The 144,179-nt window shown below is 48.1% G+C and overlaps 1 protein-coding gene across 1 annotated transcript; it reads right to left on the bottom strand.

The window, feature by feature from the left end:
* Positions 1 to 141,439: 141,439 nt before the first annotated feature.
* LOC119374342 (uncharacterized) lies at positions 141,440 to 142,699 on the bottom strand. The gene has a single exon (XM_037644456.1). The coding sequence runs from the start codon at positions 142,697 to 142,699 to the stop codon at positions 141,440 to 141,442; it is 1,260 nt and encodes a 419-aa protein (XP_037500384.1).
* Between the last annotated feature and the right edge of the window lie 1,480 nt (positions 142,700 to 144,179).

The following is a 144,179-nucleotide window of genomic DNA, read 5'->3' as shown; positions in this document are numbered from 1 at the left end:
CTTGGGCTTGTTGAAAAAACACATCCTGCGGAAAGCTGACACGGCTATGAACTCCTCAGCCAAATATTGCAGTCGTGCGCGCCGCGTAAAGGCTACAAGCGGAACGCGAAGTTGCTGTTTTCGCAAGCGCCCTCTTTTCAAACAGACGCCGTTTCTCACTCTCGTCGGTGGGCGGGGCGTCTGCCGATTGACGTCGCGATCTGCATCGCCGCGTCGCAAAAGACATAGCATCCTCACTGGCCGATAGCCGACGTAAATCGAGAGCGGCGTTCGGTTCAGATGCGCTTCTTGCCACGGGGTGCCGCCACTTGCCGGCGCCGCACTGCTCAGTACACGGTAGCCGCGCTCGGGCACGCGAATCACAGCGGGAGACCGATCGCGTTTCATGACGCGCGCTGACGTAACTTCTTTTCCCCGTGCCATCCCTCCCCTGTAGCTTCCGGTGCGCTCGTCGGCACGAGAAAAGAGAAAGCGCTGAGAGCGTGCGCCCAAACCCCGTAACTCCGCTAATTCTTGACGGATTCGACAAACTTTTGCGACAATCGATTCGGGAGACAGTAAACTCCGATACTGAGGTCATTAGATCATTACTTGGAAAAGTGATTCATGACCCCTTTAAGTCAGCGTTAAAGTTTGCGGCCCGCTATTTCCGTCACTTAACGGGAGCCCACAAGCGGTTAGCGTACGACGCATGCGCAGTTGCGCGAAAAGCCAACGCAAAGCTTTGCGTACGCTATTCTAAAACTCCCTAATAAGTTCCTAATACACTTCTGTAAATCAAAACCTACGTGGCCTGCTTGCACCAGGTGTTGAGGATTGCATATGGGTAGGCGACGCCTTCCCCAAGTCGGTGGTCCGGTAGCAGCCCCGATTGCATCAGGAGAACCAGTACCGACAGGCAGCTGGCCAGCAGGCCTGTCACCTCCTGCCACACGCACAGCAACTCTGCGTTTTAAGTACGTAGCACTTCAGAGGTTGGCTTCTCGTCCACCCAGTGTTTCATGCCGCATGGTCACGCTCAAAATCAAGTGGTCAATACATGCCTAAAACAAGGCTGACAATGCTCAAATCCGGTTTAAAATAAACGAACACGGTCAAAAATAATATAATTAGCACAAATAACCTAGAAGTAATCGGAATAATTAACTAAAGATCGCTAAAAACGCTTCGGAAACGTGCGGCTGACACCCGCGCCGCGCAAGAGAGGGCGCCACCTCCTCGTCATCAGGCTATGTGCGCGGAACAAACGCTAACAGCCTGCGAGACGAAACCACACTGACCGCCGCGCACCCAGGCACACGAAGGTGTGTGAGCGATAGCCAAAACAAATCTTGCAAGGAAACTAAAGATAAATGCCAGTTTCTGCATCCCCGCAGGGTTGAAGCACTTGCTGGGCACAAAAACAAAATTAAAAACTGGCCCACTTCCCAAACGTGTAGATGCGGCACCGTACATGTACGGCATTGGCCATTTGGAGACTTGTTTGCGCAATTCATGCAACACCCAAGTAATTGCATGCAAATGCAATTACACTGGTGTTCTCGCATTTCGCAACCGCCCAGCCGTGGCCACAAATGGCTGGGAACCGAACCCACGCCCTCGTGCTTAGCAGCGCGATGACTTACCTGCTTAGCTACCAAGGTGGGAAAACTTGAACAAAGATAGCGGTATGACACTGAATGGATTCTGAAGAAGGGGGAATTGATCGAGGGCTCATTTCTTCTGTTAGACACAACCTAATAAAACCTACACACAATGAAGATAAAGAACGCATAGGCGACATTACTTCCATGTTTTAACTCCAGTATAGTAGTTATGATATAAATGCACATGAATAAAGTGGACGAAAAATCAACTTGCCGCAGGTAGGGACCGAATTTGCTACCTTCGGATACACGCGACTGGTGCTCTACGGATTGAGTTACAGTGGCGATCGCTTCCTTATCCACTTAATTCGGTATATTGTAGCGAAGCGTTCGAACTTGATAATGGGTCGTCCTCTCGAACACCTTCTAGTGGGTCGCCCTCTTCGGCTCGAAGGGAACGCAGCTCGCGCTGAGAGTCGGCTCCGCCTTGACTGTCGCTGTATCGTCAAATATCGTCGCCGCTAATAAACCTCTTTATAATATATATATATATATGAGAGGAAGTCACAGTGAAAAACATAACATTTATTCTGAGCTTTCGCGCCGGGGACCGGCCTTTATCAAAGGTGACATTATGACGTTGCGTTTGGGTTTAAGTACAGATTGTCGCAACACAGAGTCAGATGCATACACCGTCGCGATTCGTTGGAACGGGACAAGGGGAGGGGCCAGAACAACAACAGCAAAAAAAAAGAAAAAGTGAGCGAGGGAGAGGAATGCATACTGACATACACTGTCAGTATGTATGTAGTAGGGAAAAAAAACGTTAACGAGTGACAAAGGCAAGCACGCGATTACCGCGCTAAAAGGGAAGGTCCATACACTTCGGCATGAAAGGGAAAATGGTCACGGACGCCGGATGTCAACGCACAGCGCGTGTGTCTTTGTTCAGCGTGTTATCTTGCAGAAGCCGAAAGTCGTTAAGTGCGTGCCCACCCGTGCACCTGAGGGATAGGGTTCGGTGTGGCCACTGAAGTCGACCGCTTACCTCGGGCCACATACGTAGCCCTGTTTCTTTCGCCCTGTCTACTTGCTATTTATTTGTTGTTTGTTTGTGTGTTCTGACTCCGCCTCTTGTCAAGTTCTAACCAACTGCGACACTGTATGTCAGTATGTATCTCTCCCTCTCAATTTCTTTTTTTTTTTTTGCTGTTGTTGTTCTGGCCCCTCCCCTTCTCCCGTTCCAACGAGTCGCGACGGTGTATGCATCTTTGTCTGTGTTGCGACAATCCGTACTTAAGCTCAGAATAAATGGTATGTTTTTTCACTAAGACTTCCTCTCATATTTTAACTGATAAACAAAATATTCTTTATATATATATATATATATATATATATATATACACAAACGAAGATGATGATTCCAATGGTTTCTGTACAGATGAAGATGAACTACATAGTGTCAGCGCTCACAATTTCCCCCTCCGCGAAAGCGGTCAGCAAGTTAACAAGGGTCGGGACGCCGAATATATGGTTTCAGGCGAGAGGCATGAGCGATCTCGGTGCTGCGGCGACGACGATCAGTAGCCGCGCTGACAGGAGCGATGCGATAGTTCACGACAGATATGTCCTTTCCAGCATTGTGTATAGACCTATATATCTACTGAGAAATTTTTCACAGAGCCCAGGTGTACGGACAGGTGTCCACAGGAGTACTTCGTCGCCTGGGCGGAACGAAACAACTCGACGTTTCGCGTCAAAACCGACTTTCCTCTTGTCCTGAATGGTAGCAGTGTTGGCACGGGCAATTTCACGGCAGCGGGCGACGCGAGTAGCGAACTCTTCTGCAAGGGACGAAGACTGAACAGAGGGCGTGGATAAAAATGTGGTGTCCAGAACAAAAGTCGGTTCACGGCCATACACGAGGAAAAACGGGCTGTAATTCGTCGTGCGTTGTATGGCAGTATTATATGCAAACGTGACGAAAGGAAGTACAGTGTCCCCGTTTTTGTGGTCTGGTTGAACATACATGGATATCATGTCGAACAAAGTTCGGTGAACACGCTCTGTAAGACCATTTGTTTGCGGATGATACGCTGATGTGGTCTTATGGATGGCGTTATGGTGAACTCCATTGGCGGATTCGAAGTTGCCGACGAACTCTGCGCCGGAGCGGTCCTTGGAGTTGCCGACGAACTCTGCGCCGGAGCCAACCGAAGGAAATCTGTTAATAGAACACAAGCGCCCTCGCCTGAGTAAATGGTAGGGGGCGCTGGCACACATCTGCTTCGCAAGCGCCGAGCATTCCTCACGTTTCACGCCACTTTCGCCTTCACGGGCGCGAGCGGAGAGAACGGGCGCGGTCGGACAGCGCATTGCACCGCGCACGTAGTACGCCACGCTCTGCGCACGCGCGGGGGGGCTTGTGACTTCCGGTCGAATCCGCCGCTTTTCGCGCAGTAGAGAGAGCTGCTCCGTAAAGTCTGGCGGCGGAGCTGCCCCGGATCTGCCAATGAAACATACAGGGAGCACGCTCAATCTGCCAATGGAACAGACTTGCTCCGAATGGAGCAGAGAAACTGCTACCGGAATTAGAAACCACCTTCAGCGCTAGCAGACAAGGACGAAGGAGAGACGACACCACAATGCGCTCCTTCGTCCTTGTCTGCTAGCGCTGAAGATGGTTTCTAATTCAGTATACCAACAAGCCCAAAAAATGGCAATGCTACCGGAAGTGCTCCGAATCTACCAATGGAATTCACCATTAGAGGCCTGGAGGACTTCAGCAAGGACATGGGAAAGATGTCTTGCCACGGTCACTAAGGGGAACACGAGGGGCACCGTGGCGCAATAAAAAATTACACCATCTCCCACTAAAGGGGACCATGAGGCGATGCGAAGCCGGAGCACTTGCACGATCGCGTTCCGTTGGCGTTCGTTGGGCATGCTACCGACCTCGGACCGTTATTAACGGTGTTATTAACGTTGTAGACGAAGGTGAAACGGTTAACGAAGGTCTTTATTGAGCAGCGCATAATACTTGAGGTGCAGTGGGTGGATCCTGAAATTCGCGCTGCGCTCTACCCGCTTAGAGGAGGAGAATAACGCTTGCGCCGCGAGAGCAGAAGCGAGAACGCAGGAGAAGCGCAAGCAGGGGCTGGTAGAGAAGTGGAGAGAGTAACGCGCAGCTGTTGGAAAGAGGGAAGGAAGATAGTTGCGCATGCATACCGCACACGCACCCGAAAGGTCACCAGGGCTCTGACCGCCCCGAAGAACGCACCACAGCCAGGTAAAGCCAGGAAGGGTCAGGCTAGCGCCATGACAGCACTCCCAACTACCCCTCCTTCATCCCTGTCACGAAAATCGGCCCAGCAGACAACCGCGGCCATCTCGCTGCCAGCCTCGTCGCAAAGGCACCCAGAGAGCCAGAAACCCTCTCCTCAAAACCCGCTTCTGTAGCCGGCAAGCAGCAACAACCGGGAGGAATGCTGTACACAGCAGGACAGAAACCCGTTCGCAACCCCACAGCAGGAGAGTGATATAAGCAGCCGCGGATCACCGCCGCCTCAGACGTCCCCCCCCCCCCCCCTGGAACCCCCGCCGACTCTCCTGCGGACAGCAGCCCAGAGGAAACCCGCTTGGCCGGTTCGCCTCCTCCCTCCTTTCCCGTGGAGAGATTAACGCGCATGCGTAGTGTGAGTGCGGACTAGCCCACCACGGGGCATAACCCCGAGCAAGAGATGCTTCGCATCTAATAATGGCGCGCAGGACAAAATCGGCTACTTCCGAGGTAGCACCAGAGGGAAGAGCTGCCGTCTCCGCGTAGCGAGTTAGATGGTCAACGGTAGTAACAATCCAGCGGTGTCTGGCTGGCGTAAGCGGAAGGGGTCCGAAGAGGTATATGCCCACGAATTCAAAGGGAGCGGACGGGCACGGCAGAGGTTGTAAAGATTTGTTAGTTAGTTATGTTGGGTTTAGTGGCGCAAAAGCAACTAAGGCTATGCTGCGCCAGCCACATGGTGAAAAGAAGAAAAGGAGAGAAAAAAGAGCAAAAGAAAACGTCGCTAGTTAGCTCGGCATACATTACACCAGGTCTGATTCAAAAACTATTTTCTCTGAGGGAGTAAATCCATCAGTCAGGGAAAATTGTGCTTCATCGTCCAAGTGATTTTTCCTTTACAATGGTCATGACTATGAATGCGTGGTTAACGATGACTAATGGTATAGAATGAATAATGTTGTGCGGCTGTAGAAAGACCTAAAAACATTCGCGTCATGTGTATACATTTAAAATCATGGACATGGTACATGGCGTGGTCAATGGGTATGGAATGTGCGTGAGGTGATTTTGTTGAAAAATGTAAGGGGATCGCTCCAGCACTCCCGCCTCACCTGTGTCCTTGTGCGCAAGGGCCAGGAGGCAAGTGCTGTTTTCAAAAGAAGCTGCCACAGCACTGACCTCTCGCAAGAGGCCGTGCTGTGGCCACACAGGTTCGTGAATCTTGCAGATCTGTACCGTACAAATACGATGGCGTGCTTCTTATAACTTATTAAGAAATTTAGTGTCATCCAGGAAGTTGACAACGTCAGTTAGGGGTATCAGCGCATCATCTCCTAGAAGGAACATGGGGGGTGACGTGGAATGCGTAACTTGTACAAGGTGTAAAAAATGTTTTCTTCGATGTGCTTCCAAATGTGCGCATGTAAGCAAGATGTGCAACACTGTTAGATGTTCATTGCATTTATGACATTTTTGCTGTTCTTCTTGTTTTAACAAGTAATTATGGGTGATGTGCGTGTGACCAATTCGAAGACGGCACAGGATTAGTTCGATAAAACGTTCTTGGTAGTAGCATGACTTCCATTCACTTAGGAATGGCTTGATTAGTTGAAGTTTATTGTTGCCTGTCATATTCCATTCCCGTTGCCATTTAGATGTTAGCGCTGTACGGATTGCGCGGATACTATCCCTAACGGGAACATTTACTTGCGAGATACTTAAGTTCCCTGCTGCTGCTGCGCACTGATCTGCCCTTTCATTTCCGGGTATCCCGACGTGACTTGGGACCCAGCAGAACCGGATATTTTGTCCTTCACTTAGACGCGATAGTACGTTTAAAATGTCGCCAATGAAGGGTTCGTATTGAGAGCGTATATGGAGGGCCTTCAATGCACTCAAGGAATCTGTAAAAAGTATTGCTTTCTTGTATCTAGCACTTTCAATTCTTTTTACTGCCATCCACAAGGCATAACACTCAGCAGTAAAAACTGAAACAAACTGTGGTAATCTGACTGTTTCTTCCCACGCACCTTGGACGACACTGCTACCGACATAGCTAGCCGTTTTGGAGCCATCAGTGTAAAATTCTTTGTATGTGCTGTACCTTTCTTGAACGATGCGAAATTCTTGCAATACGTGTTCACGTGGTGTACCTTGTTTTTTGAGATGTGTCAATGAGAGGTCAAGAAATTGCATAAAGTTTTTCCAGGGAGGCAGTCTTCTTGGCCTTTTAGTAACAGAAAGGGCATCTGTGGGGACGTTACATTTGCGACATTTTTCTTCGAATCTGAGTATAAGTGGCCTTATTGCGTTTGGTTTGTTTGTGTAGTGGAGCCGTTTGTCACAGTGTGTGGTAATGTTGTAACATATGTGGTTTGGCGATGAGCGAACTCTTAAGACATATGTAAGCATTAGCTGCGTTCGTCTGCTGTCCAGTGCCGGTTCGTTACTCTCGGAGTACAAGCTGGGAAGCGGCGAGGTCCGGTATGCACCGGTTGCCAAGCGTATCCCTTTGTTATGTACGGGGTCGAGTCTCTTGAGGTAGGATTGTCTCGCTGAACCGTAAACTACACTTCCATAATATAATTTGCTACGCACCAATGAACGATATATGTGCAGAAGGCACTTACGGTCAGCGCCCCACCGTTTCCGCGACAGAACTTTGAGGACATTGAGTGCCCTAGTCGCTTTAATTTTTAGACTGGTAATGTGCGATAGAAAGTTGAGTTTCTTGTCAAATATGACTCCTAGAAACGTGTGCTCTTGTTTAACTGGTAAGACTGTTTCACTAAGTTCAAGAATTGGGTCCGGCTGCAAGCCTCTTTTCTGAGAATACACTACGGCAACTGTCTTTTGCCCGGAGAAACAGAAGCCGTTTTTCTCCGCCCATTGTGTTAGTTTGTTCAACGTGATTTGAATCTGTCGTTGACATGTCACCATGTTAGACGCGCGGCACGCAATCTGGAGGTCATCAACGTACAGAGAATGCATCAGTGTGGATGGTATAACTTTGTTTACAGAGTGCATTTTCACAACAAAAAGTGTAGTGCTCAGAACGCACCCCTGAGGTACACCGTTTTCTTGAGTAAATACACGAGAAAGTGTCACGCCAAGGCGGACCTGGAAGTTTCGGTTGGACAAAAAGTCGGAGAGACAGTTAAGCATTCTGCCGCGGATTCCTAGATCCGCCAAGTCTCGTAAAATACCATACCTCCAAGTAGTGTCGTAGGCTTTTTGAAGATCAAAAAAGACTACTAGGCAGTGTTGTTTGTGTAGGAAAGCTTCTCGTATTGTGTTTTCAAGCCGAACTAGGTGGTCGACTGTTGAGCAACCTTTTTTGTACCCACATTGGTGGACGTCTAGTGAGTTTTCTGTTTCGAGGACGTACGTAAGCCTGATGTTAATGACGTTGTTGCGGACGCCCAACTAAATCTGTCTATTGACACTCTCGTAGGTTTTTGCAAGACAACTTGTAAGTGCTATTGGCCTATAGCTGTTTGCTAATGTAGGATCTTTTCCCGTTTTTAGGAATGGGATTATAATGGCCTTCTTCCAATCGTGGGCATTCGACCAGTTTGCCAAATAACGTTGAAGAAAAACAGAAGGGCCTCGACTGTTTTTGGCGATAGGTGGGCGAGCATTGCATAGTGTATTGTGTCAGGACCAGGCGCTGTTTTTTTACCTGTAGAAAGTACTGTGTTCAGTTCATGGGTGGTTAAAGGCGCATCGTATCGCAAGTCTAAGAAACCTGCTGTAGGAAGCTTTTGTTTTTCTATAGATTGCTTGTGCCTTAAGAACGTTTCTGAATAGTTTGCTGAGCTAGATATGTTGTAAAAGTGAAGCCCTAATAGGTCTGCCTGTTCCTGTAGGGATGTCTGAGTACCTGTTGTTGAAAGAAAGGGGATGGTATAGGCAGCGTAGTTGCCATTGAACTTGCGAACCTGGTCCCACATTCTTTTGGATGTGACCGAGCTGTTTATGGATGAAACGTAGTTTTGCCTGGAGATTTTCTCGGCTTGCCTACGAACATATCTAGCTTTCGCTTTCGCCTTTTTGAAGGAGATGAGGTTATCGTACGTCGGGTACCTCCTGAAGATACCCCAGGCTTTGTTTTGGAGTTTTTTGGCTTCTGTACATTCGTGCGTCCACCAGGGCTTCAAATTCTTTTTTAAGCAGCCAGAAGACTGACGGATAGCTCTCTTTGCTGCCGCGATTATACACGTTGTGATCCTTTCATTCATTTTATCTACGCTAAGATTATCTAGACTCTCTTTATCCAGACTGGCTTGATCGGTAAAGAGAGCCCAGTCTGCCAAATGAAGTCGCCAGCGGGGTGGTCTGGAGGGTATAGTAGGAAGTGCTGTGGTTAGACTGATGAGTGCAGGCATGTGGTCACTACCGTATGGATTATCTATTACCTTCCATTTAAAATCTGTGAACACCGCTGGAGAGCATAGCGCAAGGTCCAGGCAGCTCATAGCTCCTGAACTTGGGGAGCAGTAAGTGGCAGCGCCAGAATTTAAACGACAAACATCGTTGGCTAAAATAAAATCTACAAGTGTTTGTCCTCTAGAGTCAACTGTTTTACTACCCCAAAGCGTGTTATGTGCATTAAAATCACCTGCTATCACAAAAGGTTCGGGTAGTTGGTGTAAAATTAATTCTAAATCGCTTACGGTGAATTGCGTGTGCGGTGGAATGTAGAGGGAACAGACGGTGATGGTTTTGTGCGCTAAAATGGTAACGGCGGCGGCCTCTATATGACTATTAATATGAATTTCTCTCACTGCTATACCACCTTTAACAACAACAGCTACACCGCCCGACAGTCGGCTTGCCTGCGTACGATCGCGCCGCACAACAGTGAAGCCTTTTAGGATGTTTTGATATCGATCACCTAGGTTGGTTTCCTGAAGGCACAAGGCTACAGGAGAAAAGTCGTGTAGTATTTCCTTTACATCACCAAAATTGTTTAAAAGCCCTCTACAGTTCCAATGAATCATAAAAGCCATGTTGAATGTGAAAGCTTAAAAATCGAAGAGCAAGTGAGTAGGATATAGTAGAATGGAAGATGACTTGCTTCTAAAAGAACTAAAAAATGCGAGTTCAAAAATGGTGCAGGTTCACTTATTTACAGGACCCTTTTCTGGCCCTGCAATTGGGGTTTTGCTTTTTTGGAGCGGTCGAGAGTGTCTCGCCGCTCCTTAGGCGCTGCCTGCACCGCTGGGCTAGAAGTAGTGTCCATCGCCTCGTGCAAGACGTCGGACAGTTGCTCTAGCGAGCGATGATGGCGTTGTGAAGGCTTCGTCTTGGCAGACGAGGCCTTTGACCCCACCAGAGAAGAGGTCGGCAGGACCTCTTTGGCCTCTGAGCTGTCCCGGCTAGTGCCAGGTCTAGGAGAGGCCTCCAGTGTGGCCGCGTTAGGGGAGGGTAGGGCAGCCGTGGCTGCTCCCACCGTGGGGGCGAGGGGCGGTCGCCTCAGCGCACTACACGTGGGCTGGACGGCCGCCTGATGCCGTTGTGGTGCTGGCCCCCGTTGCACCACTTCGGCGAATGATGACTTTTTAGCAAGGTACGGTGAGAGACGCTGTCTGGCTTCGCGGAAGCTTATGTTTTCTTTAAATTTGATAGTGATGATCTCCTCTTTTCTCCAAGCTGTGCAGGATCTCGAGTACGCCGGGTGGTCACCATCACAATTTGCACAGTGAGCTTCAGCATTGCAGTCGTCATCAGCAGAGTGTCCCGTAGCACTGCACTTAGCACAAGTAAGCTGCCCTCGGCAGCTCTGTGATGCATGGCCAAACCTTTGGCACTTGAAGCAGCGCCTTGGGTTTGGAATGTATTGACGTGCAACTTCAAGTAGCCTGTTTCTATTTCGTCTGGAAGTGTGCTAGAGTTGAAGGTAACGATTATGTGCCTAGTGAGTATTTCCCTGTTGTCTCGTCTGATTTTTATTTGTTGTACCTGTACAACATTCTCATCCTTCCAGCCGGCCAGGAGTTCATCATCAGTAAGGTTCATGAGGCCATCGTCTGACACGACACCCTTCACCGTATTCATTGTTCTGTGGGCGGTGACAGTTATCGGTTGGTCCCCAAACGCTACAAGGTTCGTCAATTTTTGATACTGCGACTTATCTTTAACTTCAACCAGCAGGTCCCCACTGGCCATCTTCGTGGCTTTGTAGCCGCTTCCGATGGTCTCAGTGAGACACCTTGACACTAGGAAAGGTGAAATGTTACGGCCTTTGTTGTCGGCGTTCTCACAGTGGATGACGTGATACTTGGGGAAGGTGTCTTTCTTTTTCTGGAGGATTTCAGCGGTTGCATCGGTGCGCCCCCGTTTCGGGGGACGATCATATGCGAAAAGGTTGGACGATCCCATTAAATGAGTACATTGTTCGGCAACAATGCCAGTCACCCACCACCGAGCCCAACAAGGGGACACGGCAGAGGTTGTGATGGAGCAAGCCCTGCCATGCCAACTGTACATCGTTGTTATAACCGAATATGGTGTACCCAAGGTAGGACCACCACACAAGGTTAACCCTCGCCGCCAGGAGAAATGGATGTAAAAGGAAGGGAGAAGACGACAGGACAGATTGAAAGTGGGAGAGAAAGACGAAGATGTGCGGAGAGAGATAGGAAAAGGCGACTGCCGATTTCCCCTGGGTGGGTCAGCCCAGGGGTGCCGTCTACGTGAAGCCGGGGCCAAAGGCGTGTGTTGCCTCTGCCGGGGGGCCTTAAAGGTCCAATCACCCGGCATTGGCTCAACCCCCAGGATCCCCTTTTCCCTGGACACGGCTAAGCCACGCACGGCTAGGCGTGGGAGGGGGTCGAAACCCCCCCCCCCGTTCGCTCGGGTCCGTGGTGTCGCTACACACCAAACGCCTGCTTGCGCAGACGCCCCTGCGGGGAGGTTGTAAAGAGCCTGCCGGAAGAGATGTGGTACGTTTTCGGTGTTGGCATGACGCGCAGGAACCGACGTACTTGGTCACACTTGTTGAGAGGCCAGACCAAAAGCACCGAGTTTTGATGCGCTCGTAAGTTTTGTGGAAACCTAAGTGGCCAGCTGTCGCGTCGTCGTGCAAGGCTTGTAAAACCTAAAGCCCCTGTAAAACCTGGAGACGAGCTGGGCGAGGGACGACTTGAACCAATTGGTTACCGAGAGGGTGGTAAATTTGCCCACATAATGTTCCATCTTGAAGTTTAAAACGTGCAAGCTGTCGTCTTAAGCGGCTGTTGGGAGCACGGGATAAGCCAGTAAGCCAATCGATGATTGTGTGGCAGTATGCATCTGCATGTTGGAGCGAGGTGAGATCTGTGGATGAAAGAAAGTCCACTGAAGCAACGGACTTTTTCGGGCTAACGGCCGTCTGCTTGGTCACTTGGCTGGTCGGTGATGAACAGATTGAAGGCTACACTTGGGCACTTGGAGAGAGCGGGCACCGCGACAACGCGTCGGCATCTTGGTGTTAACGCAGCACCCAACGGCCAAGGCGTACCGACAAATTCTTGAGAGACGATAACCAACACAGAGCATGACGGTCAGTGACGATTGTGAAATGCCGGCCGTATAAATAAGGGCGAAACTTTTGTACGGACCACACGATGGCGAGGCATTCTTCGGTGATGCTGTAATTCCCCTTAGCAGGAGAAAGAGTGCGGCTCGCGTAGGCCACGACTTGTTCTTCGGAAGCGTGGTTCCGCTGCAGTAGGACAGCACCGTTGCCATGTCCACTTGCGTCAGTGTGTAGGACAGTAGACGCTGCAGGGTCGAAATGGCGAAGGACTGGCCGCGATGTGAGGCATCGCTTGAGAGTGTGAAAAGCGGCTTCGCATTCATCCGACCAGACAAAGGATGCGCTCGCGGTCCGAAGTTTGTGCAAAGGAGCGGCAATAGAGTACAAAGCGGGGAAGTACGACGCTAAGCCGAGGAAGCTTCGAAGGTTTTTAGGTTTGGTCGGTGTAGGAAAGTGCAGTATTGCAGCAACATTGTCGGGATCGGGCTCAATGCCATGTCTGCTGACAACGTGACCTAACACCTTGATGCTGCGGCTGACAAACCGACCCTTCTTAGTGTTTAGCTGGAGACCGGCCTTAGCTAGACAGGTTAGAACTTTGTCTAGCCGTTCTAGGTGCTGTGAGAAGCTGGACGAAAAGACGACGATGTCGTCCACGTAGCAAAGGCAGGTCTTCAATTTTAATCCACGCAGTACCGTATTTATATTTCGTTCCAGTGTGACTGGGGCATTGCATAGGCCAAAAGGCATTACATTGAATTCAAGTCCATCAGGTGTGGCAAACGCATTCTTCTCCTCATCGGACTCGTGCATCGGGACCTGCCAATAACCAGAGCGCAAGTCCAGGCTCGAAAAGTACTCGGCACCTCGTAAGGTATCAAGAGCATCGTCGATCTGAGACATAGGATAGACGTCCTTACGATTAATATTGTTCAGTGTTCTATAATCAACGCAAAATCGCACGGAGCCATCTTTTTGATAATGTTGCGTGCGAGCATGTCGTTGACTTGTTCTTCTATTGGCCTAGAGATCTTGGAGTGGCGCCCTCTAGTGTGTGACGTCAAAGCGGGGACTCCGCTCTCAACCGCGCTGCTGCAGCCGCTGCTCGCGACGATCAACAGACTCGCGACGATCAACAACGCAACGAATGCTTTCGAGTGTAATCGTGAACTTGTTTTAATTGCGGCAAAATCGACAGGGCCAAGAAAGTCCCCGGATGGCCGACGAGTGCGCCGATACCACCGACCGCATTGCTGGTGAGAAAGTGAAACTATGTGTGAGTGTTCTCGCTCGTTATCTTGTTTCCGCCGTACGATAATAATTAGTTTGGGTGTTTCTTTCGATATTTCAGTAAGCGTGCCGCTCTCCAGCATCTACAAGTATGTAGATAAAGCTTGTGAAAGGTCGCGGTGCCTCATCGTGGGCCAGGCGGTGTACGACGCAGGCCACGTTGTTAAATGCGCGGTCGAGCCCGTCAACGGAGATCGCATCACCGTCACAGCTCTCGTACTGCAAACAAGTGCGCATGTGCCGCCTTGTTGCACACCCCCCTGCCGATGCCCATGATCGCAGTTTGTCCCGTAATGTTGGTTCAGTGAGAACGACATTACGTCGTAGTTCATATTAACACCGCACAGGGCCGTCGCATGGGTATTAGAATATAACAAATAGTTAATCGCCGATTATACCACGCACAGGGCCACAGAGATTAACGTGGCAAAGGCAAGCTGGGTAGAGTTTCACGCCACGCCTAATGAAAAGCTTAAAGAGCTCCACTTTTAAAAAGTGTCTGCACTGCCTCAGGTGAAGACTTTTAGAGAATGTGTACTAAACAGCGGCAACAAGTTTATGAATTTATGGTAAGCAGTCCGCTAGGCGCGCGCTTGCCTTCATAAGTAAAATACGTATGTACACCATCCAAATGCAGCCGTAGTCTCAGATATCCTGCGCCGCTCAGCTGAGCTCACGAGGCGCGCTTTCCTGTGAGGCGTTTCGGAGGCCGCATCGTCGGCTCCTTGTCTAGGGGCCTTCGCGGCAGGTTGTGGGACGGCACCGCACCTGGCGTAAGTCGCCTATGCTTATAGCCTGCGTGCAATAAACGGCTTAATTATTAGCGAGGCGCTTAAACACGTTCACAAGCTTACCTAAGAGTGGCGCGTACGGTGGGTAGCAGAAGTCACTGTCCGCGAAGTGCTTCCTGTACATTGTCGAAGGCGTGGGGCGCTTTGCCTGACTATCCACTTCTTCAGCTTCGGGTCCTTATGATAGTTGTCAAAGCTAACGCCTTTTTCACGAGCGGACGAAGTACATTGAGGCACAGGGCAGTACTTCACCATTGCGCAGCACTCGCCGCGGGGACAAGCGGTTGCAGTTCTAAGAACTGTAGTCCTAAATGGACCTTAAAAGCAGGCCCACGGTTCTTCGAACAGCGTCAGTAGCCACCATATGCAATATAACCAATTGAACTGCTTTTTAGCATTAGCTACACTGGCCTAGCCGAGCCAGTGCCGTGCTGCGCATGCGCGAGGATCAGTGATGTCACGAACCGGCGCCGGCAGCTGCCGCTCACTCCGCCGCCGCCGGTCTGCGCTTCCCATTAAAGTGACGTCGTAGCCTTGGCAGACGTATTGGCACCGGCGCGCGTGCAGCTATTCGCCTTCGCTGTGCAGTGGCCGTCTGACACTGCGCTGGAGCCGCTTCATAGCGCCTCTGACTGGCGTTTGCCAGTGTGGTATAGCCATGGAGAAGGAGAGCGCAAATGCTGCTCAACGGCACAGAAGAGCGGAGAAAACTCATAGGATCCCGAGGTTGCCTGACAAAATAAATATACATGTGCCACATGATACGTATACTGTGTGTGTGTCATTGGAGCAGCAGTAAGCATGATAATCAAGCTAATCCTAGACATTCAGGAAAGCTAAGAATAATTAGCTGAACCTTTGCTAACGCTACGTTATCCTTGCATAGCCGAGCTAAGCCACTGCAACATTTTTTTATGTTGAGATTTGCCACAACGGTGGTTTCAACACGGCGCTGGGCCTGCGTAGCAGACGAAAGCGCACGAATCCCCGCTCTGACGTCATACAGGCGCCGTTCGCAGCGCCGCGATCTGTCGCACACCAGGCCAATAACTGAAGTTCAGAAACTGATACACGGTTGTAAGTGCAGCGACGAATGACACGAGATCCGTCTGTGTCGATGCGATGAGCGGCCACTGTTGTTTGACCCAGGCCATCGGAACAAACGTCAAAGCAAGTGTTGTGTTTCATTAATATGGTCACGTTATAGATTTCAAAACAGGAGAAAGTGCCTCAGATCAGGCTGGCCGACGTTTCGATAGGGGACCTATCTTTGTCAAAGGCGCCTTGTCATCCCTGGCGTGTTAGTTTTATGGGGTATAAAACTAACACGCCAGGGATGACAAGACGCCTTTGACAAAGATAGGTCCCCTATCGAAACGTCGGCCAGCCTGATCTGAGGCACTTTCTCCTGTTTTGAAATCTATAACGTTTATCCATCCGTCGGCTCCCTTCTTGATTAATATGGTCAGCAAGGCATCAGTCTGGGTCGGATTGAGATCTGTGCTCAAAGTGGCCTTGAGAGCACACGATGAACCTTCCGCGGGCGTACACGGTGCAAACGACGAGGCAGTTGAAACAGTGACGACACATACCGGTGCTTCTTCGTAATGCTGGCAACAATTGTCCCCTCTGGCAGCAGTAGGGCTTCTGGCGTCGTGTTGTAGGCGGTTATGCTTCCATAACCACGTGTGAACCGCACTAGACAAGATGCGACGTCGATGCCTCGAGAAATACAGTGCTGGCAAGGTATAACCACTGCGTCGCCGTCTGTAACGTCTCGTAACCTGATCGTAAGTACACGTTCTTGTCCTGAAGGCAAGAGAAAATCTGCAACTGTGACAAGATTGGCGGCGAAAAATCGGCAGCAGAAGAAAGCTGAGTGTCTGTAATACGAATGAGAGGTTGACCGCACGAAATGACAGCCGATGAAGACGATAGGAAGCCCCAGCCTAAAGGCCCGAACGCACGTACGCGTTGCAGCGCGTCAACGCGTGACTTTTTGACGCGGCGTCGCGCCCTCTGCCTATGGGGAGAGAGGCGCGCGGCTACGCGAAGCTGCGCGCCCTCCCTCTCCATAGGGAGAGGGCGCGACGCCGCGTCAAAAAGTCACGCGTTGACGCGCTGCAACGCGTACGTGTGTTCGGGCCTTAACATGATCTGATGAGCGCATGAAGAAAGCACAGCCAGCTGTACATGATGGCGGACGCCGTCGATGAGAACGCGCGCAGTACACTTTCCGGTCGGGCAAATCGGATTGCCATTAGCGCCGCATAACATGGGACCGACGTAAGGAGTGCACTTTCCGTAGACGAAAACACAATTCGCAGTTAATGACCAAAACGGCGGCTCCGGTGTCTACAAAGGCGTCCACACAAACACCTTCCACACAAACAGGCAGTAAATTTGCTGGGCGAGATGGAGGAATTGTGACGTTTCGATAACGAGCAGTTTCCCCTCCAAAAACTGCAGCTTCTAGTTTTCCGAGTGGCTGTTCAGACAGATCGAAGCAGGACGCAAGGGCGATGCCGTACGCCGATATGGTGACGGAGAGCGGCGGCGAGGTGAACAAGAACGAGGCATGGCTTGGGACAGTGGAGGTGAGGGCGACAGACTTGAGGAGCATGGATACGGCGCTGGAACGTAGGCATCAGATCTTGGGGCAAAGTCTCTTTCGTAAGCACAATAGCCACGTCGTTCATCCTGCTGACGGCGGCGGCAGAAACGGGATATATGGCCCCGGATGCCACAGCAGAAACAGATGGGGTGCGAAGGACGCCAGGTAGAGTAGTGTGGTTGCACTGGTGCCTGTGCCTCCATCGACGCGAAATGGTCGCATCCAACGTCCGCAGGCGCCGATGAAATTGGTGCAGGGGCCCGTGATGCAACTTCTGCGTACGAAGGCATGCGAAAGGGTACAGGAGACGGGGCACGTGCGACGCTTGTCATCAATGCCAGTTCGTCGTTGATAATTTCACGCAGGTTGGGAGGAGGCGAGCGGACACACGAAGTGGCTGTGTTGCCCGGAACAAGACCGTGAAGTTCCTCTCTGACAATGGTGCGGATCAGGGCTCGCAATTCATGTTCTCCAGCAAAGCGAGAGTCTTAGGAGGCGTGTGGAAGGCGCATGGAATAGGGCACGTCCAGGTGTTGGCATGTGATGATGATGTTCTGAACTGTATTTGGGCTCTGAATGACAAGAGCATTGAAGGTCACAGATTTCACGCTTTTCAGTATGTGACGGATGCGATCGGCCTCCGTCATGTCACTTTGGGCACGACGACAGAGAGCCAGAACGTCTTCAATATACGACATATATGATTCGTCGGGCCCCTGGATGCGGGTAGCGAGCTTCTCTTTCGCTACCTCAGAGCGCCCTGCAGATGTGCCAATATCTGACGGAGTTGCGCCGTGAAAGCTGCCCAATCAGGAAAGTCGCTTTCATGGTTGTAGAACCAGGTTTTAGCCACTTCCTTGAGGTAAAAAGGAACGTAGTGTAGTGTGTGGGCCTCGTCCCAATGATTACAAACATTGGTTCTGTCATAATTGTCGAGCCAGTCGTCGACGTCTTCACCGCGAAGGCCGGAAAATACCGGAGGGTCTCGTTGCAATGTACTCATTGTGTATCACTGTCGTATGTATGTATGTATGTATGTATGTATGTATGTATGTATGTATGTATGTATGTATGTATGTATGTATGTATGTATGTATGTATGTATGTATGTATGTATGTATGTATGTATGTATGTATGTATGTATGTATGTATGTATGTATGTATGTATGTATGTATGTATGTATGTGTGTGCGCGCGCGCGTGTGTGTGTGCATGTGCGTGTAAACCTCGGAGTGTCAGTCAGCGCGGCAAGCAGCCATGGCGGCGAGTGTTGAACTTTTGTTGCCAGCTGGCGTCACATAGCACGAGATTTTATTACGAGCTGGAGGGTGACCCATAAACACTCGCATACTACCTAAGGCATGAAGTCTGCCGGAACGAGACCCTCGCTGTGAATGAACGAAATAGACGGGAATTGTTCGAGGGCTCGTTTCTTTTGGGTGACACAACGTAGTGAAAAAATAATAATTGTTGAGACTGAACGTGCCGAAACCACCACATGATTACGAGGGACGCCGCAGTGGAGGGCTCCGGAAAATTCGACCACCTGGGGTTCAGCAACGTACGCCTAAATCTACGTACGTGGGCCTCAAGCATTTTCACTTTCATCGGAAATGCAGCATCCGCGGCCGACATTCGGTCCCGCAACCTTGAGGACAGCACTCGAGCACCATAACTACTAGGCAACCGTGGCGGGTAACGTAGTGAAACTAACAGACACTAAAGCTAAGGAAGTTATAGGGAACATTATGTTTTATCTGTTGTATAGTAATTATGACAAATGAAAAGGAATTAAAATGAATGAAAAAACTTCCCGCAGCTGATACCAAACCTACAACATTCGGATAACGCCTCCAATGCTCTGCCAGGTGAGCTACAGCGACGGTCACTTTGCCATCCCCTTCATTGGGTATTATGTTTCTGCAATCCTGGGAGTGTTTGCCAGTGCCGCTAGCATCTACGACGGCGAGTGTGTAACACTTTTGTTGCCAGCCACCACGGCGAACAATATGCGGCACAGCTTCGACCACGTGTGTTACTAAGAATTTCAAGTGGAATCAAACCTTGGCCACTGCAAAAAGCTTGAAATGTGGAGGTTGGATAAACGTGTAAGCTGTCAAGACGTCTTCAATAGAATGCTGTAAATAAAAGCGTACCTGCCCTGCTGGCCCAGGGGGTTCAGGATGGCACATGGGTAGGTGCCCCGCCAGCATGCCGGTCACCTCGTGCCACGCGTACAGCACGTCTGCATGTTTTATAGAAAACAGAAGTGGTCAAGCTTGTCAACACCAAGACACTGGATGGTCAGCACTGAAAGATATACCTCTCAGAGAGCAGCCAAACAAGAGAAAAAATGTGTATTGATAGATGGCCTGCCTGGGGCTACAATGCAGTTGACTTGTTTTTTACCAGCAAAGAGCCCTTGTTTTTAGGTTTGAGGGAATAACGTGGTTTCAATTATCACGACAAAAATTTTCATTGGCAACCACACCGCGAATTAAAAAACTAACGGTATTATGTGCCTCTGTGGTCCCAAAATTTCTCGAGCTTTGCGCCTCACCAACGGGTAGTTGGCTAGCAATAACTGAAGACCGTCGAGACAGACAACTGGCTCACCAAATCCACGTCTGTTTTGCCAGTTTTCTTTTCAGTCATACAGATGTCCTTGTTTCGTTAAGACGTGCTTATTTGGCGAGGCAAGCTAATCTAAAAGGTACACCAAAATTGTTGCTATTGTAAAGAGACTGGCTCCTACAAATACGTCATTAAACTGTACGTACTAGTGTACGGTTATTTACATATATACTTGGCTGCATCCTGAAAGGTCTGCGTATCATCTTACTTTGACAGTTAATAACCCCTTTTGCCAACTCAAACATAAAATCTTCAAAGCGATATATCAGTTACCAAATCTGCGTATTTTATGATCAAATGAAACTTCGTGAGCCTGCGGCGAGGCTTTAAAGGTGACGTCTCTGAGCATTAGCTTTAGACCTCACAGAACCGTCGTTTTGTATACTGCAGGTGTACGAGCACGTGATATGAAGACATGTGCAGGCTAAATGCACTGATTCAAATCAAATCAAGGTGTCAGTCAATGTTTTTAGGCCAATTAGGCAAAGAAGCGTTCTCCAATTTCACTTCGCAATTATCGACCAGAACAATTTTTCTTTCCTAGTGCACCTAGACAGGAATACCCAGCATCAAGCTAGTCCTCTGTAAGTAGCAAGCTCGTAAAAACCGTGATCTAAAAGCGCGCATTTTGCACGGGGTAAACGCTCCTTCACATCGAGTCTCTACATGTGCATGACAGAAGCCACTCAGAATAGAAGTGACTCGGTGAATGATTATAGATGCACTTATTTTCCCCTTTTTTCTTGACTATAAAGAAGCCCTAAGTGAGCCACCAGAACGGATGCTAGACACATGTCCAACATTCTCTCACAAGCGAGGCTTACGCTTTTTGGCTCGGCTGCGCTACGCAGAGGAGCAGCGGCGAATCGGACACGTCAATTAGTCTTGTAACAGACTGCGCGTTTCGTGCTGGCCGCGCTATCGACGGATTTCCTTCCGAGACATGGTCCTTCCTAGACCGGTCCGACCCTTAAGGGGAAATCAGACGGGGGACAAATGCACGAGGGATAAAGGCGGAGCCTAGTGACGTCAGCTCGCGAGGAGAAGTCTCCAAAAATGTCCCCCACTCACACGGACCAGGCGAACGGAGGGGGAGACCAGTGGTACTAGACTACTCTGGTGGCTTGTACCACCCGTTTGACGAGCTGCAGACGACGATGCAGCTGCAGACTGGACACCCACTGCCGCTCTCTGCAGGAGCAAGCGCAACAATGTGGCAAACAAGAGCCCGAAATTCCGCCATACCCCCACCGCCAGGGGATCGTTTGTCCTGTCGGGGAAACGTACCCGTCTCCTCCGACGAGTCGTGGGGGGGGGGGGGGTCACGCCTACTCACTAATCCGTGACGACGTGGTCACGTGATCCGCAATCCCCCCGTGTGCCCCGCCGATTTCTCCCTCGTGTGAATACCCCTTTACTGCATAGCTGTAAGCTTAACCACACCCGGCCCATCCCCTACCCCAAACCGGCGCCCATTCATACTCCTTCGCCCGACGAAAGACGTGCTAGGCGTTTCCTCTTTGCTTGAGCCATTGACGGCAAGCCTCGCAGGCGGGGCGATGTTATCGCATCCGCCCTTGGCCGGCTCGTTTGATCTCTCCTTCAGCCGCACTTGACCACTGCGTCAACCACGCTCCTTCAGACACGCCCTGGCCAGAGACAGCGCTTGTCTTAAAGGGGCCATGCAACACTTCCCGAGTTTTAATGGAATAGTCTCACTATTTGCGCATGGCGCTTCACGAAACACATGCCGCAAAAATTTTCAGAATCCGTAAAGTACGGACGGAGTTGCAGGGATTTCTCGCAGGCTTCAAGCGCTTTCTTTCTCCTCTCGTACCAGCGAGCGCAGTGAAATGTAGGCAAGGAGGGAGATTACAAGGGGGCAAGAAGAGGCGGCCCTTCACCAGCGCGCGTCATAAACTTCAGCACTTTTCTGTTTTTTCTTCGAAGGCATGGCTGATTTTCAGTTATCTCGAGCGCACGCGCGGGCACGTGGCGGCATCCCATGGCGACCACGGTAACTATTCAGCTCAAAATGCTAAAATCAGCCATTGGCGGTGACTTTAGGTATATGGCGCAGTAATTTGGGTATATGGCATCATTTGTAGAGAAAAGAGGAGCAAATTTCAACTGAATTTGAGATATAATTGTAAATTCCAGGCCGCGTGCTGCGCTATAATGTTTGGCCCGCGTGGTCTCGGGAGCCTTAACTACCGATCGGGAGCGTTTTATGACCATGCTCAAAAGCTTTGCAGGGCCCCTTCATGAAGCGCGGCTGAAGCAGTGCGTGCATGAAGCAGCGTCTGAAAATGATTGTAACAATCGTATTACCAGAAAAGAACGTATCTGCAACTTATTCGGCTAAAATGAATTTGTAGCTAACTTATCAGTTGATTCGATGGGCATGGGTAATAGGTAAAGCGCGCATACTAAAGAGAAGGAAAACGAGACTCAGAATGCGTGAGCGCTTTAGGCGACGAGGAAACAGTGTCAAGCACGAGAAGATGCGGTGTTAGGAATAAGTAAAACAGGAAAATATTAAGAGATTCTACGACGGAGCTCCGAATCATTGATAATGCAAAGTATAAACACATGGCTCATGCCAGTGTATAATCACTGCATATCTGTTATGTGCATGTAACCACATGGCAGATAATATATAACTGCACAAAATGATTGAATACCCAACCCGGAAAAGTATTAAGGTATGGCTATATATATATATATATATTGTGAGCATTGTTCATGCCCTTCATGTTCTCATATGTACATACTCATCATCACCAACTGTGTTTGTGTTGTGGGGCTCATACTCGGGACAATAAAGAAGGGTAGTACTTCAATATATATAGGACCATGCCAGTGTATAACCACTGCATATCTGTCATGTGCATGTAACAACATGGCAGATAATATATAACTGCAAAAAATGATTGAATACCCAAGCCGGAAAAGTATTAAGGTATGGCTACATATGAATATGCTAAAGACAAAGCTAATGCTGAATAGCCTGGCCAAAGAGAAAGAGATCCTGAATGGCAAACTATTCGAGTCTGTACAAGGACGTAAATATCTAGGTCAATTACTAAAAGCCGAGCCTACTGACAAGAAGACATTTCACCCAAAAGTAAGGATGGGCCGGAGCGCACACGGCAGGCCCTACCAAATTATCACACCGCAGGAAACGTGCTACTGTCTCTAAACCGTAAAGTACACAGCCAATGAGTAGTAGTACAAACTTTATTGAACTGAAGGGAATTGGGGCGAAGGTGGGTGGGTCCCCTAGTCCAGGGTCCCACTGGCCTTTGCGGCTCGCTGGGCCTGATCGAGCAGAGCTACTTGGCTCTCCCAATCATTGCTCGCAAGCCAGACCTCCCACTGCCTCTCGAATGGGTTTCTCCCTAATAAGGGCGAATTGATTTCGGGTGGCCTGAGTGTACACGTCCACGTTCTGTGGGTGAGAGATGGCCGATCCCAGCACCAAGGGCATGTGTCCGGGTACTGCGTTGGGTGGATTTTGTTGAGAAATGACAGACTGGGGTTACTTTCTAACAGGCGCGAGTCCATATAGCCTGCCCGATATCGAGTTTGGGGTGTGGTGGGCTGAATTCTTTACCTTCCTTTCCTTTGTGCCTCCAGGATGTCCCGTGGGGTGACTGGAGGTTCTTCGAGTACTGCAAGTTTTAACACATGAGGCAGAATCTTGGATGGTAAGAAAGAAAGTGGAGAAAATGTCAAGGACCACAGAGTGTGTAATCGAGCGAATACTGATAGGCGTAACATTAGCAGATCAGAAGACGTCAACAGAATGGGTCAGGCAAGAAACGCGGATAGTGAATATTCTAGTTGGCATTAGGCCTGGGCCGTTATAACGCAATTCGTGAAATGAACAATCATGCGTGAGAGCAAAGGTATGGTCGCCACCGGACCGGAAACCTAGCCGACGACCGTAGCGAGTTAGATGGAGCGACGAAGTTAATTTCGCAGGGATAAATTGGAATAAGCTTACAAAAAGTAGGGTAAATGGATAATGAGGAGAGGACTTCCTTCTACAATGGCGATAAAATAGTCCGATAACGTATGCGGTAGACAGACCTGAACGAAAAACGATGCTTTTCTCTTCCATTGTTAGCTATGCCACAGTTTTTCAATTTGCGATTTTGCCCGTTTCAAAGGATGCCCTCTCACCTTGACCAACTGTTCAGCATTATGCACTGATTTATGAAACCGCTATTTACGTTATCATTTACAGAAGAATCGCTACGTTCGCTGCTTCACACGCCTGTATTCTAGTGAAAAGCTCAAAATCCACGTCCTGGTCTCATGCCTTCAAGGAGGAAACTCGAATACAAGGTTAAGCGATATTCCATGTCCTGATGTTACCGTACACTTCTCACTGCCCTCCTTAAAATGAGATGCCAATATAACAATACAAATACCAATAATAATAAGAATCACAGGCTTTTTGAGTCCTCCCGTATTGGCCCCTGGCCTAACCTGGGCTGCGCAGGCTGTGTGCCAGCTCGCACCGAATAACCTATAACGATTCCAGGATATAATCATCAAATCCAGAGACGCATATTTTTCAGCCTCCTATAAGTATGATGGTCTCTATCGACATCCCCTTACAAACGGGGCGGCAACATGTAGCGAACTGGCTTGTTTACGTGAGAGACCCATGGCGAGAAGGTTTATCAGTTTTTCGCAATACACCATGCATTGACTTGAGGTTAGAGATATCACATTAAACGCCGCCTTCAGCTGCCCTTTTTTCAATGCGAAGCATTTCTTAGCGACCCAAAGGCACTTTGACCGTTTCTCCTTATATGTCTATCTATCTAGGTGTCTGCGTCTGGGCGCTCTCGTGGTCGTCTCTCTAGCCGCACACGTCTGGGCTCTTTAGCTTTATGTATACCCAATTTGGCACAGGAGGACTTGAGCGTATGACGAATGCGATGCACAGGTCACGACATGAATAACGTGGCTTGCCTGTCGCGTGCGTCATGAAACCCTTTGCACCAGTCACGTGTGGCACATAACCGCATAACACGGCCCGTGCGTAGAAGGGTATGCGCCACAGGTGGTTCGCGGTTTATATCAACCTCGGAACATACAGAATAGACTTTGGAAACCTTGACGCGATAGCGTTAAGGAGCCTGCGTCACAGAAATTCCGCTGCCTACGTTCTCATTGAGCGAAAAATCCAGATGGACGCAAAGAATGAAAATCAGTTTCAGTCGGGATCGAACCCAGGCCTTCTGCGTGACAGTCAACACTCTATAAAGTCTGACTCTCTTTTTATGCTTGTGAGAGTCACATGTGTAGCACTCCATTTAGAGAGGCACGTTGACTCTCTTTAGGAGAGTCGTGGGACGCACTACTTTCCAAAAGAGAGTCAATGCACGACTCTCGTAAAGAGAGTCAACGTGTCTCTCTAAAGGGAGTGCTACACATGTGACTCTCACATATATAAAAGAAGAGTCGAGTGACTCCTTTTTTTTTAGAGTGAAATATTGCCACGCCAGTGTTTTAAACTACTTAGGAAAGACACCCTATACAAGCGTCATGCCGAGGCAACGCCAATAATGGTGGCAGCATTCACAATCCGCATTCAGATAACAATGTAATAACCACAGACTACGCAAGGTATAGTCAAGCGTTGCTCGTATATGCCGACGACCGGTAATTATGATATGCACATTATAGCACCATGCATAGCGTGCACTTCGTTGCCATAAAACTGACATCTCTGCTGTAACGTGAGTGCCGCCGTTACGTCGGACAATCAGCTATCTTTTACACGCAAGTGGTGTCGAAGTGCGTGGTAACCCCACGATATGCGCACATCTACAAGAGTTTACACAAAGACGGCGATCCACCTCACCTCGTAACCCTGGGTTACAAGCGCAAAATCCGGCACAGGCCGCTACTCGCAGACTGCTTCGCATGAAGTGGTTCGCACAGTGTGTGCGATCTGCGTGACGAATTAGTTGAATTTTGAAACACTGTGCACGAATTCTGAACTTGAACTCCTACTTCCATGCAACAATGACAGCGGTAGTGCGAAGCAACCCTCTAGTTCCTCTAACAGCACTACTAGACTGGTCTCACTATATGCGGCGACCTAGCGTTAAATGTTGCGAGGTTCAGACTCCAATGGCGTTTATCCGGACCAAGCGATTCTTAGAAGCTTCCGCTGAATCACAGATCTGACCACTACGGTCAGTTGCTTCGCAGCCATTGGGCACTGACTGGCGGTGGATAATTGGTGTATTAATTGCATTCATAGAGAGCGCTGCGGCTTTGTACCGAACCAGGGTGGCCAATCGCTTTTCATAACGATTGGCCAACCTGAACGCCCTAAACGTTATGAACGTATTCATAAACACGTTCATAAGCACGGGGATCTTTCAGTTATCCAGTGAGTGGCACCGGGATTCGAACTACGGCCCTCTTGCTCGCGAGGCTAATCATCTACCACTACGCCATCGCTGCATCACTGTTCAGGTAATCGGGTATTACATTTAAAGCAGGTCTGTTTAATTGAAATTTCGTCTTCAAATTATAGTCCCCATAGAATTTCAATAAATGAGATTATATTGTAGCTGTTTGCATGAACCATGCCTCAGTTCCATGTCACATAGATTTTTCTTGCCCCACTTTGACAACTGCACGTCACCCACATGGGAGCCGTTTTGTAAACATTATTTGCATGAATGAAATTGTCCAACTCAAATTACTTATGTACTCAAATTACTCGGACATCATGCTCTCTGTATTATCATATACATGATGCCAGGTCCACTATTTGAAAACATAATAATAATAATGTTCCAAACCACAACATAAATGTTTAAATCTTTTGACGGCTGAATTTTTTCTCCAAGTGCAACCAACCAAAAAAAGCATCCCTGAATTTTTAGAGTCACTGTTAAGTAAAAAGAAACCTCCATATGTATTTAAGCATTGCTTATTCATGAATCATGAAAATATATCTTCATTTGAATAACACGTTTAACGATCTTAGAAAAATACGCAAAAGAAAGTAAACGGGCAGGCATGGTAGCATCACTTCTACATACAGTGCCCACCTACGAACAGCTAGTATCAACTATTAACAAACTTGTATAAACAAACTAGTATCAAGCAGCTACCTTTTGAGAGATTATAAACCGCAGAGACATGCCTTTTTGGGCGTAACATACGCAAATAGCCTGCATGACGAAACCATACTTACCGCCGCGCACCCACGAACGTGCAGGTGTGTGAGCGATAGCCAAAACAAATCTTCGAAGGAAAATGAAGGTCATTGGCACTTCCTGCATCCGCGCAGGGTAACCGCACTTTTCAAAGATACAGAAGGCACCATACATGTACGGCATCGACAATTTGGGACTCTCTTGTGGAGCTCAATGCAAAACCCGACTGACTTCAATTGCAATTGCACGGGCGTCCTTGCAATGCACCGCCACCTAGACGTGGCCATGAACGGCTGGGAACGAACCCACATCCTCGAGCTTAGCAGCGCGATAACTTAGCAGCTAAGTTAACAAGGTGGGAGCTCTTGAACACAGAAACCAGTATCATATTCAGTCTTGGGGAAGAGGGGAGGGTTTGAAGAATAGGTTCTACCAGATGTCAGCTAGCGGTGCCATTTTAAAGACCTTTTTAAGTTTTCATATATGGGTCATTTCTGAAGGGTATTTGGCGGCAAGATTCCACCAATATATCATACCAATCTCCAATATGATTAAATCCGGACGCCAATTCTGCAATACTGAGTTTTGTTTCACGGTAATTTATCACGGTAATGTTCACGGTAACACATGGTGGCCTGTGTAGCTCAAGAACGTAGTTATAATAAAAAAAATTGAAAAATGGGACGAAGACAGTCATGTGCGGGCCGCAGGCCGCTAGCGAGAGGTCCGCGGGCCGCGTGTTTGAGACCCCTGCACTATGTAGTGCGAGAGCTACATGATACTGGACGTGACCATTAACGGCTGGGAACGAACCCACATCCTCGAGCTTAGCAGCGCGATAACTTAGCAGCTAAGTTAACAAGGTGGGAGCTCTTGAACACAGAAACCAGTATCATATTCAGTCTTGTGTTTCTAAGCGTTCACACTTCCTTAGTGAAGTCTTCTTATACTAAAAAAAGTCACAGTTTCGCCGTAAGGGCGAAGCAATGAATGCGATAGCAAGAAAAGCGGCCCGTGATGGACGCGCTGCGACTACCGTGCGTCCATCACTACCCGGCAGCTACTAGACAGTTTTAATTTCACGTACGTAGGAACTTCTCGTACGCAAACACGCAAACGTGAAAAGTACACGTACGTTACGTGCACGACATCTGAAACGCTTTTAGCTACACGCACGCGACGCGCGGTGAGAGCTACCACGTAGCTCGATCTGCTCAGAATCATGAACACTGCGGTAGTTTGTTCGAGCGCCCGCGCGAGCAGACAGCGGCACACCGGAAGGGCAAGGTTCTCGTTGCGCAAATATAAGAAGTGAGAGAGCTGGCCGACGCCCTTAAGTGCGCCCGCGCGCTCCTAGCGCCATCTCGCTGGTAATGAAGAAACCCTTATAAGCGCCTCCGTCTCGGAGGACTGCAAACGGTAAGGGTGTGTATTAGAGCACTGCACGGGCTCGGGCCTACCCGAAAACCCGGGCCCGGCCCGGCCCGTGGGCCGGGCCGGGCCGGGTAAAGTAGTTTTCACGGCGGGCCCGGGCCGGGCTCGGGTCTGAAGCTCCGGGCTTAGGGCCGGGCCCGGGTTTGAGGTGGCGGGCTCGTGTCGGGCCGGGCTTGGACTTTGCTGAGTTCTTAAAGGGACACTAAAGTGTTACCATGAATCGGTTAAGACTGATAAAGTGTACTCTGAGAACTCGAATGTAGTTTCACCATCATAAGGAGAAAATCACGGGCAAAGTTCCATTTTTAAATCTCGCACCGAAACCTCCGCGTGTGACGTCACGGATTTCAAACTCTACTTGTTGTATTTTGGGGACATTCGTTCAACGTAACTTCTTGAAACTTGGTATATTAAGGGTATGGCCCTCTCAGAGGTGAAGCTACTTAATTTTTACCGGTTAGGAACAGTACGTAGATCCCAGTAGACGCCGTCAGAATCAATGACGCCACGGTGTTAGTTGCACGATTTTCAAGGTGGCGTCGGCACCCGCATTTTCTTTTTGCGCGTTTTCTCGCTTACCAAGACTCTTGTTGATTACGGAATTTTAAGAGTAATTTACTGATAACAGAAGAATTGTTTTTTCTTTAGTGTCCGTCCCTTCAAGTGTGTTCCTCGAACGTTGCGCGTACATTCACGTTTCAAATTTTATCTCGATAAAACATTTTTTATGTGGAGCAAGCTATATGCAGAAGTTTTATGAGCGACAAGTATTAATCATCTTTCGCTTCTTGCATATGCGGCTACTAGATTTATCTGAAACGGGCGAGCTGAAAGTAGATAGACCAGGCGCTTATATAGCTAACATCTCACTATTTCGAGCTTTATTTGCATTAGTTATTATTTTATACCCCAAATATTGTTCTGTAATCGCAGTGATAAATATAGTATAATAAATTTATACCTATAACTTACCATCGCAAGTGCGATCACGGAGCCCAAAGGCGCGGAAACGCTCTTGCAAGTTCCAGCCCTCCACCAGAACGAAAAGACTGCGCGGAGTCTAGTTGCATAATATCTCTATAAAGACATTCTTTTTCCGTGGCTCCGTCTAGGCTCCCAGAGGCCATCTAACGCGAGATGGACATGCGCAGCCTGCTTTGTGTGCCCATTGTTAACATCTGAGCGTTCGTCTTGTGCCCCTATATCAGGGGTCTCAGACTTGCCTCAGCGAGCGGGCCGCATTCACGAAAATTTACTTCCGCAAGGGCCAGGGCAGTGACGAAGGTAGGAGTGGAAGGGGGGAAGGGGGGAGGGTTTGAAGAATAGGTTCTACCAGATGTCAGCTAGCGGTGCCATTTTAAAGGCCTTTTTAAGTTTTCATATATGGGTCATTTCTGAAGGGAATTTGGCGGCAAGATTCCACCAATATATCATACCAATCTCCAAAATGATTAAATCCGGACGCCAATTCTGCAATACTGAGTTTTGTTTCACGGTAATTTATCACGGTAATGTTCACGGTAACACATAGTGGCCTGTGTAGCTCAAGAACGTAGTTATAATAAAAAAAATTGAAAAATGGGACGAAGACAGTCATGTGCGGGCCGCAGGCCGCTAGCGAGAGGTCCGCGGGCCGCGTGTTTGAGACCCCTGCACTATATAGTGCGAGAGCTACATGATACTGCCACAACAGCGTTGGAATGCGCAGGAATAGCATAAGTCCATACGGGCGGTGCATTTATCTTCACTTCTTTGTATTTACTTTTAATAACCACTTACTACTATTAAAGGCAAATTATATTAGCATGAAGAAATACCTGGCTTGAAATAAGCATCACGAATTCCATGCCGGGGGATGTCCCCTTACCTCGAATCATATGCACCCAATAAGTAAGCGTCGAGAAGCTTATTCGCACCTTTATTACCAAACTGGAATGAACCCCGAAAATAGATCGCAATCACATCGTACACCTATTGCCAGTCCTACTAGTGTAGTCTTACCAGCGTTGGCCACCTTCTACCGGCACAACATCGTTAGAAAGGCATACACCATTATAATATGGACAGAAAAGAGCCCTGTGCAATCCGTGCATAACAAACACTGCTGAAAATTGCAAGGAGAAGCCCTCAGAGGCATTTATAGATTATATTGAAGAATGGCACAACGTTCGGGAACCCGAGAAATGAAGGGAACAGCTTGACAGCTGTTTTCATTATGCAGAGGTCCAAAAAGACATCCTAAATTAGCTCCAGTGGTGGAACTTAAGAACTACGACTGCCGACGTCCTCACATTTCTCAATGCAGATTTGCGCCCCTGCGGCTTGCGCAAGCAGTGCAAGAAACTTTAGCGCGGCAGGACATGTAATACAACGGCGCATGGTGTGCTTGTGGTGGAATCTCTTTATAATTTGATTTTTTTACAATAACGTGCAAACAAATAAACTATAAACTATGCCACAAAAGCTTATGGACTGTATGTTATAGCACTGGTGCGATATATAAAAAAATGCTATAACAAATACTTGCTTTTTTTCCATTCGGCTTCTCATACGTATTTCCAAAGTGCACGTGGTACGCGCAGTTCGTTATAACTTTTATCTTGGTTAGCGTATTCACAACAAATGTAATAAATCTGACTTTCTTTCTCTATTTCTCTTGATGTTGCAAGGTGGTACTATGATGAAGATAGGTGCTACATATTCAGAAGGTTGCACGGTTGGCTTTGTCGTTAGAGCATACTGGGAAAAACGATTTTTGTCGTATTAGTAAGGTACTGTTTCGCAATGCCAAAATGCGTCTCCCATGCGTCTTCACGCCTGCTGCGAGAAGACGCATGGGAAGCTCGAAAACGCGCAAAAAAAATTACGGCTGGTAACGCCACCTTGGAATTCCCGCATCAAACGCGTCATATGTTTTGACGGCGTCTGCTAGGTCCTACGCAGTGACTAATCCGTAAAAATGAAGTGTATTGTCTTCCGAGGGGGGGGGGGGGGAGGGTCATAGACTTAACGTACGAAGCTTCAGGAAATTTCGACAAGCCAAATTCGCCAAAAAAACGAAAAATACGCTTTGATATCTGTGTTGTCCCGCGTGGAGATTTTGGCGCGAAACTTAAAAAGGAAGCCTTGACCTTGATTTTCTACTTTATTAATGAATCTCCTGTTGGTGAAACTAACGACATTAGATTTCTCAGAGTACAATTTGTCAATCTAAGCTAATTCATTGTTTCAATTTCATGTCCATTTAAATTTCAATAGAGAGCGCAATAAAAACAAAGTGAAGAGAGCGTTCTGTTCTCTGTCCCCTCCGTTTTTATTGCGCTCCTTATCAAAACCGGACTCATGCTGCAAATGACGCTTCCTCCTACAATATCTGCTACAAAACGCCCTTGATGATCCCGATTGTATTCCTAGAAAACTGGGTACACTATACCACTGCCGAAAAAACGTTCGTCGTACCCAGTATGTCTGCTCAACTGTTTCCACGGTGAGCCAGCCCCTTTTTACAAGAAAGTACCGGAGGTTAAAGTATACTTGCTAGCGAAGCATTCGCCAAGCATGCGTAGATAATTGCCTCTTAAAACTCCCTTGCGGGCGATTCTATTTTCGGGCAACACCACCTAGATTATTGGCTCGGGCCCCTGTCGGGCCCGATCTGTGGTCGGGCCGGGCCCGGCCGGGTAGGCGATATTTTTTATCGGGTTCGGGCCGGGCCCGGGTCTCGCTTTGAGTCGCCGGGCCGGGCTCGGGCGGGTAAATTTGAACGAGTCCCGGGCCCGGGCCGGGCCCGGGCCGAGAATCACGGCCCGTGCACTGCTCTAGTGTGTATATAACGCTCGCCGTTAGCTACCAGAGGGATGTACGCTTTGTGGAGTAGTGCTTAGCGCACCGCGCTGCGAATTCCGAGGTCGCTGGTTCGATTCCGCGCTTCGGAAGCATTTTTCTGATTTATTTTTCTGTGGGATATTGATGTATATATACATACTTATACATATACGCAGCATGAAGGCGGCGACGGCAAAAATCAGCCGAGACTGTCCATATAATTGCTATCGCAATAACATGTAGTACAAGACTCGGACATCTTCACGTGCGTCACTCAGGCACGCGTAGCCAGGATTTTTTTTCTGAGGGAGGGTGGGCTGGGGGGGGGGGGGCAAAGCTTAATTGTTCGAAAGAAAGTCTTTCCGTGGCAAAACGAAATAGTTGCCCGGGAATATAGAAAGCTGGACGAATTTCGGCGGGAGGGGGTGGGAGCTTCTCCCCCCTTGCCTACGTGCCTGGTGTCACTAATAATAACGAGTGAAATGAATGCTTGGTCACTACAAAAAGCTTAAAAAGTGAAAGTTGGAAAAACGCATAAAGCGTGAAGATGTTTCCGATAAAGTACCTGGCCAGCTGGCACCAGGTGTTGAGGATGGCGTAAGGGTAGGTGTCCCACCCGCAGGCCAGTATCCTCCTGACACACGCACAGTAGGGCTGCGTTTTTTACAGAAAACAGCATTGGTAAAGCTTGTCAACGCTAAGGCACTAGATGGCCACCATCGAAATATACACCCCTCAGAGTGCACCCAAACAACAGCGAAAAGGAGTAGTGTCAGAAGGTCGGCCTAGGGTTACAATGTTAGTTTTTTTTCATGGCGAAAAAGCGGCTGAGGCTATGCTACTCAAGACACAAGGTGGTAGGTGATGAAGAATGAAGTAATGTTTTAAAGCTTATTTAAAAAGCCACATTCTTTTAAGAAGTTCAGCAGAGAATACAAGGGTGCGAGCGGATCATTGCCGAGAAACAGTAGGATGGATAGGGGCGTGTTGCTTCTATAGTTGGCCGAAAAATTTTCGTCTCTGCGTGTCAGTATGGGGATTTGTGATCAGGATTTGTGCAACTGTCAATGGTTTTGACATTCTTCACATGTTGGTTTTTCTTCATTTGTGAGGAAAAGGCTATGTGTGAGGTGTCTGTATCCTATACGCAGTCAGGATAATAGGACTTCATCGAAGTGTTCCTGGTGACGACAGCGACGACAGGTATTCCCTTCTCCAAGTACTAACTTTACTAGATGGAGCTTATTGCTGGTGCACGAGTCCCACCAACATCTCTATTTTTTTCAATGTCAGTGCAAACGCTCTCTCTTTGGAAATCGCTGGTCCGCCTTAGTTCAGGAAGTGGTCGTGGTGCGACGCGACATAAAAGGTGTTACTGCTTGCGTCCCACGAGCGCCTGAGCGTGTTCTCGTGGAGATGCGGTAGACGCGCTGTCCCTCTCCTATATCATGAGTCTGTCAGATTTGTTCTTTCAAACTCATTTCTTTGTCGCTCGAAGAAATGCCGTCGCTGCATCACAGCGCTCGTGAGGCACAAAGTTCAGTGCATCCCGCAACGTTGCAGTGACGCGTCCCCGTTGGTAGCCCGCACACCGCCACGAACGGAAACGCGCCATCTCAGAGCACCGCGTCTCTCATTGAGCCAGCATGACAGTAAGCGTAGCATCATGAGGGATGCAAGACGCCTGTGAACACAACTGAACAAAAAGTACCTCGTCTTGCATCCGTCGTGAGGCACCGCATACTCTTCCCCTTGAACGCAAGGCAGGCGCGAAGGCTAGCCGTCGGGGGCAGAGTAGGAAAGGTCGAGAGGAGAGGGTGGTCAACGGCCACATCGGGCGCATCTGGCTGGTATTGAAAAAATAGAGGCGGCGTTGGTCTCACTGTTGCAGCCATTCAGCTAATAATGATGTACGAATTGTTTGCTGGCTGTCTTTCAGGGGAATTTTTACATTTGTTCCTTTTTGGTGAGCTGCCAAAGAAGCACATTCATCTGCTTTTAAATGCCAAGCATTTCTTAGCGAACTTCTGAGACTTTAAGCTATCTATCTATCTATCTATCTATCTATCTATCTATCTATCTATCTATCTATCTATCTATCTATCTATCTATCTATCTATCTATCTATCTATCTATCTATCTATCTATCTATCTATCTATCTAGCTAGCTAGCTAGCTAGCTAGCTAGCTAGCTAGCTAGCCGCCTACGACTTTGTGCACTCCTGGCCGTTTCGTTAATCGGACGTGTACCAAAATTGGTGTATCATAACTTGGCCTTACTACGAACATAAGTGACACTTCATATCATGAAAATCATGACACGCCTGCCATGAACAGCATGATTTACATTCCACGGCCTTTCGGCTCTTGCGGGCTTTCCCTTAATTTCATTATTCCAAAATTGGTACGGCGTGACAAGAGTTCATGACGAAAATAATGACAGGTCCTAATATGCAAATCATGACGCGCATGTCATGTGCAGCATGATTTACATGACATGGTCTCGGGGCGCTCGCGGCCGTTTAAATGAAGGATATACGAAAACTGGTATAACGAGACATTTCTGTATGACGAACATAACTGACACGTGGTAACATGAAAATCATGATATGCATGTCATGTACGACATGATTTACATGCCACGTTCATGGAGCACTCGCGGCCGTTTGGCTATATTGATAGACACCAAAATTGGTATTCTGCGATCAGACTGTATGAAGAACATGGATAACAGGTGGTAGCATGAAAACCATGATATCTATGAAATGTATGTCATGATTTACATGCCACGCTCATGGTGCATTCGCGGCTGTTTCGCTTGCATGATATACACCAAAACTGGTATTGCGTGACACGACTGTATGACGAACGTAGGTGAGAAGTGGTAACATGAAAATCATGACATGCAAGTCGTGTACGACCTGATTTACATGCCGCGCTTATGGTGCGCTAGCGGCCGTTTCAGTAGATTGATATACACCAAAATTGGTATTGCGCGATGTGACTGTATGAAGAACATGAATATTTATGGCATGCATGTCATGTATGTCATGATTTACATGCCATGCTCATGATGCATTCGCGGCCGCTTCGCTAGCTTGATGTACACCAAAATTGGTATGCGCGAAGCGGCTGTATGACGAACGTAAATGAGACGTGGTAACATGAAAATCATGACATGCATGACATGCCCGACATGGTTTACATGCCATGCTCATGACGCATTCGTGGCCGTTTCGCTTGCTTGATATACACCAATATTGGTTTTGCGCGACGCGACTGCATGACGAACGTAAATGAGAGAGGTGGTAACATGAAAAACCATGATATGCATGTGATGTATGGCATCATTTACATGCTCTACTCATGGTGCACTCGCGGCCATTTCGCTCGTTTGATATACACCAAAATTGGTATTGCGCGATGTGACTGTATGACGAACATAAATGAGAGGTCTTAACATGCGAATCATGTTATGCATGTCATGCACGGTATGACTTACATGCCACTGTCATGGTGCGCTTCCGGCCGTTTTGTTAAATTGATATATACCAAAATTGGTATGGCATGACACGAGTGCGTGATGAACATAAACGACAGGTCATGCATTGTATATACCAGAATATGCGTTTCATTGGCATGGTGTATACTAGATTGTGCATACATGCGTGTATGGCAAATATGCGATATATGGTGGACTAGATGCCATGGCATGAATGATTATTGCCACAGCGCGTGGGATCTGCCGGACATAGCAATCTGCCGGACTTAGTAATATCGACTTAGTAATCTACATATATAAGCCTAATCCTCGATCAACGCCAGCAAACAAGCCTCGCCGACATTTTGCTATATATGCGGAGAATATTTTCCACATAGGCACTACTTAGGTCCCTACCTTCCCATCACGACTGCGCGCCCTTCAGAACCGGTCAGTTGCAAGATCGGTGCAACCGATCGGGCAGTTGCACCTTCGTGCTTTGCGAATAATGTTTGGACGTTAAACCCAAAAACGCCTTCGCGGGACGTTACAGTTCAGTTCCGCTATAGGCCGATTTTAACGTACAGCAAAGCAAAAGGAGAGACAATGCTGATTTTAAAAAAGCGGGGCCACCTGATACCTCCTTCCAAATATCTTTCACCAAATACAATCCATTGTCCATCTTGTCCTTTCTCTATCGACACGTCCCGTTAGATCTAATGCCGCAATCACCGAACGAAGTCGATAATTATTAAATGTTGGTGTTTAACGTTCCAAAACCACGATATGAATATGAGGAACACCGTAGTGGAGGGCTCCGTAAATTTAGACCACCTGGCGTTCCTTAACGTGCACCTAAATCTATGTACACGGGCCACAAGCATTTTCGCCTCCATCGAAAATTCGGCCGGGATTCGATCCCGCGACCTTCGCGTCACCAGTCGAGCACCATAACCACGAGACCACCGAACGGTGTAGAAAACAAGCTGGAAGTTGTATATGAGCTCACAAGTAACGTTTCAGGTGAAGATGGGATATAAAATTTCATTGATATGAAAGCAAATTTCATTAATATTTCAGCAGTTATTGGCGATCAACAATAGCTAAAGCAGTAAGAGTAATTAACACTGATGCGGGAGACATTCATGCCTCATATTCGACAGCGTTAATTGTTAACGTACGAAAGTATTACGTACGTTATGCCGTCCAAATAACACAGTTTTAGTTGGGCATCCGCAGAGCTGCTGCAGATAGAACTCTCTAATATATATGTTACAGCAACGCATACGGCAGAAACCCAACAGCTTAGTCAGGACAACGTTATTTCATTACATGCGCACATGGGCAGATGTGAAATTCTCCCTAAACGGTGTGGGGAGGGGGTGTGTGTAAGGATCAGATTGCGAGACGTCTGGTACATAAATATAAGCATTTGGCGTCAACACCCATACTCAGCCTATACATTCAAGATTTATGGTGTGGAGGTCAGGCGATCCGGACCTCCCACCCAATCGGCGGCTACGTACGCATCTAGCGCAATGTTTTTCAATTATGGTACTCCTTTTTACTATTGTATAAATGAATGCATAGTATTTAGTATTGGAAGGGCTCTCCACTTTTATTTACGATTCTTCGCACTTTCTCATTGTATTCCTCTATTTTTTACCAGTTATAGTCTTACTGAAACAATGTATCAGCGTCATCTGTCCCCCTACCATCCCTGAGCCCTTTTACATCCTATTGAACACCCACCAGTTCGTCGAACCGCACAGCTCGACCCGCCTCACCAGATTACGTTCTAGCGTAAAACGTTCCCAGGTTCGCAATCCAATGGCGGCCTGTCCTGACCCAGAGATCCTTAGAACCAGCGGAGTCAGGTCTGACCACCGCCATTGTCATTTGCTTCGCAGCCACTGGCGATTAAGGGCCGGTTTAATCGGTGTATTCATATACGAGGTAGGGGCTATGTACTGGACCAGGGTGGCCAATCCTCGTCTGGTAAGGGAGTGCAATGCCGGATCAGGTTCCTGGCATGAGGCCGCATAGAAGGCCTTCTATACAAGTCATCAGCACGTAGACTTTTTTTTAATGCACTGGGGAATCGCTCGGCACTGGGATTAGAACCACGGCCCCATTGGACGCGAGGCTACTGCTCAACCTCGACACCATCACTGTCATCTCTGTTTCAAATCATGGGGTGCCATATTTAAAAGGCATCTATTTAACTGAAACTCCGTCGTCTTCAAATTCCTAGTGCACAGGCAATTTCAATGAATGAGGTTCTACTGAATGTTTCCATGAACCAAGCTTTGGTTCATGCCACGATGCGCCTGTTCCACTGTGAGAATTGCTGGCTCCCACAAGGGAGCATAGCGAGAGTGAATCTGCGCAGACCTTTTGGAAACTTTCTACCCATGAGTAACATTCTCGCACTTATTTTACTGCTGTAGTAAATCATGCTGTGTGCCATGTCATGATAATAATGATGCCAGGTACACATGTGAAAACACGATAATAGTAAATTATGGTGTTTTATGTGCAAAAAACCAAGACAGTATTGAGGGGCACCGCAGCGACGGGCACCGGTTAATTTCAGCCCTCTGGAATTCTTTCATTAACCCTTCGCGGGCCGAATTTTTTCGTCTGCCTATACAGTGTCCAGCTGAGAAAAGCTGAAATCGCACCCATGTGGGCAACAAACTAACCACTTGTATGCGGTTGCCCTTTGAGAGATTAGGAACAGGAGACAGTAGCCTTTGTGAGCGCAACAAACGGAGACCGCCTGTGAGACTAGACCACACTTACCGCCATGCGCCCACGCACGTGTAAGGTGTGTGAGCGATAGCTTAAACAAATCTTGGGAGGAAACTCAGGGTCATTCATCCCCTGAATCCCCGCAAGGTGATAGCACTTCTGGGAAAAAAAGAGGGGTTGAAAAACTGGCGCACTTTTCAAATGCACATACCGCACTGTGCATGTATGGCATCGACCAATTGGGACTCTTTTGGCGAATTCACGGAAAACCCGAGTACTTGAAAATGCAGTTACTCGGGTGTCCTTGCATTTCACCACAAACGACATCTTGTAGACGAACTCGCTTCCTGGAGCTTAGCAGCGCAATATGTTGCTTGCATTCTAAAAAGACAGGGCGTGCAAACACAGACACAAGAAAGAAGTCAAGGACACCAGAGATTATTAGAACATAAGAGATCGCTTACCGGAGGCTCACCTTCTAATCTATCTTTACATTGTCGAGATTGTAAGTGCACGCCTAACTTCGATGAAAGCGCAGTGTTGTACCGGCATAGAAATGAAGAAACGTGCCTGATGATTGAAGCATTGCATATCGAGAATAGTGGTAGCGCATGCGTGAGCCAACCGTCGACTAACTTCCATAAAGATGAAATGAAATGCCTTAACAGTTATCTTCCACGTAGACCCACACGCGTGCCGGATAGATAGGTTCGCCTATTGCATGGGCATGCGCAGATAAATTTTCGTGCCTTCTTTCTTTTCCGCCGTTGTGCGTCTCTTCCGTTGTTAGTCGGCGCTTGTGGTGTCCTGACTTCTTTCTTGTGTCCGTGTTTGCACGCCCCGTCTTTTTAGAATGAATACTTACCAACCAGCTCAGCTCTCTGTCACTCTATGTTGCCTGCAATGCTACCACAGTGAGAGCGAAGCATGGACAACGTGTGTCAGTATGAATACCCAATGTCATCAACCCTTGGTCAATACAAAGAGCTTGAAAAGTGGAGGTTGGAAAGACTTAATAGGCAGTTTTAGAATAGCGTTAAAGGGGTCATGAAGCACCCCTTGGGCTTGTTGAAAAAACACATCCTGCGGAAACCTGACACGGCTATGAACTGCTCAGACAAATATTGCAGTCGTGCGCGCCGCGTAAAGGCTACGAGCGGAACGCGAAGTTGCTGTTTTCACAGGCGCCCTCTTTTCAATCAGAGGCCGGTTCTTACTCTCGTCGGTGGGCGGGGCGTCTGCCCATTGACGTCGCGATCTGCATCGCCGCGTCGCAAAAGACATAGCATCCTCATTGGCCGATGAACGACGTAAATCGAGAGCGACGTGCCGCCACTTGCCGGCGCCGCACTCCTCAGTACACGGTAGCCGCGCTCACGCACGCGAATCACAGCGGGAGAGCGATCCCGTTTCATGACGCGCGTTGACGTAACTTTTTTCCCCCGTGCCATCCCTCCCCGTGTAGCTTCCAGTGCGCTCGTCGGCACGAGAAAAGAGAAAGTGCAGAGAGCGTGCGCCCAAACCCCGTAACTCCGCTAATTCTTAACGGATTCGAGAAATTTTTGCGACAATCGATTCGGGAGACAGTAAACTCCGATACTCAGGTCATTAGATCATTACTTGGAAAAGTGATTCATGACCCCTTTAAGTCAGCGTTAACGTTTGCGGCGCGCCATTTCCATCACTTAACGGGAGCCCACAAGCGATTAGCGTACGACGCATGCGCAGTTGCGCGAAAAACCAATGCAAAGCTTTGCGTACGCTATTCTAAAACTGCCCAATAAGTTCCCAATACACTTCTGTAAATCAAAACCTACCTGGCCTGCTTGCACCAGGTGTTGAGGATTGCATATGGGTAGGCGACGCCTTCACCAAGTCGGTGTTCCGGTATCAGCCCTGATTGCATCAGGAGAACCAGTACCGACAGGCAGCTGGCCAGCAGGCCTGTCACCTCCTGCCACACGCACAGCAACTCTGCGTTTTAAGCGTAGCATTTCAGAGGCTGCCTTCTCGTCTATCCAGTGTTTCACGCCGCATGGTCACGCTCAAAATCAAGTGGTCAATACAGGCCCGAAACAAGGCTGACAATGCTCAAAACCGGGTTAAAATAAACGATAACGTTCAAAAATAATATAATTAGCACAAATAACCTAGAAGTAATCGAAATAATTAACTAAAGATCGCTAAAAACGCTTCGGAAACGTGCGGCTGACACCCGCGCCACGCAAGAGAGGGCGCCACCTCCTCGTCATCAGGCTATGTGTGCGGAACAAACGCGAACAGCCTGCGAGACGAAACCACACTGACCGCCACGCGCCCAGGCACACGAAGGTGTGTTAGCGATAGCCCAAAACAAATCTTGCAAGGAAACTAAAGATAAATTGCAGTTCCTGCATCCGCGCAGGGTGGCAGCACTTGCTGGGCACAAAAACAAAATTAAAAACTGGCGCACTTCCCAAACGTGTAGACGCGGCACCGTACATGTACGGCATTGGCCATTTGGAGACTTGTTTGCGCAATTCATGCAACACCCAAGTAATTGCATGCAAATGCAATTACACTGGTGTCCTCGCATTTCGCAACCGCCCAGACGAGGCCACAAATGGCTGGGAACCGAACCCACGCCCTCGTGCTTAGCAGCGCGATGACTTACCTGCTTAGCTACCAAGGTGGGAAAACTTAAACACAGATAGCGGTATCACACTGAATCGATCCTGAAGAAGGGGGAATTGATCGAGGGCTCGTTTCTTCTGTTATATAAAACCTACAGACAATGAAGATAAAGAACGCATAGGCGACGTTACTTCCATGTTTTAACTGCAGTATAGTAGTTGTGACATAACTGCACATGAATTAAAGTGGACGAAAAACCAACTTGTTACGAAAAACCAACACTGTTAGATGTTCATTGCATTTATGACATTTTGGCTGTTCTTCTTGTTTTAACAAGTAATTATGGGTGATGTGCGTGTGACCAATTCGAAGACGGCACAGGATTAGTTCGATAAAACGTTCTTGGTAGTAGCATGACTTCCATTCAGTTAGGAATGGCTTGATTAGTTGAAGTTTATTGTTGCCTGTCATATTCCATTCCCGTTGCCATTTAGATGTTAGCGCTGTACGGATTGCGCGGATAATATCATTAACGGGAACATTTACTTGCGAGATACTTAAGTTCCTTGCTGCTGCTGCGCACTGATCTGCCCTTTCATTTCCGGGTATCCCGACGTGACTTGGGACCCAGCAGAACCGGATATTTTGTCCTTCACTTAGACGCGATAGTACGTTTAAAATGTCGCCAATGAAGGGTTCGTATTGAGAGCGTATATGGAGGGCCTTCAATGCACTCAAGGAATCTGTAAAAAGTATTGCTTTCTTGTATCTAGCACTTTCAATTCTTTTTACTGCCATCCACAAGGCATAACACTCAGCAGTAAAAACTGAAACAAACTGTGGTAATCTGACTGTTTCTTCCCACGCACCTTGGACGACACTGCTACCGACATAGCTAGCCGTTTTGGAGCCATCAGTGTAAAATTCTTTGTATGTGCTGTACCTTTCTTGAACGATGCGAAATTCTTGCAATACGTGTTCACGTGGTGTACCTTGTTTTTTGAGATGTGTCAATGAGAGGTCAAGAAATTGCATAAAGTTTTTCCAGGGACGCAGTCTTCTTGGCCTTTTAGTAACAGAAAGGGCATCTGTGGGGACGTTACACTCGCGACATTTTTCTTCGAATCTGAGTATAAGTGGCCTTATTGCGTTTGGTTTGTTCGTGTAGTGGAGCCGTTTGTCACAGTGTGTGGTAATGTTGTAACATGTGTGGTTTGGCGATGAGCGAACTCTTAAGACATATGTAAGCATTAGCTGCGTTCGTCTGCTGTCCAGTGCCGGTTCGTTACTCTCGGAGTACAAGCTGGGAAGCGGCGAGGTCCGGTATGCACCGGTTGCCAAGCGTATCCCTTTGTTATGTACGGGGTCGAGTCTCTTGAGGTAGGATTGTCTCGCTGAACCGTAAACTACACTTCCATAATCTAATTTGCTACGCACCAATGAACGATATATGTGCAGAAGGCACTTACGGTCAGCGCCCCACCGTTTCCGCGACAGTACTTTGAGGACATTGAGTGCCCTAGTCGCTTAAATTTTTAGACTGGTAATGTGCGATAGAAAGTTGAGTTTCTTGTGACATATGACTCCTAGAAACGTGTGCTCTTTTTAAACTGGTAAGACTGTTTCACTAAGTTCAAGAATTGGGTCCGGCTGCAAGCCTCTTTTCTGAGAATACACTACGGCAACTGTCTTTTCCCCGGAGAAACAGAAGCCGTTTTTCTCCGCCCACTGTGTTAGTTTGTTCAACGTGATTTCAATCTGTCGTTGACATGTCACCATGTTAGACGCGCGGCACGCAATCTGGAGGTCATCAACGTACAGAGAATGCATCAGTGTGGATGGTATAACTTTGTTTACAGAGTTCATTTTCACAACAAAAAGTGTAGTGCTCAGAACGCACCCCTGAGGTACACCGTTTTCTTGAGTAAACACACGAGAAAGTGTCACGCCAAGGCGGACCTGGAAGGTTCGGTTGGACAAAAAGTCGGAGAGACAGTTGAGCATTCTGCCGCGGATTCCTAGATCCGCCAAGTCTCGTAAAATACCACACCTCCAAGTAGTGTCGTAGGCTTTTTGAAGATCAAAAAAGACTGCTAGGCAGTGTTGTTTGTGTAGGAAAGCTTCTCGTATTGTGTTTTCAAGCCGAATAGGTGGTCGACTGTTGAGCAACCTTTTTGTACCCACATTGGTGGATGTCTAGTGAGTTTTCTGTTTCGAGGACGTACGTAAGCCTGATGTTAATGACACTCTCGTAGGTTTTTGCAAGACAACTTGTAAGTGCGATTGGCCTATAGCTGTTTGCTAATGTAGGATCTTTTCCCGTTTTTAGGAATGGGATTATAATGGCCTTCTTCCAATCCGTGGGCATTCGACCAGTTTGCCAAATAACGTTGAAGAAAAACAGAAGGGCCTCGACTGTTTTTGGCGATAGGTGGGCGAGCATTGCATAGTGTATTGCGTCAGGACCAGGCGCTGTTTTTTTACCTGTAGAGAGTACTGTGTTCAGTTCATGGGTGGTTAAAGGCGCATTGTATGGCAAGTCTAAGAAACCTGCTGTAGGAAGCTTTTGTTTTTCTATAGATTGCTTGTGCCTTAAGAACGTTTCTGAATAGTTTGCTGAGCTAGATATGTTGTAAAAGTGAAGCCCTAATAGGTCTGCCTGTTCCTGTATGGATGTCTGAGTACCTGTTGTTGAAAGAAAGGGGATGGTATAGGCAGCGTAGTTGCCATTGAACTTGCGAACCTGGTCCCACATTCTTTTGGATGTGACCGAGCTGTTTATGGATGAAACGTAGTTTTGCCTGGAGATTTTCTCGGCTTGCCTACGAACATATCTAGCTTTCGCTTTCGCCTTTTTGAAGGAGATGAGGTTATCGTACGTCGGGTACCTCCTGAAGATACCGCAGCCTTTGTTTTGGAGTTTTTTGGCTTCTGTACATTCGTGCGTCCACCAGGGCTTCAAATTATTTTTTAAGCAGCCAGAAGACTGACGGATAGCTCTCTTTGCTGCCGCGATTATACACGTTGTGATCCTTTCATTCATTTTATCTACGCTAAGATTATCTAGACTCTCTTTATCCAGACTGGCTTGATCGGTAAAGAGAGCCCAGTCTGCCAAATGAAGTCGCCAGCGGGGTGGTCTGGAGGGTATGGTAGGAAGTGCTGTGGTTAGACTGATGAGTGCAGGCATGTGGTCACTACCGTATGGATTATCTATTACCTTCCATTTAAAATTTGTGAACACCGCTGGAGAGCATAGCGCAAGGCCAGGCAGCTCATAGCTCCTGAACTTGGGGAGCAGTAAGTGGCAGCGCCAGAATGTAAACGACAAACATCGTTGGCTAAAATAAAATCTTCAAGTGTTTGTCCTCTAGAGTCAACTGTTTTACTACCCCAAAGCGTGTTATGTGCATTAAAATCACCTGCTATCACAAAAGGTTCGGGTAGTTGGTGTAAAATTAATTCTAAATAGCTTACGGTGAATTGCGTGTGCGGTGGAATGTAGAGGGAACAGACGGTGATGGTTTTGTGCGCTAAAATGGTAACGGCGGCGGCCTCTATATGACTATTAATATGAATTTCTCTCACTGCTATACCACCTTTAACAACAACAGCTACACCGCCCGACAGTCGGCTTGCCTGCGTACGATCGCGCCGCACAACAGTGAAGCCTTTTAGGACGTTTTGATATCGATCACCTAGGTTGGTTTCCTGAAGGCACAAGGCTACAGGAGAAAAGTCGTGTAGTATTTCCTTTACATCACCAAAATTGTTTAAAAGCCCTCTACAGTTCCAATGAATCATAAAAGCCATGTTGAATGTGAAAGCTTAAAAATCGAAGAGCAAGTGAGTAGGATATAGTAGAATGGAAGGTGACTTGCTTCTAAAAGAACTAAAAAATGCGAGTTCAAAAATGGTGCAGGTTCACTTATTTACAGGACCCTTTTCTGGCCCTGCAATTGGAGTTTTGCTTTTTTGGAGCGGTCGAGAGTGTCTCGCCGCTCCTTAGGCGCTGCCTGCACCGCTGGGCTAGAAGTAGTGTCCATCGCCTCGTGCAAGACGTCGGACAGTTGCTCTAGCGAGCGATGATGGCGTTGTGAAGGCTTCGTCTTGGCAGACGAGGCCTTTGACCCCACCAGAGAAGAGGTCGGCAGGACCTCTTTGGCCTCTGAGCTGTCCCGGTTGGTGCCAGGTCTAGGAGAGACCTCCAGTGTGGCCGCGTTAGGGGAGGGTAGGGCAGCCGTGGCTGCTCCCACCGTGGGGGCGAGGGGCGGTCGCCTCAGCGCACTACGCGTGGGCTGGACGGCCGCCTGATGCCGTTGTGGTGCTGGCCCCCGTTGCACCACTTCGGCGAATGATGACTTTTTAGCAAGGTACGGTGAGAGACGCTGTCTGGCTTCGCGGAAGCTTATGTTTTCTTTAAATTTGATAGTGATGATCTCCTTCTCTTTTCTCCAAGCTGTGCAGGATCTCGAGTACGCCGGGTGGTCACCATCACAATTTGCACAGTGAGCTTCAGCATTGCAGTCGTCATCAGCAGAGTGTCCCGTAGCACTGCACTTAGCACAAGTAAGCTGCCCTCGGCAGCTCTGTGATGCATGGCCAAACCTTTGGCACTTGAAGCAGCGCCTTGGGTTCGGAATGTATGGTCTGACGTGCAACTTCAAGTAGCCTGTTTCTATTTCGTCTGGAAGTGTGCTAGAGTTGAAGGTAACGATTATGTGCCTAGTGAGTATTTCCCTGTTGTCTCGTCTGATTTTTATTCGTTGTACCTGTACAACATTCTCATCCTTCCAGCCGACCAGGAGTTCATCATCAGTTAGGTTCATGAGGTCATCGTCTGACACGACACCCTTCACCGTATTCATTCTTCTGTGGGCGGTGACAGTTATCGGTTGGTCCCCAAACGCTACAAGGTTCGTCAATTTTTGATACTGCGACTTATCTTTAACTTCAACCAGCAGGTCCCCACTGGCCATCTTCGTGGCTTTGTAGCCGCTTCCGATGGTCTCAGTGAGACACCTTGACACTGGGAAAGGTGAAATGTTACGGGCTTTGTTGTCCGCGTTCTCACAGTGGATGACGTGATACTTGGGGAAGGTGTCTTTCTTTTTCTGGAGGATTTCAGCGGTTGCATCGTTGCGCCCCCGTTTCGGGGGACGATCATTTGCGAAAAGGTTGGACGATCCCGTTAAATGAGTACATTGTTCGGCAACAATGCCAGTCACCCACCACCGAGCCCAACAAGGGGGCACGGCAGAGGTTGTGATGGAGCAAGCCCTGCCATGCCAACTGTACATCGTTGTTATAACCGAATATGGTGTACCCAAGGTAGGACCACCACACAAGGTTAACCCTCGCCGCCAGGAGAAATGGATGTAAAAGGAAGGGAGAAGACGACAGGACAGATTGAAAGTGGGAGAGAAAGACGAAGATGTGCGGAGAGAGATAGGAAAAGGCGACTGCCGATTTCCCCTGGGTGGGTCAGCCCAGGGGTGCCGTCTACGTGAAGCCGGGGCCAAAGGCGTGTGTTGCCTCTGCCGGGGGGCCTTAAAGGTCCAATCACCCGGCATTGGCTCAACCCCCAGGATCCCCTTTTCACTGGACACGGCTAAGCCACGCACGGCTAGGCGTGGGAGGGGGTCGAAACCCCCCCCCCGTTCGCTCGGGTCCGTGGTGTCGCTACACACCAAACGCCTGCTTGCGCAGACGCCCCTGCGGGGAGGTTGTAAAGAGCCTGCGGGAAGAGATGTGGTACGTTTTCGGTGTTGGCATGACGCGCAGGAACCGACGTACTTGGTCACACTTGTTGAGAGGCCAGACCAAAAGCACCGAGTTTTGATGCGCTCGTAAGTTTTGTGGAAACCCAATTGGCCATCTGTCGCGTTGTCGCACAAGGCTTGTAAAACCTAAAGCCCCTGTAAAACCTGGAGACGAAGTGGGCGAGGGACGACTTGAACCAATTGGTTACCGAGAGGGTGGTAAATTTGCCCACATAAGTTTAAAACGTGCAAGCTGTCGTCTTAAGCGGCTGTTGGGAGCACGGGATAAGCCAGTAAGCCAATCGATGATTGTGTGGCAGTATGCATCTGCATGTTGGAGCGATGTGAGATCTGTGGATGAAAGAAAGTCCACTGAAGCAACGGACTTTTTCGGACTAACGGCCGTCTGCTTGGTCACTTGGCTGGTCGGTGATGAACAGATTGAAGGCTACACTTGGGCACTTGGAGAGAGCGGGCACCGCGACAACGCGTCGGCATCTTGGTGTTAACGCAGCACCCAACGGCCAAGGCGTACCGACAAATTCTTGAGAGACGATAACCAACACAGAGCATGACGGTCAGTGACGATTGTGAAATGCCGGCCGTATAAATAAGGGCGAAACTTTTGTACGGACCACACGATGGCGAGGCATTCTTCGGTGATGCTGTAATTTCCCTTAGCAGGAGAAAGAGTGCGGCTCGCGTAGGCCACGACTTGTTCTTCGGAAGCGTGGTTCCGCTGCAGTAGGACAGCACCGTTTCCATGTCCACTTGCGTCAGTGTGTAGGACAGTAGACGCTGCAGGGTCGAAATGGCGAAGGACTGGCCGCGATGTGAGGCATCGCTTGAGAGTGTGAAAAGCGGCTTCACATTCATCCGACCAGACAAAGGATGCGCTCGCTATCAGAAGTTTGTGCAAAGGAGCGGCAATAGAGTACAAAGCGGGGAAGTACGACGCTAAGCCGAGGAAGCTGCGAAAGTTTTTAGGTTTGGTCGGTGTAGGAAAGTGCAGTACTGCGGCAACCTTGTCGGGATCGGGCTCAATGCCATGTCTGCTGACAACGTGACCTAACACCTTGATGCTGCGGCTGACAAACCGACCCTTCTTAGTGTTTAGCTGGAGACCGGCCTTAGCTAGACAGGTTAGAACTTTGTCTAGCCGTTCTAGGTGCTGTGAGAAGCTGGACGAAAAGACGACGATGTCGTCCACGTAGCAAAGGCAGGTCTTCAATTTTAATCCACGCAGTACCGTATTTATATTTCGTTCAAGTGTGACTGGGGCATTGCATAGGCCAAAAGGCATTACATTGAATTCAAGTCCATCAGGTGTGGCAAACGCATTCTTCTCCTCATCCGACTCGTGCATCGGGACCTGCCAATAACCAGAGCGCAAGTCCAGGCTCGAAAAGTACTCGGCACCTCGTAAGGTATCAAGAGCATCGTCGATCTGAGACATAGGATAGACGTCCTTACGATTAATATTGTTCAGTGTTCTATAATCAACGCAAAATCGCACGGAACCATATTTTTTTATAACGAGCACCACAGGAGAAGACTACGGGCTTGCCGAAGGCCTGATAATGTTGCGTGCGAGCATGTCGTTGACTTGTTCTTCTATTGGCCTAGAGATCTTGGAGTGGCGCCCTCTAGTGTGTGACGTCAAAACGGGGACTCCGCTCTCAACCGCGCTGCTGCAGCCGCTGCTCATGTATGCGGATCGTCTGCCTCAGGCGGGAACTTCGTCGCACGAACAGACTCGCGACGATCAACAAACGCCTGCAACGAATGTTTTCGAGCGTAATCGTGAACTTGTTTTAATTGCGGCCCAATCGACAGGGCGAAGAAAGTCCCCGGATGGCCGCCGAGTGCGCCGATGCCACCGACCGCATTGCTGGTGAGAAAGTGAAACTATGTGTGAGTGTTCTCGCTCGTTATCTTGTTTCCGCCGTACGATACTAATTAGTTTGGGTGTTTCTTTCGATATTTCAGTAAGCGTGCCGTTCTCCAGCATCTACAAGTATGTAGATAAAGCTTGTGAAAGGTCGCGGTGCCTCATCGTGGGCCAGGCGGTGTACGACGCAGGCCACGTTGTTAAATGCGCGGTCGAGCCCGTCAACGGAGATCGCATCACCGTCACAGCTCTCATACTGCAAACAAGTGCGCAAGTGCCGCCTTGTTGCACACCCCCCTGCCGATGCCCATGATCGCAGTTTGTCCCGTAATGTTGGTTCAGTGAGAACGACATTACGTCGTAGTTCATATTAACACCGCACAGGGCCGTCGCATGGGTATTAGAATATAACAAATAGTTAATCGCCGATTATACCACGCACAGGGCCACAGAGATTAACGTGGCAAAGGCAAGCTGGGTAGAGTTTCACACCACGCCTAATGAAAAGCTTAAAGAGCTCCACTTTTAAAAAGTGTCTGCACTGCCTCATGTGAAACTTTTAGAGAATGTGTACTAAACAGCGGCAACAAGTTTATGAATTATTGGTAAGCAGTCCGCTAGGCGCGCGCTTGCCTTCATAAGTAAAATACGTATGTACACCATCCAAATGCAGCCGTAGTCTCAGATATCCTGCGCCGCTCAGCTGAGCTCACGAGGCGCGCTTTCCTGTGAGGCGTTTCGGAGGCCGCGTCGTCGGCTCCTTGTCTAGGGGCCTTCGCGGCAGGTTGTGGGACGGCACCGCACCTGGCGTAAGTCGCCTATGCTTATAGCCTGCGTGCAATAAACGGCTTAATTATTAGCGAGGCGCTTAAACACGGTCACAAGCTTACCTAAAAGTGGCGCGTACGGTGGGTAGCAGAAGTCACTGTCCGCGAAGTGCTTCCTGTACATTGTCGATGAATGCGTGGGGCGCTTTGCCTGACTATCCCCTTCTTCAGCTTCGGGTCCTTATGATAGTTGTGAAAGCTAACGCCTTTTTCACGAGCGGACGAAGTACATTGAGGCACAGGGCAGTACTTCACCATTGCGCAGCACTCGCCGCGGGGACAAGCGGTCGCAGTTCTAAGAACTGTAGTCCTAAAAGGACGTTAAAAGCAGGCCCACGGTTCTTCGAACAGCGTCAGTAGCCACCATATGCAAAATAACCAATTGAACTGCTTTTTAGCGTTAGCTACACTGGCCTAGCCGAGCCAGTGCCGTGCTGCGGATGCGCGAGGATCAGTGATGTCACGAACCGGCGCCGGCAGCTGCCGCTCACTCCGCCGCCGCCGGTCTGCGCTTCCCATTAAAGTGACGTCGTAGCCTTGGCAGACGTATTGGCACCGGCGCGCGTGCAGCTATTCGCCTTCGCTGTGCAGTCGCCGTCTGACACTGCGCTGGAGCCGCTTCATAGCGCCTCTGACTGGCGTTTGCCAGTGTGGTATAGCCATGGAGAAGCCAGTGTGGTATAGCCATGGAGAAGGAGAGCGCAAATGCTGCTCAACGGCACAGAAGAGCGGAGAAAACTCATAGGATCCCGAGGTTGCCTGACAAAATAAATATACATGTGCCACATAATACGTATACTGTGTGTGTGTCATTGGAGCAGCAGTAAGCATGATAATCAAGCTAATCCTAGACAATCAGGAAAGCTAAGAATAAATAGCTGAACCTTTGCTAACGCTACGTTATCCTGGCATAGCCGAGCTATGCCACTGCAACATTTTTTTATGTTGAGATTTGCCACAACGGTGGTTTCAACACGGCGCTGGGCCTACGTAGCAGACGAAAGCGCACGACTCCCCGCTCTGACGTCATACAGGCGCCGTTCGCAGCGCCGCCATCTGTCGCACACCAGGCCAATAACCTTGCGTTCAGAAACTGATACACGGTTGTAAGTGCAGCGACGAATGACACGAGGTCCGTCTGTGTCGATGCGATGAGCGGCCACTGTTGTTTGACCCAGGCCATCGGAACAAACGTCAAAGCAAGTGTTGTGTTTCATTAATATGGTCAGCAATGCATCAGTCTGGGTCGGATTGAGATCTGTGCTCAAAGTGGCCTTGAGAGCACACGATGAACCTTCCGCGGGCGTACACGGTGGAAACGACGAGGCAGTTGAAACAGTGACGACACATACCGGTGCTTCTTCGGTAATGCTGGCAACAATAGTCCCCTCTGGCAGCAGTAGGGCTTCTGGCGTCGTGTTGTAGGCGGTTATGCTTCCATAACCACGTGTGAACCGCACTAGACAAGATGCGACGTCGATGCCTCGAGAAATACAGTGCTGGCAAGGTATAACCACTGCGTCGCCGTCTGTAACGTCTCGTAACCTGATCGTAAGTACACGTTCTTGTCCTGAAGGTAAGAGAAAATCTGCAACTGTGACAAGATTGGCGGCGAAAAATCGGCAGCAGAAGAAAGCTGAGTGTCTGTAATACGAATGAGAGGTTGACCGCACGAAATGACAGCCGATGAAGACGATAGGAAGCCCCAGCCTAAAGGCCCGCACACACGTACGCGTTGCAGCGCGTCAACGCGTGACTTTTTGACGCGGCGTCGCGCCCTCTGCCTATGGGGAGAGAGGCGCGCGGCTACGCGAAGCTGCGCGCCCTCCCTCTCCATAGGGAGAGGGCGCGACGCCGCGTCAAAAAGTCACGCGTTGACGCGCTGCAACGCGTACGTGTGTTCGGGCCTTAACATGATCTGAAGAGCGCATGAAGAAAGCACAGCCAGCTGTACATGATGGCGGACGCCGTCGATGAGAACGCGCGCAGTACACTTTCCGGTCGGGCAAATCGGATTGCCATTAGCGCCGCATAACATGGGACCGACGTAAGGAGTGCACTTTCCGTAGACGAAAACACAATTCGCAGTTAATGACCAAAACGGCGGCTCCGGTGTCTACAAAGGCGTCCACATAAACACCTTCCACACAAACAGGCAGTAAATTTACTGGCCGAGATCGAGGAATTGTGACGTTTCGATAACGAGCAGTTTCCCCTCCAAAAACTGCAGCTTCTAGTTTTCCGAGTGGCTGTTCAGACAGATCGAAGCAGGACGCAAGGGTGATGCCGTACGCCGAAATGGTGACGGAGAACGGCGGCGAGGTGAACAAGAACGAGGCATGGCTTGGGACAGTGGAGGTGAGGGCGACAGACTTGAGGAGCATGGATACGGCGCTGGAACGTAGGCATCAGATCTTGGGGCAAAGTCTCTTTCGTAAGCACAATAGCCACGTCGTTCATCCTGCTGACGGCGGCGGCAGAAACGGGATATATGGCCCCGGATGCCACAGCAGAAACAGATGGGGTGCGAAGGACGCCAGGTAGAGTAGTGTGGTTGCACTGGTGCCTGTGCCTCCATCGACGCGAAATGGTCGCATCCAACGTCCGCAGGCGCAGATGAAATTGGTGCAGGGGCCCGTGATGCAACTTCTGCGTACGAAGGCATGCGAAAGGGTACAGGAGACGGGGCACGTGCGACGCTTGTCATCAATGCCAGTTCGTCGTTGATAATTTCACGCAAGTTGGGAGGAGGCGAGCGGACACACGAAGTGGCTGTGTTGCCCGGAACAAGACCGTGAAGTTCCTCTCTGACAATGGTGCGGATCAGGGCTCGCAATTCATGTTCTCCAGCAAAGCGAGAGTCTTAGGAGGCGTGTGGAAGGCGCATGGAATAGGGCACGTCCAGGTGTTGGCATGTGATGATGATGTCCTGAACTGTATTTGGGCTCTGAATGACAAGAGCATTGAAGGTCACAGAGTTCACGCTTTTCAGTATGTGACGGATGCGATCGGCCTCCGTCATGTCACTTTGGGCACGGCGACAGAGAGCCAGAACGTCTTCAATATACGACATATATGATTCGTCGGGCCCCTGGATGCGGGTAGCGAGCTTCTCTTTCGCTACCTCAGAGCGCCCTGCAGATGTGCCAATATCTGACGGAGTTGCGCCGTGAAAGCTGCCCAATCAGGAAAGTCGCTTTCATGGTTGTAGAACCAGGTTTTAGCCACTTCCTTGAGGTAAAAAGGTACGTAGTGTAGTGTGTGGGCCTCGTCCCAATGATTACAAACATTGGTTCTGTCATAATTGTCGAGCCAGTCGTCGACGTCTTCACCGCGAAGGCCGGAAAATACCGGAGGGTCTCGTTGCAATGTACTCATTGTGTATCACTGTCGTATGTATGTATGTATGTATGTATGTATGTATGTATGTATGTATGTATGTATGTATGTATGTATGTATGTATGTATGTATGTATGTATGTATGTATGTATGTATGTATGTATGTATGTATGTATGTATGTATGTATGTATGTATGTATGTATGTGTATGTGTGTGTGTGTGTGTGTGTGTGTGTGTGCGCGCGTGTGTGTGCGTGTGCGTGTAAACCTCGGAGTGTCAGTCAGCGCGGCAAGCAGCCATGGCGGCGAGTGTTGAACTTTTGTTGCCAGCTGGCGTCACATAGCACGAGATTTTATTACGAGCTGGAGGGTGACCCATAAACACTCGCATACTACCTAAGGCATGAAGTCTGCCGGAACGAGACCCTCGCTGTGAATGAACGAAATAGACGGGAATTGTTCGAGGGCTCGTTTCTTTTGGGTGACACAACGTAGTGAAAAAATAATAATTGTTGAGACTGAACGTGCCGAAACCACCACATGATTACGAGGGACGCCGCAGTGGAGGGCTCCGGAAATTTCGACCACCTGGGGTTCAGCTACGTACGCCTAAATCTACGTACGTGGGCCTCAAGCATTTTCACTTTCATCGGAAATGCAGCATCCGCGGCCGACATTCGGTCCCGCAACCTTGAGGATAGCACTCGAGCACCATAACTACTAGGCAACCGTGGCGGGTAACGTAGTGAAACTAACAGACACTAAAGCTAAGGAAGTTATAGGGAACATTATGTTTTATCTGTTGTATAGTAATTATGACAAATGAAAAGGAATTAAAATGAATGAAAAAACTTCCCGCAGCTGATACCAAACCTACAACATTCGGATAACGCCTCCAATGCTCTGGCAGGTGAGCTACAGCGACGGTCGCTTTGCCATCCCCTTCATTGGGTATTATGTTTCTGCAATCCTGGGAGTGTTTGCCAGTGCCGCTAGCATCTACGACGGCGAGTGTGTAACACTTTTGTTGCCAGCCACCCCGGCGAACAATATGCGGCACAGCTTCGACCACGTGTGTTACTAAGAATTTCAAGTGGAATCAAACCTTGGCCACTGCAAAAAGCTTGAAATGTGGAGGTTGGATAAACGTGTAAGCTGTCAAGACGTCTTCAATAGAATGCTGTAAATAAAAGCGTACCTGCCCTGCTGGCCCAGGGGGTTCAGGATGGCACATGGGTAGGTGCCCCGGCAGCATGCCGGTCATCTCGTGCCACGCGTACAGCACGTCTGCATGTTTTATAGAAAACAGCAGTGGTCAAGCTTGTCAGCACCAAGACACTGGATGGTCAGCACTGAAAGATATACCTCTCAGAGAGCAGCCAAACAAGAGAAAAAATGTGTATTGATAGATGGCCTGCCTGGGGCTACAATGCAGTTGACTTGTTTTTTACCAGCAAAGAGCCCTTGTTTTGAGGTTTGAGGGAATAACGTGGTTTCAATTATCACGACAAAAATTTTCATTGGCAACCACACCGCGAATTAAAAAACTAACGGTATTATGTGCCTCTGTGATCCCAAAATTTCTCGAGCTTTGCGCCTCACCAACGGGTAGTTGGCTAGCAATAACTGAAGACCGTCGAGACAGACAACTGGCTCACCAAATCCACGTCTGTTTTGCCAGTTTTCTTTTCAGTCATACAGATGTCCTTGTTTCGTTAAGACGTGCTTATTTGGCGAGGCAAGCTAATCTAAAAGGTGCACCAAAATTGTTGCTATTGTAAAGAGACTGGCTCCTACAAATACGTCATTAAACTGTACGTACTAGTGTACGGTTATTTACATATATACTTGGGTGCATCCTCAAAGGTCTGCGTATGATCTTACTTTGACATTTAATAACCCCTTTTGCCAACTCAAACATAAAATCTTCAAAGCGATATATCAGTTACCAAATCTGCGTATTTTATGATCCAATTATGATACTGCGGCGAGGCTTTAAAGGTGACGTCTCTGAGCATTACCTTTAGACCTCACAGAACCGTCGTTTTGTATACTGCAGGTGTACGAGCACGTGATATGAAGACATGTGCACGCTAAATGCACTGATTCAAATCAAATCAAGGTGTCAGTCAATGTTTTTAGGCCAATTAAGCAAAGAAGCGTTCTCCAATTTCACTTAGCAATTATCGACCAGAACAATTTTTCTTTCCTAGTGCACCTAGACAGGAATACCCAGCATCAAGCTAGTCCTCTGTAAGTAGCGAGCTCGTAAAAACCGTGATCTAAAAGCGCGCATTTTGCACGGGGTAAACGCTCCTTCACATCGAAGTCTCTACATGTGCATGACAGAAGCCACTCAGAATAGAAGTGGCTCGGTGAATGATTATAGATGCACTTATTTTCCCCTTTTTTCTTGACTATAAAGAAGCCCTAAGTGAGCCACCAGAACGGATGCTAGACACATGTCCAACATTCTCTCGCAAGCGAGGCTTACGCTTTTTGGCTCGGCTGCGCTACGCAGAGGAGCAGCGGCGAATCGGACACGTCAATTAGTCTTGTAACAGACTGCGCGTTTCGTGCTGGCCGCGCTATCGACGGATTTCCTTCCGAGACATGGTCCTTCCTAGACCGGTCCGACCCTTAAGGGGAAATCAGACGGGGGACAAATGCTCGAGGGATAAAGGCGGAGCCTAGTGACGTCAGCTCGCGAGGAGAAGTCTCCAAAAATGTCCCCGACTCACACGGACCAGGCGAACGGAGGGGGAGACCAGTGGTACTAGACTACTCTGGTGGCTTGTACCACCCGTTTGACGAGCTGCAGACGACGATGCAGCTGCAGACTGGACACCCACTGCCGCTCTCTGCAGGAGCAAGCGCAACAATGTGGCAAACAAGAGCCGCCAAATTCCGCCATACCCCCACCGCCAGGGGATCGTTTGTCCTGTCGGGGAAACGTACCCGTCTCCTCCGACGAGTCGTGGGGGGGGGGGGGTCACGCCTACTCACTAATCCGTGACGACGTGGTCACGTGATCCGCAATCCCCCCGTGTGCCCCGCCAATTTCTCCCTCGTGTGAATACCCCTTTACTGCATAGCTGTAAGCTCAAGCACACCCGGCCCATCCCCTACCCCAAACCGGCGCCCATTCATACTCCTTCGCCCGACGAAAGACGTGCTAGGCGTTTCCTCTTTGCTTGAGCCATTGACGGCAAGCCTCGCAGGCGGGGCGATGTTATCGCATCCGCCGTTGGCCGGCTCGTTTGATCTCTCCTTCAGCCGCACTTGACCACTGCGTCAACCACGCTCCTTCAGACACGCCCTGGCCAGAGACAGCGCTTGTCTTAAAGGGGCCATGCAACACTTCCCAAGTTTTAATGGAATAGTCTCACTATTTGCGCATGGCGCTTCACGAAACACATGCCGCAAAAATTTTCAGAATCCGTAAAGTACGGACGGAGTTGCAGGGATTTCTCGCAGGCTTCAAGCGCTTTCTTTCTCCTCTCGTACCAGCGAGCGCAGTGAAATGTAGGCAAGGAGGGAGATTACAAGGGGGCAAGAAGAGGCGGCCCTTCGCCAGCGCGCGTCATAAACTTCAGCACTTTTCTGTTTTTTCTTCGAAGGCATGGCTGATTTTCAGTTATCCCGAGCGCTTGCGCGGGCACGTGGCGGCATCCCATGGCGACCACGGTAACTATTCAGCTCAAAATGCTAAAATCAGCCATTGGCGGTGACTTTAGGTATACGGCGCAGTAATTTGGGTATATGGCATCGTTTGTAGAGAAAAGAGGAGCAAATTTCAACTGAATTTGAGATATAATTGTAAATTCCAGGCCGCGTGCTGCGCTATAATGTTTGGCCCGCGTGGTCTCGGGAGCCTTAACTACCGATCGGGAGCGTTTTATGACCATGCTCAAAAGCTTTGCAGGGCCCCTTCAAGAAGCGCGGCTGAAGCAGCGCGTGCATGAAGCAGCGTCTGAAAATGATTGTAACAATCGTATTACTAGAAAAGAACGTATCTGCAACTTATTCGGCTAAAATGAATCTGTAGCTAACTTATCAGTTGATTCGATGGGCATGGGTAATAGGTGAAGCGCGCATACTAAAGAGAAGGAAAACGAGACTCAGAATGCGTGAGCGCTTTAGGCGACGAGGAAACAGAGTCAAGCACGAGAAGATGCGGTGTTAGGAATAAGTAAAACAGGAAAATATTAAGAGATTCTACGACGGAGCTCCGAATCATTGATAATGCAAAGTATAAACACATGGCTCATGCCAGTGTATAATCACTGCATATCTGTTATGTGCATGTAACCACATGGCAGATAATATATAACTGCACAAAATGATTGAATACCCAACCCGGAAAAGTATTAAGGTATGGCTATATATATATATATATATATATATATATATATATATATATATATATATATATATATATATATATATTCTTTTCGAGTCTGTACAAGGACGTAAATATCTAGGTCAATTACTAAAAGCCGAGCCTACTGACAAGAACACATTTCACCCAAAAGTAAGGATGGGCCGGAGCGCACACGGCAGGCCCTACCAAATTATCACACCGCAGGAAACGTGCTACTGTCTCTAAACCGTAAAGTACACATCCAATGAGTAGTAGTACAAACTTTATTGAACTGAAGGGAATTGGGGCGAAGGTGGGTGGGTCCCCTAGTCCAGGGTCCCACTGGCCTTTGCGGCTCGCTGGGCCTGATCGAGCAGAGCTACCTGGCTCTCCCAATCATTGCTCGCAAGCCAGACCTCCCACTGCCTCTCGAATGGGTTTCTCGCTAATAAGGGCGAATTGATTTCGGGTGGCCTGAGTGTACACGTCCACGTTCTGTGTGTGAGAGATGTCCGATCCCAGCACCAAGGGCATGTGTCCGGATACTGCGTTGGGTGGATTTTGTTGAGAATTGACAGACTGGGGTTACTTTCTAACAGGCGCTTGTTTGTCGCACCCATGTCGCACCCATGTGGGCACCAAACTAACCACTGTTATGTGGTTGCCCTTTGGGAGATTAGGAACAGGAGACAATAGCCTTTGTGAGCGCAACAAACGGAGACCTCCTGTGAGACAAGACCACACTTACCGCCATGCGCCTACGCACGTGCAGGTGTGTGAGCGATAGCTTAAACAAATCTTGGGAGGAAACTCAGGGTCATTCATCCCCTGCATCCCCGCAAGATGATAGCACTTCTGGGAAAAAAAAGGGGGTTGAAAAACTGGCGCACTTTTCAAATGCACATACCGCACTATGCACGTATGGCATCGACCAATTGGGACTGGTTTGGCGAATTCACAGAACACCCGAGTACTTGAAAATGCAGTTACGCGGGTGTCCTTGCATTTCACCACAAACGACATGTTGGAGACGAACTCGCTTCCTGGAGCTTAGCAGCGCAGTATGTTGCCTGCATTCTAAAAAGACAGGACGTGCAAAAACGGACACAAGAAAGAAGTCAAGGACACCAGAGATTATTGGAACATAAGAGATCGCTTACCGGAGGCTCACCTTCTAATCTATCTTTACATTGTCGAGATTGTAAGTGCACGCCTAAATTCGATGAAAGCGCAGTGTTGTACCGGCATAGAAATGAAGAAACGTGCCTGATGATTGAAGCATGGCATATCGAGAATAGTGGTAGCGCATGCGTGAGCCAACCGTCGATTAATTTGCATAAAGATGAAATCAAATGCCTTAACAGTTATCTTCCACGTAGACCCACACGCGTGCCGGATAGATAGGTTCGCCTATTGCATGGGCATGCGCAGATAAGTTTTCGTGCCTTCTTTCTTTTCCGCCGTTCTGCGTCTCTTCCGTTGTTAGTCGGCGCTTGTGGTGTCCTGACTTCTTTCTTGTGTCCGTGTTTGCACGCCCCGTCTTTTTAGAATGAATACTTACCAACTAGCTCAGCTCTCTGTCATTCTATGTTGCCTGCAAAGCTACCACAGTGAGAGCGAAGCATGGACAACGTGTATCAGTATGAATACCCAATGTCATCAACCCTTGGTCACTACAAAGAGCTTGAAAAGTGGAGGTTGGAAAGACTTAATAGGGAGTTTTAGAATAGCGTTAAAGGGGTCATGAAGCACCCCTTGCGGTCGCGGAAAGCTGACACGGCTATGAACTGCTCAGCCAAATATTGCAGTCGTGCGCGCCGCGTAAAGGCTACGAGCGGAACGCGAAGTTGCTGTTTTCGCAGGCGCCCTCTTTTCAAACAGAGGCCGGTTCTCACTCTCGTCGGTGGGCGGGGCGCCTGCCGATTGACGTCGCGATCTGCATCGCCGCGTCGCAGAAGGCATAGCATCCTCATTGGCCGATAGCCGACGTAAATCGAGAGCGGCGTTCGGATCAGATGCGCTTCTTGCCACGGGGTGCCGCCACTTGCCGGCGCCGCACTCCTCAGTACACGGTAGCCGCGCTCGCGCACGCGAATCACAGCGGAGAGCGATCCCGTTTCATGACGCGCGCTGACGTAACTTCTTTCCCCCGTGCCATCCCTCGCCGTGTAGCTTCCAGTGCGCTCGTCGGCACGAGAAAAGAGAAAGCGCTGAGAGCGTGCGCCCAAACCCCGTAACTCCGCTAATTCTTGACGGATTCGAGAAATTTTTGCGCCAATCGATTCGGGAGACAGTAAACTCCGATACTGAGGTCATTAGATCATTACTTGGAAAAGTGTTTCATGACCCTTTTAAGTCAGCGTTAACGTTTGCGGCCCGCTATTTCCGTCAATTAACGGGAGCCCACAAGCGGTTAGCGTACGACGCATGCGCAGTTGCGCGAAAAACCAACGCAAAGCTTTGCGTACGCTATTCTAAAACTGCCTAATAAGTTCCCAATACACTTCTGTAAATCAAAACGTACCTGGCCTGCTTGCACCAGGTGTTGAGGATTGCGTATGGGTAGGCAACGCCTGTCACCTCCTGCCACACGCACAGCAACTCTGCGTTTTAAGTACGTAGCACTCAGAGGCTGGCTTCTCGTCTATCCAGTGTTTCATGTCGCATGTTCACGCTCAAAATCAAGTGGTCAATACAGCCCTAAAACAAGGCTGACAATGCTCAAAACCGGGTTAAAATAAACGAACACGGTCAAAAATAATATAATTAGCACAAATAACCTAGAAGTAATCGCAACAATTAACTAAAGATTGCTAAAAACGCTTCGGAAACGTGCGGCTGACACCCGCGCCGCGCAAGAGAGGGCGCCACCTCCTCGTCATCAGGCTATGTGTGCGGAACAAACGCGAACAGCCTGCGAGACGAAACCACACTGACCGCCACGCGCCCAGGCACACGAAGGTGTGTTAGCGATAGCCTAAAACAAATCTTGCAAGGAAACTAAAGATAAATGGCAGTTCCTGCATCCGCGCAGGGTGGCAGCACTTGCTGGGCACAAAAACAAAATTAAAAACTGGCGCACTTCCCAAACGTGTAGACGCGGCACCGTACATGTACGGCATTGGCCATTTGGAGACTTGTTTGCGCAATTGATGCAACACCCAAGTAATTGCATGCAAATGCAATTACACTGGTGTCCTCGCATTTCGCAACCGCCCAGACGTGGCCACAAATGGCTGGGAACCGAACCCACGCCCTCGTGCTTAGCAGCGCGATGACTTACCTGCTTAGCTACCAAGGTGGGAAAACTTAAACACAGATAGCGGTATCACACTGAATCGATCCTGAAGAAGGGGGAATTGATCGAGGGCTCGTTTCTTCTGTTATATAAAACCTACAGACAATGAAGATAAAGAACGCATAGGCGACGTTACTTCCATGTTTTAACTGCAGTATAGTAGTTGTGACATAACTGCACATGAATTAAAGTGGACGAAAAACCAACTTGCCCCAGGCAGGGACCGAATTTCGAACCTGCGGATACACGCGACTGGTGCTCTACAGATTGAGGTACAGTGGCGATCGCTTCCTTATCCACTTAATTTGATATATAATATATATATATATAATGGGTAAAGAGAACTTCTTCTGGCTACTGAAATAAAAATTGTGAAAAACTTCGTACTGTAATATGAGAAACAAGACAGAATATTTATTTACCCTGACAGTTTCGGCTATATATATATATATATATATGAGAGGAAGTCACAGTGAAAAACATAACATTTATTCTGAGCTTTCGGCCGGGGCCCGGCCTTTATCAAGGATGACAATATGACGTTGCGTTGGGGTTTAAGTACAGATTGTCGCAACACAGAGTCAGATGCATACACCGTCGCGATTCGTTGGAACGGGACAAGGGCAGGGGCCAGAACAACAACAGCGAAAAAAAAGAAAAGAAAGTGAGAGAGGGAGAGGCATGCATACTGACATACAGTGTCAGTATGTATGCAGTAGGGAAAAAAGTTAACAAGTGACAAAGGCAAGCACGCGATTACCACGCTAAAAGGGAAGGCCCATACACTTCGGGATGAAAGGGAAAATGGTCACGGACGCCGGATGTCAACGCACAGCGCGTGTGTCTTTGTTCAGCGTGTTATCTTGTAGAAGCGCGCCGAAAGTCGTTAAGTGCGTGCCCACCCGTGCACCTGAGGGATGGGGTTCGGTGTGGCCACTGAAGTCGACCGCTTACCTCGAGCCACATACGTAGCCCTGTTTCTTTCGCCCTGTCTATTTGCTATTTATTTCTTGTTTGTTTGTGTGTTCTCACTCCGCCTCTTGTCAAGTTCTAACAAACTGCGACACTGCATGTCAGTATGTGTCTCTCCCTCTCAATTTCTTTTTTTTTGCTGTTGTTGTTCTGGCCCCTCCCCTTGTCCCGTTCCAACGAATCGCGACGGTGTATGCATCTTTGCGTTGCGACAATCTGTACTTAAGCTCAGAATAAATGTTATGTTTTTTCACTAAGACTTCCTCTCATATTTTACGTGATAAACAGAAATATTCTTTTGAAAAAAAAATATACAGTGAAACCTCGCTGATACGAATCTCACGGGACCACCAAAAATATTCGTATCATCCGAAATTCGTATCACCAGAAGGCATGGCAAAATAGCATGCGACAAAAGAAAGCTGGCGTACATTTTCATTTATTCTTTTACAGAGCCGCAGCAACGTCAGGAAGAAGCCTGAATGATTGTCAGTTAAGTTTTTATATGTCGGAAATCATACCAGCAGACGTAAATGCACAGCCCGTACGCGCGTATTAATGAGCCAGGCGCGTTGTGACCCGAGACAGATAGCCCCTTCCAAATTTTAGTATGCTTTTTTGCTTGACACCGGTGTACTGCAGCGGAAATAACGAAAGACGTGCTTTCACGCGATGGATCAAGGCCACAAAATTACAGAACCACGGTCCTGTGTTATGATTTGGTTATCGCGGAGGTGTTGGGGATGTTTTTTGGGAGATTACCGCCGTGCCCGCACAAGTGCGACCTCAACGGTCGCGCATATTGATGTTGTGAGGCCTGACTCCTTCGCCAAGACCGTCCTCGCCTTCTTTCGGTCCTCGTACACCTTTCTTAGGATGTCTGATGCAAGAGGCAGGCATTGTAAACGCAGTACAACGACAGCGGTCCACGTCAACGCGTTAGAAAAAAAAAAGCACGGTGCCAATGTCATCTGTGATCTAAACACGAAGGCACACGGAGGCATGTCAGAGCCTCAAAGATTCGTGCACACAATCTCGGAGGCCGTGACACGTCTCTGAAGGTTTATTTTGACCGCAGGAAAAGTGTTTTGCTTACACTGTGATTCTGACGATTCGGAGGTGCGGCGCGCATGCCCACACTTGCATTCGCGCGCTCGCACGTGCGTCGCGCGTCTTCCACAACAGCATGGACAGCACATCACCTGGGCGGTAACGTACGTTCGTATCAAACGTCGCTGGGTGAAAATCGGTTCGCAACAACCGTACTCCAATACATTGCACTCCAATGGGCCTTGGCCGGGACCAACGAAAAATTCGTATCACCCCGAAATTCGTATGAGCTGTGATCGTCGCACCGAGGTTTCACTGTATACATATATGGGTCATTCCATGCCAAGTGTCCCAGACGTGGCGCTCGCACATCGCAGATTTTGCTGATAAAATTTGTGCCTTTTTCCCGTGCCACATAGAGTATTGTGGCAAAACATTTTTGCTCGAAAAAAATTTTGACGATCATGGCGCCCCCTCGAATTTCGCTTGTATTTGTTAAACCGTGCCTTATAGAAAAATGTGTATAAAATCTATTTTTATTGCGATAGCAATTATATGGACAGTCTCGGCTGGATTTTGCTGTCGCCGTCGCCGCCGTCATGCACAGTATATATATATATATATATATATATATATATATATATATATATATATATATATATATATATATATATATAAAAGCCCCAAAGAAAAATAATTCCGAAAAATGCTTCCGAAGCGCGGGATCGAACCAGGGACCTCTTGCACCGCAGCGAGTGGCGCTATCCACTACGCCAGGCCCGAGGCATGATGGCAGTTTGGCGTCCGGGCCATGGGGCGTCGCTACCGTCGAAACGATTGCAGCGAACCTGGTACGGGCGGGAAGTGAAGGCCTCAGTAACCCTAATTAAAGTAAAATAACGCGGCCACGGTAGTACACAGTAGTAAATAAAAACGTGCTTCTGCATTAAACTATAACCAGCCACGAGTATTACAAGGCAAAGTTTTAAAGAAGTTTTGTAAACATGACTGTGCGTGGCTCCGCTAGGTACCGCCGCCATCACGCCTGCGCAGCGCACAAGCAGACGACGCGCAAGCACGAGAGCGCATAGAAACGCAAACTTTACCACCGCAGCGAGGAGCAGCGATGTCGCACCTTTATTGCGGCGTGAAGTGGTGCGATTCCTCGGGGAATGAAGGCGAACACTTCTTCAGAATCCCTGCTGACCACAGGTATTTATACGTTCACTATTATATATTTCCCAAGACGTTCGCAAAGTTTTGATTTGACTGTCGTTGACCGTTATGATTTGAAACTGCTGAATGAACAGCGAATTTTCTTGCTGCCATTCGTTGCTGCGGCTATCTGTTTGAGAAATGGTTACGATAATAAGTTAAAATTAGTGGGCGGGCTGCAGTTTGTGGCTCGACGCGGCGTCACCTCTCAAAAGCGGAGCTGTTCGCTAGTTATGGTTGCTCACGTTAGTATATATGTGCGTGCCTCAGTGCCTGACGTTACCTCTACTATCTCATGAAAGCTAACCAATTCGGATTACCGTGTCATGCAACCATGTCTTCAGGGTGTTTTGTTACGTGTTACTTTAACTTATGCGTGCTAGTAACATTAACGGAGTGGGATAGTTGTTGTGCTCGCTGCACCTGTTTTTTAAGCGCTTTAATGCGTGCGTATACATCACGTCCGTGTAGTTTATGGGTGGTGCTCGCAGCCGACGAAAATATCGCTCGCAAAGTGATTGCGGAGGCCCCAGTAGCGAACTCGGGACACTGCCCTCAGATTCGAATGTGTGCTGCGGTGTTGCACAAGTGAAAACCACCGCGTTCCTCATCTGTGTGTCTGTTTACACACCGACCGCCTGCTCGGATTTTTGTCGCGCTGCTCGACGGGGGACCTTGAACCAAGCGTGATACCCACCTGCCCCTTTTCGCTCTCGGGAAGCTCCCGGAAACAGTTTCGCTTATCTCTTCATTACTCCCTCGTGATGCTTCCAACGGGCGAAGGCATGGCCAAGCTTGGTTTTGGATGTTCATGAAACAGGCCGCGCTTATCGCGCGGGGCCACTTTTTTTTTCCTCTCTAATCTGGACCCATCCCCACCGCCACCCTTTCACTTTTCTGTATTTTTTTTTCAATGCGCTGTTTGCGCTTAGCGTTTACACATCATAATTCCTTATAAGCTTTCAATATCGTTTCGACTCGCAAAAGCAGTGGAAAAACAAGAACTCGATCGAGTTGTGTTTCATATATCAAGTTTTAATTCAGAGAATATTGTCGGGATATATGTAATTGTCTGTAATTATAATTTAGTGGAGATTAAAAACAAGCACATTTATTAAGCTTAGTGCCATGCCTTTAAAAGCTTGCAAGTGTATTTACTCTACCAGCTGTTTTTTCACCGTAGGGTGACTAAGTTCGAGTACTTTAATTGCAGACAACCAGTTTACTGCAAGCGAGTCGCCGTCCCTGCTGCTTAGACTGCCCCCCTAGTGTGGAAGGTAGGTGTACCGAACAAGGATCTGTTTCACCTTTCTGCTTGGAATGAAAGGGTACAGAATATTTGGTTGGTGGTGCCACTGTAATACTGCACGAATAGCTTGCAAAAAATAAAAACAAAGAGCGGTACTATTTTGTATTCTACACCTGCACACTCGAGCAGATTATTCTCTGAAATTAGAACAGTAGGTAGAAATGCCACAGCTGTTTTTCAATTACCTGTGCTATGAGAACAATTGCTGTACGTAAACCTTAAATGCAGGAAATGTACTCTAGGGGAAAAAAATGTTGTTAGCTTGCACTCATAGAGTAGCATTTTGCATGCTTTCCAGTAAAATGTCTGAGTGCACTGTTTACATGGTATGGATGAACTGATAGCATGCTGCACAAACGCAAAATGAAGAAACAGGGAGATAGAGCAGCGAAAATGGCTTTTGGCATCTCACAGTATAAATAGTTTGTACTCTGTCCTGTTTCCGTCCTTACTCCTCTAGTGTTTGTGGAGCTCTGTATGAGTTCACAACAAACCAACCTCCCTGCAAGAAAACTTTGTTGCGTGGTATAGATATCTTTTCTTTTTCTACATCAATGCATAGACTCAGTGCTTTCTTTGTTGAGCTCATTCCATAGAGATGAAAACACTGAGTAGTTTTCCTCAGGCACATGTGAAAATTGCTCCATAAGTCTGTTGCTCAGTATTCACACGTGCAATGCAAAGTGAGGGTATTAAAATACCTGCTTGCCAGCCTTTTATAGCATATTTATTTCTTTTTCAACAGCCGCTTCGCCAAGCACAACCACAAGAAGGCCCACACCACCGTCACAGGTTTCACCAAGTGATGGTAAGTGCAAAAAGTGAGAGAGAGAATTATTGCAAAGTACACATCCTGCATCTGCATAAAAGAAGTATGGACCAGTAGTCTTGATGTTTTCCTAGTAGATATGGACACCTAAGCCTGTGTAATATTGTCACAACCTATAATGTTGACAAAACCATACATATAGTTCAGGGCCTGCAACCCGTGATTTAGTTCACGCAATTATTTATATTTCAAATATAAGGTGGGTGCAGTTGGATATACATGGTTCACACTGAAAATTGCGCTGTCCGATTTGTTGTGATGAGAGTAGCTCTGCGAGATAGGCCAGCATAATATGATGCACAGTCAAGGTGTGCATTCATGTAAATGTGGCTTATGCAGCCCAGATAGCTATTTATGAGATGAATAATTCAAAATCCTCCACTTTTTAAATGTCATTGCCTCTGTTCAGCATTTCATGAAATGTTCATTTTTGCAATGCTTTGTGATATTTCCTTAATCATGGATGATTATTTGAAGATAAAATGCTTGGAATGTATAAATCAATTATGATTCCTGTCTCAGTCGCAAAATACACATTGCTTCCAATGAAAAATGGCATGGCAGCACATAGTGGTCCGTATATTAGTAGCCCTGTGATTGCGCCCTGATAGCTTAATTGTGATTTCTTTTCTCTACAAGACTGATGAAAGCCTATACCTTCGCATTCTTCCATGTCTTTTTTTTTTCAGCTGAGCCTGGTCCGAGCGGCCTCCAATTTTCCAAGGAGGGCAGCAGCGCGGAGCAGATGCAAGAAACGCCAAAAAAGTGGGCGAAAAAAACGCAGCTCTGTGCACACCCTTCGCACCAAAAAGAAGCTGCTAACACTTCACTCACGAAGTGAAAGGTACCGCAAGGCAGTCGGTCAGATGAAAAAAAGGGACGAGGCGAGGCGAGTAACGCAGCAGGAGGTTTTAAACAAGCTTGAACCGGATTTGTCAAAGGACCTTTTTTGAATTGCTTAAAGCACGAATCAGGCTTGGTACATTCCCAAAATAAAAAAAAAACATTGGTCCAAATGGATGAAACAATTCACTCCCAATTCCCGCTTCCTCAGAGAAATGCTTCACTTGCCACATGTGCGGACACTCAGGTGCTGGCTGGCAGACATCCCAATGACACCTGGTATCATTCCAGGTGCCATGGATGCAATAGAATCAATCATTAAAGCTTGGCCTCTGCAAGACAAAGCATGCTGTCTTTTATTCGATTAAATAGCCTTGAAAAGACATTTGATGTACGATCAATCAAAAGATATAGTGATTGGCTACACATATGACGGAAACACAAGGACTTCTCGTGTGGCAAATGCAGCCATTCTAATGGCTGTGTCCGGGATATCGAGAATTTGGATGCAGCCAGTAGCCTTTGCAGTGTCCCGCAATGCAACGTCAGCTCTTGCAATGCACAAGCTGCTATTAGATGTAATTATGCAGCTTGAAAAAAAAGGTCTTTTGGTAAAAGTGGTCATCTATGACCAAGGGTCAAACAATGTCAGCCTGTCAAGAATGCTGATCCATTCTCTTCATGAACCATGTTTTACTGTCAACAACTGCTAACTATACTTCATGTTTGACATCCCACATCTGATAAAATGCACGCGGAATAATTTGAGAAAACACAAGCTCACGATTGGCTCCGAGGTTGTTGACTGGGCATACATTGAAACCTTTTACAAAAATACTCGCAAATCCCGCCTCTAACACACCAACTGAACATCTAAAAAAGAAAGATTGCCAAGGAAGCTCAAATAGCAACATATCTACAAGATGCCCTTTGCTGACACACGGCCGCTGGATAAAAAGTGCGCTTTTTCATCCAGCGGCCGTGGCTGACATAAGAGTGAAGTATGCCACACAAGTATTCAGTGAATCTGTCTCTGTGGCACTCCTCACTCTCATTGCCATTCAAGAGCTTCCTCTTGATGCTAAATTTACAGCTCTGTTCACAGAAAGAATGGATAAGATTTTTGACAGCCAGAACAGTTCGACCCTAAAAAATCAGGACGATAAGTTGCGGTATGCAATAATTGATGGGTCGGAACACCGTGCTTCCCTTGAGTCATGCATCAGTTGGATTGCCCAATGGCACTTTGGTAGTCCTCGGGACAAGCAGCCGCGCACTGTTAAAGGTTGGCAGATTACAATCAAAGCCTTGTTGTATCTGTGGACTGATTTAAAAGAGGACTTTGATTTCACTCATCTTTTCACACGTTGATTGCAGCAAGATCCCCTAGAAATCTTTTTTGGAATCATTTGTCAAAAACATGGCTGCAATGAGACACCAAATGTGTACCAATTCGTGGCGGCTCTAAAACATATTTGGATTGGCAAGCTCTTCAAGCTTTCTCAAGGAAACTGTGAGGTGACAACAATTGCTTTCCTCAACAACTTGGGGAGTGCATCTGCATTGTTGTCAACTAGCAGCACACCAACCACAAGCCACAGTACGCAGCAGGCCTCTGATTCATCTGATCTGCAGGCATCTTCACAAGATGCGACCGACATGGTGTATGAAAATGTTGTGTACCATGTCGCTGGTACTCTTGTGAACAGCTTTCTTGAACTGAGGACTAGTGAGTGCATATGTGAGAGAACACTCCTTGAAATGGGTGGTGGCTCTCTCCATGGACGAAACCAATTCTTTGCACTACTCAAGGAAAGTGGTGTACCCGAGAAACTCCTCGGTTCCATTGCAGTAACCTCTGAATCATGTCTGAATTACATAAACGAATTAGATTCGGCCTTCAGACATGAAATCAACTATTGTGCACATTTTTCCAATGTGTGAAAAATCTGGTGGAAAGGATGCCAATCCGGCAAGCTATTTTCTGTTCAGTTGGCTGCACTGAGAAATTTCTTAAAATATTCTGCCGCACAAGGCTACATTGGCACATTACATTTGTAAACAAAAACACACAAGACACAAAGTCAAGCCACAGTGCTGCTGCCAGCAAAAACATAAAGTAGCAGGCTAACTTTATCCTGTGCCTTTCTAGAACATGATTATGTAAATTGGATTTCTAGTGCAGCCTTCTGCACCCATTTCCTATCCATTTTTTAGATCTGTTGCACTATTTCTTTTTTTATGTGTATATGTACGTATTTTTATGTATATATGTATATTTTATGTAGGTATATATTTATATATGTGTATTTATAATTCTGCTGTGGTTGTATGTAATGCATTGACTACTTTTGCTCCTGCTGCGTTACTTTTGTATTATACAAGTTTAACCGACTAACTTTTTTTTTGAAGCCTTGTGTGCCCCTATCAGCATGAGTATTACAACCAGAGGTTCTGGATTGCTTTAGTATTGGGAAATGCCAACACTTCCCAAAATGCACTGGAAAACCCTGCTCGTTCTGCTTTCTTTCTGTTTGCTTGACATGGTTTCGAAGGCAATCAATCATCCAGCCTCCCAAAAAATGCCAAAATTTATATAATACTGACGACTCGTTTTACACTGAAGCAGTCTTTACAAACAGTAACAGTGTGATTAATTCACAATGAACGTTGCAAAAATAGGTTGATTAATAAAAAATGTGGAGGTTTTATGTCCAAAAACCATGATACGAATATGAGGCATGCAGTAGTGGAGCACTTCAGATATTTTGAGCACCAGGCGTTTTTTTAACGTGCACCTAAATCTAGGCAGATGGGCCTCAAGCATATTGCATCCATTGATATGCAGCCGGGATTCAATCCCACTACGTTCAGGCCAGCAGTTGAGCACCGTAACCACTAGACCACTGCGACGGGCCACGAAGGTTGCATGCATGCATGAATTCAGGTGCTTCACCAAGTCCAAAAGATTTTCAGCACCCAGGGTCTCTGTCACTTTTCACTTACAAACCTCTGGCCATGACTGTTGTGCCACTGCAAAGAACTGATGGTGTCAGCTATTCACAGGCATAAAAGATACATTGATGAAGTGCTCAGCTCTGTGAGGATTCCAGAGAGGTTTGTGCAGAAGCTGCGACTCGGTTGACATGCATGTTAGTTTGAAATAGAAGCATGCATCCATACTCACTGAAACTATTCACAACGTACTGTTTGTGTAGAGCAACTGTGTTTCTTATTTAACTAAACTCTGCAAACTCCGACATTCCACTTCCTGAACCAACGAATGACAAGCGATGCAGTTCTAGTTAGTGACACATTATGATGAAACTGTGCAGCGTTCCCCATCTGCAATTTAAGTACTGCTTAGAAAATCTTCTGACATTGTGATGGATCCAACATGATACCTGGTAGAAAAATAATAGGGAAGCTGCGTTCAACTTTGCACTTTACTCTACTTATTTCTTTGATAAGATGCTTATCTTCGTGTATATTTCATGTTACCTTGAGTATTTCGCACCACTTCCAACTTAACTAATGACCTGTGATCATTCCTGTTGTTCACCAGTCACAACCACAATGTTTCCACAAATTTCAAAGGTCACCTCTGCAACTGAGTCTAGACGATTCTTCGTTGCGTTTTTCTCCCTTTATTACTTGAAAATTAAAGCATCGCGTGTCTTGTTGACATCACGTGAGCTTGCCTACAACACATTTACCTGGAGGAAAACATGATCAGGGATAGCTGAGCCAAATGGTAGATTTGTCTCACTGCTTTTACAAAATAATATGCTGTAGCACTGCAGCATATTATGACATTGATCTACTTATGCTACATGGGTTCGTCTACATGAGCCAAAGGCTATGACTGTTAGGTGCACTTTCTGTGTACATATATGCAAAAGTATGTGTGTGTGTGTGTATGTGCAAAAGGCAATGACACAACGCAGGACAATAAAAAAAAGTACAGGAAAGTGTGTTTTTCCTATACCCCTTGTTTTCTTCGGCTTGCGTTGCGTCATTATCTTTTGCACAGTATGAACCAACCATTCGAACAACTTGTTTTGTTATGATATATTTCAATGCGCGGGATTGTTTCGCTTCATGCTGTTAGTCATAATCTGTACAACTCGTATGTTTACACTTATTTACGCTGATGTAGCACTTCTTTATATGCTTACCCTGCTTATGTGATTGTATTATGCTGTATTATGCGTTTTCGTATCCTATTTATATTGTACGCGTGCTCGATGTACGCATTCCTGTATTCAGGTTTTACCACAGCAGTATTTCGAATCTTTTTCGTTTTCTTTTGTTATTATTACCAAAATTATAGCCCAAATATTGCCTAAACGTGCAGCAATTTACGTTTCCTTCAATAAAATGTCATGTGAAGAAAGTTATACGCGCTTTTTGCTTCTCGAGCGAGCGCCGAAAGCGGCTGCTATGCAGCTGCGACGGCGCCGCTCGCCACCATTCGCCATGCTACCACAGAGGCTACAACGAAGCAGAAAAACAACTACACACATTACGTACGTACATCGGCAATAAAGAGAGAAGACAGTGCAGTAGCAATTAGTGCGCAAACGCTCGAACCGATGTCGCGGCCGCGGGGCCGGCGGCACCACGAGCGAGGAAGCGACCGCAAACGGGCGCGGCCATATTGGATTCTTTCCTTTCGGATTGGCTCGCCTCCAGCAGAAATCCAAAATCCAGTCAATTACCACCCAGCCCAGGAACCGCCACCGTCGCCGGAAGCGGAAAAACGTCCCCATTGGCCCTATGGGTATGTCACTCCACTGACTACGCCACGAAACGCAAATCCTCCACGTAGCTAACGGCGAGCGTTATATACACACAGCAGGCAGCAGGCGATAATAAGCGTTTCTTCATTACCAGCGAGATGGCGCTAGGAGCCCGACGGGCGCTTTTAAAAGTCGTCGGCGAGCTCGCTCGCTTCTTCTTATATTTGCGCATGGGATAACCTTGCCCTACCGCTGTCTGCTCGCGCGGTTTCCTCGTGGTGAGGGGTAGAGGAATGTTTCAAGCTTTCACCGTGATGTCCGCGCTCATGTTACGGCGCGTACGAATGTCACTCGAGCTCAAGGGACGCCGCTAAACGAACAAACAGAAGATGAGCGCCAACTATCAAGTGTCACAGCTCGACACTTGAAGCACGCTAGTTTCCTTCGCTGCTTCGCCGCCTTTGCAACAGAGGCGCTGTTCAAACTGAGTATCCATTGGAGTGCCTCACTTCGTATAGCATTAGTTCCTTGCTATCGCATTCATTGCTTCGCCCTTGCGGTGAAACTGACTTTTTTTTTTGTGTATTGAGCTTCGAAACCATGCTTGCGCCATCGCAGAGGTTCTGTTTAGATGTCCTATTCTTTAATTCCGAAAATTTTGTTTTTCACTATCAGGTACGTATTTTCAAAAACTACGAAAATTTTCCAAGTTCGCGATTTTTTCTTGAGCTATCTGGAACTCTCCCTAACCAATATAAATAATAGTATGATTTTTAGGAAAGTGTATTTTAGTACAAAAATGTTTAGGGGTAAAATAGACTTCAAATCTTCCCGAAAAAAATTGTGGAATTATAGAAAATATGCGATTTGTCGCATTTTTGACCGTATTTTTCATACTGATGCGGTCCAAGTAAAAATCCTCGCCATGCGGCGTTTGATAGTAGACTACATCGTTAAGTAATGAAGAAGAGTAGCGCTTGCGCCGCGAGAGCAGAAGCGAGAACGCAGGAGAAGCGCAAGCAGGGGCTGGTAGAGAAGTGGAGAGAGTAACGCGCAGCTGTTGGAGAGAGGGAAGGAGGATAGTTGCGCATGCGTACCGCACACACACCCGAAAGGTAACCAGGGCTCTGACCGCCCCGAAGAACGCACCACAGCCAGGCAAAGCCAGGAAGGGTCAGGCCAGCGCCATGACAGCACTCCCCACTACCCCTCCTTCATCCCTGTCAGGAATAATTCACCACTTGACTCATCTCTATATCTATCACCCCTATTAACCAGACCCACACGCCACCATAGACAAGATGCATTAACACCCTACTTCGCGAGAACAAACATATTTAAGAATTCTTTTTTCCCTCGTACTATAACCGAATGGAATTGTATAATCGAATCAACATCATAATCCTCATTATTATTGATTTGTTTTATAGCGTTTTGCCGGACATATTGACTCTATTTCTGTAATATTGTTTTCTTCCCTTTGTTCTTTCCAACTTTTTTTCCAAACGTGTTCAGTGTTGTACCATTTTTTTGCCCTCCCTGCTTGGACTACGTGTCCGCAGTATTTGATAAATAAATAAATAAATAAAAATAAAGTCGGCCCAGCAGACAACCGCGGCCATCTCGCTGCTAGCCTCGTCGCAAAGGCACCCAGAGAGCCAGAAACCCTCTCCTCAAAACCCGCTTCTGGAGCCGGCAAGCAGCAGCAACCGGGAGGAATGCTGTACACAGCAGGACAGAAATCCGTTCGCAACCCCACAGCAGGAGAGTGAGATAAGCAGCCGCGGATCACCACCACCTCAGACATCCCCCCCCCCCCTTGGAAGCACACCGCGCCGCCCTGCTGCTCCCCCACCGACTCTACTGCGGACAGCAGCCCACAGGAAACCCGCTTGGCCGGTTCGCCTCCTCCCTCCTTTCCCCGTGGAGAGACTAACGCGCATGCGTAGTGTGACTGCGGACTAGCCCACCACGGGACATACCCCCGAGCAAGAGATGCTTCGTATCTAATAATGGCGCGCAGGACAAAATCGGCTACTTCCGAGGTAGCACCAGAGGGAAGAGTTGCCGTCTCCGCGTAGCGAGTTGATGGTCCACGGCAGTAACAATCCAGCGGTGACCGGCTGGCGTAAGCGGAAGGGGTCCGAAGAGGTCTATGCCCACGAATTCAAAGGGAGCGGACGGGCACGGCAGAGGTTGTAAAGGGCCTGCGGGAAGAGATGTGGTACGTTTTCGGTGTTGGCTTGACGCGCAGGAACCGACGTACTTGGTCACACTTGTTGAGAGGCCAGACCAAAAGCACCGAGTTTTGATGCGCTCGTAAGTTTTGTGGAAACCTAAGTGGCCAGCTGTCGCGTCGTCGTGCAAGGCTTGTAAAACCTAAAGCCCCTGTAAAACCTGGAGACGAGCTGGGCGAGGGACGACTGGAACCAATTGGTTACCGAGAGGGTGGTAAATTTGCCGACATAATGTTCCATCTTGAAGTTTAAAACGTGCAAGCTGTCGTCTTAAGCGGCTGTTGGGAGCACGGGATAAGCCAGTAAGCCGATCGATGATTGTGTGGCAGTATGCATCTGCATGTTGGAGCGAGGTGAGATCTGTGGATGAAAGAAAGTCCACTGAGGCAACGGACTCTTTCGGACTAACGGCCGTCTGCTTGGTCACTTGGCTGGTCGGTGATGAACAGATTGAAGGCGACACTTGGGCACTTGGAGAGAGCGGGCACCGCGACAAAGCGTCGGCATCTTGGTGTTGCCGACCCGACCTATAGACCGTTGCATCGGGCGAGGAGGACCGGACTGGCAACCAGCGCTTTCCTCCTTTCTGGCTCGTGCGCGACGGCGCGGAGTGTGCGGGCTAATGCTTGGATGAGTGGCGTTTTCGAACAATTTTTGCGTGTTTTAGGTCGACCTGCGCATTTTATTCTCTTTTATTGCAATGTCAGCCAGCGAAAGGGCAACGGGAAACCACTGTGCCATTTTTGGTTGTTCTAACAACTAGAGAAAAAAGGAAACCACATTCTGAATAAGTATGCGACGTGCATCACCAAACGCGGAGTGTCGCGCTTGTGCGCACTCTTCAAGGTACATCGTTTGTGTTACGTTACAGGTTCTAAATCGGCAAGTGCCGCAATATATCCGGAAATCGCAGTGTTCCACGCAGTCAAGTGTCAATCGTATATGGCCAGATTTGCGAACAAACACAAGCGGTCATTTACGGCCCTGTCCGGTAAAGTCAAAACATCTAAGCACCACTCCAGTAGCCACCCGAGTTGTTTTCGCTTCGTTTTATTATCATATTTGAATATGATGTGTTGGTCTCGCAATTAGCTTCGCAGGCCGGCTCAACACGGTGATCGCTGCAGTTGATGTATACAGGTATTAGCACGGACGAGAAATCTCTCACTTCGCAGCGGGGTAACCGGCATCATACATTTAATTATTGCTCCGTACCAGCCTTGTAAAACCCGAACATTCAATGAAAACTACATCAAAAGGACGTGGCGAGATCTTTGTCGTGAGGTAGCAACTTCCGCAAGACAGCGGCGTGTATCGTATACGATGAGCGATATGAAAGCCGAAAAGTAAAAAAAGCAAAAAAAGGACTTCTGCCGCTCCGTGTGTAGAACAACTACCTCAGAAAGACAAATTTTTACGTGGTCGAGAACCGTGTCCGACAAGTCGCGCAATGATCTATAACATAGTTATCTCTTCTAAGCGCGATACAAAAACCTCGTTGTTACGCTTGTCTAGTGTTTATTGAACTGCCAATTTTGCTGCTTAGCTTTGCGAATGACAGCAAGAATTCCGCAAGAAGAGTACATCTGATATACTAAGTTACAAAAAAAGCAAAAACAAACAAAAAAACGCGAATCACATCCGATACCGATCAAAGGCTCGAGCCCGGGCGCGCTTCGTGCCTCACCGGCAGAAGAAACTCTCTGACCATTTTCATCTTATCGCTGCCGAAATCCAATCAAATATCACGACTCTTAAAAGAAAAAAAGAAGCGCGCCTGCATGTCAACATCAGCATCGTTCTTACGTACCAGCACCTCTTTGTAAACAGCTCTAACTTCGTCCACAGCGGTGGGCAATTAACGAGCGAGTAATAAGTGGACACTTAGAAGTTCAGAAACAAGATAGGCAACTGTTTGTGAGCAACAAACAGATGCTGCGCCATGAAATCGAGACTGCGTGTTCACGCACGACCGCATGTACGAGCGGTAGTCGGTGCGACAGCATAGACACACCGTGAATAAATAAAAAAAACTAAAAGATTACAGTCCAAGAAAAAAATTCATTGTATCCCCTAAGAGTGGCGGAACTTGCTTGCCCTACTAGAACGAGTCGAAATATTTGCGTGGTTTTCCAACAGACAGTGCCGAAAATATATGACATCGACCACTTGCGACACGTTCGCGCCGCCGTATATTAACATCATTGACCCTCAATAGATCAAACCTTTTCAGGACGTCTCACAGACTCATTTCCTACGTAGACTGCATCTCTTGATACGAAATTCAGCGCGCCAGAACGAAAAAAAACCGACTGCAACTGCAGCCGCACGCGTATACCTTCCATGCAAACGCAGAGCTTCGCACATGCCAGTGGGTTGCCAGACCAGAGACGACGACGCCCGCTAGGCAATATGGCGGCGCCCATGAAAAAAAGGTCTATATGTGACACTGTAGTCATGCTCTTGCAAACGCAGCACCCAACCGCCAAGGCGTCCCGACAAGTTCTTGAGAGACGATAACCAACACAGAGCATGACGCTCAGTGACGATTGTGAAATGCCGGCCGTATAAATAAGCGAAACTTTTGTACGGACCACACGATAGCGAGGCATTCTTCTTCGGTGATGCTGTAATTTCCCTCAGCAGGAGAAAGAGTGCGGCTCGCGTAGGCCACGACTTGTTCTTCGGAAGCGTGGTTCCGCTGCAGCAGGACAGCACCACTGCCATGTCCACTTGCGTCAGTGTGTAGGACAGTAGACGCTGCAGGGTCGAAATGGCGAAGCACTGGCCGCGATGTGAGGCATCGCTTGAGAGTGTGAAAAGCGGCTTCACATTCATCCGATCAGACAAAGGATGCGCTCGCGATCAGAAGTTTGTGCAAAGGAGCTGCAATAGAGTACAAAGCGGCGGAAGTACGACGCTAAGCCGAGGAAGCTGCGAAGGTCTTTTGGTTTGGTTGGTGTAGGAAAGTGCAGTACTGCGGCAACCTTGTCGGGATCGGGCTCAATGCCATGTCTGCTGACAACGTGACCTAACACCTTGATGCTGCGGCTGACAAACCGACACTTCTTAGTGTTTAGCTGGAGACCGGCCTTAGCTAGACAGGTTAGAACTTCATCTAGCCGTTCCAGGTGCTGTGAGAAGCTGGACGAAAAGATGACGATGTCGTCCATGTAGCAAAGGCAGGTCTTCAATTTTAATCCACGCAGTACCGTATCTATCATTCGTTCCAGTGTGACTGGGGCATTGCATAGGCCAAAAGGCATTACATTGAATTCAAGCCCATCAGGTGTGGCAAATGCATTCTTCTCCTTATCGGACTCGTGCATCGGGACCTGCCAATAACCAGAGCGCAAGTCGAGGCTCGAAAAGTACTCGGCACCTTGTAAGGTATCAAGAGCATCGTCGATCCGAGACATAGGATAGACGTCCTTACGATTAATATTGTTCAGTGTTCTATAATCAACGCAAAATCGCACCGAGCCATCCTATTTTATAACGAGCACCACAGGAGAAGACCACGGGCTTGCCGAAGGCCTGATAATGTTGCGTGCGAGCATATCGTTGACTTGTTCTTCTATTGGCCTAGAGATCTTGGAGTGGCGCCCTCTAGTGTGTGACGTCAAAGCGGGGACTCCGCTCTCAACCGCGCAGCTGCAGCCGCTGCTCATGTATGCGGATCGTCTGCCTCAGGCGGGAACTTCGTCGCACGAACAGACTCGCGACGATCAACAAACGCCTGCAACGAATGTTTTCGAGCGTAATCGTGAACTTGTTTTAATTGCGGCCCAATCGACAGGGCGAAGAAAGTCCCCGGATGGCCGCCGAGTGCGCCGATGCCACCGACCGCATTGCTGGTAAGAAAGTGAAACTATGTGTGAGTGTTCTCGCTCGTTATCTTGTTTCCGCCGAACGATACTAATTAGTTTGGGTGTTTCATTCGATATTTCAGTAAGCGTGCCGTTCTCCAGCATCTACAAATATGTAGATAAAGCTTGTGAATGTCGCGCTGCCTCATCGAGGGCGAGGCGGTGTACGACGCAGGCCACGTTCTTAAATGCGCGGTCGAGCCCGTCAACGGAGATCGCATCACCGTCGCAGCTCTCGTACTGCAAACAAGTGCGCAAGTGCCGCCTTGTTGCACACCCCCTGCCGATGCCCATGATCGCAGTTTGTCCCGTAATGTTGGTTCAGTGAGAACGACATTACGTCGTAGTTCATATTAACACCGCACAGGGCCGTCGCACGGGTATTAGAATATAACAAATAGTTAATCGCCGATTATACCACGCACAGGGCCACAGAGATTAACGTGGCAAAGGCAAGCTGGGTCGATTTTCACGTCACGCCTAATGAAAAGCTTAAAGAGCTCCACTTTTAAAAAAGTGTCTGCACTGCCTCAGGTGAAGACTTTTAGAGAATGTGTACTAAACAGCGGCAACAAGTTTATGAATTTATGGTAACCAGTCCGCTAGGCGTGCGCTGGCCTTCATAAATACGTATGTGCACCATCCAAATGCAGCCGTAGTCTCATATCCTGCGCCGCTCAGCTGAGCTCACGAGGCGCGCTTTCCTGTGAGGCGATTCCGAGGCCACGTCGTCGGCTCCTTGTCTAGGGGTCTTCGCGGCAGGTTGTGGGACGGCACCGCACCTGGTGTAAGTCGCCTATGCTTATAGCCTGCGTGCAATAAACGGCTTAAGTATTAGCGAAGCGCTTAAACACGGTCACAAGCTTACCTAAAAGTAGCGCGTACGCTGGGTAGCAGAGGTCACTGTCCGCGAAGTGCTCGCTACTGCACATTGTCGATGAAGGCGTGGGGCGCTTTGCCATTCTCAGCTTGACTATCCACTTCTTCAGCTTCGGGTCCTTAGGATAGTTGTGAAAGCTAACGCCTTTTTGACGAGCGGACGAAGTACATTGCGGCACAGAGCAGTACTTCACCATTGCGCAGCACTCGCCGCGGGGACAAGCGGTCGCAGTTCTAAGAGCTGTAGTCCTAAATGAACGTTAAAAGCAGGCCTACGGTTCTTCGAACAGCGTCAGTAGCCACCATACGCAAAATAACCAATTGAACTGCTTTTTTAGCGTTAGCTACACTGGCCTAGCGGAGCCACTTTCGCGTGGATCCTCAAGAGCCGTGCTGCGCATGCGCGAGGATCAGTGATGCGCGAGGACCGGAGCCGGCAGCTGCCGCGCACTCCTCCTCCGCCGGTCTGCGCTTTCCATTGGAGTGACGTCGTAGCCTTGGCAGACGTATTCGCGCCGGCGCGCGTGCAACTATTCGTCTTCGCTGTGCAGTCGCCGTCTGACACTGCGCCGGAGCCGCTTGATAGCGCCTCTGACTGGCGTTTGCCAGTGTGGTATAGCCATGAAGAAGTAGAGCGCAAATGCTGCTCAACGGCACAGAAGAGCGGAGAAGCTTAACTCAAAGGATCCCGAAGTTGCCTGGCAAAATAAATATACATGTGCCACATAATACGTATACCGTGTGTGTGTCATTGGAGCAGCAGTAAGCATGATAATCAAGCTAATCCTAGACAATCAGGAAAGCTAAGAATAATTAGCTGAACCTTTGCTAACGCTACGTTATCCTGGCATAGCCGAGCTAAGCCACTGCCACATTTTTTATGTTGAGATTTTCCACAACGGTGGTTTCAACACGGCGCTGGGCCTACGTAGCAGACGAAAGCGCGCGAATCCCCGCTCTGACGTCATACAGGCGCCGTTCGCAGCGCCACCATCGGTCGCACACCAGGCCAATAACCTTCCGTTCAGAAACTGATACACGGTTGTAGGTGCAGCGACGAATGACACGAGATCAGTCTGTGTCGATGCGATGAGCGGCCACTGTTGTTTGTCCCAGGCCATCGGATCAAACGTCAAAGCAATTGTTGTGTTTCATTAATATGGTCAGCAAGGCATCAGTCTGGGTCGGATTGAGATTTGTACTCAAAGTGGCCTTGAGAGCAGACGATGAACCTTCCGCAGGCGTAGACGGTGGAAATGACGAGGCAGTTGAAACAGTGACGACACATACCGGTGCTTCTTCGGTATTGCTGGCAACAATAGCCCCCTCTGGCAGCAGTAGGGCTTCTGGCGTCGTGTTGTAGGCGGTGATGCTTCCATAACCACGTGTGAACCGCACTAGTCAGGACGCGATGGCGATGCCTCGAGAAATACAGTGCTGGCAAGGTATAACCACTGCGTCGCCGTCTGTAACGTCTCGTGACCTGATCGTAAGTACACGTTCTTGTCCTGAAGCCAGGAGAAAATCTGCAACAGTGACAAGATTGGGCGGCGAAAATCGGCAGCAGAAGAAAGCTCAGTGTCTGTAATACGAATGAGAGGTTGACCGCACGAAATGACAGCCGACGAAGCCGATAGGAAGTCCCAGCCTAAAGGCCCGAACACACGTACGCGTTGCAGCGCGTCAACGCGTGACTTTTTGACGCGGCGTCGCTCCCTCTCTGTATAGGGAGAGAGGGCGCGCGGCTACGCGAAGCTGCGCGCCCTCCCTCTCCATAGGGAGACGCGCGACGCCGCGTCAAAATGTCACGCGTTGACGCGCTGCAACGCGTACGTGTGTTCGGGCCTTAAAATGATCTGATGAGCGCATGAAGAAAGCACAGCCAGCTGTACATGATGGCGGACGCCGTCGATGAGAAAGCGCGCAGTACACTTTCCGGTCGGGCAAATCGGATTGTCATTAGCGCCGCATAACATGGGACCGACATAAGGAGTGCACTTTCCGTAGACGAAAACACGATTGGCAGTTAATGACCGAAATGGCGGCTCCAGTGTCTACAAAGGTGTCCATACAAACACCTTCCACACAAACAGGCAGTAAATTTGCTGGGCGAGATGGAGGAATTGCGACGTTTCGATAACGAGCAGTTTCCGCTCCAAAAACTGCAGCTTCTAGTTTTCCGAGTGGCTGTTCAGAGAGATCGAAGCAGGACGCAACGGTGATGTCGTACGCCGAAATGGTGACTAAGAACGGCGGCGAGGTGAACAAGAAGGACGAGGCATGGCTTGGGACAATAGAGCTGAGGGCGACCGACTTGAGGAGCATGGATACGGTGCTGGAGCGTAGGCATCAGATCTTGGGGCAAAGTCTCTTTCATAAGCAGAATAGCCACGTCGTTCATCCTGCTGACGGCGGCGGCAGAACGGGATATATGGCCCCGGATGCCACAGCAGAAACAGATGGGGTGCGAGGGACGCCAGGTAGAGTAGTGTGGTTGCACTGGTGCCTGTTCCGCCATCGACGCCAAATGGTCGCATCCAACGTCCGCAGGCGCAGATGAAATTGGTGCAGGGGCCCGTGATGCAACTTCTGCGTACGAAGGCATGCGAAAGGATACAGGAGACGGGGCACGTTCGACGCTTGTCATCAATGCCAGTTCGTCATTGATAATTTCACGCAGGTTGGGAGGAGGCGAGCGGACACACGAAGTGGCTGTGTTGCACGGAACAAGACCGTGAAGCTCCTCTCTGACAATGGTGCGGATCAGGGCTCGTAATTCATGTTCTCCAGCAAAGCGAGAGTCATAGGAGGCGTGTGGAAGGCGCATGGAATAGAGCACGTCCAGGCGTTGCCATGTGCTGATGATGTCCTGAACTGTATTTGGGCTCTGAATGACAAGAGCATTGAAGGTCACAGAGTTCACGCTTTTCAGTAGGTGACGGATGCGATCGGCCTCCGTCATGTCACATTGGGCACGGCGACAGAGAGCCAGAACGTCTTCAATATACGACACATATGATTCGTCGGGCCCCTGGATGCGAAGAGCGAGCTTCTCTTCTCTTCGCAAGCAGATGTGCCAATATCTCACGGAGTTGCGCCGTGAAGGCTGCCCAATCAGGAAAGTCGCTTTCATGGTTGTAGAACCAGGTTTTAGCCACTTCCTTGAGGTAAAAAGGAACGTAGTATAGTTTGTGGGCCTCGTCCCAATGATTACAAACATTGGTTCTGTCATAATTGTCGAGCCAGTCCTCGACGTCTTCACCGCGAAGGCTGGACAATACCGGAGGGTCTCGTTGCAATGTACTCACTGTGTAGTTAGGCCCAATTGGCTGAGCAGAAGCGGTTGCGGCAGAGGCGTTGTTTTGTGCCATCACTGGCGTATGTATATATATATATATATATATATATATATATATATATATATATATATATATTGTTTGTGGGCCTCGTCCCAATGATTACAAAGATTGGTTCTGTCATAATTGACGTGTGTGTGTGTGTGTGTGTGTGTGTGTGTGTGTGTGTGTGTGTGTGTGTGTGTGTGTGTGTGTGTGTGTGTGTGTGTGTGTGTGTGTGTGTGTGTGTGTGTGTGTGTGCGTGCGTGCGTGCGTGCGTGCGTGCGTGCGTGCGTGCGTGCGTGCGTGCGTGCGCGTGTAAACCTGGGAGTGTCAGTCAGCGCGGCCAGCAGCCATGGCGGCGAGTGTTGAACTTTTGTTGCCAGCTGGCATCACATAGCACGAGATTTTATTACGAGCTGGAGGGTGACCCATAAACACTCGCATACTACCTAAGGCATGAAGACTGCCGGAACGAGACCCTCGCTATGAATGAACGAAATAGAGGGGAATTGTTCGAGGGCTCGTTTCTTTTGTGAGACGCAACGTAGTGAAATAACAATTGTTGAGATTTAACGTTCTGAAACCACCACATCATGATGAGGGACGCCACAGTGGAGGGCTCCGGAAATTTCGACCACCTGGGGTTCAATAACGGACGCCTAAATCTACGTACGTGGGCCTCAAGCATTTTCACTTTCATCGAAAATGCAGCATCCGCGGCCGGGATTCGGTCCCGCGACCTTCAGGACAGCACTCGAGCACCATAACTACTAGGCAACCGTGGCGGGTAACGTAGTGAAACTAACAGACCCTAAAGCTAAGGAAGGTATAAGGAACATGATGTTTTAGCTGTTGTATAGTAATTATGACAAATGAAAACGAATTAAAATGAATGAAAAATCTTCCTGCAGCTGATACCACACCTACAACATGCGGATAACGCGTCCAATGCTCTGCCAGGTGAGCTACAGCGGCGGTCGCTTTGCCATCCTCTTCATTGGGTATTATGTTTCTGCAATCCTGGGAGTGTTTGCCAGTGCCGCTAGCATCTACGACGGCGAGTGTGTAACACTTTTGTTGCCAGCCATCACGGCGAACAATATGCGGCACAGCTTCGACCACGTGTGTTACTAAGAATTTCAAGTGGAATCAAACCTTGGCCACTGCAAAAAGCTTGAAATGGGGAGGTTGGATAAACGGTGTTAAAACGTTTTCAATAGAATGCTGTAAATAAAAGCGTACCTGCCTTGCTGGCACTAGGGTGTTCAGGATGGCATACGGGTAGGTGCCCCGCCAGCATGCCGGTCACCTCATGCCACGCGTACAGCACGTTTGCGTATTTTATAGAAAACAGCAGTGGTCAAACTTGTCAACACCAATACACTGGATGGTCAGCACTGAAAGATATACCTCTCAGAGAGCAGCCAAACAAGAGAAAAAAGGTGTATCGATAGATGGCATGCCTAGGGCTACAATGCAGTTGACTTGTTTTTTACCAGCAAAGAGCCCTTGTTTTGAGGTTTGAGGGAATAACGTGGTTTCAATTATCACCACAAAACTTTTCACTGGCAACCACACCGCGAATTAAAAAACTAACGGTATTATGTACCTCTGTGGTCCCAAAATTTCTCGAGCTTTGCGCCTCACCAACGGGTAGTTGGCTAGCAATAACTGAAGACCGTCGAGACAGACAACTGGCTCACCAAATCCACGTCTGTTTTGCCAGTTTTCTTTTCAGTCATGCAGATGTCCACCCGTTTATTCCCGTTTCTGGACATGTCTTTAGAGCACGGCTTACTGCACGAAACTGGCAAAACTCTGGCATACGTGCAGTTTAAAGTTCAGAGTTGGGAATAGGAGAATGGTAAATCTTTCAGGGCTCTTTTTCAATATGATTCTACTCACGACTAGGTCCGAGCCGCATGAGCAAGCACGTAAATATCACTCGCCCAGGCTCTCCCATGGCTTCATAAGTTCGTGCCTAATAAAGAAGCGGGCCACTCGAACCATTCCCCTTCTTTGGTTACCCTATTTTAAGCTAAGTTAGATATGACCGCACCTTCGTACGCTGCCGCTCTTGCAGCATAGATATGCACGGATTGTTTTAAAGAGACGTGCTTGTTTGGCGAGGGGAGCTAATCTAAAAGGTGCACCAAGATTGTTGCTATTGTAAAGCGACTGGCTCCTACAAATACGTCATTAAACTGTACGTACTAGTGTACGGTTATTTACATACATACTTGGCTGCATCCTGAAGGGTCTGCGTATCATCTTACTTTGACATTTAATAACCCCTTTCGCCAACTCAAACACAAAGTCTTCAAAACGATATATCAGTTACCAAATCTGCGTATATTATGATCCAATGAAACTTCGTGAGCCTGCGGCGAGGCTTTAAAGGTGACGTCTCTAAGCACTACCTTTAGACCGCACAGAACCGTCGTTTTGTATACTGCAGGTGTACGAGCATATGAAGACATTTATGTGCACGCTAAATGCACTGATTCAAATCAAATCAAGGTGTCAGTCAATGTTTTTACGCCAATTAAGCAAAGAAGCGTTCTCCAATTTCACTTAGCAGTTATCGACCAGAACAATTTTTCTTTCCTCATGCACCTAGACAGGAATACCCAGCATCAAGCTAGTCCTCTGTAAGTAGCGAGCTCGTAAAAACCGTGATCTAAAAGCGCGCATTTTGCACGGGGAAAACGCTCCTTCACATCGAAGTCTCTACATGTGCATGACAGAAGCCACTCAGAATAGAAATGGCTCGGTGAATGATTATAGGTGCACTTATTTTCCCCTTTTTCCTTCACTATAAGAAGCCCTAAGTGTGCCACCAGAACGGATGCTAAGCGAGGCTTACGTTTTTTGGCTCGGCGGTGCTACGCAGAGGCGCAGCGGCGAATCGGACACGTCAATTAGTCTTGTAACAGACTGCGCGTTTCGTGCTGACGGCGCTATCGACGGATTTCCTTCCGAGACATGGTCCTTCAGACGGGGGAGAAATGCTCGGGGGATAAAGGCGGAGCTTAGTGACGTCAGCTCGCGAGTAGAAGTCTCCACAAATGCCCTCCACTCACACAGACTGGGGCGAACGGAAGGGGAGACCAGTGTTACCACACTACTCCTGTGGCTTGTACCGCCCGTTTCACCAGCTGCTGACGACAATGACCCCAGCTACAGATGACCCCAACTGCAGACTGGACCCCCACTGTCGCTCTCTGCAGGAGCAAGTGCAACAATGTGGCCAAACAAGAGCCCGAAATTCCGCCACATCCCCCACCGCCGGGGGATCGTTTGTCCTGTCGGGGAAAAGGTCCCCGTCTTCTCCGAGGAGCCCCCGGGGGGGGGGGGGTCACGCCCGCTCGCTAATCCGTGACGTCGCGGTCACGTGATCCGCAATCCCCCCGTCTCCCCCGAGCATTTCTCCCGCGTCTGAATACCCCATAAGGAGAAATCAGACAAGGGACTAATGCTCGGGGGATGAAGGCGGAGCCTAGTGACGTCAGGTCGCGAGGAGAAGTCTCCAAAAATGTCCCCCACTCACACGGACCAGGCGAATGGAGGGGGAGACCAGTGGTACTAGACTACTCTGGTGGCTTGTACCACCCGTTTGACGAGCTGCAGACGACGATGCAGCTGCAGACTGGACACCCACTGCCGCTTTCTGCAGGAGCAAGTTCAACAATGTAGCCAAGCAAGAGCCCGAAATTCCGCCATATCCCCCACCGCCAGGGGATCGTTTGTCCTGTCGGGGAAACGTACCCGTCTCCTCCGACGAGTCGTAGGGGTGCGGGGGTCGCGCCTACTCACTAATCTGTGACGACGTGGTCACGTGATCCGCAATTCCCCCGTGTCCCCCGCCGATTTCTCCCTCGTGTGAATACCCCTTTCCTGCATAGCTGTAAGCTTAACCACACCCGGCCCACCCCCTACCCCAAACCGGCGCCCATTCATACTCCTTCGCCCGACGAAAGACGTGCTAGGCGTTTCCTCTTTGCTTGAGCCATTGACGGCAAGCCTCGCAGGCGGGCCGATGTTATCGCATCCGCCCTTGGCCGGCTCGTTTGATCTCTCCTTCAGCCGAACCTGACCACTGCGTCAACCACGCTCCTTCAGACACGCCCTGGCCAGAGACAGCGCTTGTCTTAAAGGGGCCATGCAACACTTTCCGAGTTTTAATGGAATAGCCTCACTATTTGCGCATGGCGCTTCACGAATCACATGTCGCAAAAATTTTTAGAATCGTAAAGTACGGACGGAGTTGCAGGGATTTGTCGCAGGCTTCAAGCGCTTTATTCTCCTCTCGTAACAGCGAGCGCAGTGAAATGTAGGCAAGAAGGGAGATGACAAGGGGGCAAGAAGAGGTGGCCCTTCGCCAGCGCGCGTCATGAACTTGAGCACTTTTCTGTTTTTTCTTCGAAGGCATGACTGATTTTCAGTTATCCCGAGCGCGCGCGCGGGCACGTGGCGGCATCCCATGGCGACCACGGTAACTATTCAGCTCAAAATGCTAAAATCAGCCATTGGCGGTGACTTTAGGTATATGGCGCAGTAATTTGGGTATATGGCATCATTTGTAGAGAAAAGAGGGAGCAAATTTTAGCTCAATTTGAGATTTAATTTTAAATTCCAGGCCGCGTGCTGCGCTATAATGTTTGGCCCGCGTGGTCTCGGGAGCCTTAACTACCGATCGGGAGCGTTTTATGACCATGCTCAAAAGCTTTGCAGGGCCCCTTCAAGAAGCGCGGCTGAAGCAGCGCGTGCATGAAGCAGCGTCTGAAAATGATTGTAACAATCGTATTACCAGAAAAGAACGTATCTGCAACTTCTTCGGCTAAAATGAATCTGTAGCTAACTTATCAGTTGATTCGATGGGCATGGGTAATAGGTGAAGCGCGCATACTAAAGAGAAGGAAAACAAGACTCAGAATGCGGGAGCGCTTTAGGTGACGAGGAAATAGAATCAAGCACGAGAAGATGCGGTGTTAGGAATAAGTAAAACAGGAAAATATTAAGAGATTCTACGACGGAGCTCCGAATCATTGATAATGCAAAGTATAAACACATGGCTCATGCCAGTGTATAATCACTGCATATCTGTTATGTGCATGTAACCACATGGCAGATTATATATAACTGCAAAAAATGATTGAATACCCAACCCGGAAAAGTATTAAGGTATGGCTACATATGAATTTGCTAAAGACAAATCTAATGCTGAATAGCCTGGCCAAAGTCAAAGAGATCCTGTACGGCAAACTATTCGAGTCTGTACATGGACATAAAAATCTAGGTCAATTACTAAAAGCCGAGCCTACTGACAAGAAGACATTTCACCCAAAAGTAAGGATGGGCCGGAGCGCATACGGCAGGCACAACCAAGTTATCACACCGCAGCAAATGTGCTACTGTCTCTAAAGCGTAAAGTGCACAGCCAATGAGTACTGACAGTTTTAACACATGAGGCAGAATCTTGGAGGGTAACAAAGTGGAGAAAATGTCAAGGACCACGGAGTGTGTAATCGAGCGAATAATAATAGGCGTTAAATTAGCAGATCAGAGGACATCAACAGAATGGGTCAGGCAAGAAACGCGGGTAGTGAATATTCTAGTTCGCATTAAGCGTGGGCCGGAATAACGCAGTTCGTGAAATGCACAATCATGCGTGAGAGCAAAGGAATGGTTACCACCGGACCGGAAACCTAGCCGACGACCGTAGCGAGTTAGATGGAGCGACGAAGTTAATGTCGCAGGGATAAATTGGAACAAGCTTACAAAAAGTAGCGTAAACGGATAATGAGGAGAGGACTTCCTTCTACAATGGAGATAAAATAGTCCGATAATGAATGCGGTAGACAGACCTGAACGAAAAACGATGCTTTTCTCTTTAATTGTTAGGTATGCCACAGTTTTAAATGCGAAGCATTTCTTAGCGAACCTCTGGCACTTTGAGCGTTTCTATCTATCTATCTATCTATCTATCTATCTATCTATCTATCTATCTATCTATCTATCTATCTATCTATTATCTATCTATCTATCTATCTATCTATCTATCTATCTATCTATCTGTCTATCTATCTATCTATCTATCTATCTAGCCGCCTACGTCTGGGTGCTCTCATGATCGCCTCCTTAATTTGGTGTAGACCAAAATTTGCATGGGAGGGTAAGAGGATTTGACGAATATGACTGCCGGGTCATGACATAAATAACGTTAAAATCCTGCCGCTTACATCGTCAAACCCGTTCCACTAGACACGTGTGGCACATACCCGTTTACCACGGGCCGCGGTGTACGGGTATGCGCCACAGGTGATTGACAGTTTATGTCTACCCAGGAACGGCGAAAACAGACATTGGTAACTTAAATGCTAGAGAGTTAAGTAAAACAAACGTCGGCAGCGTTGACTCAACGAATGGAAATAATGAACATTAGGATCCCAGCAGGAATCGAACCCAAGCATTCTGCATGGCAATCAGGTATTCTACCACTGAACCACGCCAGGTCTATAAATTGGTTTGGAAAAACAGCCTACGCAGGCGTAATAGTGGTGCAACGCAACTTGTGGTTGTGGTGCTGGCTATCTAATTTTACAAGAAAGCAATAAACACTACATGATACTACTACGATGTGTACTCCTACGATACGGGCATCATATCAGATTGACGTCTGTAGTTCCAGTGCTGACTCCGCTTTTATAGCAGTCTAATAAACATTACGTTTGTATTCCTATGATTCAGCAAGCTATATTGAAGCATTGCTCGACCCCGGAGGAATACAATAACGAAAGTTACATATGATATCCACATCACCGCATCGTAAAGTGCACTTCGTCCACCAGAACGACAAAGTGTCCTCTTCATTTCTTAAGAGGCTGGGCGACGGCCTCATGCTGACCGAGGATGATGTCAGATTGTTTGACAGGCATTTGTAGACTAGGCTACGTAGGCCACATAGGCCCAGGTAGTCTACGAATAGGACAAACACCATCCACTAATGTTGGTCTACGTAGCACTATCCAGGCCCACCAGCCTCGACGGCCTATGCCTCACCAATGCGAAAGGTGGCTTCAGGTTCCGACATGTCGCCGTCTCTGTCGACCGACAGTTTGTCGACGAAATGACCTAGGCATCCACGAATTCCAACAGCTCTACTATACCACATACTTCAATACACATGGACCCCTCTTCACCACGATCACAACCGGATCCTATAACAAGTCATGACCAGCTGCTGGTGCTCACTGATCACGGTGTTGATGCCCTTGTTCAAGAACTGTCAAGAACTTCTTGCACACATGCACACGTGTTCGTGAAACGTGCGTGCGTTCTCAGGACACGTATAAGCACTACATATCAGCTTACCGCTTCTGGTGTTGGTAATACCCACGTTGTCATTGGCAGTGTTACTCAACCGTAAACAACTGCTTATATAACACATATGCAGCTCTTCAACATATATATGCGTGCGTATAAAATATATACAAATCTTTAGCGTCATTTTTTAACGTGTCGCACAGAAAAAGAAGTTACGCCACAGTCACCTACCCGCCACATGCTTCGCATAACATCGACTCCTACGGTACGTGGGATCTGCCGAATTTTTTCAATTTGCGCTTTTGCCCGTTTTAAAGGATACCCTCTCACCTTGATTAACTGTTCAGCATTATGCACTGATTTATGAAACCGCTATTTACGTTATCATTTACAGAAGAATCGCTACGTTCGCTGCTTCACACGCCTGTTTTCTAGTGAAAACCTCAAAATCCACGTCCTGGTCTCATGCCTTCAAGGAGGAAACTCGAATACATGGTTAAGGGAAATTCCATGTCCTGATGTTACCGTACACTTTTCACTGCCCTCCTTAAAATGAGATGCCAATATAACAATACAAATATCAATAATAATAAGAATCAAAGGCTTTTTGAGTCCTCCCGTATTGGCCCCTGGCATAACCAGGGCTGCGCAGGCTGTGTGCCACCTCGCACCGACTAACCTATAACGATTCCAGGATATAATCATCAAATCCAGGGACGCATATTTTTCAACCTCCTATAACTATGATGGTCTCTATCGACATCCCCTTACAAACGAGGCGGCAACATGTAGCGAACTGGCTTCTTTACGTGAGAGACCCATGGCGAGAACGTTTATCAGTTTTTCGCAATACACCATGCATTGACTTAAGGTTAGAGATATCACATTAAACGCCGCCTTCAGTTCCCCTTTTTTTTAATGCGAAGCATTTCTTAGCGACCCATAGGCACTTTGACCGTTTCTCCTTATATGTCTATCTATCTAGGTGTCTGCGTCTGGGCGCTCTCGTGGTCGTCTCTCTAGCCGCACACGTCTGGGCTCTTTAGCTTTATGTATACCCAATTTGGCACAGGAGGACTTGAGCGTATGACGAATGGGATGCACAGGTCACGACATGAATAACGTGGCTTGCCTGTCGCGTGCGTCATGAAACCCTTTGCACCAGTCACGTGTGGCACATAACCGCATAACACGGCCCGTGCGTAGAAGGGTATGCGCCACAGGTGGTTCGCGGTTTATATCAACCTCGCAACATACAGAATAGACTTTGGAAACCTTGACGCGATAGCGTTAAGGAGCCTGCGTCACAGAAATTCCGCTGCCTACGTTCCCATTGAGCGAAAAATCCAGATGGACGCAAAGAATGAAAATCAGTTTCAGTCGGGATCGAACCCAGGCCTTCTGCGTGACAGTCAACACTCTATAAAGTCTGACTCTCTTTTTATGCATGTGAGAGTCACATGTGTAGCACTCCATTTAGAGAGGCACGTTGACTCTCTTTAGGAGAGTCGTGGGACGCACGACTTTCCAAAAGAGAGTCAATGCACGACTCTCGTAAAGAGAGTCAACGTGTCTATCTAAAGGGAGTGCTACACATGTGACTCTCACATATATAAAAGAAGAGTCGAGTGACACCTTTTTTTTTAGAGTGAAATATTGCCACGCCAGTGTTTTAAACTACTTAGGAAAGACACCCTATAGAAGCGTCATGCCGAGGCAACGCCAATAATGGTGGCAGCATTCACAATCCGCATTCAGATAACAATGTAATAACCACAGACTACGCAAGGCATAGTCAAGCGTTGCTCGTATATGCCGACGACCGGTAATTATGATATGCACGTTATAGCACCATGCATAGCGTGCACTTCGTTGCGACAAAACTGACACCTCTGCTGTAACGTGAGTGCCGCCGTTACGTCGGACAATCAGCTATCTTTTACACGCAAGTGGTGTCGAAGTGCGTGGTGACCCCACGATATGCGCACATCTACAAGAGTTTACACAAAGACGGCGGTCCACCTCACCTCGTAACCCTGGGTTACAAGCGCAAAATCCGGCACAGGCCGCTACTCGCAGACTGCTTCGCATGAAGTGGTTCGCACAATGTGTGCGATCTGCGTGAGGAATTAGTTGAATTTTGAAACACTGTGCACGAATTCTGAACTTCTATTTCCACGCAACAATGACAGCGGTAGTGCGAAGCAACCTTCCAGTTCCTCTAACAGCACAACTACACTGGCCTCACTACATGCGGCGACCTAGCGTTAAATGTTGCCAGGTTCAGACTCCAATGGCGTTTATCCGGACCAAGCGATTCTTAGAAGCTTCCGCTGAATCACAGATCTGACCACTACGGTCAGTTGCTTCGCAGCCATTGGGCACTGAAGGGCGGTGGTTAATTGGTGTATTAATTGCATTCATAGAGAGCGCTGCGGCTTTGTACCGAACCAGGGTGGCCAATCGCTTTTCATAACGATTGGCCACCCTGATCGCCCTAAACGTTATGAACGTATTCATAAACACGTTCATAAGCACGGGGATCTTTCATTAATCCAGTGAGCGGCACAGGGATTCGAACAACGGCCCTCTTGCTCGCGAGGCTAATCATCTACCACTACGCCATCGCTGCATCACTGTTCAGGTAATCGGGTGTTACATTTAAAACAGCTCTGTTTATTTGAAATTTCGTCTTCAAATTATAGTCCCCATAGAACTTCAATAAATGAGATTCAATTGTAGCTGTTTGCATGAACCATGCCTCAGTTCCATTTTTCTTGCCCCACTTTGACAACTGCACGTCACCCACATGGGAGCCGTTTTGGAAACATTATTTGCATGAATGAAATTGTCCAACTCAAATTACTTGTGTAGTCAAATTACTCGGACATCATGCTCTCTGTATTATCATATGCATGATGCCAGGTCCACTATTTGAAAACATAATAATAATAATGTTCCAAACCACAATATAATTGTTTAATTAATCTTTCGAGGGCTGTATTTTTCGCCAAGTACAACCAACCCCCATCGGTCATTTTGCTTACTGTATATTTAAAAACTTCGGAATGATTTCCAAAAAAAAAAGCATCCCTGAATTTTTAGAGTCACTATTAAGTGAAAACAAACCTCCATATGTATTTAAGCATTGCTTATTCATCAATCATGAAAATATATCTTCATTTGAATAACATGTTTAACGATCTTAGAAAAATACGCACAAGAAAGTAAACAGGCAGGCATGGTAGCATCATTTCTACATACAGTGCCCACCTACGCACAGCTCAAATCTCATCATTTTGGGCAACAAACAAACTAGTATCAAGCAGCTACCTTTTGAGAGATTATAAACCGCAGAGACATGCCTTTTTGGGCGTAACATACGCAAATAGCCTGCATGACGAAACCATATTTACCGCCGCGCACCCACGAACGTGCAGATGTGTGAGCGATAGCCAAAACAAATCTTCGAAGGAAAATGAAGGTCATTGGCACTTTCTGCATCCGCGCAGGGTAACCGCACTTTTCAAAGATACAGAAGGCACCATACATGTACGGCATCGACAATTTGCGACTCTCTTGTGGAGCTCATGCAAAACCCGACTGACTTCAATTGCAATTGCACGGGCGTCCTTGCATTGTACCGCCACCTAGACGTGGCCACGAACGGCTGGGAACGAACCCACATCCTCGAGCTTAACAGCGCGATAACTTAGCAGCTAAGTCACCAATGTGGGAGCTCTTCAACACACAGAAACCAGTATCATATTCAATCTTGTGTTTCTAAGTGTTCACACTTCCTTGGTGAAGTCTTTTTATACTAAAAAGAAATGTAGTACAAGACTCGGACATCTTCACGTGCGTCACTCAGGCACGCGTAGCCAGGATTTTTTTCTAAGGGAGGGTGGGCGGGGGGGGGGGGGCAAAGCTTAATTGTTCGAAAGAAAGTCTTTCCGTGGCAAAACGAAAAACAGTTGCCCGGGAATATAGAAAGCTGGACGAATTTCGGCGGGAGGGGGGTGGGAGCTTCTCCCCCCTTGCCTACGTGCCTGGTGTCACTAATAATAACGAGTGAAATGAATGCTTGGTTACTACAAAAAGCTTAAAAAGTGAAAGTTGGAAAAACGCATAAAGCGTGAAGATGTTTCCGATAAAGTACCTGGCCAGCTGGCACCAGGTGTTGAGGATGCCGTAAGGGTAGGTGTCCCACCCGCAGGGCCAGTATCCTCCTGACACACGCACAGTAGGGCTGCGTTTTTTACAGAAAACAGCATTGGTAAAGCTTGTCAACGCTAAGGCACTAGATGGCCACCATCGAAATATACACCCCTCAGAGTGCACCCAAACAACAGCGAAAAGGAGTAGTGTCAGAAGGTCGGCCTAGGGTTACAATGTTAGTTTTTTTTCATGGCGAAAAAGTGGCTGAGGCTATGCTACTCAAGACACAAGGTGGTAGGTGATGAAGAGTGAAGTAATGTCGTTTTAAAGCTTATTTAAAAAGCCACATTCTTTTAAGAAGTTCAGCAGAGAATACAAGGGTGCGAGCGGATCATTGCCAAGAAACAGTAGGATGGATAGGGGCGTGTTGCTTCTATAGTTGGCCGAAAAATGTTCGTCTCTGCGTGTCAGTATGGGGATTTGTGATCAGGATTTGTGCAACTGTCAATGGTTTTGACATTCTTCACATGTTGGTTTTTCTTCATTTGTGAGGAAAAGGCTATGTGTGAGGTGTCTGTATCCTATACGCAGTCAGGATAATAGGACTTCATCGAAGTGTTCCTGGTGACGACAGCGACGACAGGTATTCCATTCTCCAAATATTGGCTTTACTAGATTGAGCTTATTGCTGGTGCACGAGTCCCACCAACATCTCTATTTTTTTCAATGTCAGTGCAAACGCTCTCTCTTTGGAAATCGCTGGTCCGCCTTAGTTCAGGAAGTGGTCGTGGTGCGACGCGACATAAAAGGTGTTACTGCTTGCGTCCCACGAGCGCCTGAGCGTGTTCTCGTGGAGATCCGGTAGACGCGCTGTCCCTCTCCTATATCATGAGTCTGTCAGATTTGTTCTTTCAAACTCATTTCTTTGTCGCTCGAAGAAATGCCGTCGCTGCATCACAGCGCTCGTGTGGCACAAAGTTCAGCGCATCCCGCAACGTTGCAGTGACGCCTCCCCGTTGGTAGCCCGCACACCGCCACGAACGGAAACGCGCCATCTCAGAGCACCACGTCTCTCATTGAGCCAGCATGACAGTCAACGCAGCATCATGAGGGATGCAAGACGCCTCTGAACACAACTGAACAAAAAGTACCTCGTCTTGCATCCGTCGTGAGGCACCGCATACTCTTCCCCTTGAACGCAAGGCAGGCGCGAAGGCTAGCCGTCGGGGGCAGAGTAGGAAAGGTCGAGAGGAGAGGGTGGTCAACGGCCGCATCGAGCGCATCTGGCTGGTATTGAAAAAATAGAGGCGGCGTTGGTCCCACTGTTGCAGCCATTCAGCTAATAATATGTACGAATTGTTTGCTGGCTGTCTTTCAGGGGAATTTTTACTTTTGTTCCTTTTTGGTGAGCTGCCAAAGAAGCACATTCATCTGCTTTTAAATGCGAAGCATTTCTTAGCGAACTTCTGCGAGTTTGAGCGTATCTATCTATCTATCTATCTATCTATCTATCTATCTATCTATCTATCTATCTATCTATCTATCTATCTATCTATCTATCTATCTATCTATCTATCTATCTATCTATCTAGCCGCCTACGACTTTGTGCTCTCCTGGCCGTTTCGTTAATCGGATGTATACCAAAATTGGTGTATCATAACTTGGCCTTACTACGAACATAAATGACAGTTCATATCAGGAAAATCATGACACGCATGCCATGAACAGCATGATTTACATTCCACGGCCTTTGGGCTCTTGCGGGCTTTCCGTTAATTTCATATATTCCAAAATTGGTACGGCGTGACAAGAGTTCATGACGAAAATAATGACAGGTCCTAATGTGCAAATCATGACGCGCATGTCATGTGCAGCATGATTTACATGACATGGTCTCGGGCGCTCGCGGCCGTTTAAATGAAGGATATACGAAAACTGATGTGACGAGACATTTCTGTATAACGAACATAACTGACACGTGGTAACATGAAAATCATGATATGCATGTCATGTACGACATGATTTACATGCCACGTTCATGGCGCACTCACGGCCGTTTGGCTATATTGATAGACACCAAAATTGGTATTCTGCGATGAGACTGTATGAAGAACATGAATAACAGGTGGTAGCATGAAAACCACGATATCTATGAAATGTATGTCATGAATTACATGCCATGCTCATTATGCATTCGCGGCCGCTTCGCTAGCTTGATGTACACCAAAATTGGTATTGCGCGACGCGACTGCATGATGAACGTAAATGAGAGAGGTGGTAACATGAAAAACCATGATATGCTTGTGATGTATGGCATGACTTACATGCTCTACTCATGGTGCACTCGCGGCCATTTCGCTCGTTTGATATACACCAAAATTGGTATTGCGCGATGTGACTGTATGACGAACATAAATGAGAGGTCTTAACATGCGAATCATGTTATGCATGTCATGCACGGTATGATTTACATGCCCCTGTCATGGTGCGCTTCCGGCCGTTTTGTTAAATTGATATATACCAAAATTGGTATGGCATGACACGAGGCGATGTATGCCAAACAAACAAGGTGATGTATGCAGCTCTTTGCTGGCTGCTTCGCATTACATCGATTCCCACAGTGCGTGGGATCTGCCAGACTTTTTTTTATTCGATTTTCAAGTGGGCACTAAGTAATATACGAAAAATACGCGGTACAAATGCGGTACAGACGACAAGGCCTTCACTCGCTACGCCTCTAATAAACCTATATCGACTTAGTAATCTACATATAGAAGCCTAATCCTCGATCAACGCCAGCAAACAAGCCTCGCCGACATTTTGCTATATAGGTCCGGCACTACATAGGTCCGTACCTTCCCATCACGACTGCGCGCCCTTCAGAACCGATTAGCTGCACAATCGGTGCAACCGATCGGACAGTTGCCCGTTCTCGCTTTGCGAATGACGTTTGTACGTTAAATCCAAAAACGCCTTCGCGGGACGTTACAGTTCAGTTCCGTTATAAGCCGATTTTAACGTACAGCAAAGCAAAAGGGGAGACAATGTTGATTTTAAAAGAAGCGGGGCCACCTGATGCCTCCTTCCAAATATCTTTCACCAAATACAATCCATTAGTGACCATCTTGTCCTTTCTCTATCGACACGTCCCGTTAGATCTAATGCCGCAATCGCCGAACGAAGTCGATAATTATTAAATGTTGGTGTTTAACGTTTCAAAGCCACGATATGATTATGAGGGACACCGTAGTGGAGGGTTCCGTAAATTTAGACCACCTGGGGTTCTTTAAAGGCCAACTCCGGTGATTTTTCGAGGTCGATGGATCTCAATGAAATTCGCTGGGTGCGTTCCTTTGCACGTTTCCATCATTTATGCCAAATTACAGGCTCGAGACATGCGCAGATTGTTTGCAAATGAATTTTAAAGATCGTCTGCGAACGCCCTCCTGGCTTCCCACAATTATTGGCAACATTGCGTCTGTGACGTCAGTATTGGTAAGGCGGCGGAAGTGACGCAGCCGAGGGCACCGCTAATTTCGGCGCTTCGGCCGCTACAGCGAGCGTCTGCTGTGCACAAGGCGACAGACAGCGTTGGTTTGGCCGGCGCTTCGCTGGTCGTCCCGGCTGTCGCAGTTTTCATACTCCGCGCCGGCGTCACCGGCATGCCTTGCACGACTTCCGGTTCGTTCGTAACAACGTCTACGTCATACGTAGACTGTACACTCGGTTGGGTTTCGGTTTCGGTGTTGCGCATTTTTGCTTATTTAAAATTATTCTCCAATTTGCCGAGTATTTCTGCTATCGGGCCCGTAAGAGGAGCGTCTCAGGAACATAGAAGCACCATTCCTTTGACATGGCCAAAAAATCGCCGGAGTTGGCCTTTAACGTGCACCTAAATCTATGTACACGGGCCACAAGCATTTTCGCATCCATCGAAATTGCGGCCGGGATTCGATCCCGCGACCTTCGCGTCAGCAGTCGAGCACCATAACCACTAGACCACCGAAAGTTGTAGAAAACGAGCTGGAAGTTGTATATAAGCTCACAAGTAACGTTTCAGGTGAAGATGGGATATGAAATTTCATTTATATGAAATGCTAATTTCATTAAGATTTCAGCAGTTATTGGCGATAAACTATAGCGAAAGCAGTAGGAGTAATTAACACTGATGCGAGAGACATTTATGCCTCATATTCGACAGCGCTAATTGTTAATGTACGAAAGTATTACGTACGTTATGCCATCCAAATAACACAGTTTTAGTTGGGCATCCGCAGAGCTGCTGCAGATAGAACTCTCTAATGTATATGTTACCGTAACGCATACGGCAGAAACCCAACAGCTTAGTCAGGACAACGTTATTCCATTACGTGCGCACAAGGGCAGATGTGAAATTCTCCCTAAACGGTGTGGGGAGGGGGGGGGGGGTGTCGGGATCAGATTGTGAGACGTCTGGTTCATAAATATAAGCATTTGGCGTCAACACCCATACTCAGCCTATACATTCAAGATTTATGGGGTGGAGGTCAGGCGATCCGGACCTCCCGCCCAATCGGCGCCTACGTACGCATCCAGCGCAATTTTTTCAATTATGGTACTCCTTTTTACTATTGTATAAAAGAATGCATAGTATTGAGTATTCGAAGGGCTCTCCACTTTTATTTGCGATTCTTCGCACTTTCTCATTCATGCAGTATTCCTCTATTTTTACCAGTTATAGTCTTACTGAAACAATCTATCAGCGTCATCTGTCCTCCTACGATCCCTGAGCCCTTTTATTACATCCTATTGAACACCCACCAGTTCGTCGAACCGCACAGATCGACCCGCCTCACCAGATTACGTTCTAGCGTAAAACGTTCCCAGGTTCACAATCCAATGGCGGCCTGTCCTGACCCAGAGATCCTTAGAACCAGCGGAGTCATGTCTGACCGCCGCCATTGTCATTTGCTTCGCAGCCACTGCCGATTAAGGGCCGGTTTAATCGATGTATTCATATACGAGGTAGGGGCTATGTACTGGACCAGGGTGGCCAATCCTCGTCTGGTAAGGGAGTGCAATGCCGGATCAGGTTCCTGGCTTGAGGCCGCATAGAAGGCCTCCTATACAAGTCATCAACCCGTAGACTTTTTTTAACGCACTGGGGAATCGCTCGGCACTGGGATTAGAACCACGGCCCCATTGGACGCGAGGCTACTGCTCAACCTCGACACCATCACTGTCATCTCTGTTTCAAATCATGGGGTGCCATATTTAAAAGGCATCTATTTAACTGATACTCCGTGGTCTTCAAATTCCTAGTGCACATGCAATTTCAGTGAATGAGGTTCTACTGAATGTTTCCATGAACCAAGCTTTGGTTCATGCCACGATGCGCCTGTTCCATTGTGAGAATTGCTGGCACCCACAAGGGAGCATAGCGAGAGTGAATCTGCGCCGCCCTTTTGGAAACTTTCTACCCATGGGCAACATTTTCGCACTTATTTTACTGCTGTAGTAAATCATGCTCTGTGCCATGTCATGATAATAATGATGCCAGGTACACATGTGAAAATATGATAATTGTAAATTATGGTGTTTTATGTGCAAAAAACAGAGATAGTATTGAGGGGCACCCCAGCGACGGGCACCGGTTGATTTCAGCCCCCTGGAATTCTTTCATTCGGTTTGATTTCAGCCCCCTGGAATTCTTTCATTAACTCTTCGCGGGCCGAATTTTTCGTCTGCCTGTACAGTGCCCAGCTGAGACAAGCTGAAATCGCACCCATGTGGGCACCAAACTAACCACTGTTATGTGGTTGCCCTTTGAGAGATTAGGAACAGGAGACAATAGCCTTTGTGAGCGCAACAAACGGAGACCTCCTGTTAGACAAGACCACACTTACCGCCATGCGCCCACGCGCGTGCAGGTGTGTGAGCGATAGCTTAAACAAATCTTGGGAGGAAACTCAGGGTCATTCATCCCCTGCATCCCCGCAAGGTGATAGCACTTCTGGGAAAAAAAGGGGGTTGAAAAACTGGCGCACTTTTCAAATGCACATACCGCACTATGCACGTATGGCATCGACCAATTGGGACTCGTTTGGCGAATTCACAGAACACCCGAGTACTTGAAAATTCAGTTACTCGGGTGTCCTTGCATTTCACCACAAACGACATGTTGGAGACGAACTCGCTTCCAGGAGCTTAGCAGCGCAATATGTTGCCTGCATTCTAAAAAGACAGGGCATGCAAAAACGGACACAAGAAAGAAGTCAAGGACACCAGAGATTATTGGAACATAAGAGATCGCTTACCGGAGGCTCACCTTCTAATCTATCTTTACATTGTCGAGATTGTAAGTGCACGCCTAAATTCGATGAAAGCGCAGTGTTGTACCGGCATAGAAATGAAGAAACGTGCCTGATGATTGAAGCATGGCATATCGAGAATAGTGGTAGCTCATGCGTGAGCCAACCGTCGATTAACTTGCATAAAGATGAAATCAAATGCCTTAACAGTTATCTTCCACGTAGACCCACACGCGTGCCGGATAGGTAGGTTCGCCTATTACATGGGCATGCGCAGATAAGTTTTCGTGCCTTCTTTCTTTTCCGCCGTTCTGCGTCTCTTCCGTTGTTAGTCGGCGCTTGTGGTGTCCTGACTTCTTTCTTGTGTCCGTGTTTGCACGCCCCGTCTTTTTAGAATGAATAATTACCAACTAGCTCAGCTCTCTGTCATTCTATGTTGCCTGCAATGCTACCACAGTGAGAGCGAAGCATGGACAACGTGTATCAGTATGAATACCCAATGTCATCAACCCTTGGTCACTACAAAGAGCTTGAAAAGTGGAGGTTGGAAAGACTTAATAGGGAGTTTTAGAATAGCGTTAAAGGGGTCATGAAGCACCCCTTGCGGTTGCGGAAAGCTGACACGGCTATGAACTGCTCAGCCAAATATTGCAGTCGTGCGCGCCGCGTAAAGGCTACGAGCGGAACGCGAAGTTGCTGTTTTCGCAGGCGCCCTCTTTTCAAACAGAGGCCGGTTCTCACTCTCGTCGGTGGGCGCTAATTCTTGACGGATTCGAGAAATTTTTGCGCCAATCGATTCGGGAGACAGTAAACTCCGATACTGAGGTCATTAGATCATTACTTGGAAAAGTGTTTCATGACCCCTTTAAGTCAGCGTTAACGTTTGCGGCCCGCTATTTCCGTCAATTAACGGGAGCCCACAAGCGGTTAGCGTACGACGCATGCGCAGTTGCGCGAAAAACCAACGCAAAGCTTTGCGTACGCTATTCTAAAACTGCCTAATAAGTTCCCAATACACTTCTGTAAATCAAAACGTACCTGGCCTGCTTGCACCAGGTGTTGAGGATTGCGTATGGGTAGGCAACGCCTGTCACCTCCTGCCACACGCACAGCAACTCTGCGTTTTAAGTACGTAGCACTCAGAGGCTGGCTTCTCGTCTATCCAGTGTTTCATGTCGCATGTTCACGCTCAAAATCAAGTGGTCAAAACAGCCCTAAAACAAGGCTCACAATGCTCAAAACCGGGTTAAAAGAAACGAACACGGTAAAAATAATATAATTAGCACAAATAACCTAGAAGTAATCGCAACAATTAACTAAAGATCGCTAAAAACGCTTCGGAAACGTGCGGCTGACACCCGCGCCGCGCAAGAGAGGGCGCCACCTCCTCGTCATCAGGCTATGTGTGCGGAACAAACGCGAACAGCCTGCGAGACGAAACCACACTGACCGCCACGCGCCCAGGCACACGAAGGTGTGTGAGCGATAGCCCAAAACAAATCTTGCAAGGAAACTAAAGATAAATGGCAGTTCCTGCATCCGCGCAGGGTGGCAGCACTTGCTGGGCACAAAAACAAAATTAAAAACTGGCGCACTTCCCAAACGTGTAGACGCGGCACCGTACATGTACGGTATGGGCCATTTGGAGACTTCTTTGCGCAATTCATGCAACACCCAAGTAATTGCATGCAAATGCAATTACACTGGTGTCCTCGCATTTCGCAACCGCCCAGACGTGGCCACAAATGGCTGGGATATATATATATATATATATATATATATATATATATATATATATTTATATATATATATATATATATGAGAGGAAGTCACAGTGAAAAACATAACGTTTATTCTGAGCTTTCGGCCGGGGCCCGGCCTTTATCAAAGATGACATTATGACGTTGCGTTGGGGTTTAAGTACAGATTGTCGCAACACAGACTCAGATGCATACACCGTCGCGATTCGTTGGAACGGGACAAGGGGAGGGGCCAGAACAACAGCAAAAAAAAAAGAAATTGAGAGTGAGAGTGAGAAAAGAAAGTGAGAGAGGGAGAGGCATGCATACTGACATACAGTGTCAGTATGTATGTAGTAGGGAAAAAAAAAGTTAACAAGTGACAAAGGCAAGCAGGCGATTACCACGCTAAAAGGGAAGGTCCATACACTTCGGGATGAAAGGGAAAATGGTCACGGACGCCAGATGTCAACGCACAGCGCGTGTGTCTTTGTTCAGCGTGTTATCTTGTAGAAGCGCGCCGAAAGTCGTTAAGTGCGTGCCCACCCGTGCACCTGAGGGATGGCGTTCGGTGTGGCCACTGAGGTCGACCGCTTACCTCGACCCACATACGTAGCCCTGTTTCTTTCGCCCTGTCTATTTGCTATTTATTTCTTGTTTGTTTGTGTGTTCTGACTCCGCCTCTTGTCAAGTTCTAACAAACTGCGACACTGCATGTCAGCATGTGTCTCTCCCTCTCAATTTCTTTTTTTTTTTTTTTGCTGTTGTTGTTCTGGCCCCTCCCCTTGTCCCGTTCCAACGAATCGCGGCGGTGTATGCATCTTTGCGTTGCGACAATCTGTACTTAAGCTCAGAATAAATGTTATGTTTTTTCACTAAGACTTCCTCTCATATTTTAACTGATAAACAGAAATATTCTTTTGAAAAAAAAAATATACAGTGAAACCTCGCTGATACGAATCTCACGGGACCACCAAAAATATTCGTATCATCCGAAATTCGTATCACCAGAAGGCATGGCAAAATAGCACGCGACAAAAGAAAGCTGGCGTACATTTTCATTTATTCTTTTACAGAGCCGCAGCAACGTCAGGAAGAAGCCTGAATGATTGTCAGTTAAGTTTTTATATGTCGGAAATCATACCAGCACACGTAAATGCACAGCCCGTACGCGCGTATTAATGAGCCAGGCGCGTTGTGAACCGAGACAGATAGCCCCTTCCAAATTTTAGTATGCTTTTTTGCTTGACACCGGTGTACTGCTGCGGAAGTAACGAAAGACGTGCTTTCACGCGATGGATCAAGGCCACAAAATTACAGAACCACGGTCCTGTGTTATGATTTGGTTATCGCGGAGGTGTTGGGGATGTTTTTTGGGAGATTACCGCCGTGCCCGCACAAGTGCGACCTCAACGGTCGCGCATATTGATGTTGTGAGGCCTGACTCCTTCGCCAACACCGTCCTCGCCTTCTTTCGGTCCTCGTACACCTTTCTTAGGATGTCTGATGCAAGAGGCAGGCATTGTAAACGCAGTACAACGACAGCGGTCCACGTCAACGCGTTAGAAAAAAAAAAGCACGGTGCTAATGTCATCTGTGATCTAAACACGAAGGCACACGGAGGCATGTCAGAGCCTCAAAGATACGTGCACACAATCTCGGAGGCCGTGACACGTCTCTGAAGGTTTATTTTGACCGCAGGAAAAGTGTTTTGCTTACACTGAGATTCTGACGATTCGGAGGTGCGGCGCGCATGCCCACACTTGCGTTCGCGCGCTCGCACGTGCTTCGCGCGTCTTCCACAACAGCATGGACAGCACATCACCTGGGCGGTAACGTACGTTCGTATCAAACGTCGCTGGGTGAAAATCGGTTCGCAACAACCGTACTCCATTACATTGCAGTCCAATGGGCCTTGGCCGGGACCAACGAAAAATTCGTATCACCCCGAAATTCGTATGAGCTGTGATCGTATCACCGAGGTTTCACTGTATACATATGTGGGTCATTCCATGCCAAGTGTCCCAGACGTGGCGCTCGCACATCGCAGATTTTGCTGATAAAATTTGTGCCTTTTTCCCGTGCCACATAGAGTATTGTGGCAAAACATTTTTGCTCGAAAAAAATTTTGACGATCATGGCGCCCCCTCGAATTTCGCTTGTATTTGTTAAACCGTGCCTTATAGAAAAATGTGTATAAAATCTATTTTTATTGCGACAGCAATTATATGGACAGTCTCGGCTGGATTTTGCCGTCGCCGTCGCCGCCGTCATGCACAGTATATGTATGTATATATATATATATATATATATATATATATATATATATATATATATATATAAAAGCCCCAAAGAAAAATAATTCCGAAAAATGCTTCCGAAGCGCGGAATCGAACCAGGGACCTCTTGCTCCGCAGCGAGTGGCGCTATCCACTACGCCACGAAACGCAAATCCTCCACGTAGCTAACGGCGAGCGTTATATACACACAGCAGGCAGCAGGCGATAATAAGCGTTTCTTCATTACCAGCGAGATGGCGCTAGGAGCCCGACGGGCGCTTTTAAAAGTCGTCGGCGAGCTCGCCCGCTTCTTATAATTGCGCATGGGATAACCTTGCCCTACCGCTGTCTGCTCGCGCGGTTTCCTCGTGGTGAGGGGTAGAGGAATGTTTCAAGCTTTCACCGTGATGTCCGCGCTCATGTTACGGCGCGAACGAATGTCACTCGAGCTCAAGGGACGCCGCTAAACGAACAAACAGAAGATGAGCGCCAACTATCAAGTGTCACAGCTCGAAACTTGAAGCACGCTAGTTTCCTTCGCTACTTCGCCGCCTTTGCAACAGAGGCGCTGTTCAAACTGAGAGTATCCATTGGAGTGCCTCACTTCGTATAGCATTAGTTCCTTGCTATCGCATTCATTGCTTCGCCCTTGCGGTGAAACTGACTTTTTTTGTGTATTGAGCTTCGAAACCATGCTTGCGCCATCGCAGAGGTTCTGTTTAGTTGTCCTATTCTTTAATTCCGAAAATTTTGTTTTTCACTATCAGGTACGTATTTTCAAAAACTACGAAAATCTTCCAAGTTCGCGATTTTTTGTTGAGCTATCTGGAACTCTCCCTAACCAATATAAATAATAGTATGATTTTTAGGAAAGTGTATTTTAGTACAAAAATGTTTAGGGGTAAAATAGACTTCAAATCTTCCCGAAAAAAATTGTGGAATTATAGAAAATATGCGATTTGTCGCATGTTTGACCGTATTTTTCATACTGATGCGGTCCAAGTAAAAATCCTCGCCATGCGGCGTTTGATAGTAGACTACATCGTTAAGTAATGAAGAAGAGTAGCGCTTGCGCCGCGAGAGCAGAAGCGAGAACGCAGAAGAAGCGCAAGCAGGGGCTGGTAGAGAAGTGGAGAGAGTAACGCGCAGCTGTTGGTGAGAGGGAAGGAGGATAGTTGCGCATGCGTACCGCACACACACCCGAAAGGTAACCAGGGCTCTGACCGCCCCGAAGAACGCACCACAGCCAGGCAAAGCCAGGAAGGGTCAGGCCAGCGCCATGACAGCACTCCCCACTACCCCTCCTTAATCCCTGTCAGGAAACGATGTACCTCTTCAAGGTACATCGTTTGTGTTACGTTACAGGTTCAAAATCGGCAAGTGCCGCAATATATCCGGAAATCGCAGTGTTCCACGCAGTCAAGTGTCAATCGTATATGGCCAGATTTGCGAACAAACACAAGCGGTCATTTACGGCCCTGCCCGGTAAAGTCAAAACATCTAAGCACCACTCCAGTAGCCACCCGAGTTGTTTTCGCTTCGTTTTATTATCATATTTGAATATGATGTGTTGGTCTCGCAATTAGCTTCGCAGGCCGGCTCAACACGGTGATCGCTGCAGTTGATGTATACAGGTATTAGCACGGACGAGAAATCTCTCACTTCGCAGCGGGGTAACCAGCACCATACATTTATTTATTGCTCCGTACCAGCCTTGTAAAACCCGAACATTCAATGAAAACTACATCGAAAGGACGTGGCGAGATCTTTGTCGTGAGGTAGCAACTTCCGTAAGACAGCGGCGTGTATCGTATACGATGAGCGATATGAAAGCCGAAAAGTAAAAAAAGCAAAAAAAGGACTTCTGCCGCTCCGTGTGTAGAACAACTACCTCAGAAAGACAAATTTTTACGTGGTCGAGAACCGTGTCCGACAAGTCGCGCAATGATCTATAACATAGTTATCTCTTCTAAGCGCGATACAAAAACCTCGTTGTTACGCTTGTCTAGTGTTTATTGAACTGCCAATTTTGCTGCTTAGCTTTGCGAATGACAGCAAGAATTCCGCAAGAAGAGTACATCAGATATACTAAGTTACAAAAAAAGCAAAAACAAACAAAAAAACGCGAATCACATCCGATACCGATCAAAGGCTCGAGCCCGGGCGCGCTTCGTGCCTCACCGGCAGAAGAAACTCTCTGACCATTTTCATCTTATCGCCGCCGAAATCCAATCAAATATCACGACTCTTAAAAGAAAAAAAGAAGCGCGCCTGCATGTCAACATCAGCATCGTTCTTACGTACCAGCACCTCTTTGTAAACAGCTCTAACTTCGTCCACACCGGTGGGCAATAAACGAGCGAGCAATAAGTGGTCACTTAGAAGTTCAGAAACAAGATAGGCAACTGTTTGTGAGCAACAAACACATGCTGCGCCATGAAATCGAGACTGCGTGTTCACGCACGACCGCATGTACGAGCGGTAGTCGGTGCGACAGCATAGACACACCGTGAATAAATAAAAAAAACTAAAAGATTACAGTCCAAGAAAAAAATTCATTGTATCCCCTAAGAGTGGCGGAACTTGCTTGCCCTACTAGAACGAGTCGAAATATTTGCGTGGTGTTCCAACAGACAGTGCCGAAAATATATGACATCGACCACTTGCGACACGTTCGCGCCGCCGCATATTAACATCATTGACCCTCAATAGATCAAACCTTTTCAGGACGTCTCACAGACTCATTTCCTACGTAGACTGCATCTCTTGATACGAAATTCAGCGCGCCAGAACGAAAAAAACCGACTGCAACTGCAGCCGCACGCGTATACCTTCCATGCAAACGCGGAGCTTCGCACATGCCAGTGGGTTGCCAAACCAGAGACGACGACGCCCGCTAGGCAATATGGCGGCGCCCATGAAAAAAAGGTCTATATGTGACACTGTAGTCATGCTCTTGCAAACGCAGCACCCAACGGCCAAGGCGTCCCGACAAGTTCTTGAGAGACGATAACCAACACAGAGCATGACGCTCAGTGACGATTGTGAAATGCCGGCCGTATAAATAAGCGAAACTTTTGTACGGACCACACGATAGCGAGGCATTCTTCTTCGGTGATGCTGTAATTTCCCTCAGCAGGAGAAAGAGTGCGGCTCGCGTAGGCCACGACTTGTTCTTCGGAAGCGTGGTTCCGCTGCAGCAGGACAGCACCACTGCCATGTCCACTTGCGTCAGTGTGTAGGACAGTAGACGCTGCAGGGTCGAAATGGCGAAGCACTGGCCGCGATGTGAGGCATCGCTTGAGTGTGTGAAAAGCGGCTTCACATTCATCCGATCAGACAAAGGATGCGCTCGCGATCAGAAGTTTGTGCAAAGGAGCTGCAATAGAGTACAAAGCGGCGGAAGTACGACGCTAAGCCGAGGAAGCTGCGAAGGTCTTTAGGTTTGGTTGGTGTAGGAAAGTGCAGTACTGCGGCAACCTTGTCGGGATCGGGCTCAATGCCATGTCTGCTGACAACGTGACCTAACACCTTGATGCTGCGGCTGACAAACCGACACTTCTTAGTGTTTAGCTGGAGACCGGCCTTAGCTAGACAGGTTAGAACTTCATCTAGCCGTTCCAGGTGCTGTGAGAAGCTGGACGAAAAGATGACGATGTCGTCCATGTAGCAAAGGCAGGTCTTCAATTTTAATCCACGCAGTACCGTATCTATAATTCGTTCCAGTGTGACTGGGGCATTGCATAGGCCAAAAGGCATTACATTGAATTCAAGTCCATCAGGTGTGGCAAATGCATTCTTCTCCTTATCGGACTCGTGCATCGGGACCTGCCAATAACCAGAGCGCAAGTCGAGGCTCGAAAAGTACTCGGCACCTTGTAAGGTATCAAGAGCATCGTCGATCCGAGACATAGGATAGACGTCCTTACGATTAATATTGTTCAGTGTTCTATAATCAACGCAAAATCGCACCGAGCCATCCTATTTTATAACGAGCACCACAGGAGAAGACCACGGGCTTGCCGAAGGCTTGATAATGTTGCATGCGAGCATGTCGTTGACTTGTTCTTCAGAGCGGGGACTCCGCTCTAAACCGCGCTGCTGCAGCCGCTGCTCATGTATGCGGATCGTCTGCCTCAGGCGGGAACTTCGTCGCACGAACAGACTCGCGACGATCAACAAACGCCTGCAACGAATGTTTTCGAGCGTAATCGTGAACTTGTTTTAATTGCGGCCCAATCGACAGGGCGAAGAAAGTCCCCGGATGGCCGCCGAGTGCGCCGATGCCACCGACCGCATTGCTGGTAAGGAAGTGAAACTATGTGTGAGTGTTCTCGCTCGTTATCTTGTTTCCGCCGTACGATACTAGTTAGTTTGGGTGTTTCTTTCGATATTTCAGTAAGCGTGCCGTTCTCCAGCATCTACAAGTATGTAGATAAAGCTTGTGAAAGGTCGCGCTGCCTCATCGAGGGCGAGGCGGTGTACGACGCAGGCCACGTTCTTAAATGCGCGGTCGAGCCCGTCAACGGAGATCGCATCACCGTCGCAGCTCTCGTACTGCAAACAAGTGCGCAAGTGCCGCCTTGTTGCACACCCCCCTGCCGATGCCCATGATCGCAGTTTGTCCCGTAATGTTGGTTCAGTGAGAACGACATTACGTCGTAGTTCATATTAACACCGCACAGGGCCGTCGCACGGGTATTAGAATATAACAAATAGTTAATCGCCGATTATACCACGCACAGGGCCACAGAGATTAACGTGGCAAAGGCAAGCTGGGTCGATTTTCACGCCACGCCCAATGAAAAGCTTAAAGAGCTCCACTTTTAAAAAAGTGTCTGCACTGCCTCAGGTGAAGACTTTTAGAGAATGTGTACTAAACAGCGGCAACAAGTTTATGAATTTATGGTAACCAGTCCGCTAGGCGTGCGCTGGACTTCATAAATACGTAGGTACACCGTCCAAATGCAGCCGTAGTCTCATATCCTGCGCCGCTCAGCTGAGCTCACGAGGCGCGCTTTCCTGTGAGGCGATTCCGAGGCCGCGTCGTCGGCTCCTTGTCTAGGGGTCTTCGCGGCAGGTTGTGGGACGGCACCGCACCTGGTGTAAGTCGCCTATGCTTATAGCCTGCGTGCAATAACCGGCTTAAGTATTAGCGAGGCGCTTAAACACGGTCGCAAGCTTACCTAAAATAGCGCGTACGCTGGGTAGCAGAGGTCACTGTCCGCGAAGTGCTCGCTGCTGCACATTGTCGATGAAGGCGTGGGGCGCTTTGCCATTCTCAGCTTGACTATCCACTTCTTCAGCTTCGGGTCCTTAGGATAGTGGTGAAAGCTAATGCCTTTTTGACGAGCGGACGAAGTACATCGAGGCACAGAGCAGTACTTCACCATTGCGCAGCACTCGCCGCGGGGACAAGCGGTCGCAGTTCTAAGAGATGTAGTCCTATATGAACGTTAAAAGCAGGCCTACGGTTCCTCGAACAGCGTCAGTAGCCACCATACGCAAAATAACCAATTGAACTGCTTTTTTAGCGTTAGCTACACTGGCCTAGCGGAGCCACTTTCGCGTAGATCCTCAAGAGCCGTGCTGCGCATGCGCGAGGATCAGTGATGCGCGAGGACCGGAGCCGGCAGCTGCGCGCACTCCTCCGCCGCCGGTCTGCGCTTTCCACTGGAGTGACGTCGTAGCCTTGGCAGACGTATTCGCGCCGGCGCGCGTGCAACTATTCGTCTTCGCTGTGCAGTCGCCGTCTGACACTGCGCTGGAGCCGCTTGATAGCGCCTGTGACTGGCGTTTGCCAGTGTGGTATAGCCATGAAGAAGTAGAGCGCAAATGCTGCTCAACGGCACAGAAGAGCGGAGAAGCTTAACTCATAGGATCCCGAAGTTGCCTGGCAAAATAAATATACATGTGCCACATAATACGTATACCGTGTGTGTGTCATTGGAGCAGCAGTAAGCATGATAATCAAGCTAATCCTAGACAATCAGGAAAGCTAAGAATAATTAGCTAACCTGTGCTAACGCTACGTTATCCTGCCATAGTCGAGCTAAGCCACTGCAACATTTTTTATGTTGAGATTTACCACAACGGTGGTTTCAACACGGCGCTGGGCCTACGTAGCAGACGAAAGCGCGCGAATCCCCGCTCTGACGTCATACAGGCGCCGTTCGCAGCGCCAACATCGGTCGCACACCAGGCCAATAACCTTGCGTTCAGAAACTGATACACGGTTGTAAGTGCAGCGACGAATGACACGAGATCAGTCTGTGTCGATGCGATGAGCGGCCACTGTTGTTTGACCCAGGCCATCGGATCAAACGTCAAAGCAATTGTTGTGTTTCATTAATATGGTCAGCAAGGCATCAGTCTGGGTCGGATTGAGATTTGTACTCAAAGTGGCCTTGAGAGCAGACGATGAACCTTCCGCAGGCGTACACGGTGGAAATGACGAGGCAGTTGAAACAGTGACGACACATAACGGTGCTTCTTCGGTAATGCTGGCAACAATAGCCCCCTCTGGCAGCAGTAGGGCTTCTGGCGTCGTGTTGTAGGCGGTGATGCTTCCATAACCACGTGTGAACCGCACTAGTCAAGACGCGATGGCGATGCCTCGAGAAATACAGTGCTGGGAAGGTATAACCACTGCGTCGCCGTCTGTAACGTCTCGTGACCTGATCTTAAGCACACGTTCTTGCCCTGAAGCCAGGAGAAAATCTGCAGCTGTGACAAGATTGGGCGGCGAAAAATCGGCAGCAGAAGAAAGCTCAGTGTCTGTTATACGAATGAGAGGTTGACCGCACGAAATGACAGCCGACGAAGCCGATAGGAACTCCCAGCCTGAAGGCCCGAACACACGTACGCGTTGCAGCGCGTCAACGCGTGACTTTTTGACGCGGCGTCGCTCCCTCTCCCTATGGGGAGAGAGGGCGCGCGGCTACGCAAAGCTGCGCGCCCTCCCTCTCCACAGGGAGACGGCGCGACGCCGCGTCAAAATGTCACGCGTTGAGCGCTGCAACGCGTACGTGTGTTCGGGCCTTAAAATGATCTGATGAGCGCATGAAGAAAGCACAGCCAGCTGTACATGATGGCGGACGCCGTCGATGAGAACGCACGCAGTACACTTTCCGGTCGGGCAAATCGGATTGTCATTAGCGCCGCATAACATGGGACCGACATAAGGAGTGCACTTTCCGTAGACGAAAACACGATTGGCAGTTAATGACCGAAATGGCGGCTCCGGTGTCTACAAAGGCGTCCATACAAACACCTTCCACGCAAACAGGCAGTAAATTTGCTGGGCGAGATGGAGGAATTGTGACATTTCGATAACGAGCAGTTTCCGCTCCAAAAACTGCAGCTTCTAGTTTTCCGTGTGGCTGTTCAGAGAGATCGAAGCAGGACGCACGGGTGATGTCGTACGCCGAAATGGTGACTAAGAACGGCGGCGAGGTGAACAAGAAGGACGAGGCATGGCTTGGGACAATGGAGCTGAGGGCGACCGACTTGAGGAGCATGGATACGGCGCTCGAACGTAGGCATCAGATCTTGGGGCAAAGTCTCTTTCATAAGCTGAATAGCCACGTCGTTCATCCTGCTGATGGCGGCGGCAGAAACGGGATATATGGCCCCGGATGCCACAGCAAAACAGATGGGGTGCGAAGGACGCCAGGTAGAGTAGTGTGGTTGCACTGGTGCCTGTGCTACGCCAAATGGTCGCATCCAACGTCCGCAGGCGCAGGTGAAATTGGTGCAGGGGCCCGTGATGCAACTTCTGCGTACGAAGGCATGCGAAAGGGTACAGGAGACGGGGCACGTGCGACGCTTGTCATCAATGCCAGTTCGTCATTGATAATTTCACGCAGGTTGGGAGGAGGCGAGCGCACACACGAAGTGGCTGTGTTGCCCGGAACAAGACCGTGAAGCTCCTCTCTGACAATGGTGCGGATCAGGGCTCGCAATTCATGTTCTCCAGCAAAGCGAGAGTCATAGGAGGCGTGTGGAAGACACACGGAATAGAGCACGTCCAGGCGTTGCCATGTGGTGATGATGTCCTGAACTGTATTTGGGCTCTGAATGACAAGAGCATTGAAGGTCACAGAGTTCACGTTTTTCAGTATGTGACGGATGCGATCGGCCTCTGTCATGTCACTTTGGGCACGGCGACAGAGAGCCAGAACGTCTTCAATATACGACACACATGATTCGTCGGGCCCCTGGATGCGAAGAGCGAGCTTCTCTTCTCTTCGCGAGCAGATGTGCCAATATCTCACGGAGTTGCGCCGTGAAGGCTGCCCAATCAGGAAAGTCGCTTTCATGGTTGTAGAACCAGGCTTTAGCCACTTCCTTGAGGTAAAAAGGAACGTAGTATAGTTTGTGGGCCTCGTCCCAATGATTACAAACATTGGTTCTGTCATAATTGTCGAGCCAGTCCTCGACGTCTTCACCGCGAAGGCCGGACAATACCGGAGGGTCTTGTTGCAATGGACTCACTGTGTAGTTAGGCCCAATTGGCTGAGCAGAAGCGGTTGCGGCAGAGGAGGCGTTGTTTTGTGCCATCACCGGCGTATATATATATATATAATATATATATATATATATATATATATATATATATATATATATATATACATACATATATATTGTTTTTGGGCCTCGTCCCAATGATTACAAACATTGGTTCTGTCATAATTGGTGTGTGTGTGTGTGTGTGTGTGTGTGTGTGTGTGTGTGTGTGTGTGTGTGTGTGTGTGTGTGTGTGTGTGTGTGTGTGTGTGTGTGTGTGTGTGTGTGTGTGTGTGCGTGTGTGAATGCGTGCGTGCGTGCGTGCGTGCGTGCGCGTGTGTAAACCTGGGAGTGTCAGTCAGCGCGGCCAGCGGCCATGGCGGCGAGTGTTGAACGTTTGTTGCCAGCTGGCGTCACATAGCACGAGATTTTATTACGAGCTGGAGGGTGACCCATAAACACTCGCATACTACCTAAGGCATGAAGACTGCCGGAACGAGACCCTCGCTATGAATGAACGAAATAGAGGGGAATTGTTCGAGGGCTCGTTTCTTTTGTGAGACACAACGTAGTGAAATAATAATTGTTGAGATTTAACGTCCCGAAACCACCACATCATTATGAGGGACGCCGCAGTGGAGGGCTCCGGAAATTTCGACCACCTGGGGTTCAATAACGTACGCCTAAATCTACGTACGTGGGCCTCAAGCATTTTCACTTTCATCGAAAATGCAGCATCCGCGGCCGGGATTCGGTACCGCGACCTTCAGGACAGCACTCGAGCACCATAACTACTAGGCAACCGTGGCGGGTAACGTAGTGAAACTAACAGGCCCTAAAGCTAAGGAAGGTATGGGAACATGATGTTTTAGCTGTTGTATAGTAATTATGACAAATGAAAAGGAATTAAAATGAATGAAAAAACTTCCTGCAGCTGCTACCACACCTACAACATGCGGATAACGCGTCCAATGCTCTGCCAGGTGAGCTACAGCGGCGGTCGCTTTGCCATCCCCTTCATTGGGTATTATGTTTCTGCAATCCTGGGAGTGTTTGCCAGTGCCGCTAGCATCTACGACGGCGAGTGTGTAACACTTTTGTTGCCAGCCATCACGGCGAACAATATGCGGCACAGCTTCGACCACGTGTGTTACTAAGAATTTCAAGTGGATTCAAACCTTGGCCACTGCAAAAAGCTTGAAATGGGGAGGTTGGATAAACGGTGTTAAGACGTTTTCAATAGAATGCTGTAAATAAAAGCGTACCTGCCCTGCTGGCACAGGGTGTTCAGGATGGCATACGGGTAGGTGCCCCGCCAGCATGCCGGTCACCTCGTGCCACGCGTACAGCACGTCTGCGTATTTTATAGAAAACAGCAGTGGTCAAGCTCGTCAACACCAATACACTGGATGGTTAGCACTGAAAGATATACCTCTCAGAGAGCAGCCAAACAAGAGAAAAAAGGTGTATCGATAGATCGCCTGCCTAGGGCTACAATGCAGTTGACTTGTTTTTTACCAGCAAAGAGCCCTTGTTTTGAGGTTTGAGGGAATAACGTGGTTTCAATTATCACCACAAAACTTTTCATTGGCAACCACACCGCGAAATAAAAAACTAACGGTATTATGTACCTCTGTGGTCCCAAAATTTCTCGAGCTTTGCGCCTCACCAACGGGTAGTTGGCTAGCAATAACTGAAGACCGTCGAGACAGACAACTGGCTCGCCAAATCCACGTCTGTGTTGCCAGTTTTCCTTTCAGTCATGCAGATGTCCACCCGTTTATTCCCCTTTCTGGACATCTGTTTAGAGCACGGCTTACTGCACGAAACTGGCAAAACTCTGGCATATGTGCAGTTTAAAGTTCAGAGTTGGGAATAGGATAATGGTAAATCTTTCAGGGCTTTTTTCAATATGATGCTACTCACGACAAGGTCCGAGCCGCATGAGCAAGCACGTAAATATCACTCGACCAGGCTATCCCAGAAGCGGGCCACTCGAACCATTCCCCTTCTTTGGTTACCCTATTTTAAGCTAAGTTAGATATGACCGCACCTTCGTACGCTGCAGCTCTTGCAGCATAGATATGCACGGATTGTTTTAAAGAGACGTGCTTGTTTAGCGAGGCGAGCTAATCTAAAAGGTGCACCGAGATTGTTGCTCTTGTAAAGCGACTGGCTCCTACAAATACGTCATTAAACTGTACGTACTAGTGTACGGTTATTTACATATATACTTGGCTGCATCCTGAAAGGTCTGCGTATCATCTTACTTTGACATTTAATAACCCCTTTCGCCAACCCCTTTCGCCAATATATCAGTTACCAAATCTGCGTATATTATGATCCAATGAAACTTCGTGAGCCTGCGGCGAGGCTTTAAATGTGACGTCTCTGAGCACTACCTTTAGACCGCACAGAACCGTCGTTTTGTATACTGCAGGTGTACGAGCACGTGATATGAAGACATTTATGTGCACGCTAAATGCACTGATTCAAATCAAATCAAGGTGTCAGTCAATGTTTTTACGCCAATTAAGCAAAGAAGCGTTCTCCAATTTCACTTAGCAGTTATCGACCAGAACAATTTTTCTTTCCTCATGCACCTAGACAGGAATACCCAGCATCAAGCTAGTCCTCTGTAAGTAGCGAGATCGTAAAAACCGTGATCTAAAAGCGCGCATTTTGCACGGGGAAAACGCTCCTTCACATCGAATTCTCTACATGTGCATGACAGAAGCCACTCAGAATAGAAATGGCTCGGTGAATAATTATAGGTGCACTTATTTCCCCCTTTTTCCTTCACTATAAGAAGCCCTAAGTGTGCCACCAGAACGGATGCTAAGAGAGGCTTACGCTTTTTGGCTCGGCAGTGCTACGCAGAGGAGCAGCGGCGAATCGGACACGTCAATTAGTCTTGTAACAGACTCCGCGTTTCGTGCTGACCGCGCTATCGACGGATTTCCTTCCGAGACATGGTCCTTCAAACGGGGGAGAAATGCTCGGGGCATAAAGCGGAGCCTATTGACGTCAGCTCGCGAGTAGAAGTCTCCACAAATGCCCCCCACTCACACAGACGGGGCGAACGGAAGGGGAGACCAGTGTTACCACACTACTCCTGTGGCTTGTACCGCCCGTTTCACCAGCTGCTGACGACGATGATCCCAGCTACAGATGACCCCAACTGCAGACTGGACCCCCACTGTCGCTCTCTGCAGGAGCAAGTGCAACAATGCGGTCAAACAAGAGCCCGAAATTCCGCCACATCCCCCACCGCCGGGGGATCGTTTGTCCTGTCGGGGAAAACGTCCCCGTCTTCTCCGAGGAGCCCCCGGGGGGGGGGGGGGATGTCACGCTCACTCGCTAATCCGCGACGTCGCGGTCACGTTATCCGCAATCCCCCCGTCTCCCCCGAGCATTTCTCCCGCGTCTGAATACCCCTAAGGAGAAATCAGACGGGGGACAAATGCTCGGGGGATGAAGCCGGAGCCCAGTGACGTCAGCTCGCGAGGAGAAGTCTCCAAAAATGTCCCCCACTCACACGGACCAGGCGAATGGAGGGGGAGACCAGTGGTACTAGACTACTCTGGTGGCTTGTACCACCCGTTTGACGAGCTGCAGACGACGATGCAGCTGCAGACTGGACACCCACTGCCGCTTTCTGCAGGAGCAAGTTCAACAATGTGGCCAAGCAAGAGCCCGAAATTCCGCCATATCCCCTACCGCCAGGGGATCGTTTGTCCTGTCGGGGAAACGTACCCGTCTCCTCCGACGAGTCGCAGGGGGGGGGGGTCGCGCCTACTCACTAATCCGTGACGACGTGGTCACGTGATCCGCAATCCCCCCGTGTCCCCCGCCGATTTCTCCCTCGTGTGAATACCCCTTTCCTGCATAGCTGTAAGCTTAACCACACTCGGCCCACCCCCTACCCCAAACCGGCGCCCATTCATACTCCTTCGCCCGACGAAAGACGTGCTAGGCTTTCCTCTTTGCTTGAGCCATTGACGGCAAGCCTCGCAGGCGGGCCGATGTTATCGCATCCGCCCTTGGCCGGCTCGTTTGATCTCTCCTTCAGCCGAACCTGACCACTGCGTCAACCACGCTCCTTCAGACACGCCCTGGCCAGAGACAGCGCTTGTCTTAAAGGGGCCATGCAACACTTTCCGAGTTTTAATGGAATAGCCTCACTATTTGCGCATGGCGCTTCACGAATCACATGTCGCAAAAATTTTTAGAATCGTAAAGTACGGACGGAGTTGCAGGCATTTGTCGCAGGCTTCAAGCGCTTTATTCTCCTCTCGTAACAGCGAGCGCAGTGAAATGTAGGCAAGAAGGGAGATGACAAGGGGGCAAGAAGAGGTGGCCCTTCGCCAGCGCGCGTCATGAATTTCAGCACTTTTCTGTTTTTTCTTCGAAGGCATGGCTGATTTTCAGTTATCCCGAGCGCGCGCGTGGGCACGTGGCGGCATCCCATGGCGACCACGGTAACTATTCAGCTCAAAATGCTAAAATCAGCCATTGGCGGTGACTTTAGGTATATGGCGCAGTAATTTGGGTATATGGCATCATTTGTAGAGAAAAGAGAGAGCAAATTTTAGCTCAATTTGAGATTTAATTTTAAATTCCAGGCCGCGTGCTGCGCTATAATGTTTGGCCCGCGTGGTCTCGGGAGCCTTAACTACCGATCGGGAGCGTTTTCTGACCATGCTCAAAAGTTTTGCAGGGCCCCTTCAAGAAGCGCGGCTGAAGCAGCGCGTGCATGAAGCAGCGTCTGAAAATGATTGCAACAATCGTATTACCAGAAAAGAACGTATCTGCAACTTCTTCGGCTAAAATGAATCTGTAGCTAACTTATCAGTTGATTCGATGGGCATGGGTAATAGGTGAAGCGCGCATACTAAAGAGAAGGAAAACAAGACTTAGAATGCGTGAGCGCTTTAGGCGACGAGGAAACAGAATCAAGCACGAGAAGATGCGGTGTTAGGAATAAGTAAAACAGGAAAATATTAAGAGATTCTACGACGGAGCTCCGAATCATTGATAATGCAAAGTATAAACACATGGCTCATGCCAGTGTATAATCACTGCATATCTGTTATGTGCATGTAACCACATGGCAGATTATATATAACTGCAAAAAATGATTGAATACCCAACCCGGAAAAGTATTAGGGTATGTCTATATATATATATATATATATATATATATATATATATATATATATATTGTGAGCATTGTTTACGCCCTTCATGTTCTCATATGTACATGTACATACTCATCATCACCAACTGTGTGTTGTGGGGCTCATACTCGGGACAATAAAGAAGGGTAGTACTTCTATATATATATATATATATATGATCATTCCAGTGTATAACCACTGCATATCTGTCATGTGAATGTAACCACATGGCAGATAATATATAACTGCATAAAATGATTTAATACCCAACCCGGCAAAGCATTAAGGTATGGCTACATATGAATATGCTAAAGACAAAGCTAATGCTGAATAGCCTGGCCAAAGAGAAAGAGATCCTGAATGGAAAACTATTCGAGTCTGTACAAGGACGTAAATATGTAAGTAAATTACTAAAAGCCGAGCCTACTGACAAGAAGACATTTCACCCAAAAGTAAGGATGGGCCGGAGCGCACACGGCAGGCACTACCAAATTATCACACCGCAGGAAATGTGCTACTGTCTGTAAACCGTAAAGTACACAGCCAATGAGTACTGACAGTTTTAACACATGAGGCAGAATTTTAGAGGGTAACAAAGTGGAGAAAATGTCAAGGACGATGGAGTGTGTAATAATAATCCAGCGAACACTGATAGGCGTAACATTAGCAGATCAGAGGACGTAAACAGAATGGGTCAGGCAAGAAACGCGGGTAGTGAATATTCTAGTTGGCATTAAGCCTGGGCCGGAATAACGCAATTCGTGAAATGAACAATCATGCGTGAGAGCAAAGGAATGGTTACCACCGGACCGGAAACCTAGCCGACGACCGTAGCGAGTTAGATGGAGCGACGAAGTTAATTTCGCAGGGATAAATTGGAATAAGCTTACAAAAAGTAGGGTAAATGGATAATGAGGAGAGGACTTCCTTCTACAATGGAGATAAAATAGTCCGATAATGAATGCGGTAGACAGACCTGAACGAAAAACGATGCTTTTCTCTTTCATTGTTAGGTATGCCACAGTTTTTCAATTTGCGCTTTTGCCCTTTTTAAAGGATGCCCTCTCACCTTGATTAACTGTTCAGCATTATGCACTGATTTATGAAACCGCCTATTTACGTTATCATTTACAGAAGAATCGCTACGTTCGCTGCTTCACACGCCTGTTTTCTAGTGAAAACCTGAAAATCCACGTCCGTGGTCTCAGCCTTCAAGGAGGAAACTCGAATACAAGGTTAAAGGAAATTCCATGTCCTGATGTTACCGTACACTTTTCACTGCCCTCCTTAAAATGAGATGCCAATATAACAATACAAATACCAATAATAATAAGAATCAAAGGCTTTTTGAGTCCTCCCGTATTGGCCCCTGGCCTAACCTGGGCTGCGCAGGCTGTGTGCCAGCTCGCACCGACTAACCTATAATGATTCCAGGATATAATCATCAAATCCAGGGACGCATATTTTTCAACCTCCTATAACTATGATGGTCTCTATCGACATCCCCTTACAAACGAGGCGGCAACATGTAGCGAACTGGCTTGTTTACGTGAGAGATCCATGGCGAGAACGTTTATCAGTTTTTCGCAGTACACCATGCATTGACTTGAGGTTAGAGATATCACATTAAACGCCGCCTTCAGCTGCCCTTTTTTTTTAATGCGAAGCATTTCTTAGCGACCCAAAGGCACTTTGACCGTTTCTCCTTATATGTCTATCTATGTAGGTGTCTGCGTCTGGGCGCTCTCGTGGTCGTCTCTCTAGCCGCACACGTCTGGGCTCTTTAGCTTTATGTATACCCAATTTGGCACACGAGGACTTGAGCGTTTGACGAATGCGATGCACAGGTCACGACATGAATAACGTGGCTTGCCTTTCGCGTGCGTCATGAAACCCTTTGCACCAGTCACGTGTGGCACATAACCGCGTAACACGGCCCGTGCGTAGAAGGGTATGCGCCACAGGTGGTTCGCGGTTTATATCAACCTCGGAACATACAGAATAGACTTTGGAAACCTTGACGCGATAGCGTTAAGGAGCCTGCGTCACAGAAATTCCGCTGCCTACGTTCTCATTGAGCGAAAAATCCAGATGGACGCAAAGAATGAAAATGAGTTTCAGTCGGGATCGAACCCAGGCCTTCTGCGTCACAGTCAACACTCTATAAAGTCTGACTCTCTTTTTATGCTTGTGAGAGTCACATGTGTAGCACTGCATTTAGAGAGGCACGTTGACTCTCTTTAGGAGAGTCGTGGGACGCACGACTTTCCAAAAGAGAGTCAATGCACGACTCTCGTAAAGAGAGTCAACGTGTCTCTCTAAAGGGAGTGCTACACATGTGACTCTCACATATATAAAAGAAGAGTCGAGTGACACCTTTTTTTTTAGAGTGAAATATTGCCACGCCAGTGTTTTAAACTACTTAGGAAAGACACCCTATAGAAGCGTCATGCCGAGGCAACGCCAATAATGGTGGCAGCATTCACAATCCGCATTCAGATAACAATGTAATAACCACAGACTACGCAAGGCATAGTCAAGCGTTGCTCGTATATGCCGACGACCGGTAATTATGATATGCACGTTATAGCACCATGCATAGCGTGCACTTCGTTGCCATAAAACTGACATCTCTGCTGTAACGTGAGTGGCGCCGTTACGTCGGACAATCAGCTACCTTTTACACGCAAGTGGTGTCGAAGTGCGTGGTGACCCCACGATATGCGCACATCTACAAAAGTTTACACAAAGACGGCGATCCACCTCACCTCGTAACCCTGGGTTACAAGCGCAAAATCCGGCACAATCCGCTACTCGCAGACTGCTTCGCATGAAGTGGTTCGCACAATGTGTGCGATCTGCGTGAGGAATTAGTTCAATTTTGAAACACTATCCACAAATTCTGAACTTAACTCCTATTTCCATGCAACAATGACAGCGGTAGTGCGAAGCAACCCTCTAGTTCCTCTAACAGCACTACTAGACTGGCCTCACTATATGCGGCGACCTAGCGTTAAATGTTGCCAGGTTCAGACTCCAATGGCGTTTATCCTGACCAAGCGATTCTTAGAAGCTTCCGCTGAATCACAGATCTGACCACTACGGTCAGTTGCTTCGCAGCCATTGGGCACTGACTGGCGGTGGTTAATTGGTGTATTCATTGCATTCATAGAGAGCGCTGCGGCTTTGTACCGAACCAGGGTGGCCAATCGCTTTTCATAACGATTGGCCAACCTGAACGCCCTAAACGTTATGAACGTATTCATAAACACGTTCATAAGCACGGGGATCTTTCATTAATCCAGTGAGCGGCACCGGGATTCGAACTACGGCCGTCTTGCTCGCGAGGCTAATCATCTACCACTACGCCATCGCTGCATCACTGTTCAGGTAATCGGGTGTTACAATTAAAGCAGCTCTGTTTAATTGAAATTTCGTCTTCAAATTATGGTCCCCATAGAATTTCAATAAATGAGATTCAATTGTAGCTGTTTGCATGAACCATGCCTCAGTTCCATGTCACATATATTTTTCTTGCCCCACTTTGACAACTGCACGTCACCCACATGGGAGCCGTTTTGTAAACATTATTTGCATGAATGAAATTGTCCAACTCAAATTACTTGTGTACTCAAATTACTCGGACATCATGCTCTCTGTATTATCATATACATGATGCCAGGTCCACTATTTGAAAACATAATAATAATAATCTTCCAAACCACAACATAAATGTTTAAATCTTTTGAGGGCTGAATTTTTTCTCCAAGTGCAACCAACCCCCATACGGTCATTTTGCTTACTGTATATTTAAAAACTTCGGAGTGATTTCCAAAAAAAAAGCATCCCTGAATTTTTAGAGTCACTGTTAAGTGAAAAGAAACCTCCATATGTATTTAAGCATTGCTTATTCATGAATCATGAAAATATATCTTCATTTGAATAACACATTTAACGATCTTAGAAAAATACGCCCAAGAAAGTAAACGGGCAGGCATGGTAGCATCATTTCTACATACAGTGCCCACCTACGAACAGCTAGTATCAACTATTAACAAACTAGTATTAACAAACTAGTATAAACAAACTAGTATCAAGCAGCTACCTTTTGAGAGATTATAAACCGCAGAGACATGCCTTTTTGGGCGTAACATACGCAAATAGCCTGCATGACGAAACCATACTTACCGCCGCGCACCCACGAACGTGCAGGTGTGTGAGCGATAGCCAAAACAAATCTTCGAAGGAAAATGAAGGTCATTGGCACTTCCTGCATCCGCGCAGGGTAACCGCACTTTTCAAAGATACAGAAGGCACCATACATGTACGGCATCGACAATTTGGGACTCTCTTGTGGAGCTCATGCAAAACCCGACTGACTTCAATTGCAATTGCACGGGCGTCCTTGCAATGCACCGCCACCTAGACGTGGCCATGAACGGCTGGGAACGAACCCACATCCTCGAGCTTAGCAGCGCGATAACTTAGCAGCTAAGTTAACAAGGTGGGAGCTCTTGAACACAGAAACCAGTATCATATTCAGTTTTGGGGAAGAGGGGAGGGTTTGTAGAATAGGTTCTACCAGATGTCAGCTAGCGGTGCCATTTTAAAGACCTTTTTAAGTTTTCATATATGGGTCATTTCTGAAGGGTATTTAGCGGCAAGATTCCACCAATATATCATACCAATCTCCAAAATGATTAAATCCGGACGCCAATTCTGCAATACTGAGTTTTGTTTCACGGTAATTTATCACGGTAATGTTCACGGTAACACATGGTGGCCTGTGTAGCTCAAGAACGTAGTTATAATAAAAAAAATTGAAAAATGGGACGAAGACAGTCATGTGCGGGCCGCAGGCCGCTAGCGAGAGGTCCGCGGGCCGCGTGTTTGAGACCCCTGCACTACGTAGTGCGAGAGCTACATGATACTGCCACAACAGCGTTGGAATGCGCAGGAATAGCATAAGTCCATACGGGCGGTGCTTTTATCTTCACTTCTTTTTATTTACTTTTAATAACCACTTACTACTATAATCTTGTTTAAAGGCAAATTATATTCGCTTGAAGAAATACCTGGCTTGAAATAAGCATCACGAATTCCATGCCGGGGGATGTCCCCTTACCTCGAATCATATGCACCCAATAAGTAAGCGTCGAGAAGCTTATTCGCACCTTTATTACCAAACTGGAATGAACCCCGAAAATAGATCGCAATCACATCGTACACCTATTGCCTGTCCTACCAGTGTAGTCTTACCAGCATTGGCCACCTTCTACCGGCACAACATCGTTAGAAAGCCATACACCATTATAATATGGACAGAAAAGAGCCCTGTGCAATCCGTGCATAACAAACACTGCTGAAAATTGCAAGGAGAAGCCCTCAGAGGCATTTATAGATTATACTGAAGAATGGCACAACATTCGGGAACCCGAGAAATGAAGGGATCAGCTTGACAGCTGTTTTCATTATGCAGAGGTCCAAAAAGACATCCTAAATTAGCTCCAGTGGTGGAAGTTGAGAACTACGACTGCGGACGTCTTCACATTTCTCCATGGAGATTCGCGCCCCTGCGGCTTGCGCAAGCAGTGCAAGAAACTTTAGCGCGGCAGGACATGTAATACAACGGCGCATGGTGTGCTTGCGGTGGAATCTCTTTATAATTTGATTTTTTTACAATAACGTGCAAACAAATAAACTATAAACTATGCCACAAAAGCTTATAGACTGTATGTTATAGCACTGGTGCGATATATAAAAAAATGCTATGACAAATACTTGCTTTTTTTCCATTCGGCTTCTCATACGTATTTCCAAAGTGCACGTGGTACGCGCAGTTCGTTATAACTTTTATCTTGGTTAGCGTATTCACAACAAATGTAATAAATTTGACTTTCTTTCTCTATTTCTCTTGATGTTGCAAGGTGGTACTATGATGAAGATAGGTGCTACATATTCAGAAGGTTGCACGGTTGGCTTTGTCGTTAGAGCATACTGAGAAAAACGATTTTTGTCGTATTAGTAAGGTACTGTTTCGCAATGCCAAAATGCGTCTCCCATGCGTCTTCACGCCTGCTGCGAGAAGACGCATGGGAAGCTCGAAAACGCGCAAAAAAAATTACGGCTGGTAACGCCACCTTGGAATTCCCGCATCAAACGCGTCATATGTTTTGACGGCGTCTGCTAGGTCCTACGCAGTGACTAATCCGTAAAAATGAAGTGTATTGTCTTCCGAGGGGGGGGGGGGTCATAGACTTAACGTACGAAGCTTCAGGAAATTTCGACAAGCCAAATTCGCCAAAAAAAAAACGAAAAATACGCTTTGATATCTGTGTTGTCCCGCGTGGAGATTTTGGCACGAAACTTAAAATGGAAGCTTTGACCTTGATTTTCTACTTTATTAATGAATCTCCTGTTGGTGAAACTAACGACATTAGATTTCTCAGAGTACAATTTGTCAATCTAAGCTAATTCATTGTTTCAATTTCATGTCCATTTAAATTTCAATAGAGAGCGCAATAAAAACAAAGTGAAGAGAGCGTTCTGTTCTCTGTCCCCTCCGTTTTTATTGCGCTCCTTATCAAAACCGGACTCATGCTGCAAATGACGCTTCCTCCTACAATATCTGCTACAAAACGCCCTTGATGATCCCGATTGTATTCCTAGAAAATTGGGTACACTATACCACTGCCGAACAAACGTTCGTCGTACCCAGTATGTCTGCTCAACTGTTTCCACGGTGAGCCAGCCCCTTTTTACAAGAAAGTACCGTAGGTTAAAGTATACTTGCTAGCGAAGCATGCGCCAAGCATGCGTAGCAATTGCCTCTTAAAACGCCCTTGCGGGCGATTCTATTTTCGGGCAACGCCACCTAGATTATTGGCTCGGGCCCCTGTCGGGCCCGATCTTTGGTCGGGCCGGGCCCGGCCGGGTAGGCGATATTTTTTATCGGGTTCGGGCCGGGCCCGGGTCTCGCTTTGAGTCGCCGGGCCGGGCTCGGGCGGGTAAATTTGAACGAGTCCCGGGCCCGGGCCCGGGCCGGGCCCGGGCCGAGAATCACGGCCCGTGCAGTGCTCTAGTGTGTATATAACGCTCGCCGTTAGCTACCAGAGGGATATACGCTTTGTGGAGTAGTGCTTAGCGCACCGCGCTGCGAATTCCGAGGTCGCTGGTTCGATTCCGCGCTTCAGAAGCATTTTTCTGATTTATTTTTCTGTGGGATATTGATGTATATATACATACTTATACATATACGCAGCATGAAGGCGGCGACGGCGACGGCAAAAATCAGCCGAGACTGTCCATATAATTGCTATCGCAATAACATGTAGTACAAGACTCGGACATCTTCACGTGCGTCACTCAGGCACGCGTAGCCAGGATTTTTTTCTGAGGGAGGGTGGGCGGGGGGGGGGGGGGGCAAAGCTTAATTGTTCGAAAGAAAGTCTTTCCGTGGCAAAACGAAAAAAAGTTGCCCGGGAATATAGAAAGCTGGACGAATTTCGGCGGGAGGGGGCTGGGAGCTTCTCCCCCCTCGCCTACGTGCCTGGTGTCACTAATAATAACGAGAGAAATGAATGCTTGATCACTACAAAAAGCTTAAAAAGTGAAAGTTGGAAAAACGCATAAAGCGTGAAGATGTTTCCGATAAAGTACCTGGCCAGCTGGCACCAGGTGTTGAGGATGGCGTAAGGGTAGGTGTCCCACCCGCAGGCCAGTATCCTCCTGACACACGCACAGTAGGGCTGCGTTTTTTACAGAAAACAGCATTGGTAAAGCTTGTCAACGCTAAGGCACTAGATGGCCACCATCGAAATATACACCCCTCAGAGTGCACCCAAACAACAGCGAAAAGGAGTAGTGTCAGAAGGTCGGCCTAGGGTTACAATGTTAGTTTTTTTTCATGGCGAAAAAGCGGCTGAGGCTATGCTACTCAAGACACAAGGTGGTAGGTGATGAAGAGTGAAGTAATGTTTTAAAGCTTATTTAAAAAGCCACATTCTTTTAAGAAGTTCAGCAGAGAATACAAGGGTGCGAGCGGATCATTGCCGAGAAACAGTAGGATGGATAGGGGCGTGTTGCTTCTATAGTTGGCCGAAAAATTTTCGTCTCTGCGTGTCAGTATGGGGATTTGTGATCAGGATTTGTGCAACTGTCAATGGTTTTGACATTCTTCACATGTTGGTTTTTCTTCATTTGTGAGGAAAAGGTTATGTGTGAGGTGTCTGTATCCTATACGCAGTCAGGATAATAGGACTTCATCGAAGTGTTCCTGGTGACGACAGCGACGACAGGTATTCCCTTCTCCAAGTACTAACTTTACTAGATGGAGCTTATTGCTGGTGCACGAGTCCCACCAACATCTCTATTTTTTTCAATGTCAGTGCAAACGCTCTCTCTTTGGAAATCGCTGGTCCGCCTTAGTTCAGGAAGTGGTCGTGGTGCGACGCGACATAAAAGGTGTTACTGCTTGCGTCTCACGAGCGCCTGAGCGTGTTCTCGTGGAGATGCGGTAGACGCGCTGTCCCTCTCCTATATCATGAGTCTGTCAGATTTGTTCTTTCAAACTCATTTCTTTGTCGCTCGAAGAAATGCCGTCGCTGCATCACAGCGCTCGTGTGGCACAAAGTTCAGCGCATCCCGCAACGTTGCAGTGACGCGTCCCCGTTGGTAGCCCGCACACCGCCACGAACGGAAACGCGCCATCTCAGAGCACCGCGTCTCTCATTGAGCCAGCATGACAGTCAACGTAGCATCATGAGGGATGCAAGACGCCTGTGAACACAACTGAACAAAAAGTACCTCGTCTTGCATCCGTCGTGAGGCACCGCATACTCTTCCCCTTGAACGCAAGGCAGGCGCGAAGGCTAGCCGTCGGGGGCAGAGTAGGAAAGGTCGAGAGGAGAGGGTGGTCAACGGCCACATCGGGCGCATCTGGCTGGTATTGAAAAAATAGAGGCGGCGTTGGTCTCACTGTTGCAGCCATTCAGCTAATAATGATGTACGAATTGTTTGCTGGCTGTCTTTCAGGGGAATTTTTACATTTGTTCCTTTTTGGTGAGCTGCCAAAGAAGCACATTCATCTGCTTTTAAATGCCAAGCATTTCTTAGCAAACTTCTGAGACTTTGAGCGTATCTATCTATCTATCTATCTATCTATCTATCTATCTATCTATCTATCTATCTATCTATCTATCTATCTATCTATCTATCTATCTATCTATCTATCTATCTATCTATCTATCTATCTATCTATCTATCTATCTATCTAGCTAGCTAGCCGCCTACGACTTTGTGCTCTCCTGGCCGTTTCGTTAATCGGACGTGTACCAAAATTGGTGTATCATAACTTGGCCTTACTACGAACATAAGTGACACTTCATATCATGAAAATCATGACACGCCTGCCATGAACAGCATGATTTACATTCCACGGCCTTTCGGCTCTTGCGGGCTTTCCGTTAATTTCATTATTCCAAAATTGGTACGGCGTGACAAGAGTTCATGACGAAAATAATGACAGGTCCTAATATGCAACTCATGACGCGCATGTCGTGTGCAGCATGATTTCCATGACATGGTCTCGGGGCGCTCGCGGCCGTTTAAATGAAGGATATACGAAAACTGGTATGACGAGACATTTCTGTATGACGAACATAACTGACACGTGGTAACATGAAAATCATGATATGCATGTCATGTACGACATGATTTACATGCCACGTTCATGGAGCACTCGCGGCCGTTTGGCTATATTGATAGACACCAAAATTGGTATTCTGCGATCAGACTGTATGAAGAACATGAATAACAGGTGGTAGCATGAAAACCATGATATCTATGAAATGTATGTCATGATTTACATGCCACGCTCATGGTGCATTCGCGGCCGTTTCGCTTGCATGATATACACCAAAACTGGTATTGCGTGACACGACTGTATGACGAACGTAGGTGAGAGGTGGTAACATGAAAATCATGACATGCAAGTCGTGTACGACCTGATTTACATGCCGCGCTTATGGTGCGCTAGCGGCCGTTTCAGTAGATTGATATACACCAAAATTGGTATTGCGCGATGTGACTGTATGAAGAACATGAATATTTATGGCATGCATGTCATGTATGTCATGATTTACATGCCATGCTCATGATGCATTCGCGGCCGCTTCGCTAGCTTGATGTACACCAAAATTGGTATTGCGCGAAGCGGCTGTATGACGAACGTAAATGAGACGTGGTAACATGAAAATCATGACATGCATGACATGCCCGACATGGTTTACATGCCATGCTCATGACGCACTCGTGGCCGTTTCGCTTGCTTGATATACACCAATATTGGTTTTGCGCGACGCGACTGCATGACGAACGTAAATGAGAGAGGTGGTAACATGAAAAACCATGATATGCATGTGATGTATGGCATGATTTACATGCTCTACTCATGGTGCACTCGCGGCCATTTCGCTCGTTTGATATACACCAAAATTGGTATTGCGCGATGTGACTGTATGACGAACATAAATGAGAGGTCTTAACATGCGAATCATGTTATGCATGTCATGCACGGTATGACTTACATGCCACTGTCATGGTGCGCTTCCGGCCGTTTTGTTAAATTGATATATACCAAAATTGGTATGGCATGACACGAGTGCGTGATGAACATAAACGACAGGTCATGCATTGTATATACCAGAATATGAGTTTCATTGGCATGGTGTATACTAGATTGTCCATACATGCATGCATGGCAAATATGCGATATATGGTGGACTAGATGCCATGGCATGAATGTTTATTGCCACAGTGCGTGGGATCTGCCGGACTTAGCAATCTGCCGGACTTAGTAATATCGACTTAGTAATCTACATATATAAGCCTAATCCTCGATCAACGCCAGCAAACAAGCCTCGCCGACATTTTGCTATATATGCGGAGAATATTTCCACATAGGCACTACTTAGGTCCCTACCTTCCCATCACGACTGCGCGCCCTTCAGAACCGGTCAGTTGCAAGATCGGTGCAACCGATCGGGCAGTTGCACCTTCGTGCTTTGCGAATAATGTTTGGACGTTAAACCCAAAAACGCCTTCGCGGGACGTTACAGTTCAGTTCCGCTATAGGCCGATTTTAACGTACAGCAAAGCAAAAGGAGAGACAATGTTGATTTTAAAAAAGCGGGGCCACCTGATACCTCCTTCCAAATATCTTTCACCAAATACAATCCATTAGTGACCATCTTGTCCTTTCTCTATCGACACGTCCCGTTAGATCTAATGCCGCAATCACCGAACGAAGTCGATAATTATTAAATGTTGGTGTTTAACGTTCCAAAACCACGATATGATTATGAGGAACACCGTAGTGGAGGGCTCCGTAAATTTAGACCACCTGGGGTTCCTTAACGTGCACCTAAATCTATGTACACGGGCCACAAGCATTTTCGCCTCCATCGAAAATGCGGCCGGGATTCGATCCCGCGACCTTCGCGTCACCAGTCGAGCACCATAACCACGAGACCACCGAACGATGTAGAAAACAAGCTGGAAGTTGTATATGAGCTCACAAGTAACGTTTCAGGTGAAGATGGGATATGAAATTTCATTGATATGAAAGCAAATTTCATTAATATTTCAGCAGTTATTGGCGATCAACAATAGCTAAGGCAGTAAGAGTAATTAACACTGATGCGGGAGACATTCATGCCTCATATTCGACAGCGTTAATTGTTAACGTACGAAAGTATTACGTACGTTATGCCGTCCAAATAACACAGTTTTAGTTGGGCATCCGCAGAGCTGCTGCAGATAGAACTCTCTAATATATATGTTACAGTAACGCATACGGCAGAAACCCAACAGCTTAGTCAGGACAACGTTATTTCATTACGTGCGCACATGGGCAGATGTGAAATTCTCCCTAAACGGTGTGGGGAGGGGGGTGTGTAGGGATCAGATTGCGAGACGTCTGGTACATAAATATAAGCATTTGGCGTCAACACCCATACTCAGCCTATACATTCAAGATTTATGGTGTGGAGGTCAGGCGATCCGGACCTCCCACCCAATCGGCGGCTACGTACGCATCTAGCGCAATTTTTTTCAATTATGGTACTCCTTTTTACTATTGTATAAATGAATGCATAGTATTTAGTATTGGAAGGGCTCTCCACTTTTATTTACGATTCTTCGCACTTTCTCATTGTATTCCTCTATTTTTTACCAGTTATAGTCTTACTGAAACAATGTATCAGCGTCATCTGTCCTCCTACCAACCCTGAGCCCTTTTACATCCTATTGAACACCCACCAGTTCGTCGAACCGCACAGCTCGACCCGCCTCACCAGATTACGTTCTAGCGTAAAACGTCCCCAGGTTCACAATCCAATGGCGGCCTGTCCTGACCCAGAGATCCTTAGAACCCGCGGAGTCAGGTCTGACCGCCGCCATTGTCATTTGCTTCGCAGCCACTGGCGATTAAGGGCCGGTTTAAGCGGTGTATTCATATACGAGGTAGGGGCTATGTACTGAACCAGGGTGGCCAATCCTCGTCTGGTAAGGGAGTGCAATGCCGGAACAGGTTCCTGGCATGAGGCCGCATAGAAGGCCTTCTATACAAGTCATCAGCACGTAGACTTTTTTTAATGCACTGGGGAATCGCTCGGCACTGGGATTAGAACCACGGCCCCATTGGACGCGAGGCTACTGCTCAACCTCGACACCATCACTGTCATCTCTGTTTCAAATCATGGGGTGCCATATTTAAAAGGCATCTATTTAACTGAAACTCCGTGGTTTTCAAATTCCTAGTGCACAGGCAATTTCAATGAATGAGGTTCTACTGAATGTTTCCATGAACCAAGCTTTGGTTCATGCCACGATGCGCCTGTTCCACTGTGAGAATTGCTGGCACCCACAAGGGAGCATAGCGAGAGTGAATCTGCGCAGACCTTTTGGAAACTTTCTACCCATGAGTAACATTCTCGCACTTATTTTACTGCTGTAGTAAATCATGCTGTGTGCCATGTCATGATAATAATGATGCCAGGTACACATGTGAAAATATGATAATAGTAAATATGGTGTTTTATGTGCAAAAACCAAGATAGTATTGAGGGGCACCGCAGCGACGGGCACCGGTTATATCAGCCCTCTGGAATTCTTTCATTAACCCTTCGCGGGCCGAATTTTTTCGTCTGCCTATACAGTGCCCAGCTGAGAAAAGCTGAAATCGCACCCATGTGGGCAACAAACTAACCACTTGTATGCGGTTGCCCTTTGAGAGATTAGGAAGAGGAGACAGTAGCCTTTGTGAGCGCAACAAACGGAGACCGCCTGTGAGACTAGACCACACTTACCGCCATGCGCCCACGCACGTGTAAGGTGTGTGAGCGATAGCTTAAACAAATCTTGGGAGGAAACTCAGGGTCATTCATCCCCTGCATCCCCGCAAGGTGATAGCACTTCTGGGAAAAAAAAGGGGGTTGAAAAACTGGCGCACTTTTCAAATGCACAAACCGCACTATGCACGTATGGCATCGACCAATTCATTCACAGAACACCCGAGTACTTGAAAATGCAGTTACTCGGGTGTCCTTGCATTTCACCACAAACGACATCTTGTAGACGAACTCGCTTCCTGGAGCTTAGCAGCGCAATATGTTGCTTGCATTCTAAAAAGACAGGGCGTGCAAACACAGACACAAGAAAGAAGTCAAGGACACCAGAGATTATTAGAACATAAGAGATCGCTTACCGGAGGCTCACCTTCTAATCTATCTTTACATTGTCGAGATTGTAAGTGCACGCCTAAATTCGATGAAAGCGCAGTGTTGTACCGGCATAGAAATGAAGAAACGTGCCTGATGATTGAAGAATTGCATATCGAGAATAGTGGTAGCGCATGGGTGAGCCAACCGTCGACTAACTTGCATAAAGATGAAATGAAATGCCTTAACAGTTATCTTCCACGTAGACCCACACGCGTGCCGGATAGATAGGTTCGCCTATTGCATGGGCATGCGCAGATAAATTTTCGGGCCTTCTTTCTTTTCCGCCGTTGTGCGTCTCTTCCGTTGTTAGTCGGCGCTTGTGGTGTCCTGACTTCTTTCTTGTGTCCGTGTTTGCACGCCCCGTCTTTTTAGAATGAATACTTACCAACCAGCTCAGCTCTCTGTCATTCTATGTTGCCTGCAATGCTACCACAGTGAGAGCGAAGCATGGACAACGTGTGTCAGTATGAATACCCAATGTCATCAACCCTTGGTCAATACAAAGAGCTTGAAAAGTGGAGGTTGGAAAGACTTAATAGGCAGTTTTAGAATAGCGTTAAAGGGGTCATGAAGCACCCCTTGGGCTTGTTGAAAAAACACATCCTGCGGAAAGCTGACACGGCTATGAACTGCTCAGACAAATATTGCAGTCGTGCGCGCCGCGTAAAGGCTACGAGCGGAACGCGAAGTTGCTGTTTTCACAGGCGCCCTCTTTTCAAACAGAGGCCGGTTCTTACTCTCGTCGGTGGGCGGGGCGTCTGCTCATTGACGTCGCGATCTGCATTGCCGCGTCGCAAAAGACATAGCATCCTCATTGGCCGATAGCCGACGTAAATCGAGAGCGGCGTGCCGCCACTTGCGACAGGGTGCCGCCACTTGCCGGCGCCGCACTCCTCAGTACACGGTAGCCGCGCTCACGCACGCGAATCACAGCGGGAGAGCGATCCAGTTTCATGACGCGCGTTGACGTAACTTTTTTCCCCCGTGCCATCCCTCCCCGTGTAGCTTCCAGTGCGCTCGTCGGCACGAGAAAAGAGAAAGTGCAGAGAGCGTGCGCCCAAACCCCGTAACTCCGCTAATTCTTAACGGATTCGAGAAATTTTTGCGACAATCCATTCGGGAGACAGTAAACTCCGATACTGAGGTCATTAGATCATTACTTGGAAAAGTGATTCATGACCCCTTTAAGTCAGCGTTAACGTTTGCGGCGCGCCATTTCCATCACTTAACGGGAGCCCACAAGCGATTAGCGTACGACGCATGCGCAGTTGCGCGAAAAACCAACGCAAAGCTTTGCGTACGCTATTCTAAAACTGCCCAATAAGTTCCCAATACACTTCTGTAAATCAAAACCTACCTGGCCTGCTTGCACCAGGTGTTGAGGATTGCATATGGGTAGGCGACGCCTTCACCAAGTCGGTGTTCCGGTATCAGCCCTGATTGCATCAGGAGAACCAGTACCGACAGGCAGCTGGCCAGCAGGCCTGTCACCTCCTGCCACACGCACAGCAACTCTGCGTTTTAAGCGTAGCATTTCAGAGGCTGCCTTCTCGTCTATCCAGTGTTTCACGTCGCATGGTCACGCTCAAAATCAAGTGGTCAATACAGGCCCGAAACAAGGCTGACAATGCTCAAAACCGGGTTAAAATAAACGATAACGTTCAAAAATAATATAATTAGCACAAATAACCTAGAAGTAATCGCAATAATTAACTAAAGATCACTAAAAACGCTACGGAAACGTGCGGCTGACACCCGCGCCGCGCAAGAGAGGGCGCCACCTCCTCGTCATCAGGCTATGTGCGCGGAACAAACGCGAACAGCTTGCGAGACAAAACCACACTGACCGCCGCGCACCCAGGCACACGAAGGTGTGTGAGCGATAGCCAAAACAAATCTTGCAAGGAAACTAAAGATAAATGGCAGTTCCTGCATCCGCGCAGGGCGGCAGCACTTGCTGGGCAGAAAAACAAAATTAAAAACTGGCGCACTTCCCAAACGTGTAGACGCGGCACCGTACATGTACGGCATTGGCCATTTGGAGACTTGTTTGCGCAATTCATGCAACACCCAAGTAATTGCATGCAAATGCAATTACACTGGTGTCCTCGCATTTCGCAACCGCCCAGACGTGGCCACAAATGGCTGGGAACCGAACCCACGCCCTCGTGCTTAGCAGCGCGATGACTTACCTGCTTAGCTACCAAGGTGGGAAAACTTAAACACAGATAGCGGTATCACACTGAATCGATCCTGAAGAAGGGGGAATTGATCGAGGGCTCGTTTCTTCTGTTAGACACAACCTAATAAAACCTACAGACAATGAAGATAAAGAACGCATAGGCGACGTTACTTCCATGTTTTAACTGCAGTATAGTAGTTATGACATAAATGCACATGAATTAAAGTGGACGAAAAATCAACTTGCCGCAGGCAGGGACCGAAATTCCAACCTTCGGATACACGCGACTGGTGCTCTACGGATTGAGCTACAGTGGCGATCGCTTCCTTATCCACTTAATTTGGTATATATATATATATATATATATATATATATATATATATATATATATATATATATATATATATATATATATATATATATATATGATAGGAAGTCACAGTGAAAAACAACATTTATTCTGAGCTTTCGGCCGGGGACCGGCCTTTATTAAAGATGACATTATGACGTTGCGTTTGGGTTTAAGTACAGATTGTCGCAACATAGACTCAGATGCATACACCGTCCGGATTCGTTGGAACGGGACAAGGGGAGGGGCCAGAACAACAACAGCAAAAAAAAAGAAAAGAAAGTGAGAGAGGGAGAGGCATGCATACTGACATACAGTGTCAGTATGTATGCAGTAGGGAAAAAAAGTTAACGAGTGACAAAGGCAAGCACGCGATTACCGCGCTAAAAGGGAAGGCCCATACACTTCGGGATGAAAGGGAAAATGGTCACGGACGCCGGATGTCAACGCACAGCGCGTGTGTCTTTGTTCAGCGTGTTATCTTGTAGAAGCGCGCCGAAAGTCGTTAAGTGCGTGCCCACCCGTGCACCTGAGGGATGGGGTTCGGTGTGGCCACTGAAGTCGGCCGCTTACCTCGAGCCACATACGTAGCCCTGTTCCTTTCGCCCTGTCTATTTGCTATTTATTTCTCGTTTGTTTGTGTGTTCTGACTCCGCCTCTTGTCAAGTTCTAACAAACTGCGACACTGTATGTCAGTATGCATCTCTCCCTCTCAATTTCTTTTTTTGCTGTTGTTGTTCTGGCCCCTCCCCTTGTATATATATATATATATATATATATATATATATATATATATATATATATATATATATATATATATATATATATATATATATATATATATATATATATTATGTAGTAAAGGCGTGAGCCCAAAGCGGCGCAGCCCGCTTGACAAACGAAGATGATGATTCCAATGGTTTCTGTACAGATGAAGATGAACTACATAGTCAGCGCTCACAATTTCCCCCTTCGCGAAAGCGGGCAGCAAGTTAACAAGGGTCGGGACGCCGAATATATGGTTTCAGGCGAGAGACATGGGCGATCTCGGTGCTGCGGCGACGACGATCAGTAGCCGCGCTGACAGGAGCGATGCGATAGTTCACGGCAGATATGTCCTTTCCAGCATTGTGTATAGACCTAGATATCTACGAAGAAATTTTTCACAGAGCCCAGGTGTACCGACAGGTGTCCACAGGAGGACTTCGTCGCCTGGGCGGAACGAAAGAACTCGACGTTTCGCGTCAAAACCGACTTTCCTCTTGTCCTGAATGGTAGCAGTGTTGGCACGGGCAATTTCACGGCAGCGGGCGACGCGAGTAGCGAACTCTTCTGGAAGGGACGAAGACTGAACAGAGGGCGTGGATAAAAATGTGGTGTCCAGAACAAAAGTCGGTTCACGGCCATACACGAGGAAAAACGGGCTGTAATTCGTCGTGCGTTGTATGGCAGTATTATATGCAAACGTGACGAAAGGAAGTACAGTGTCCCAATTTTTGTGATCTGGTTGAACATACATGGATATCATGTCGAACAAAGTTCGGTGAAAACGCTCTGTAAGACCATTTGTTTGCGGATGATACGCTGATGCGGTCTTATCGGATGGCGTTATGGTGAACTCCATTGGCGGATTCGGAGTTGCCGACGAACTCTGCGCCAGAGCGATCCACTCCGGCGGAGAGCCAATGGAAGGAAATCTGCCAATAGAACAGAAGCACCCTCGCCAGAGTAAATGGTAGGGGGCGCTGGCACACATCTGCTTCGCAAGCGCCGAGCATTCCTCGCGTTTCACGCCACTTTCGCCTTCACGGGCGCGAGCGGAGAGAACGGGCGCGGTCGGACAGCGCATTGCACCGCGCACGTAGTACGCCACGCTCTGCGCACGCGCGGGGGGGGGGGGGGGGGGGGGCTTGTGACTTCCGGTCGAATCCGCCGCTTTTCGCGCAGTAGAGAGAGCTGCTCCGTAAAGTCTGGCGGCGGAGCTGCCCCGGATCTGCCAATGAAACATACAGGGAGCACGCTCAATCTGCCAATGGAACAGACTTGCTCCGAATGGAGCAGAGAAACTGCTACCGGAATTAGAAACCACCTTCAGCGCTAGCAGACAAGGACGAAGGAGAGACGACACCACAATGCGCTCCTTCGTCCTTGTCTGCTAGCGCTGAAGATGGTTTCTAATTCAGTATACCAACAAGCCCAAAAAATGGCAATGCTACCGGAAGTGCTCCGAATCTACCAATGGAATTCACCATTAGAGGCCTGGAGGACTTCAGCAAGGACATGGGAAAGATGTCTTGCCACGGTCACTAAGGAGAACACGAGGGGCACCGTGGCGCAAAAAAAATTACACCATCTCCCACTAAAGGGGACCATGAGGCGATGCGAAGCCGGAGCACTTGCACGATCGCGTTCCGTTGGCGTTCGTTGGGCATGCTACCGACCTCGGATCGTTATTAACGGTGTTATTAACGTTGTAGACGAAGGTGAAACGGTTAACGAAGGTCTTTATTGAGCAGCGCATAATCCTTGAGGTGCAGTGGGTGGATCCTGAAATTCGCGCTGCGCTCTACCCGCTTAGAGGAGGAGAGTAGCGCTTGCGCCGCGAGAGCAGAAGCGAGAACGCAGGAGAAGCGCAAGCAGGGGCTGGTAGAGAAGTGGAGAGAGTAACGCGCAGCTGTTGGAAAGAGGGAAGGAGGATAGTTGCGCATGCGTACCGCACACGCACCCGAAAGGTCACCAGGGCTCTGACCGCCCCGAAGAACGCACCACAGCCAGGTAAAGCCAGGAAGGGTCAGGCTAGCGCCATGACAGCACTCCCTACTACCCCTCCTTCATCCCTGTCAGGAAAATCGGCCCAGCAGACAACCGCGGCCATCTCGCTGAAAGCCTCGTCGCAAAGGCACCCAGAGAGCCAGAAACCCTCTCCTCAAAACCCGCTTCTGTAGCCGGCAAGCAGCAACAACCGGGAGGAATGCTGTACACAGCAGGACAGAAACCCGTTCGCAACCCCACAGCAGGAGAGTGATATAAGCAGCCGCTGGATCACCACCGCCTCAGACGCCCCCCCCCCCCCTGGAACCCCCGCCGACTCTCCTGCGGACAGCAGCCCAGAGGAAACCCGCTTGGCCGGTTCGCCTCCTCCCTCCTTTCCCGTGGAGAGACTAACGCGCATGGGTAGTGTGGGTGCGGACTAGCCCACCACGGGACATAACCCCGAGCAAGAGATGCTTCGCATCTAATAATGGCGCGCAGGACAAAATCGGCTACTTCCGAGGTAGCACCAGAGGGAAGAGCTGCCGTCTCCGCGTAGCGAGTTAGATGGTCAACGGTAGTAACAATCCAGCGGTGTCTGGCTGGCGTAAGCGGAAGGGGTCCGAAGAGGTATATGCCCACGAATTCAAAGGGAGCGGACGGGCACGGCAGAGGTTGTAAAGATTTGTTAGTTAGTTATGTTGGGTTTAGTGGCGCAAAAGCAACTAAGGCTATGCTGCGCCAGCCACATGGTGAAAAGAAGAAAAGGAGAGAAAGAAGAGCAAAAGAAAACGTCGCTAGTTAGCTCGGCATACATTGTGCTGTGAAGGTCTGATTCAAAAACTATTTTCTCTGAGGGAGTAAATCCAGCAGTCAGGGAAAATTGTGCTTCGTCGTCCAAGTGATTTTTCCTTTACAATGGTCATGACTATGAATGCGCGGTTAACGATGACTAATGGTATAGAATGAATAATGTTGTGCGGCTGTAGAGAGACCTAAAAACATTCGCGTCATGTATATACTTTTAAAATTATGGACATGGTACATGGCGTGGTCAATGGGTATGGTATGTGCGTGAGGTGATTTTGTTGAAAAATGTAAGGGGATCGCTCCAGCACTCCCGCCTCACCTGTGTCCTTGTGCGCAAGGGCCAGGAGGCAAGTGCTGTTTTCAAAAGAAGCTGCCACAGCACTGACCTCTCGCAAGAGGCCGTGCTGTGGCTACACAGGTTCGTGAATCTTGCAGATCTGTACCGTACAAATACGATGGCGTGCTTCTTATAACTTATTAAGAAATTTGGTGTCATCCAGGAAGTTGACAACGTCAGTTAGGGGTATCAGCGCATCATCTCCTAGAAGGAACATGGGGTGACGTGGAATGCGTAACTTGTACAAGTTGTAAAAATGTTTTCTTCGATGTGCTTCCAAATGTGCGCATGTAAGCAAGATGTGCAACACTGTTAGAGGTTCATTGCATTTATGACATTTTCGCTGTTGTTCTTGTTTAACAAGTAATTATGGGTGATGTGCGTGTGACCAATTCGAAGACGGCACAGGATTACTTCGATAAAACGTTCTTGGTGGTAGCATGACTTCCATTCACTTAGGAATGGCTTGATTAGTTGAAGTTTATTGTTGCCTGTCATATTCCATTCCCGTTGCCATTTAGATGTTAGCGCTGTACGGATTGCGCGGATACTATCCCTAACGGGAACATTTACTTGCGAGATACTTAAGTTCCTTGCTGCTGCTGCGCACTGATCTGCCCTTTCATTTCCGGGTATCCCGACGTGACTTGGGACCCAGCAGAACCGGATATTTTGTCCTTCACTTAGACGCGATAGTACGTTTAAAATGTCGCCAATGAAGGGTTCGTATTGAGAGCGTATATGGAGGGCCTTCAATGCACTCAAGGAATCTGTAAAAAGTATTGCTTTCTTGTATCTAGCACTTTCAATTCTTTTTACTGCCATCCACAAGGCATAACACTCAGCAGTAAAAACTGAAACAAACTGTGGTAATCTGACTGTTTCTTCCCACGCACCTTGGACGACACTGCTACCGACATAGCTAGCCGTTTTGGAGCCATCAGTGTAAAATTCTTTGTATGTGCTGTACCTTTCTTGAACGATGCGAAATTCTTGCAATACGTGTTCACGTGGTGTACCTTGTTTTTTGAGATGTGTCAATGAGAGGTCAAGAAATTGCATAAAGTTTTTCCAGGGAGGCAGTCTTCTTGGCCTTTTAGTAACAGAAAGGGCATCTGTGGGGACGTTACACTCGCGATATTTTTCTTCGAATCTGAGTATAAGTGGCCTTATTGCGTTTGGTTTGTTTGTGTAGTGGAGACGTTTGTCACAGTGTGTGGTAATGTTGTAACATGTGTGGTTTGGCGATGAGCGAACTCTTAAGACATATGTAAGCATTAGCTGCGTTCGTCTGCTGTCCAGTGCCGGTTCGTTACTCTCGGAGTACAAGCTGGGAAGCGGCGAGGTCCGGTATGCCCCGGTTGCCAAGCGTATCCCTTTGTTATGTACGGGGTCGAGTCTCTTGAGGTAGGATTGTCTCGCTGAACCGTAAACTACACTTCCATAATCTAATTTGCTACGCACCAATGAACGATATATGTGCAGAAGGCACTTACGGTCAGCGCCCCACCGTTTCCGCGACAGTACTTTGAGGACATTGAGTGCCCTAGTCGCTTTAATTTTTAGACTGGTAATGTGCGATAGAAAGTTGAGTTTCTTGTGAAATATGACTCCTAGAAACGTGTGCTCTTGATTAACTGGTAAGACTGTTTCACTAAGTTCAAGAATTGGGTCCGGCTGCAAGCCTCTTTTCTGAGAATACACTACGGCAACTGTCTTTTCCCCGGAGAAACAGAAGCCGTTTTTCTCCGCCCATTGTGTTAGTTTGTTCAACGTGATTTGAATCTGTCGTTGACATGTCACCATGTTAGACGCGCGGCACGCAATCTGGAGGTCATCAACGTACAGAGAATGCATCAGTGTGGATGGTATAACTTTGTTTACAGAGTTCATTTTCACAACAAAAAGTGTAGTGCTCAGAACGCACCCCTGAGGTACACCGTTTTCTTGAGTAAACACACGAGAAAGTGTCACGCCAAGGCGGACCTGGAAGGTTCGGTTGGACAAAAAGTCGGAGAGACAGTTAAGCATTCTGCCGCGGATTCCTAGATCCGCCAAGTCTCGTAAAATACCACACCTCCAAGTAGTGTCGTAGGCTTTTTGAAGATCAAAAAGACTGCTAGGCAGTGTTGTTTGTGTAGGAAAGCTTCTCGTATTGTGTTTTCAAGCCGAATAGGTGGTCGACTGTTGAGCAACCTTTTTGTACCCACATTGGTGGATGTCTAGTGAGTTTTCTGTTTCGAGGACGTACGTAAGCCTGATGTTAATGACACTCTCGTAGGTTTTTGCAAGACAACTTGAAAGTGCGATTGGCCTATAGCTGTTTGCTAATGTAGGATCTTTTCCCGTTTTTAGAAATGGGATTATAATGGCCTTGTTCCAATCCGTGGGCATTCGACCAGTTTGCCAAATAACGTTGAAGAAAAACAGAAGGGCCTCGACTGTTTTTGGCGATAGGTGGGCGAGCATTGCATAGTGTATTGCGTCAGGACCAGGCGCTGTTTTTTTACCTGTAGAGAGCACTGTGTTCAGTTCATGGGTGGTTAAAGGCGCATTGTATGGCAAGTCTAAGAAACCTGCTGTAGGAAGTTTTTGTTTTTCTATAGATTGCTTGTGCCTTAAGAACGTTTCTGAATAGTTTGCTGAGCTAGATATGTTGTAAAAGTGAAGCCCTAATAGGCCTGCCTGTTCCTGTAGGGATGTCTGAGTACCTGTTGTTGAAAGAAAGGGGATGGTATAGGCAGCGTAGTTGCCATTGAACTTGCGAACCTGGTCCCACATTCTTTTGGATGTGACCGAGCTGTTTATGGATGAAACGTAGTTTTGCCTGGAGATTTTCTCGGCTTGCCTACGAACATATCTAGCTTTCGCTTTCGCCTTTTTGAAGGAGATGAGGTTATCGTACGTCGGGTACCTCCTGAAGATACCCCAGGCTTTGTTTTGGAGTTTTTTGGCTTCTGTACATTCGTGCGTCCACCAGGGCTTCAAATTCTTTTTTAAGCAGCCAGAAGACTGACGGATAGCTCTCTTTGCTGCCGCGATTATACACGTTGTGATCCTTTCATTCATTTTATCTACGCTAAGATTATCTAGACTCTCTTTATCCAGACTGGCTTGATCGGTAAAGAGAGCCCAGTCTGCCAAATGAAGTCGCCAGCGGGGTGGTCTGGAGGGTATGGTAGGAAGTGCTGTGGTTAGACTGATGAGTGCAGGCATGTGGTCACTACCGTATGGATTATCTATTACCTTCCATTTAAAATCTGTGAACACCGCTGGAGAGCATAGCGCAAGGTCCAGGCAGCTCATAGCTCCTGAACTTGGGGAGCAGTAAGTGGCAGCGCCAGAATTTAAACGACAAACATCGTTGGCTAAAATAAAATCTTCAAGTGTTTGTCCTCTAGAGTCAACTGTTTTACTACCCCAAAGCGTGTTATGTGCATTAAAATCACCTGCTATCACAAAAGGTTCGGGTAGTTGGTGTAAAATTAATTCTAAATCGCTTACGGTGAATTGCGTGTGCGGTGGAATGTAGAGGGAACAGACGGTGATGGTTTTGTGCGCTAAAATGGTAACGGCGGCGGCCTCTATATGACTATTAATATGAATTTCTCTCACTGCTATACCACCTTTAACAACAACAGCTACACCGCCCGACAGTCGGCTTCCCTGCGTACGATCGCGCCGCACAACAGTGAAGCCTTTTAGGATGTTTTGATATCGATCACCTAGGTTGGTTTCCTGAAGGCACAAGGCTACAGGAGAAAAGTCGTGTAGTATTTCCTTTACATCACCAAAATTGTTTAAAAGCCCTCTTACAGTTCCAATGAATCATAAAAGCCATGTTGAATGTGAAAGCTTAAAAATCGAAGAGCAAGTGAGTAGGATATAGTAGAATGGAAGATGACTTGCTTCTAAAAGAACTAAAAAATGCGAGTTCAAAAATGGTGCAGGTTCACTTATTTACAGGACCCTTTTCTGGCCCTGCAATTGGGGTTTTGCTTTTTTGGAGCGGTCGAGAGTGTCTCGCCGCTCCTTAGGCGCTGCCTGCACCGCTGGGCTAGAAGTAGTGTCCATCGCCTCGTGCAAGACGTCGGACAGTTGCTCTAGCGAGCGATGATGGCGTTGTGAAGGCTTCGTCTTGGCAGACGAGGCCTTTGACCCCACCAGAGAAGAGGTCGGCAGGACCTCTTTGGCCTCTGAGCTGTCCCGGCTGGTGCCAGGTCTAGGAGAGGCCTCCAGTGTGGCCGCGTTAGGGGAGGGTAGGGCAGCCGTGGCTGCTCCCACCGTGGGGGCGAGGGGCGGTCGCCTCAGCGCACTACGCGTGGGCTGGACGGCCGCCTGATGCCGTTGTGGTGCTGGCCCCCGTTGCACCACTTCGGCGAATGATGACTTTTTAGCAAGGTACGGTGAGAGACGCTGTCTGGCTTCGCGGAAGCTCATGTTTTCTTTAAATTTGATAGTGATGATCTCCTTCTCTTTTCTCCAAGCTGTGCAGGATCTCGAGTACGCCGGGTGGTCACCATCACAATTTGCACAGTGAGCTTCAGCATTGCAGTCGTCATCAGCAGAGTGTCCCGTAGCACTGCACTTAGCACAAGTAAGCTGCCCTCGGCAGCTCTGTGATGCATGGCCAAACCTTTGGCACTTGAAGCAGCGCCTTGGGTTTGGAATGTATGGTCTGACGTGCAACTTCAAGTAGCCTGTTTCTATTTCGTCTGGATGTGTGCTAGAGTTGAAGGTAACGATTATGTGCCTAGTGAGTATTTCCCTGTTCTCTCGTCTGATTTTTATTCGTTGTACCTGTACAACATTCTCATCCTTCCAGCCGACCAGGAGTTCATCATCAGTAAGGTTCATGAGGTCATCGTCTGACACGACACCCTTCACCGTATTCATTGTTCTGTGGGCGGTGACAGTTATCGGTTGGTCCCCAAACGCTACAAGGTTCGTCAATTTTTGATACTGCGACTTATCTTTAACTTCAACCAGCAGGTCCCCACTGGCCATCTTCGTGGCTTTGTAGCCGCTTCCGATGGTCTCAGTGAGACACCTTGACACTAGGAAAGGTGAAATGTTACGGGCTTTGTTGTCGGCGTTCTCACAGTGGATTACGTGATACTTGGGGAAGGTGTCTTTCTTTTTCTGGAGGATTTCAGCGGTTGCATCGGTGCGCCCCCGTTTCGGGGGACGATCATTTGCGAAAAGGTTGGACGATCCCATTAAATGAGTACATTGTTCGGCAACAATGCCAGTCACCCACCACCGAGCCCAACAAGGGGACACGGCAGAGGTTGTGATGGAGCAAGCCCTGCCATGCCAACTGTACATCGTTGTTATAACCGAATCTGGTGTACCCAAGGTAGGACCACCACACAAGGTTAACCCTCGCCGCCAGGAGAAATGGATGTAAAAGGAAGGGAGAAGACGACAGGACAGATTGAAAGTGGGAGAGAAAGACGAAGATGTGCGGAGAGAGATAGGAAAAGGCGACTGCCGATTTCCCCTGGGTGGGTCAGCCCAGAGGTGCCGTCTACGTGAAGCCGGGGCCAAAGGCGTGTGTTGCCTCTGCCGGGGGGCCTTAAAGGTCCAATCACCCGGCATTGGCTCAATCCCCAGGATCCCCTTTTCCCTGGACACGGCTACGCCACGCACGGCTAGGCGTGGGAGAGGGTCGAAACCCCCCCCCCCCGTTCGCTCGCGTCCGTGGTGTCGCTACACACCAAACGCCTGCTTGCGCAGACGCCCCTGCGGGGAGGTTGTAAAGAGCCTGCGGGAAGAGATGTGGTACGTTTTCGGTGTTGGCATGACGCGCAGGAACCGACGTACTTGGTCACACTTGTTGAGAGGCCAGACCAAAAGCACCGAGTTTTGATGCGCTCGTAAGTTTTGTGGAAACCCAATTGGCCATCTGTCGCGTTGTCGCACAAGGCTTGTAAAACCTAAAGCCCCTGTAAAATCTGGAGACGAAGTGGGCGAGGGACGACTTGAACCAATTGGTTACCGAGAGGGTGGTAAATTTGCCCACATAATGTTCCATCTTGAAGTTTAAAACGTGCAAACTGTCGTCTTAAGCGGCTGTTGGGAGCACGGGATAAGCCAGTAAGCCAATCGATGATTGTGTGGCAGTATGCATCTGCATGTTGGAGCGAGGTGAGATCTGTGGATGAAAGAAAGTCCACTGAAGCAACGGACTTTTTCGGACTAACGGCCGTCTGCTTGGTCACTTGGCTGGTCGGTGATGAACAGATTGAAGGCTACACTTGGGCACTTGGAGAGAGCGGGCACCGCGACAACGCGTCGGACTCTTGGTGTTAACGCAGCACCCAACGGCCAAGGCGTACCGACAAATTCTTGAGAGACGATAACCAACACAGAGCATGACGGTCAGTGACGATTGCGAAATGCCGGCCGTATAAATAAGGGCGAAACTTTTGTACGGACCACACGATGGCGAGGCATTCTTCGGTGATGCTCTAATTTCCCTTAGCAGGAGAAAGAGTGCGGCTCGCGTAGGCCACGACTTGTTCTTCGGAAGCGTGGTTCCGCTGCAGTAGGACAGCACCGTTGCCATGTCCACTTCCGTCAGTGTGTAGGACAGTAGACGCTGCAGGGTCGAAATGGCGAAGGACTGGCCGCGATGTGAGGCATCGCTTGAGAGTGTGAAAAGCGGCTTCACATTCATCCGACCAGACAAAGGATG

The sequence above is a fragment of the Rhipicephalus sanguineus genome, chromosome 1 (assembly GCF_013339695.2).
Source record: "Rhipicephalus sanguineus isolate Rsan-2018 chromosome 1, BIME_Rsan_1.4, whole genome shotgun sequence".
NCBI lineage: Eukaryota > Metazoa > Arthropoda > Arachnida > Ixodida > Ixodidae > Rhipicephalus > Rhipicephalus sanguineus.
The sequence above is the reverse complement of the archived record's forward strand: the minus strand, read 5'-3'. Positions and strand labels throughout refer to the sequence as shown.

Bases quoted from the DNA above. Each gene is read 5' to 3' on its own strand.
- LOC119374342 (XM_037644456.1), bottom strand. From the start codon at position 142,699: ATGGGATCGTCCAACCTTTTCGCAAATGATCGTCCCCCGAAACGGGGG.